This window comes from Loxodonta africana, chromosome X (assembly GCF_030014295.1).
Source record: "Loxodonta africana isolate mLoxAfr1 chromosome X, mLoxAfr1.hap2, whole genome shotgun sequence".
Lineage (NCBI taxonomy): Eukaryota > Metazoa > Chordata > Mammalia > Proboscidea > Elephantidae > Loxodonta > Loxodonta africana.
In genome coordinates, this window is record NC_087369.1 from 177,074,043 (window position 1) to 177,218,221 (window position 144,179).

At 47.1% G+C, this 144,179-nt stretch overlaps 1 long non-coding RNA gene across 4 annotated transcripts; it reads right to left on the reverse strand.

Annotated features, from left to right (window-relative positions):
* Positions 1 to 26,426: 26,426 nt before the first annotated feature.
* Positions 26,427 to 62,570, reverse strand: LOC135228822 (uncharacterized). Of its 4 annotated transcripts, XR_010319698.1 has the most exons (4): positions 58,358 to 62,570; positions 55,068 to 55,149; positions 54,111 to 54,304; positions 52,801 to 53,945 (listed from the first exon to the last, which is right to left on the reverse strand). It is a non-coding gene; the product is annotated as an uncharacterized LOC135228822 (long non-coding RNA). The 4 variants fall into 4 exon arrangements; XR_010319701.1 differs by lacking the exons at positions 52,801 to 53,945; positions 54,111 to 54,304; positions 55,068 to 55,149 and adding exons at positions 26,427 to 27,859; positions 34,586 to 34,731; XR_010319699.1 differs by lacking the exon at positions 55,068 to 55,149.
* Between the last annotated feature and the right edge of the window lie 81,609 nt (positions 62,571 to 144,179).

A 144,179-nucleotide genomic window follows, 5' to 3' on the forward strand; every position in this document is an offset into this window, starting at 1 on the left:
CAACCATATTACTGAATTTGTGAGTAGCCTCTGTGAAAGGTCACGAATGTCAAGGTCCCTGGTGGAGCAAACAGACTGACCGACTCTTTGAGCAAAAGAATTATAACAAATAATAAGCTACTGCTGCACTCTCACAGCCCAATGCATGAGACTTCTGCATGCCTTGTCCAAAGCTGCATTTTAGGTCCTTCTGGGAATGAGTGACTTGTCCGGATACAAAGATTACTAGACTAACTGCCATCATTTACTGGGCACCTACTCTGTACCAGAGTCTGTGCTCTCTGCTGTGAGGGAGACAAAACTCAGCAAGAGTTCACAGGCTAATAGACGACCAAATACAAACACTCGGAGCAGAGAAGAATTAAGCATTAGTCTGCATAGAATGAAAACCGCTTAGATGGTGGGAGAGGAATACACTGTTTATTTCTACAGTTGATAAATAAAGGTGTTAAGTTTTAAGTATTTCTTTTAAAGATGTGCGAGTCAGCGTTCTTAGTTTTAAGCAACAGAAGCCAGTTATGTCTGATTAAGCCACAAGAAATTGTTATGAGGATTTGGGGTGGCTCAGAGAATCACTAAGAGGCTGAAGAATCAAGTTGCTCAAAGCCACCCCCCCCAAAAGAAGATCTTAAGAAAGTCTTCAAACAGCTATGTAACAAGAGAAGAAGTGGGGCCAACTGGTTTTTCAGAGCAATGATTCCTAACATGCAAGGAAAAGGTAATTCCAACGCTATCTAAAGTGCCTCAGAGCATAAAGAAAGAAGAAAATCTTCCCAACTCCTTTTACACAGACAGTGAGACACTAATACCAAAACCTGCCTGAGATATCACAAAGGAAACTATGAGCTAATATCACTTGTGAATGTTAATGCAAAAATAATACATAAAATAAATTTTTACTCCAAAGAATCTTAACCCAAGACTACATGTGATTTATTCCAGGAATGTAAGGATGGATCAATATTAAGAAACAGATTAATATAATTCTTTATATTAACACTTCATCATTTCTTCCATTCACTTTAACTACTCTACGTTCAACAGCAAGTTTCAGAGTCTCTTCTGACATCCATTTTGGTCTTTTCTTTCTTTTCTGTCTTTTAAATGAACTTTTCCTTTCTTCATGTATGATGTCCTTGATGTCTTCCTGCAACTCGTCTGGTCTTCAGTCATTAGTGTTCAATGCGTCAACTCTATTCTTGAGATGGTCTCTAAATTCAGGTGGGATATACTCAAGGTCGTACTTTGGCTCTCAAGGACTTGTTCTAATTTTCTTCAGCTTCAACTTGAAGTTGCATACGAGCAACTGATGGTCTGTTCTGCAGTCGGCCCCTGGCTTTGTTCTGACTGTTGATATTGAGCTTTTCCATCAACTCTTTCCACAGATGTAGTCGATTTGATTCCTGTGTATTCTGTCCGGCAACATCCACGTGTATAGTTGCTGTTTACGTTGCGGGAAAAAAGGCATTTGCGGTGAAGAAGTCATTTGTCTTGGAAAATTCTATCATGCGGTCTCTGGCGTCATTTCTATCACCAAAGCCATATTTTCCAAATACCAGTCCTTCTTCGTTTCCAACTTTTGCTTTCCAATCACCAGTAATCATCAGTGCATCTTGATTGCATGTTTGATCAATTTCAGACTGCTAAAGTTGGTAAAAATATTTGATTTCTTCATCTCTGGCGTTTGTGGTTGGTGCACAAATTTGAATCATAGTCGTATTAACGGGTCTTACTTGTAGGCATATGGATATCACCCTATCACTGACAGCTTTGTACTTCAGGATAGATCTCGAAACTTTCTGTTTGACGATGAACGCGATGTCATTCCTCTTCCAGTTCCCGGCATAGTAGACAATCGTATGTTTGTCTGGTTCAAAATAGCCAATATCAGTCTATTTCAGCTCACTAATGCCTAGGACATCGATCTTCGAGCCTTCCATTTCGTTTTTGACAACTTCCAATTTTCCTACACTCATACTTTGCACCTTCCACATCTCGATTATTGAGGGATGTTTGCAGCTGTTTTTTTTTTTTTTTTTCCCGTTTTGAGTTGTGCCACATCAGCAAATGAAGATCCCGAAAGCTTGACTCCATCCACGTCATTCAGGTCGACTCTCCTTCGAGGAGGCAGCTCTTCCCCAGTCATCTTTTGAGTGCCTTCCGACCAGAGGGGCTCATCTTCCAGCACTATATCAGACAGTGTTCTGCTGCTATTCATAAGGTTTTCACTGGCCAATGTTTTCAGAAGCAGACTGCCAGGTCCTTCTTCCTAGCCTGTCTTAGTGTGGAAGCTCTGCTGACACCTGTCCACCAAGGGTGACCCTGCTGGTGCTTGAAATACCGGTGGCAAAGCTTCCAGCATCACAGCAACATGCAAGCCACAACAGTACGACAAACTGACAGACACATTATCGAGGGTAATTTCCTTTACTTAAGGCCAACCGATTGTAAAATTTAATCACATCTACAAAATGCCTTCACAGCAACACCTAGGCTAGTATTAGGCCAAACAACTGATCGCCATAGCCTAACCAAGTTGACACAAAAAAATGAACCATCACAGTGACCTTATTTGGAAAAAAGTTCTTGTAGGTGTAATTAAGTGAAGGATCTCAAGATGAGGAGGTCATCCTGGATTAACTGGATGGGCCCTAAATCCAATCTCAAGTGTCCTTATAAGAGACAAAGAGGAGAGACACACAGAGGAAGAGGCCACGTGAAGACAGAGGCAGAGATTGGAGTGATACACGTACAAAAAATGAATGGCAAGGATTGCCAGCAACCGTCAAAAGGTAGGGGAGAGGCATGAAACAGATTTTCCCCCATAGCATCCAGAAGGAACCGACTCTGATGACACCTCATTTCAGACAAAAAAAATTCCTGTTATTTTACGCCACTCAGTTCTTGGTCCTTCATTACGGCAGCCCCAGGAAACTGATACAGTCCGCAGTCTGATGATGATCCACAAACTGTTACTGGCCCATGATAAGTGCAGAAATTGAGTGATTTCACGTGTGTTGAATCTAATTATAAATAAATATGGGCTGGTATTTGGTAGGTCCTTTTTTTTTTTCCAATTAGTTATTTTACTACTAGTTTTTATCGTATTTTGCAAAAGTCTCAGTCCATGACAGATTACGAGGAATACAAAAAAAAAAGGTTCTTCTCCAAAGAGTTGAGAAGCACTACTCTAAAAGCTAGCTAGCTGCAATTCTCAGTTTCTAGTGAAGGCCCACTGCTGAACCTGTTTCACCCTATAATTTGTATTTTGTTTGTTGTTCAAGAGAAATCTAGAGAGAGGCCTCAGATCCATGCCCTCAAATCCGTATTTTACCCAAAGGTTTTAACTGCTTTTGTGTTTTATTTTATTAATGTTAAAACATCTTTATTAATTATTCTGATACAGAAGTAATACGATTTCCAGATTCGGAAAGTGGCAGCAGCGGCAGTAACATTGTTTTGATTCTTCACAGCCCTCCAGCCCCAAACAAAACAAAACAAAAAAGAGCCTGTAAAAGAGCAAAAACAAAAACCCAGGACAACATCCACAACAGAACTAGTGACAAGGGATCCCCATGAACTCCAAAATATGGAATGGGTGAGAACAGCCACCTCATCACCAAGATCTGTGTGGTCTTAGCGTCTGTGTGGGAGGGTGCAAAGGGGCGCATACCAGACCTAGAACGCCAATCCTTACCTACCTTCAGACATTTCCAACTACGAAATTCTCTGTAACTGCCCCAAATGCAAGACAGGAAAATAAAGAGAACATATAAATTTGCATCTAACCTTTGTAAAAAGTGAGGAGGCTAGTCAGTAAGCTCAAGTGAGAAAAAATGATCCACCAACCGGATCGCTTCATCACATTTTAACAGAATACATTTAGATAATTCCATAGAGCATGAGCCTTAGTGTTCCAGGGGCTGGAGGACGCGTGGGCCAGTCTGCACAGCTACCCTGTGGCTTTCTCACCCTCCCTGGCAGGCATCAAAGCAGTAGAGACCAGAAGTGTTGGCCCACAGGAAATCTGAGCTCTCTTGATCAGGACTGCATTCCTGCATATTCAGCACCACAATTTCTAAGAAATTTAGATAGGAATAATAGCACTTAATAAATTGAAGATTTGGAGGGGGAAGGGAGGGGTCAATAAATAGCATACCACTTCCCTGCCTGAGTTTTGAACCATTTGACAAATAAGACAAAAGTGCCAGCAGATGTAGATCCAAAACACAACCTTTGTACTGGTAAAGGCTCAGTTGGAGGATGGCTGTGATGCGAGCTCAGTGAGTTTGCTAATTTCTGCCTCCCACCACCCCCGCTCAGCCTAGACTTGTCTAGACAGCCTGGATTCCTGGTCACTCAGTCAGCTCATGTGAGGGAAGCCTGGGGTCTGCAAAGTAGGTTCACATCCCCAATATTGCTGCTTCCCACTGGGCTGGGCGGAAAGACAAGGCAAAAGAGACCAAATCCCACCCCCCTCCCCACAATGAACTCTACTCTGTCAGGAAATGTGCACCCATGGATGCCATCCACCAACCATGAATTGACCCCACCCCGATGGGATCTCTCCTCCCTAGAGGAAACCAGAGGAGAGAAAAGTTACCCTCACACACACCCAACATTTCAGATTTTTGGCCCTCTTAACCCACTGGACTTAACCATTAAGTCTAAGGTGTACCCAAGGCCGAAAGTTTATTCCTTATTTTATTTTTTCATCTCGGACTATGTCAAGTCATGTTGCCCAACATATCTTATCAGAGATTCTGCGACAACATCAAATGACAACCATGAGAGACTGCGATAATCAAAGTCTGGCATACAAGACGTCTCCAACATGAACCCTCTCCCACTGTGATTTTCCTGGGGGAGGCAACAAAGCCTGTAGTCTCCTTGCAAGTTAAAGTTCAGACATTAAAGGAACGCCCCAAATAGAAGTCTTTTGATCTTGTGAGCTAAAGTTCAAAGAAGCTAAAGTCCCAAAACTCTCTCTCCAACTTGCCCTCTGCTCCAACTCAGCCAGAGATTCTTGACGGCTGGTGGAGGCAAATTCTGCCATCTGAGCCGCCACACACAGGAATGGGTGTTGTTCATTCAAGGTCTTGGCAATTATGTTACGCCAGTGCCAATTCACCCATGACTTTTGCTTTTAAAGAATCCAGTGAGTTGATAAGATGCACAAGAACACCCAACCCCTTACCCAGCTACCATTTACTGAACAGTTTGATCAAAGATTCTATGGAAGAATCCTTTTGAAAAGGGGGAAAAAATAGGACAGAATTTCAAATTCTCAGAGACTCCAGACTTTCTGGAGCCATGGCAGCTGGATGAACCACTGAAACTATTGCCCCGAGATAATCTTTAAACCTTGAACCAAAATTATCCCCTGAAGTCTTCTTAAAACCAAATAGTTTAGCTTAACTAGTAAAGCGTGTCAAACTGACAATAGCAACACGGAAGATTAGGTAGGAAACTCAGGGGACAGTGAATTTATGTTAATGGTGGAGGAACAACTCAGAAAAGGAGGGTGAGAACGCTTGCGCGACTCGAAGAATGTAAACAACGTCATTGAATTGTACATGTAGAAACTATGGAGTCGGTGTGTGTTTTGCTGTATGTATTCTCAACAACAACAACAAAATAAATAAAATGAAAAAAGGAATACGCAACCCTTAGCCCTGTATCCACCGTATTGAGAAGGGAAGCCAACGTCCAGTCCCAGGCAGAACTATGTTCCCTGAAGTCAGCCACAATCTTCTCGGAATCCGTGGTATCTAACTGGAGGGAGATGCAGACATCTGGTGAATTTTGAGAGATGTGTACCTAAGCTATCACTGCTTTAGGAATTTGCAATGGTGTCAGTCCAGTTACTTAAGTCTCATTGGGGGTGCCTTTGTTTCAAAGTGTCAACTTTCTATTTAAAACCTCTTAACACCCATTCCTGCCTTTGGGCCCCACGTCTAGCTAACCCTGGGACCAAACCGAGAGCGTGCACGATTCACCAGTCTCCACGAGCAGGCACGCGCAGCCCTGGGCTACAGTGGCATGTCTGCTGCCTTTGCTAAATAAAGAATTGCTGAGCCTTTGACCTCTACCTCCAGGCCTGGTCTCTCCCTCCGGCTCCGTGGCTTCTCCCAAGAACTTTGTTACAGGCACTAGAACTTTGTTACCTTTCCGTTTATTTCCTAGGTCAGTCTCTTTCACTTTACAACGCGTGTCGGGCAAGATCACGTCGCAGAGGTTTTCCCAAAGCCTGTTCCATGGGTGCCTGGAAGAGTAAGGTTTCCGCGGCCTTTATCTCCACTAAAACGCAGAGGAGTTTTGATTTTATAAAATGTGGCCAAGAGGAGAGGACGGCTAGAGAAGAGGAGAGGAAGGTGAAGGGGCTGGAAAAGCGCCATGCATTCACCCTGGACTCTCCAGAACCCCACTTGGAGAGGGGCCAGAGGCAGAAGCTACTGGAACAACTCAAAGGGGATTTTTACGTGATACTTCTAAGCTCGAACAGTTACTTGGCGGTCTTGTTTCAGGGTGTGGCAAGAAGTTGGGGATGTCTAGAACCAGCACTGTGCTGGCACTCCAAGGACTAGAAGCTTCCAAGTCACGGAAATGGCTTTGGCCTGGGTGCTGGCATTCCTAAAAAGGGCAGTGGTGGAAGTGAGCCAAGAGGAAGAGCCAGGGTCAGCAGCACAGTGGCTGCAGCTGGAAGACTGCTTTACGAAGGCAAGGGAAGCATCTTCAGGGGGCCCTAGATGCAACTGGGGCACACAGGGCCAGGAGGGAGAGGCTGAGGACCTGCTTTACATAGACGCAGACCGTGGGGCAGGCCAGACGCTTGGGCCACACACAGATCAGGAGTCGTCAGCCCAAAGGAGAAGTGCGGGGTGTGGATAGGATTGCCTGGGAGACGTGACTATTAGATGGGAGGTTAGGTTAGCTGAGTAGTATTCTCAAGGTTTCACTTCTCTAAGCCTGATCTTGCAGATAAGCAGTGGAGGGCCTGAGAATCCAGGCTGTGCACCCTCCTCGTCATTACAGAGAATCCCAGAACCTCAGCAGTGGGCAGGGCCTTAAAAGGCCGCCAGTCTCCGTCTCCACCGCCCACTTTACGTACCTCTCTTACAAAGCCTGGTCACTTGATAGCACCTAGCCAAACCTACACATTTTTCTGCCTCTAGGATCAACCTGAGCGAGGCCCGCTACCACTCTGGTGATTACACAATGAGGACCTGCAGTTTCAGGCCATCTGACTTAAATAACATTGTCAGGACCTGTATTGTTATCCAAGTTTTAGGAATAAAGCATAAATCATTGGGGTTTAGTTTGGGTTCAGCTGTTCACCAACTCTGTGACCTTGTTAAGATACTCCCCTTGGTGAAGGTGTGGCCTCCTTCCTTGGGACCTTTGGAGGCCTGCCTTTGCCACTATTTAATGCAAGTCACAGAGCGTGGCAGCTCCTCTAAGGACACTCCCTTCCAGACAGCCATCAGGCGATACTTCCGAGGGCTGCTCCCTGTGGTCCAGAGAGGCTGGAGAGCCACCATCTGGGCTCTGGGAAACTGTGCTGCCAAGTGCAGGCCGCTCGGCCCACCACCGCTCCCCTGAAGATGGGGTGCTCATACCTCTCACGCTTCTCACTAACAGCAGACCAGGTAACAGAAGAAGAGCCAAAGGGGACTTTGTCCCCTTTATCCATTGACCTGGCCCTTCCGGGTAGCCCCAGATCTCCTCTTTAGGTGTGTTCAAGGAACTTGAGAAAAGAGCAGGTGAGGACACGCGGACAGCAGTTGCAGCTAGGCGGCTGCTCTACGTTCCACACAAGGATGTTGTTTTGTGCCACGGAGTGTAACAAGGAAAGACTAGAAACCACTTCAAAGCCTAAGGGATTAAAAAAAAAAATTTTTTTTTTAAAGGGTGGGTTAAATTATAATTTTTATATATTTTGTTTATTATTATGTATTTGTTTTTATTTCATAATTAAATTAGGATGCATCCCTACTGTGGAATGCAGCAGTTAAAAAGAATGAAGTAAACCCATAGGTGCTGGCTGAAAAGCTCTCCGAGACATATGATTAAGTGAAAACAACCAGGGCAGTAAGTTTATATATTATGATCCCGTTTACACATTTTTTAGTGCGTGAGTGTGTGTGTACATGCGTGGGAGTGTGGTGAGTGTGTATGCGTATGCTTCTGTGGGTGTGCGTATGTATGTGAGTTTATGTGGTAATAAATGTGTGCATGCGTATATGTGTGTGCGTGTGTGCATACACGTGCGTGAACGTGTATGTATATGTGTAAGTATGAATGTGTATGTATATGTGCGTGGGAGTATGGCCTGTGTTTTTATGTGCGTACACGTGTGTATTTATGCACGTGAGTTGTAAGTATGCGCGTGTGTATTGTGTGGGTTGCATGTTTATGCGCATGCATGTATATGTGTGTAAGTATGTGTGCATGTGCGTATGTGTGTGAGTGTGCGTGTATATATACGTGCATGCATAAGTATGTGTGTATATGTGTTTGAATGTGCATGAGAGTGTGCGTATATATGTGTATGAGTGCATAAATGTGTGTGTGTGTTTGTGTGTATGTTTGTGTGCGTGTGGGTGCATGTGTGTTTATATGCACAGGACAAAGCAGGGAAGGAAATGAACCACACTGCTAAGAATGGTTATCTCTGGGAGAGTGGGGTAAGACTGAAGGAGCAGAAACAGGGCTTGCACTTCTCGCTTTTTAAGTGTTCGGATCGTATGTGACTTTAATATATGTATTTTTCAGTATTTTCAAGGCTTAGGGCCCAAATAAAACAAAGCCATCCCCACATTTCCGTCATAGCAAAAAAAAAAAAAAAAAAAGGGAAGTGATTTGGTGTGGTTAAAGCCAAGGCTACAAGTCCAGAGAAGTCAACCTTGAAACCAGAGAGCACATTCTCACTCACAGAGTTACCAAGGGACTGATGGGCTCCTGGGAAGGCTGAGAGCCGGGAAGGTGGGATGATGGGCTGGGTGGTGGGAGGGGGTCGAGCCCAAGCTGCAGGGGGTCCTTGTCAGGAGGGAGGCTGGTCCACCCTGCCATCCTGGCCGCCTGTGACCACAGGGGTGGGGGGCATGGAAGATGGAGGCTCCGCCTGGGTTGTGTGCTCTGTCAGGGCAGAAGACTTCAGGCAGAGGGCTCACTGTGATTTCTGGAGCAGGGCTGGTGGTGGGGGCAAGACCAGGGGTGGGTCATCCAGGGATGAAGTGAGGAGTGGGCACGTTGCCCTCTCGGGACCTGCCCAGCTCAAGATTCCAGGTATCCGTTAGGTAAACGAAAACCAAAATAAAACTCAGTGCACACGCTAGGGATTGCGAAAACCAGAATTACAGCCACCTTCTGGGCCAAGCAAAGCTATTACTAAAATTGGTTTTCAGGTTTTAGTAAACCCACTTTCAGCCTCAATGGCCCCGGTAGAAACGGTATGTCCAAAAAGAATGACCTCTCATCTCTTAGGTGGCAACTACACTTCCCCAGTGCCCTTAAATCCGGTTGGTTCTTAATTTGTTAAATCTCTAGAACCCTTAGAAACTGTCTCCTCCTCTCCATTGTGGTGATGGAGGAGGTGCAGGGAGAAATCGGAGGCTAAACCTAAGGCTTCCTACTTATAACGTGGGTCCCGTCACCAAGGCCTTCCTCTCCTCTCCTTCCCGTCCCAGTCCTGCCAAGGGAAAGAGGAAGCAAACATCTCCCCCGAAGTCTGGGAAGCTGCCTGGTGTTAGTCCCTCACCCCCACACTCTGGACGCTGACCAGCTAAAGCCATTGTCCCTCCAGGCACTGAACTCCCCGTGGTCCAGAGAGTTCTCATTCCCACATCGACTTTCTCCTACCCTGTGGCCTGCCCTGCCCCTGTGCCCTCTGCTCCCCTCACTCTACACCCTCTTTGAACAGTCACGCCTTCAACTCTCACCAATCTGTCAAAGATTCCCTCGTCTCACTCAATCATTTATTCAAGCGTATTTGCTAGGCACTTACTCTATGCCAAACCCTGTACGAATTGGGGAGGGTGCAAAAATGAGCGACAGGCATCGATTCAACAAGTATGTATTGATACCCTTAATATGTGTCTCCTAATATGTTCTAGAGGCTGAATAAGACGTCGTTGTCGTCATCATGGCTGTTGAGGTAGACAGATAAATAATTAAAGAATTACAGGGCTCAGCGGTCAATAATATGACTAAGGAAGTCCAGAGCGCTGTGGCAATATCAGGTAGGGAGTATCCAGCCTAGGGAGTCAGGAGAGGCATCTGGAAGGAGACGACACAGAAACTGGGGTCTCCCCGTGGTTAAGGAGCACCGAAACAGGGGAGGGAGCAACTACTGCTGATTAGGCTTCCTTCCTCTCTAGGGCATCCTGTTCACAGCCCTCGGGCTGCAGGAATCCTGGGGAATTCGGGGCAGCAGTAAGGGAAAGACAATATAGTCACCCGCAAGGTGAAAAGTGTCTTTAAGATCACCTCACCAAACCCTACATCCTAAAGGAATTCCTTGTAGCGCCAGTGACCGTGCAGGCCCAGCCGCAGCTTAGATCTCTTTAGTAAAAATCATGCCTCAAGCTCAGCCCCCATCCCACCCCAAGGCACTCTTCAAAATGTAGAACAGCTCTGACAGGAATATTTTCTTCAGAGTTTATGAAAAACAACTCCGAATTTAGACTTTACTCATCCTGGGTGGTATTTTTTCAGTAACTCAACGGGTGAGCCAAAGTGACATCACAGTGAGCAGCTCTTCATTCTCAGGGACCGGAGGGCAGCATCCAAAACACTCATAGAATGAAAGTGAGAGCTAAGCCCAGGAAAGGGAGCTGGAGGTCCTGGGAAGCCAGCTACAATCCCACCGATGGCAAGTGCTCCAGAGTCTCCCACGACCTGAAGAATTGCTAGAAGGCTGTCCTTCCCAGCCAAGGAGTTCTACAAAGGAGGATACAGGATGGACCCACTGCTGAAGAACCACACCTTAAGCTCTGAGTTTATTATCTTGGGCTTTGAGAACCTGCCAGAACTGCAGATTCTCTTCTTTGGAATCTTTCTAATCGTGCATCTTGTCACCCTAGCAGGGCACACGACTATTGTGCTCGTCACCCTCATTGACTGCTGCCTCCAGACTCCCATGTATTTTTTCCTTCGCAACCTGTCCACCATTGAAATTTGCTACGTATTGGTTATTGTCCCCAACATGCTGGCTAATTTCCTGTCCAGGAACCAACGAATGCCCTTCCTGGGCTGTGCCCTGCAAATGCTCCTCTTCATTGCCCTGGGTGGGGCAGAGTGCTTTCTCCTAGCCGTGATGGCCTATGACCGATTTGTGGCCATCTGCAACCCCCTGCGCTACACACTCATCATCACCAGGGCCCTCTGTCTGCAGATGCTGGTGCTGGCGTGTGTCAGTGGCTTTGCACTCTCACTCACCCTTAATCACCCTTACCACGTTGATATTCCTCCTGCCCTTTTGCCAGTCCCACGAGATCAATCATTTCTTCTGCGACATCCCTGCTGTCCTGTTCCTGGCCTGCTCCGTCACGCAAGCCAATGAGATTGCAGTCTTCCTCGTTTGCATGCTCATCCTGTTGATTCCCTTCCTGCTGATCCTGCTCTCCTATGGATTTATTATTGCCACCATCCTCAGGATCCACTCGGCTGAGGGCAGAAGCAGAGCCTTCTCCACCTGCGCTGGGCACTTACTGGTCTCTCTTCTGCACTACGGCTGTGCAATAACCATCTACATTCGCCCTAAGTCATGCTACACCCCAGAACAGGACAAAATCGTGTCCTTAATCTACACCAATATAACCCCCATGCTCTACCCTATGATCTATAGTCTGAGGAACAAGGAAGTCAAGGGTGCCCTCGGGAGACTCCTGGAGAGCCACAACCGGACGAAGCGGCAGCCCAAGGCAAGTTGAAGGGGAAGGTGGGGCCCGCCACGACTAACCTGGCCTTCTTTGAAGAAGCCAGTGGGACATCTCACCCACCACCCTCCCTCCGCCTAGTTGCCCTGTTCCTTCCTGTGAGGGCTGCACCATGGTTCTGAGTGCACCTGGAACTCGCTGCCTCCTTTTCTGTGGTCAGAGAGCTGGAATGAATGCTAAGGGTTTCAGAGACAGAGCAGTTCTGGGGCATTTGTGGATGTTTCTCTGTCCCCTCATGGACAGTGCTGTTCACTAACTGAATCAGTGTCAGAGTCACGGACACTGACGGGAAGCAGGTCACGAGATGACCCAAACAAAGCATTATGTCAGCCAAGTCGCTGGCCGAGGAACCAGCAGGGATGGAAATACAGGGAGCTCCCCAAGTCCAAACTAGATAAAGTGAACGGGTAGCAGGCAGAGCCATCCCAGAAAGTGAATTCCCTCATCACCGGAAAATGCCCCAGAGTCCGGCTGAGACACAACAGTGCAAACTGAAGCAGCAGCAGCACTGGGGCCTCATCCAGCTCACCATCCTCACTAAAGTGCTTCAGGACCTGCCCCCCTTCCAGCTTCTGGCCCAGCTGACTCCTCCTCGTCCTCTGAATCTCAGCTAAAGGGCCACTTGGTCCCAGAAGCCTGTGCAGACAAGCCCTTTCCCACCGCTCTTCTGTGTCCCTAACTGGCCTAGAGGCTCCTTGAAGGCAAGAACTGCGATTTATCTCTGTCACCCCAGCACCTGGCACAGAATAGATGCCCAATAAATGTTAATTGACCTGAACCATGAACCACCATAAGCTTTGGCTCAGGAATATCTTCAGACCTCACTTGTTAATGGAATGAAAGCTTTCAATATCCTTCCAGGTTGAGGCCTCTCTGATCTGAGGACTCAGTTCAGGTGTAATGATCACAAGAAGGCATTCTCTGACCACGCTCCTACCGCACCGGCTGGGCTAAGTGCCATGGATCCCTGTGTTTCCCTCCGTCATAGCACTTAGCAGTAAGTATTTCTTGAATGAATGAATGAATGAGTACCTTGTGTGTACCAAGCACTGCTCTTGGCACTGGGGATACAGAAAAGTGTAAGACATGGTCCCTGCCCTACAGGAGCCCACAAATGAGCCTGGGTGATAAAGCACAAAAACAATTCATTTTAATACAATGTGTTACACCTATTCACGCATACGAAGGGATGACCCATCCCCACCACCCAACTTATTTCTATGAACTTGAGTGTTAAAAGGGTCAAAAAGGAGGAGGCCTCGGTCCTTGATGGACTTTTCATTGGACGACTAAACCAACCCCATGACCGTCTCCCTCTGGACTTGTGTTCAGTCAGCAATATATTTTTGTATTATTTAAGCCAAAAAAAAAAAAAAATTCACGAGGCATGAAGAAAAAAACACTAAGCAGTTATTCTCACCCTTGTCTGCTCTTCTCACCTCGTGGCCCTTACCGGCTCCCTCATCATGCCTAGGTGAAGGCCCCGCCTTCTGCCTCAAAGAGGCCACCGGAGGGGCACTCCTTGATGGGAGTGTTGGAGTGCAGGAAGCTCAGATGGAGATTCCAGGTCGATCACTTGGGCAGAAGGCAGGGAAGGTGAGGTGGTAGTTAAATCAGATGAATGAATTCCACATGGCTACAGAGACAGAAAAAACGGGAGCGAGAACAAGAGAGACAGCGATAAAAATAATAGCTGCTTGGTGTCCAACAACACCCCCTCCAGCTCCATATAGCCCTACAGGGAGCACCCTTTATTTGAGCAAACTCAGGTGAGTGCCTCTTCTTTCATTGCTTTAAGTGTTAGCGCCCAACCATTGACAACTCTTGGAGCTGGGTGAAGGGTAGATGAGGTTTTCATACTGTTCTCTCTACTTTTGTGTAGATGTGCCATTTCCGTAATAAAACAACTGAAAATAAAAGACCTCTCCATCTTTGTCATATATTCAAGCTTGACTCTTCCCTGAAGACAAGGCTCAAATGCCACTGATTCCATGAAACTTTTGTGATTGGATCATTGCTTAGAAGGGCACTACTGAGGTAGCAAAGGTACTGGAGCCATTTTAAACCAGGTCCCTGCCCTAAGGAATGCCCACCCAGTCATCGGCCTGCTGCATGGCCTCCAGCCCATTGTTCACGGGCTTGCTGGCATCCCAGGTGTCCCACTCAGGACACAGGCCTGCAGGGAGGAGAGAGCTGTGAGCCCGAGGGCCTCAGGACCTCACAGAACTGTCCCCCTGCCCTGACCACAGTGGGCACTGCGTCAGTCCCTGCCCCGTCTTACCCCAGGGCACAGCTATCAACCGGGGCACCCAGGGGGCGGCTGCTCTGCCACTCCCGACTGAATTTGGTGATGGGCAGCTGTGGCAGCTTGTTCTGGATCCAGCCCAGGAGCCTCTGCTTGGGTGTCTGCTTCTTGGCCTCCTCATCCTCCTCCTCATCCCACATGGGCACGGAGATGGAGTAGTGCAGGATCAGGGTCCAGGTGAGCCCCAGGATCAGCTTGAGGTTCCCGTCCACGATGGCTTTACTGTCTGTGAGGGACAGGAGTGACAGCCCCGGGGAAGTGGGCCAGGGGCTGGTAGCTCATGGAGCTTTCAGGGACCAGGGAGGAGGGAGAGCCCCCCAGCCAGGGCGATGGGGCGTGGACTGGGCTCTGTCTGCCCGGAGCCTGCAGATGTGCAGGGGGGGTTAAGAAGCGAATGGGGAGACACCCCTAGAGGCATGATGACAATACCGTGCAATCACAGGGCCATGGGGGCCAGAGAAAGGACAGGCTGGGCCCATAGACAGGGCCAAGGAGGGCCTCCACAGGGTCCAGAGAGGACAGGTCCGGAGGGTGACCGGATGAATGCCATGCAGCTGCCCACCCAGGGCCGTCACCCATCCCCAGGGGCCTGTGGGGCTGGGTGGGAGCAGAGCCCAGAAGCCGGGCACTTGACCGCATGCTGATGGGAGGGGTGGGAACGGTGCCTGGGAAGGGGAAGGCTGGGTGGCTGCTTGGGAAATACCATTGTTGCCCTGGGGTGGGGCTGGGGCTCGGGGCAGGGGAAGCGGAGGTGTTGGGCAGAGGAAGGCTGGGTGGCTGCTTGGGAAATACCATTGTTGCCCTGGGGTGGGGCTGGGGCTCGGGGCAGGGGAAGCGGAGGTGTTGGGCAGAGACCCCTTTTGTGCAGAGGTGTGGGGGTCCCCAGCCACCGCAGAGCTGAGCTGACAGGAGGCGCTAAGGGCTGGGGCACGGGAGGGGCCTCGAGTGTGGAGGAACCAGCTGGTGGGTGACTGGCTGAGGTGACTGAAAAGCATGAGGATTCCAGAGGCCCCCCTTGCTCCAGCTGCAGGAGAGGAGGGCCCCGTGAGCTCAGGGCCCAGGATGGGGGGGAGTCTGTGCTTGGGTGGTCAGCAGAGGCCACGGGTGGGGCTCCCCGCATCCCGCTGCCTCAGCAGAGCTCAGCTCAGCTCAGCTGTGCCGGCCTCCCCACCCCACTCCCACCTAACGGGTTGCTGGGCTGTAGGCGGCAGCCCCGCTCAGCACAGGGGAAGTGGTTAAGGAGCTGCCTCCTCCACCCTGGGCAGGCGCCCTGTACCCCTGTCACCACGGCAACCACTCGGCCTTACCCGGGAACCCATGTCTCAGCCTCCTGTCTGTTGCGGGGCGGGGTGCAGCATACAGTCGGGGCAGAGAGGTGCTGTCCCGGGGTTGGGCTGTGACCTGACAGGCTTTCTAGGAGTTCACCTTTGGAATCCCCTCTGGAATCTAAAGGCCCATAATCAGAAAATATGGGTCTAGGGAGTCAGCTGGGGGGAGTGAGGTGAGGTGAGAAGGGGTTGGGCCCCATCAGAAGGGCCATGGATGGGCCACACAGGCAGTGCTTTGAGGACCAGCTGGGCAGCTCAGAGAATCTGCCTGTCATGGATTGAGTTGTGTCCCCCAAAAACATCTGTCAACTTGGCTAGGTCATGATTTCCTTGTATGATTGTATGATTGTCTACCATTTTATCATCTGATGTGATTTCCCTATGTGTTGCAAATCCCATCACTATGATGTAATACGATGGCTTGGTGGCAGTTATATTGATGAGGTCTACAAGATTAGACAGTGTCTTAAGCCAATCTCTTTTGAGATATAAAAGAGAGAAGCCAGCAGAGAGACAGGGGACCGCACACCACCAAGAAAGCAGTGCCGGGAGCAGAGCGTGTCCTTTGAACCTGAGCTTCCTGCACTGAGATGCTCCCAGACCAAGGCAAGACTGATGATGAGGACCTTCCACCAGAGCCCAGAGAGAGAGGAAGCCTTCCCCTGGAGCTGGTGCCCTGAATTCAGACTTCTAGCCTACTGGACTGTGAGAGAATAAACTTCTCTTTGTTAAAGCCATCCACTTGTGGTATTTCTGTCATAGCAACACTAGATGACTAAGACACTGCCCTAGGGCTTGTCCTTTCCCTGCCCTGGCTGCTGCCTTTAAACTGCCACAAGGGCTGGCGGTGGGGTGGGAGGGTAGTCCAGGCCAAGGGTGTCCTAGCAAGGCTCAGAGAAGACCAAGGGCACAAAGCCAGGCTAGGCCCCTGTCCTGGTGGGTAGGGTTGGGCCCACCGTGTGGTCCATATTAGGCCAGCCTCTGCTGTCCTCTTCCCCCGTGCCAAGGAAGGAGTGCCCAGCGCCAGATTAAGGCATGTGAGGGCCCTAAACACTGATAATCTGTGGTGCCTCGTCCTCTGATTACTCACGAATTTGAATGAGATATGTGAGTTATAGATATGCACATGTATATATATACATAAATATATGTATGTCTGTGTGTGTGCATGTGTCTCAGCTGGACACTCTGGTGGTGTAGTCGTTCAGTGCTACTGCTGCTAACCAAAAGGTCAGCAGTTCGAATCTGCCAGGGGCTCCTTGGAAACTCTATGGGCAGTTCTACTCTATCCTATAGGGTCGCTATGAGTTGAAGTTGACTCGATGGCAACGGGTTTGGTTTTTTTTATGGGTGTCTTAGCTAGCCATGATGTAACTTCTTTTTAAACAAAAAAAAAAAAAAACTTTTTTTTGTTTTTTTTTTTATGATATTAGTGATTGAACACAAAAGTGGTTTATGCCTTTTTAGCAGAATGAGATGAACTGGATCACAAAATTTTCAGTGGATGCAGGGTACTAAAATGTTTACTATATACCACATTTTCTAAAAAAAGAATATTCCACCATATGACCCTAAAAAAATAGAAAATCCCAGAGACTCCCCAAGAAAGTTACTGGAACTAACAGAAGGATACAGCAAAGTGGCAGGGTACAAGATCAAGACACAAAAATCAACTGGGTTCCTCTACACTAACAAGGAGGGCTACAAAAAGGAAATCAAGAAATTGATACCATGTACAATAGCCCCCAAAAGGATAAAACACCTAGCAATAAACCTAACCAGGGACATAAAAGACTTATACAAGGAACATTATAAAACGCTGCTGCAATTAATAAAAATAGATCTATACAAATGGGGGAAAAAAAGAAAGCATTCCATGCTCATGGATTGACAGACGTAAACATCATGAAAATGTCAATACTAGTGTCATGGATTGAACTGTGCCCCCCTCCCCCAAAATACACGTCAATTTGGTTAGGCCGTGATGCCCAGTATTGTGTGGTTGTCATTTTGTGATTGATATAACTTCCCTATGTGTTGTAAATCCTAATCTCTGCCTGTGGTTAATGAGGCAAAATTAGATTATGTTAAAGAGGATTAGGGTGGGATGTAACATCCCTGATCCAATGTAAAGGGAGTTTCACAGGGGTGTGGCCTGCACCACCTTTTATCTTACAAGAGATGAAAGGAAAGGGAAGCAAGTAGACAGTTAGGGACCTCATACCACCAAGAAAACAGCACCGGGAGCAGAGCACATCCTTTAGAACCAGGTTCCCTGCGCCCGAGAAGCTCCTCAACCAGGGGAAGATTGATGACAAGGACCTTCCTCCAGGGTCGACAGAGGCAGAAAGCCTTACCCTGGAGCTGATGCCCTGAATTTGGACTCCTACTCTACTAGACTGTGATGGAATAAACTTTTGTTTATTTATATACCACTTGTGGTATTTCTGTTACAGCAGCACTAGATGACTAAGACCCACTAAAAAACCCACTGCCGTCGAGTCGATTCCAACTCATAGAGACCCTGTAGGACAGAGTAGAACTGCCTGATAGAGTTTCCAAGAAGTGCCGGGCGGATTCAAACTGTCGACATCTTGGTTAGCAGCCGTAGCACTTAACCACTACGCCACCAGGGTTTCCAGATGACTAAGACAACTGCCAAAAGCAATCTATACGTATAACGCAATCCCAATCCAAACCCCAACAATGTTCCTTAATGAAATGGAAAAACTAATCTCCAACTTTATACGGAAAGGAAGGAGGTCCCAATAGCTAAAGCAATATTGAAGAAGGGCAAAGTAGGAAGCTCCTCACTTCCCAATCTCAAAACTTAGCATGCAGCCACTGTAATCAAAACAGCCTGGTACTGGTTCAATGACAGGCGTATAGACCAATGGAACAGAATTGAGAACACAGAAGTAAATCCATCCATCTAAGGGCCAAAGTCCATTCGACCGGGAAGAAACAGTCTCTTTAACAAATGATGCTGGCAAAACTGGATGACCCTACACATAAAAATAATCAGGATCCATACTTCACACCATGCACAAAATCTAACACAAAATGGATCGAAGACCTAAATGTTAAAGTCAAAACTACAAAATTCCTGGATGATAACATAGGGTCAAAACCAGGGGATCTAATTTTTAGTATAAATGGTCTATCAAACACAACTGGAAATGCACAAATGACAGAAGATAAATTAGACAACTGGGACCTCCTAAAAATTGAGAACTTATGATGATGATCAAAAGACGGCACTGGGTTTACCAAGACGCAGGGCCAACGTAGCGCTATAGATGGAAACACCACACCGTCCCTCCACAGCAAAGACCTGAAAAACTAAATAAAACAGAGACAAACGTCAATCCCGGAACCCTGAGTGTCAAATGAACAGGGAAAGAACTCAACCAAGCACCGAATGGAATAAGAAACTAACAAAGAACAAAGAGTGAGGGGAGACACGAGTGGAGGTTCCCTATCAGCCAATGCAGCATGGATTCGCCATCTTGGACTCCTGTCAGAGATCGGCGGACAGGGCGTAGGGGAAAACAGCTTCATGGAACTCCCAGCAGGAGACAGAGCACCCAATGGACCTGCCCTGCTCCACCATAGCTGAGCAACTGGCCCTGCCCATTAGACAAGGAAGTGAAATGTATCCTGCCCACAGATGAGCAAACAACAAAGAATGCACAGCCCACCTGCTCAGACATAACCAAACCAAGCAAAAAAGCAGGACGAAACAAACAAACCTTCAATCGTTAAATGAAGAAAATAACTACTGAATGTCCCAAAGACAACAGACAATATCAAAAGCATATTAGGAAAAAAACAGGACAGGATGGTTCTGGTAGGCATCAAAATGAAACACCAGACAACTTTCCAGTAGAAGCAAATGCACTGGAACTATGCGATAGGGAATTCATATCTCTAATACTCAGAGTCATCCAAGGGTTGAAGCAAAAAGCAGACAAAAATGAGGAAAAAATAGACAAATTCATGAAAAAGGCAGACAAATTCATGGAAAATACAGACAAAACAGTGCAAAAAATTCAGGAAAACAATACAGGAACAAAATGTCAAAATAAATTCACAACTAGAAATCATACGAAAACAACAATTAAGAAATCCAAAAGATAAACAACAAGATTTCAGAAATGGACAGTGTCATAGAAGGTCTGAGGAGCAGGTTTGAAACAGTGGAAGACAAGATCAGCAAAATTGAAGACAAATGCTGGAATACTACTTTGTTTGAGGAAAAATCAGAAAAAAGAACAAAGAAAAATGAAGAAACCCTGAGAACGATGTAGGATACAATCTAAAGCAAAATTTTGTGAGTGATCAGACTTCCAGAACAGGGGGAGAAAACCGAAAACACAGAGAGGATAATTGAAGAATTGCTGGCAGAAAACTTCCCTAATATCATGAAAGCTCAATGAACGCGATATTGGATAGACCCCAAAAGAAAATCACCAAGGCATATCATGATCACACTCGCTAAAACCAAAGACAAAGAATCCTGACAGCAGCTTGAGAAAAATGAAAAGTCATGCAGGCAAGGAGGCAATGGGATGACACATATAAGACTTTGAAAGAAAAAAATTGCCAGCCAAGAATAATGTATCTTGCAAAACTCTAGTTCAAATATCATGACGAAATTAGGAAATTTCCAGGAAAACAGAAATTAAGGGAATATATAAAAAACCAAATGAAACTTGCAAGAAATATTAAAGGGAGTCCTTCAGTCTGAGGACTAACAACATCAAACAACAGCCTGAATCTAGGACGCAAGATTGCACTAGCCAGATACCGACCTAGGAAATGAACTCTCAAGGACTATTCAAAACCAAAAGATTTACAAGAGGGGACCAAAGAGGTTAATCTGTAAATGATAACAATGTCGGAACAATAAAAGAGGGAATAAATGGCGTAGGTACAGAACTTTCTAATGGAGAGGAAGGCAAGACAATACCAAGTAAGTAATAATAGACTGGTTCAAACCCAGGAAGATAACGGTAAATTTCAAGGTAACCACAAAGAAAGCTAACAAACCTACTCAACAAAATAAAGAAGAAAAACATAAAGTCCCAGTAAAAAGAAAATCTACAAAAACAAAACAAATGAAAAAAAAAATCCACAAACGAAAGGAATTGAGCACAGGAGGGTAAGAACAAAGAAAATATCAGCACCATTAAAAAAAGAAAAAAACCCACAAAATGACAGCAGTAAACTCGCACCTATCAATAACTACGCTGAAGGTAAATGGCCTACATGCACTCATAAAGAGACAGAGAGTGTGACAGAATGGATTAAAAAAAAAAAAAAAACAGGATCCATTAATATGCTCTCTACAAGAGACACACCTTAGAAACAAAGATGTAAATTTATTAAAAATCAAAGGATGGGAAAAAATATATATATGAAGCAAACAGCTACCAAAAAAGAACAGGAGTGGCAATTCTAATCTCAGATAAAATAGACTTTAAAACAAAATCCATCATAATAAACAAAGAAGGGCACTATATAATGATTAAAGGGATGATCCATCATAAAGACATAACCATAATAAATATCTACACACCCAATGACAGGGCTAAAAAATACGTAAAACAAACCTTAACAGCACTGAAAAGAGAAATTGACGGTTCCATGAAAATGGTAGGAGACTTCAACACACTACTATCGTTAAAGGCCAGAATACCTAGAAAGAAACTCAACAAAGATACAGACGATATAAAGGACACAATCAGCCAACTTGAATTCACAGACATATATAGAACACTCCACCCAAAGGCTGCAATGCACACATTCTTTTCCAAAGCACATGGAACGCTCTCCAGAATAGACTACATCTCGGGCCACAAAGCAACCCTCAACAAAATCCAAAACACTGAGATAGTACAAAGTATCTTCTCTGACCACACCACCATTAATGTAGAAATTAACGACAAGTAGAGCAAGAGAAAAAAAATCAATTACATGGAAACTGAATAACACCCTGTTTAAAAACCACAGGATAATAGAAGAAATCAAAGATGAAATCAAAAAATTCCTAGAATCAAATGAGAATAAAAACACATCGACCCAACAGCAGCCAAGTATACTTTTTTCCCCCGACGCACATGGGACATTCTCCAGAATAGACCACATATTAGGCCATTAAGCAAGCCTTAACAGAATCCAAAACATCAAAATACTATGAAGCCTCTTTCCTGACCATAAAGCCATAAAAGTAGAAATCAATAACAGAAAAAGCAAGGAAAATAAATCAAACACATGGAAACTGAACAACACTGTGCTCAAAAACTATTGGGTTATAGAAGAAATTAATGACGGAATAAAGAAATTCATAGACTCAAACGAGAATGAAAGCATATCCTACCAGAACCTTTGGGACGCAGCAAAAGCAGTGCTCAGAGGTCAATTTATAGCAATGGCCCGTTATTCTTCGTACACTCAAGCTTCTAGGATTAATTGCTCAGCGTACAGATTGAATAAGTATAGTGGAAGGATACAACCCTGACGGAAAACATTCCTGACTTTAAACCACACAGTATTCTCTTGTTCTTCCCGAACGACTGCCTCTTGATCTATGTACAGGTTCCTCGTGAGCACAATTAAGTGGTCTGGAATCCTCATTCTTTGCAATGTTGTCCATAATCTGCTATGATCGACACAGTCGAATGCCATCTGACATCAGCAATGATATCCCTCATTCCACGTCCTTTTCTGAATCCGGCTTGAATTTCTGGCGGTTTCCTGTCAATATACTGCTGCAGCTGCTTTTGAATGATCTTCAGCAATATTTTGCTTGCATGTGACATTAAGGATATTTTTCAAAAATTTACACATTCAGTTGCATCACCTTTCTTGGGAATAGGCATAAATATGGGTCTCTTCCCGTCAGTTGGCCAGGTAGCTGTCTTCCAAATTTCTTGGCATAGACTAGTCGGCACTTCCAGCGCTGCATCTGTTTGTTGAAACAGCTCAATTGGTATTTCGTCAATTCCCGGTACCTTGCTTTTTCCCAATGTCTTCAGTACAGCTTAGACTTCTTCCTTCAGTACCATCAGCTCTTGATTGTATGCTACCTCCTGATACGGTTGAATGTCAACCAATCCTCTTTGGTCCAGTGGCTCTTTGTATTCCTTCCATCTTCTTTGGATCTTCCTGCATTGTTCAGTATTTTGCCCATAGAATCCTTCACAATGGAAAAGGTCAATATCATCAGTCAAAACAAGGTCACGGGCCAACTGTGGAACAGATCATCAATTGTTCATATGCAAGTCGAAGTTGAAGCTGAAGAAAATTAGAACAAGCCCGTGAGAGCCAAAGTACGACCTTCAGTATATCCCACCCGAATTTAGAGACCGTCTCAAGAATACGTTTGATGTGTTGAACACCCATGAACAAAGACCAGATGAGTTGTGGAATGACACAAGGTTGATCACACATGAAGAAAGCAAGATGTCATTAAAAAGACAGGAAAGAAAGAAAAGACCAAAATGGATGTCAGAAGAGACTCTGAAACTTGCTCTTGAACGTCCAGTAGCTGAAGTGAACCCAAGAAATGATGAAGAAAAAGAGCTGAACAGAAGATTTCAAAGGGCGGCTTGAGAAGACAAAGTAAAGTATTATGATGTCATGTGCAAAGACCTGGAGTTAGGAAACCAAAAAGGAAGAAGACATTTAGCATTTCTCAAGTTGAAAGAACTCAAGAAAAAAATTCAAGCCTCAAGTTGCAATAGGGAAGGATTCTGTCTCAGGGTGGGTTCTCTAGAGAAGCAAAACCAGTACAGCATATATATAGTGAGAGAGAGAGAGAGATTTATATCAAGGAAACAGCTCACGCAATTGTAGAGGCTGGAATGTCCCAAGTCCATGGTCAGCATAAAGGCTTCTCCTGATTCACATAGCCTCAGGGGCTGGCAAACCCAAGACCGGCAGGTCAGTGAGCAGGGCCCTTGTTCACAGGCTGTGAAGATTGACAAATCCCAAGATTAGCAGGCAAGACCACAAGGCTTCTCCTGATTCAAGTATCTGGCAGGGGCTGACAAACCCAACATTGGTAGGTCAGAGAGCAGGGCTCTTTCTCACGGGCTGTGAAGATCGATGAATCCCAAGATCGGCAGGTAAGCTGCTAGTTCAAGTCCCAAGAACCAGAAGTCAGACGAACAGGAGGCAGCTGCAGGATCCAGAACAGGCAAAAGCCAGAACGTCCACTTTTATTTGGATGCAGGCCGCACGCCCAAGGAAACGCCCTTTCAACGGACCGGCCACTCACAGCAGATCCCATCAAGGGGGTGATCACATATAAACACTGAGAATCATGGCCCAGCCAAGTGGACACACAATCTTAACCATCACAGTAGTCTATTTGATTCCTGTGTATTCCATCCATTGGGGCCCACGTGTATGTGCTTTTATGTTGCTGGGAAAAGTGTATTTACAATGAAGAAGTTGTCAGTCTTGCAAAATTTTATCATTCCATCTCTGGCATCGTTTCTATCACCAAGGCCATATTTTCCAACTACCGATTCTTCTTCTTTGTTTCCAACTTTAGCATTCCAATCACCAGTAATTATCAATGCATCCTGATTGTATGTGTGATCGATTTCTGACTGCAGAACTTGTAAAAATCTTAAATTTCTTCATCTTTGTCCTTAGTGGGTGGCACACAAACTTGAATAATAGTCGTACTAACAGGTCTTCCTTGTAGGTGTATGGATATTATCCTGTCACTGACAGCGTTGTACTTCAGGATAGATTTTGAAATGTTCTTTTTGACATTAACCCGAGTAGTGCAAATCAAAACTACCCTGTGATACCACCTCACCCCTACAAAAATGGCAATGATTGAAAAAACAGAAATGAACAAATACTGGGGAGGTTGTGGGAGGATTGGAACTCTGATATATTGCTGGCGGGATTGTAAAATGTTGCAACCAGTATGGAAAACAGCACGGCGCTTCCTCCAAAAGCTAAAAATAGAAATACCATAAGATCCCACGATCCCATTCCTAGGTATATATCCTAGAGATATAAGAGTAATGACAGGAATAGGCGTATGCACACCTATGTTCATTGCAGCGTTATTCGCAATAGCAAAAAGGTGGACACAACCTAGGTGCCCATCAAGAGAGGAATGGATAAACAAATTCTGGTACATACATACGATGGAATAAAATGCAGCTATAAAGAATAACGAGGAGTCCACAAAACATAACGGGGATGAATCTGGAGGACATTATGCTGGGTGAAATAAGTCAATCACAAAAGGACAAATATTGTGTGGTCTTACTTTTATAAAAAGTCAAGAATAGGTATACACAAGGAAAGCAACATTCTTGATGGTTCCCACGGATTGGAGGGTGAGGAATGGGGAATCACTTTCTAGTTATTTTTGGTGATGAGAAAGGCAATACCCAATATGGGTGAAATTTGCACAACTTGTCCAAGGTAAATGAAGACAGTAAGATGTATGTAAGAATAAGGGACAGTTTTGGTAAAGGCTATAACATACAATTTTACAACAAAAATAATAACGACCAAAAAATATGTTTGTGGTTACATATGTAGACATGTACATACCTGTGTAAAGAAACCAAACCCGTTGCCATTGAGTAGTCGATTCCGACTCATAGTGACTCTATAAGACAGAGTAGAGCTGCCCCGCAGGTTTTCCAAGGAGCGGCTGGTGGATTCGAACGGCCGACCTTTTGTTTAGCAGCCAAGCTCTTAACCACTGTGCCACCAGGGTGTGTATGTGTATAGGAGGATACATACGAGTGTATGGGTGTGAACGTACAGGTGCATCTGTCAGCATACGTATATACGTGTTTCTGTGCTCTGTATATATATTCGTGTAGATAATAAACCACATAGGGGGCTTCGGTGCAATGGATCGTTTTATATGGCTTTTCTCTCCGTGGTCTTGTAACTCCCACCCGAATGATTGAGTGGGACTATGCAAATATGGTAACTCTGGCCAGCCAAGGGGATTGGATAGCTTGCTAATAATGCAAATAAAGTTCATGGCACCCGTGTGGGGGTGGGACTATGCAAATAAGGTCTCTGGAAACCTAATGAAGGGATTGGTCAGTTTTGCCATCCTGCTAGGCTTCAAACGAACCATCCCAGAGGCAGGAAAGGGAGCATCTCACCACCATCAAGGAAGAAGAGTCAAGAGTGAAGCACATCCTTTGAACCCAGGATCCCTGGGCTGAGAAGCTCCTGGGACAAAGTGAGCGAGAGAGAAAATCTGTAACACTGAAGACAACGAGAAGCAGTGGCAGAGAAACAGCGGCAGCAGAATCAGAAGACCAGCAGAACCAGGAGACCGGCAGGAGACCACAGGAGACTGACAGGAGACAGCACAGTGGGCTTGTCAGCCCACAGAGTAAGAAAGTTGAGTGCTTTCGGGCAGGAGGCTTGGTGGCAGAGTGGGGTGCCTCTGGGCACTTGTTGGCAGAGCTAAACGAGCTTTGTAACACTTGCCCTGCCAAGGGCCAGAGAGCGGAGGGCCTGTCCTGATGGAAGAGTGTTCCCGAATCTGAACTGTAACCTGTTACTTCCCTAATAAACCTCATGACTATGAGTATGAGCTGTGAGTTCTGTGTGGCCATTGCAGTGAATTATCGAACCCAGCAGAGAAGTACAGAGTGCCACGGGAGGGACGGTTGGTGTCAGACTTGGTAAAGATGGCAGGAGGAGGAGGCGTGTCTGACCTCTGCCTCACAGGAATCAGCCTTGGGCTGTTGATCTTGATTCTCCTTCTCCCATGTGACGTTAGAGGAGGTCAGATGCCACTGCCATGCCATTTTCACTGCAGCACAGTTACAGATACTTCCTAGACATAACCAAACACCTCGCGGGATTGAATTCCTAGGTTTGAAGGCTTGGAGCCATAGTCTTGAGGGACAACTCGGTCAATTGGCATAACATAGTTGGTAAAGATAATGTTCTACATCCTAGTTTGGTGAGCAGCGTCTGGGGTCTTAAAGGCTTGCAAGTGGCCATCTAAGATACAACTATTGGTCTCTACTCATCTGGAACAAAAGAAAAAGAAAGAAACCAAAGACTCAAAGAAGAAACTAGTCCGCAGGACTAATACCCATTGCCGTCGAGTCGATTCCGACTCATAGTGACCCTACAGGACAGAGTAGAACTGCCCCACAGGGTTTGCAAGGAGCAGTTGGTGGAATCGAAATTCGGGCCTTTTGGCTGACCACCAAGCTCTTAACCACTGTGCCTTCAGGGTCCATATAAGCCACAGCCTCGTGTAGCCTAAGACCAGAAGAACTAGAGGGTACCAGGATACCACCACCAACCATTCTGACCAGGGACACAATAGAAGGTCCCGGACAGAAACAGAGAAAATGCAGAATGAAAATCAAATTCACGAAAACGGCGAGACTTCCTGGACCAATAGAGACTAGAGGAACCGCCGAGACTACCCCCTTAAGTTATCCTTTGAACTTGGAACTGAAGCCACTCCTGGTGGTCACCTGTCATCCAAACAATAGATTGGCTTATAAAATAAACAATGTCACCCGTGAATACTGTGCTTCCTTAAATATATCAGCTGTATGAGACCAAACAGTCAACACTAAAACAACCCTAAAACAAAGATGACAAGCTAAGGAGGGGCAGAGAAGCTGTATTAACAGAAATAGAACAAAAAGGCACAGAAATAATGAGAATATTGACACGTTGCGAAAAATGTAACCAATGTCCTGGAACAACTTGTATAAAAATTGTTAAGTGGGAACTTAATTTTTAGCAAACAAAGTTTTTTTAAAAAGGAGTGCTCCACATATTCTACAACAAAGAAACTGAACCAGTGAACTTAGTTGTTTCGACAATCAATGTGAAGTTTTGTTGCTCTCCCATGACAAAAAATTGATTTTCACCAGTTTTACTTTAAATGGCTCATGCTTCAATTTTGATGTTTGCTTTCTAATAAACACTTGAATTATAAGTGAACAAATGAAAAGATGTCACAAAAGAAAAATTTAATGATCAGAAAACAAATATTATAACAAATTCCTGTATTTTGTTTTTAGATCTTTCGTCTCTAACACGTTATAATTAAAAACATTTCTTTTTATTCTTTGCTCTTACAAATTCTTCAATGATTTCATCCCAATTAAGCTGCCGAACAATGTCCACTTCCGTACATAATAAGGGTAATGAGTCCAGTCTTTCTTGAATCATCGTTGTATGCTAAGGGTTTTTTAGTCTCTTTAGCGACGAAAATGAGCGTTCTGTTGTGCAGTTTGTGGTCACTAAAGTTAGGAAAATGTATGAAGCAGTTTCAACATTGGGAAATATGCATTGTATTTTATCTTGTAGTATGGAATCACACATGCCTACGTGAGTAAAATTTATCTTTCCTGAATCAGTAACCTTAGTTCTCATGTAGGAATGAAATTGTCTCACTTCTCCGTAAAGGTTTGTATTTGTCATTGGGATAAGCCTGCACTGATTTCTTGGATGTCTTCATGCATTCTTCATCAGAAATATTCACATTTTTTTTTTAATTTATTTATTGTGCTTTAGGTGAAAGTTTACAAATCAAGTCAGTCTCTCTTTACAAAAAGCCATACGCACCCTGCCGTGCACTCCCAGCTGCTCTCCCCTTAACGAGACAGCACATTCCGACTCTCCACCCTGTGTTCCCCGTGTCCATTCAACCAATATCAGAAACATTCACATTTTTTAAGAAGGAAAATAAATTTGAAAGAATTTCATGCATTCTCATCCTTCTTTCCATGCAATATTCAAGCGTTTCAATAATGTTGGTGTTGGCGTTGTTGTTGTTAGGTGCCGTCGAGTCGGTTCCGACTCATAGCGATCCTATGCACAACAGAACAAAACACTGCCCCGTCCTGCGCCAGCCTTACAATCGTTGTTATGCTTGAGCCCATTGTTCCAGCCACTGTGTCAATCCACCTCGTTGAGGGTCTCCCTCTTTTCCGCTGACCCTGTACTCTGCCAAGGATGATGTCCTTCTCTAGGGACGCATCCCTCCTGACAACACGTCCAAAGTGTCTCGCCATCCTTGCCTCTAAGGACCATTCTGGCCGCACTTCTTCCAAGACAGATTCGTTCGTTCTTTTGGCAGTCCATGGTATATTCAATATTCTTCGCCAACACCACAATTCAAAGGCGCCAACTCTTCTTCGGTCTTCCTTATTCATTGTCCAGCTTTCACATGCATATGATGCGATTGAAAATACCATGGCTTGGGTCAGGCGCACCTTAGTCTTCAGGGTGACATCTTTGCTCTTCAACACTTTGAAGAGGTCCTTTGCAGCAGATTTGCCCAGTGCAATGCGTCTTTTGATTTCTCGACTGCTGCTTCCATGGCTGTTGATTGTGGATCCAAGTAAAATGAAATCCTTGACAACTTCAATCTTTTCTGCGTTTATCATGATGTTGCTCATTGGTCCAGTTGGGAGGATTTTTGTTTTCTTTATGTTGAGGTGTAATCCATACTGAAGGCTGTGGTCTTTGATCTTCATTGGTAAGTGCTTCAAGTCCTCTTCACTTTCAGCAAGCAAGCCTGTGTCATCTGCATAACGCGGGTTGTTAATGAGTTTTCCTCCAATCCTGATGCCCCGTTCTTCCTCGTACAGTCCAGCTTCTCGGGGTATTTGTTCAGCATTCAGATTAAATAGGTATGGTGAAAGAATACAACCCTGAGACACACCCTTCCTGACTTTAAACCAATCAGTATCCCCTTGTTCTGTCCGAACAACTGCCTCTTGATCTATGTAAAGGTTCCTCATGAGCACAATTAAGTGTTCCGGAATTCCCATTCTTCGCCGTGTCATTCATAATTTGTTACGATCCACACAGTCGAATGCCTTTGCATAATCAATAAAACGCAGGTAAACATCCTTCTGGTATCCTCTGCTTTCAGGCAGGAGCCATCTGACATCAGCAATGATATCCCTGGTTCTACGTCCTCTTCTGAAGCCAGCCTGAACTTCTGGCAGTTCCCTGTCGATACACTGCTTCAGCCGTTTTTGAATGACCTTCAGCAAAATTTTGGTTGCGTGCGATATTAATGGTATTGTTCTATAATTTCCACATTCGGTTGGATCCCCTTTCTTGCGAATAGGCATAAATATGGATCTCTTCCAGTCAGTTGGCTAGGAAGCTGTCTTCCATATTTCTTGGCATAGACGAGTGAGCACCTCCAGCGCTGCATCTGTTTGTTGAAACATTTCAATGGATATTCCATCAATTCCTGGAGCCTTGTTTTTCGCCAATGCCTTCAGAGCAGCTTGGACTTCTTCCTTCAGTACCATCGGTTCGTGATCATATGCCACCTCTTGAAATGGTTGAATATCGACTAATTCTTTTTGGTATAATGACTCTGTGTACTCCTTTCATCTTCTTTTGATCCTTCCTGCACCATTTAATATTTTCCCCCATAGAATCCTTCACTATTGCAACTCGAGGCTTGAATTTTTTCTTCAGTTCTTTCAGCCTGAGAAACGCCGAGCGTGTTCTTCCCTTTTGGTTTTCCATCTCCAGCTCTTTGCACATGTCATTATAACACTTCTCTCTGTCTTCTCGAGAGGCCCTTTGAAATCTTCTGTTCAGTTCTTTTACTTCATCAATTCTTCCTTTTGCTTGAGCTGCTCGACACTCAAGAGCAAGTTTCAGAGTCTTTGACATCCATCTTGGTCTTTTCTTTCTTTCCTGTGTTTTCAGTGACCTCTTGCTGTCTTCATGGATAATGTCCTTGATGTCCTTCCAAAACTCATCTGGCCTTCGGTCACTGGTGTTCAATGCGTCAAATCTATTCTTCAGATGGTCTCTAGATACAGGTGGGATATACTCAAGGTCATATTTTTGTCTCGTGGACTTGCTCTGATTTACTTCAGTTTCAGCTTGAACTTGCATGTGAGCAATTGATGGTCTATTCCACAGTCGGCCCCTGGCCTTGTTCTGACCGATGATATTGAGCTTTTCCATCGTCTCTTTCCACAGATGTAGTCAATTTGATTTCTGTGTGTTCCATCTGGCGAGGTCCACGTGTATAGTTGCCGTTTATGTTGATGAAAGAAGGTATTTGCAATGAAGAAGTCGTTGGTCTTGCAAAATCCTGTCATTCAATCTCTGGCATTGTTTCTATCACCAAGGCCATGTTTTCCAGCTGCTGATCTTTCTTCTTTGTTTCCAACTTTCGCGTTCCAATCGCCAGTAATTATCGTGCATCTTGATTGCATGTTCAATCAATTTCAGACTGCAGCAGCTGATATAAATCTTCTATTTCTTCATCTTTGGCCCTAGTGGTTGGTGTGTAAATTTGAACAACAGTCATATTAACTGGTCTTCCTCGTAGGCGTATGGATATTATCCTACCACTGACAGCACGGTACTTCAGGATAGATCTTGAAACGTTCTTTTTGACGATGAATGCAACACCTTTCCTCTTCGAGTTGTCATTCCCAGCGTAGTAGGCTATATGGTTGTCCGGTTCACAATGGCCAATACCAGTCCATTTCAGCTCACTAATGCCTAGGATACTGATGTTTAGATGTTGGTGTAGTGTGTGGTTATGTGAAATTCATCTCTGGCACTCAATATTTCTGGACTACTTCCGTCATTTGCTTTTTTTTTCCTAATGCTTCTGCGATGGTGAACTGCTTGATAATCAGTATTTGGCAGTATTTGTTTTTTTCTGTTTTCAACATTTTCAAAAGCTTCTCTTAAATTATGTACATACCCTGTTAATGACTGGTAGAGGTCTGTGTATGCCTTTAAATTTACTTCTGAATCTTGGAGAGCTTGACTCATCTGACAAAAGTGCTGCAATTTATCATTCTTCATAACCAACATAAATACATACTCTAGTGTTTGCGTTTTGTTGGCAATGTTTTCGGCTTCTCTTTCGATATCTCCTTTTTGTGTCTGGTCTTCAAGCAATGTTTTCTAAGTCATCTAGAATCTAAGCGTACTATTCCAGGATTGCACTCATTGCTACAGCACGCGGTTCCCAAGGTGTGTTAGAAAGACATTTTAATACTTGATTATTGCCTCAATATGTTTTAAGAACTGACCGTCCGTGAGTACAGGCAGCAAAAAATGTGTTGAGTAACTGAACAGCAGAAAAAAAAAAATCAACTGCTTCCAAACAACGACCTACTTTGCTACGTCCTACAAGATTAAGGGAACGCACAGCACATGATATGAAAATGGCATATTCATTATGTTTTAAAATTTTCCGTTGCATGCCTTTATAACACCTTGACATATTGGCAGCATGTAGGACTGGCATCTGCACTTAGAAAAATCAATTTTGCAGACTTCACATAAAAAATGAAGTACTTGATTTGCAATTTGTCCACTGGTATGACTTTTTAAGCTAGTCAATGTGATAAATCACTCAACAGGTTCTCCATCTGTTGCAGATATGTATCTTAAAGCAGTACTTAGCTGATCTGTATGAGAAAGATCAGGAGTGGAATCTACAGATAAACTGAAATATTGAGCTATACTTATTTCACTGAAAAGAGTTGATCAAACTTTATTACCTATTAAGTTTATTAATTCTTCACATGTTGTTTTAGACATATACGATGGGTTGCCCTTTCCTCTGTTACCATATTTTGAGACGTGACCTGCTAAAAACGGATCAAGCTAAGCAACAAGTTCAAGTAAACCCCCCAAATTTCCGTTTTGTGGGGATTCAAACACTTCATTTCTTCCTTGAAAAGATAGACGGTGTTCAGCGATTGTTATAATGATGCAACCATGTATCGCAAAACAGCTTTCCAATACTGACGTTCTCCATTAATTTGTGTTTCCAGTTCGTGAGTTAAGTCAAAACCATGTCTTCGGTTTAAATATGACAACGTGCAATCTCTGTGAATTGAACTGTTTTCATGTTTATCAATCATATTCCAGTTGCACCAAATCGAGAACTAAATGATTTAGGACTGGATAGTCTGCAAACAAAACAATATACAGAGCTGACTAATGGAGAATACAGTAGGCACTCCCTCTTATAATTTTCACCATTAGTTTTGCACCCTAGAAATATGGTCTGGCTACACAACCTTGTTTGTTTACCATTCAGAAATTTTCAACACAAATTTTCAAATGGTTCACTGTGATGTTGACAAACACTGGGCTATCTTTAGATCCAATAATTTGCATTATTAGAAGAAAAATTTTTTCCACAAGGCAGGATCTGTATTTGTTATTCATGGGGTCTGCAGATGCAGCAATTTCAGATTCGAAAATATTTTCACTTTCTGCACCAGTATTAATATTTTTTTTTTACTACAGCCAGGAATGGATGCAAAATTTGGAACAATTTCTGCTATATTCATATTGTTATTAGTAATTTCAACACTAGTGGTACTAGTACAACGATTTGCACCCATTAAACTCGAGCATCAATGGGAGATTTATTACATTTTAGAAAGGAAGTTGAGTTTGGAATTGTCTTTAGGGATTCACAAATCTTTTTCTTTTTATCTTCTGTGAGATTTTGTTCCTGCCCTCCTCCAGTTTGTTGCTGTCATTTCATTTTCCTTGGATATAACATATGTCACGTTTTAAATTTGGTTCCACTGTAGCAAATGAATTTGAATGATTGAAAATAAATAAAACATAAAACAAGGAAAATTTACAAAAGCAAAATTCGCATTCAAATTTGGAAGGTAACACAAAAATTTATTGAAATCTGTAAGTAAAAAAATTTATTTGGAACGTAATTTTTTTCTTCAGGTCTGAGATACTCAAAAGAAATAGTACTTTACAAGGGAGCCAGAAATAATTTCATTCGTTTGTCATACAGTGTTTGTTGTTGGCCCCTTTGCAGATCTCCATGAGTTTTTCATCTTGAAATAATGTTTAAAAACTTGTGCACTCACTTTCCACCCTTCGATGCTGCATCTTCACGGTTCATTGGCCTACTGCAGATACCCAATGGGGGCGAGAGTGATAGCAAAGAGCATGATGCAAGTACAAAGGTATTCTCAATCTGAGAATGCGTTTTGGGTCGCTCTGCACAGGACGGGACCCGATACGTCATGGGTCACTTGATTATAGTGCCAGGTATACTCAAACTGAAAATGCGTTTTGGGTCACTTTGCACGGGACAGGAACTGATACGTCATGAGCCACTTCATTATAGTGCCGTTGGCACTCTCTTATGTGGTCGAGGAGAGAGAACTAAACGTGAGGTTATGCCTGATCGGTCCAAAATGAAAAGGAATATATAATTGTTATGGTATACAAAATTTATAAAATGTACATTTTTTCTTTGTGTAATCATTTGACTCCCATGTTCAGAGATACGTACATCATCGATGTAACAATAGCACCATTTCTCGACTTGCAAGTCATAACAATATCAATAAATTTCTTAAAAGAAAGTCAGTCTGAAGGGAAATGGAAAATAAAATACATTTACATAATTCTTATTATCTAAATATTCATTTATTTCCCCTAGGAACTGTCCAATTTCCTTACACAGAGATATGTAAATATTCCGATAAAATATAAATGTAATGTTCTGATAAATGCCCTTTGTTGCTCTCTCGGATGACAAATTTAGACACGCACTCATTGTTGCAAAGCAGAAACGTATTTGCACAACAAATAAATATAGAATTTTGCACCTTCTTAATGTGCCTGATACCTCATTTAGTAGCGTATATAGAGTAATACCAAGCACTGTGTCCTGAGCATCAGACAATAAAGAATGAAACTCACTTGATGCATAAATGAAAACTTTTTGTGTTAGATAAATATTGATATTTCCAGCATTTTTTGGACATTTGCTCTGTTAGTATTATACTAAATTATTACCCATGTTAGTATTTTATTAAAGTATATTAGATTGCATCTGCATGTATGCCAAACATATTTTAAACTTAAAGTTATAAATATCATTGTTTACAAAACTTAGGACACAACTCTGTACCTAAATGCTATACGACTAAAAAGTAACTTGATTGAATTCATTGTAACGGTCCACTTACTCGAGTTCCCTCAATTTTGCATGTCATCTGGGACTGGAGTTCCCGTTGGTCGTTTACCAGGACGTGCGCGAGAACATACCTTTGTGTTTGTATCACGGCAAAGAGCATTGCTGGCCCTTCTGGCTGGAGTTGCTGGATCAGCAGACCTGGATGTACAAGGTGGGTCAATCAGAATGAAGCAGAGGTCTGTTATCTATTAATATAATCCATCCTTGCCCAGTAACCGCTCCTGTTGGATCCAGTTGCATATTGGGTGAATGTAGCAAGACTTAGACTCGACAGCTCACCCCCACCTCTTATTTATAAGAAAGAAATAGTATACTCCCAAGAGACCTGCCGAGATTAAAAAAAAAAAAAAAAAAAAAAGGAGTTTCAATTACACGGGAGGGGGCAGATGTCAACAAAAGTGTTGAAGTGGTAGGGGCCTCATAGCTTGAATAACCTTGCTCGTGGGTGCCCCCATGGCCCTTCATGAGCTTTATTTCCAGCTGGCACATTCTCACACACTGGAGCTGGTATCAATTTCATTTAGTGCCCTCCCAGTTCCCTTCTGCTGTGATGCTCACTTTTCCTTGTGTCTTGTCTGCTTGGCATCTATAGGTCTGTGCTTAGGACAACTGGTGCCCCTGTTTTGTTTATGCCCTAAACACGTGCTTACCTTGCTTATTGGGTAATCCATCCCTGGGAGTGCCCCACCCTGGTCTATTCAAGCAGAAGCTCCACAGAAGGGACCCAGGAATCTGTGAAGATGAGGAGGCTGTTCTAGTTGTACAGATAAGAGGTGATGCCACCCTGGCCTAGGGTGGAAGTGGTGAGGATGGATAGAACATATTTAGGGGAATTGGCTGAATGGGAGGTGGGATGAGAGAGTGCGAGGCTGTAGAAATGCCTCTCACCAAGACAAAGAGCAAAGGAGAAGGACGAACGTTTGGAGTAGGGGACCCAGACGAAGAGTCAGTTGGGGGCTGATGATGTTTGAGGCGCCTGTAGGGACATCCAAGTTCAGGTGGCTATACCGGCTTGAAGCTCAGAAGTTCAAGAAAAATGTTAAGTATCCGGAAACCGGCAAACAAGTCCTCGTGTATGTAGCCATCACCTTCCTTGAATTTGTACGCCCTGGCCATGTCACCTCTTAGCCTTGGTCATTACAGATTATGCCTAATGGGTTTTTTAAATATATTTCATATGTTTCCAAGAAGTCTTGTCCGATTCAGAGAGGCAAAGGCCCTGACTGCTACACAGTGTTGGGGCTAGGACTGGGGCTATGGAGAGGAGGGGGTGTTATTTCCTGAATGCCTCCTGAGTACCTGTCTGTGCATTCGTGTATGTTTTGTGTTCACTGGCACATAAGCATTTACATGTGAGTACTTGGAAGGGGTGGAAGAAAACAATTTTGCATTATGTAATATTGATGAAATGGTGATGAAACAAACTATCGGCTGGCCTCTGGAGGAATAATTTCCAATGTAGGATGAGCACCATGGGTAAAATTTAGAAAGCGTTGTTTTGAGAAGCAGCCCAAAGCCACAGAGACAGGGACAGCTATTCCGCAGGCTGCCCCATCTCTTTGGCCCCAAGGCCGGAGCCTTGACCCCACAGCTCTAAGACTTCGGGGGCTTCGTCTCAGCACAGGCCTCCTAATTGCATCAAGAAAACGTGCTGATTAGAAGAAATTTCAGAGGATGAATGTGGCCTCCAATGAACAGGATAATTAAAACTCCAGCAAAGTTGTCCACTTGGGAGCTAATTAGAAGTTTTTCTCAACAACAAGTGCTGAGTAAGTTTCTTAAGCATTTTTTCTGCCTACAGATGTGATACATATTGGCTGGACTAAATAGAGGAAATACAGGCAAGTTTGGAGAAGACAACAAAAATCAACCATTATCTCACCACTAAAGACAACTACAGTGAAAACGTTGGTGCATTTCAGGATGAAATGAGCTAAATCAGGTTAAGCTAATGAGCTTAGAACAGTGGCTAGACCATGGTAATCACCCGCTAAATGCTATCTGTTACTGTTATTCCATTGCTAGTATGTTTAGGAAAATCCTTCCCCATGCAAAAATCTAAGTAAAGTTCATTGAAATCTTCTTAAGGATTTTAATTTTATTACTCGTCTAACACTTGGATACACTCTCATGATAAACGATTCACATAATATAGAAATACGGAGTGAGATGTGCAAGTATTCCTTCACACACCACTGTCATTCTTCTTCAGAGATAAGCAACAACAGTTTATCTAGTCAGTGCTCATTTTTCCACCCTTTTTTCCGTTCATTCCTTTCGCTCCATTCATTCGACAGAATTGTCTCTCCAAAGGATGGGAGGTTGAGGCATTTATTCGTCTGCTGTCTCTGGACCCCATCGTTGTCCTGCGTGTGTTTGATTTTAACTCAGCTATAGGGTCGCTATGAGTCGGAATCGACTCGACGGCAGTAGGTAGGTTATAGGTCACCCCAGGAGGAAGGAGACAGGCAGCAATCGCCCACAGCCCAGGTTATGTATATTGCCCCAGATGGAAAATCACGCTTCAACCACAAACACAAGACACGCAAATGGAGATAAAGAACTTTATTACTCACTCACACATCCCGAGGGTACACGGCACGCTGGTAGGCCACAGCCTGGTTCTTTCAGACTGGATGTCAGACATGGTGACTTTTACCTTGGGTACCTGATATTTTTGTCTTCTCCCGGGATGCTCTTAAGATTCCTGGAAACAGTATGTTCCTTTCAAGCCTTGCTTTTAAGATTTGCTCAGTGGGACCAGAGCAGCTTTCAGGGTAGCATGAATGTTTCCTCACTGCTGAGTACTCTACCCCATGGCTCCTGGATCCTAAGGTTTTCCGTTCCAGTGGGCAGGCAGGGACAGGTTCTATTCCTAGTCCTGCTTGAGCCCTGCTGGGCGTGGTTACCACCATTAACCCTTTCCAGGGGTCCTTCCCATGGACTCTCAGAGTCTCCTCAGGCATGTGCCCATCAGAACTCTGCTCCATACTCCAGGGGACCCTCTGCCCATCTCCAGGCTTCTCTCCCTCTGCAGCTCTGGATCTGTGGGACACCAGGCTTCAGTCTGACCCTTCCTCCCTCACCCTGCAAAGCCCAGAGGCAGTCTGCCGCCTTGGCCCCAAAGATGGACAGCTGAAGCTGCTGGGCTGTTTACAACATAAGGCAGGTCACGTGGCTCCTCTCTTCTAAACCCTGGGGAAGCTGGAGCAGGAAGACCAGCCTCAAGAGAACCAAATCCTGGATTTCGCTGTGCCTGAAGCCAGCAACTTCCTGCAGTCCTTTCAGTTGCACAGACCCATAGCGTCCCCTCGGGCTTTAGCCTGTTGGGTGTTTTACTTTCTCTTTGGTATTTAACTTGCAATAGAAAAGTCTCCCCTATTTGAAATGAAGGATGATAAAATTATTTCTTACCTATCCTACTAACCTGGCCTGAGGGCCTCTTATCCTTCATGGAAGGAAGGGGCATGTATCCTTGATAAGGGACTGGCTCCTTTGCTGATTAGCCATCAAGCCATAGTACCATACGAAAGGAGACAGGTGAGGCTTTTGTGGATAAGAACCCAAAGGAACGGTGGGGTGGGGGACCACAAGGGGGTAGCCGGAGGAAAGGACCAGGGAGAAGGGGCACCAGTACCTCCATTTTCAGGTTAAAAAAACCTGTTGTCGTCCAGTGGATTCCGACTCATAGCGACCCTATAGGACAGAGTAGAATGCCCCAAAGAGTTTCCAAGGAGCACAAGGTGGATTCGAACTGCTGACCTTTTCTTTAGCAGCAGTAGCACTCAACCACTACGCCACCAGGGTTTCCCGCTTTCCGGATAAAAATAGGGCTCCCAAATTTGACCCCACAATGTGGGGCCCATTCACTGGGGAAAGGACTTGAGTCTGACCTTCCCTCCCTTCCTCGCCCTGCAAAGCCCAGAATCAGCCTGGAGCCTTGGCCCCACAGAGGGACTGCTGAAGCTGCTGGGCTGTCTCAAAATGAGTCAGGTCCCAGGCCCCATCGCTTCTGTTCCAAACCCTCCAATGGGCTCCCATCTCCCCCAGAGGCAAAGCCAGAGCCCTCACAGTGGCTCACAGAGCCCAAGGTGGTCCTGCCCCTTTCCTCTCCGGTCGCCGTCTCTCCCAATCTCTCCCTTGCTCACGATGATCCAGCCACACTGGCTTACTCGCCCTTTCTGAAACACCCCAGCCCACTCCCACCTGAGGATCTTGGCACAGGCTTTTTTCTGTCTGCAACTCTCTTCCCCTGGGACTCGTCTGGCTCACTCCCTGACCTCCTCCAGGTCCTTCTCAAATGTCCTCCCTCAGCCAGGCAGCAATCATGGCTCTTCTCCCCCTCTGCCCACGTATCCGTAGCTCCTGGAACAGTGCCTGCCTGGCACCGAGTGGCCCCAGACACCCTCGCTCCTTAATCAGACCATGGTCTCTCACAGGGCTTGTTAGATGCCATTCTCTTGTCCCGGAGTGCTCCCGGCTTGACTTGCTCCCCCCTACCTGTGCGCCACTTGAAGAGGTGTGGGAGCAAGAGGTAGGTAGGTGCATCCTGATAGGAGAGCCACCTGGGACAGTAAGGCATTGCCAGCGTTTAAGGAGTGTGGGTGCATTTGAAGGTACTGGAGGGTTTTGAACAGAGCGGGGATGTAATTCGCCTTACATCTTAACAGGATCCCTCTGCCTCCTGCTGAGGATACGCCAAGCAGGAACCCGGGCAGAATTTTAGTGTGCTTGGCCACGTCCCAGGAGGGACACACGTTTACACGTGGAAACAGTGAGGTGGAGTTAATTTAAAAAATAGGTGGTTGGGGTATAAATTTTTGGGGGGGGGTATAAATAGGAAGGTGGGCAGGGGCTACTGCTACAGCTGGGTACAAGGGCAGGAGGGTGAGGTTATTGCTGCTGCTGGGATGGGGGACTTGGTCCCGTCTCCCATCCCCCGCCCCAGGGCCCAAAGCAAGGCACTAGTGAAGGGGATCCAGGTGTGCTGGGGTCCTACTGGCCTGGTGCCTCCCCCATGCACCTGCCACGAGTCTCAGCCTGGGAACCATGCGTGAGCCACCACCTCCCCCCCCTTGGTAGAGGACGGCTCAGGATGGAGAAACCCCCTCCTCACCCAACTGCGCTACCCGTGGCTGTTGGACATCTCCCACATGCCTCACTGCTCCCTCGTACCCAACAGCCCCCGTGAGCACCAGAACGGCTCCAACCTCTCACTTCTTCGCAACCCACCAGCCTCTCCTGGACCCCAGATCTCCCTCCACCTAGAGCAGTTGCTCCTTTTCTTCACAGCCAGAATGCCACTGCTCCCAAGGGTTGTCTGGACTCTCTGTCCCCAATTCCTCAGTTCCCAGTCCCTCCTAGCACCCCCACCTCCACCCAAACCGTTCTGGTCCAGACCACCAACATTTTGCTGCCAAACCCAGTGGAAGTTCTCAGGCCTCATCATATTTGACCCCTCAGCAGCATCTGAAAACTAATCACTCCCTATTTCTTAACACCAGGTAGCCTCACTCTTGTTCCAGGAGGCCACCCCACATTTTCGGATTCCCTCCCTCCACTCGGCCGCTCCTCTCTTTACCCTCTGACCCTCCGAGGACCTCAGGGCTCGGTACGTGGGCCTCTTCTCCTTCTACTCCAACCCCCTGCCTCTCTGGGTGAGCTCCTCGAGGCTCAGGGCGTTATATGCCATCTAATGGCTCAGCATCCCAGACAGTTACCTCCATGTGTTTCTCCACATGTGTATCTCCATCCCAGATGTTCCCTTAGACTCCAGACTCCTATATTCAGCTGCCTACTTGCCATTTCTACTTCCTTGTAGAGTTGTCCTTGGCCTCCATCTTCCCAAGTCCACGCCTATCTACCTTCGCACCGTTCCTCCCACCCATTCTGAGAGGGCTCTGACCTTCTCCAAGTGCTTTATTCACTTCCCAAGGAAGGCCTGTGTGGTTCTGAAGAATTCCTGATACCTGCCCACTAACCTCTATAAAACTGCTCAACCCCCAGTCTTTCCAACTTCTGTTTCTGCTTCCCCGTCCTTCTAATCATTTGAGTGAAAAACCTTGCAGTCATCCTTGACTCTTCTCTTCTTCTCCTGGCCCACATCCAGTCCATCAGCAAATGTTGTTTTACCTAAACTATCCAAAATCCTGAAATGGTTGAACGTCCACCAATTCTTTTTGGTAAAGGGACTCTGTGTATTTCTTCCATCTTCTTTGATGTTTCCTGTGTCGTTTAGTATTTTCCCTGTGGAATTCTTCAATGCCGCAACTCGAGGCTTGAATTTTTTCTTCAGTTCTTTCAGCTTGAGAAATGCCAAGAATGTTCTTCTCTTTTGGTTTTCTCGCTCCAGGTCTTTGTACATTTCATTATAATACTTCCCCTTGTCTTCTCGTGCCGCCCTTTGAAATCTTCTGTTCAGCTCTTTTACCTCATCGTTTCTTCCTTTCGCTTTAACTACAGGTGGCAGCATATGATCAGGAACCGATGGTACCGAAAGAAGAAGTCCAAGCTGCACTAAAGGCATTGGCATAGAACAAGGCTGCAGGGATTGACAGAATACTAATTGAGATGGTTCAACAAACAGATGCAGAGCTGAAAGTGCTCGCTCATCTACGCCGAGAAATTCGGAAGACAGCTACCTGGCCAACCGACAGGAAGAGATCCATATTTGTACCCATTCCAAAGAAAGGTGATTCAACCGAATGTGGAAGTTTTGAACTATGTCATTATTATCGCACACAAGTAAAATTTTGCTGGAGATCATTCAAAATTGGTTGCAGCAGTACATGGATGGGTAACTAGCAGAAATTCAAACCGAATTCAGAAGAGGATGTGGAAAGAGGAATATCAGTTGCTGATGTCAGATGGATCCCGGCTGAAAGCAAAGAACACCAGAAAGATGTTTACCTTCTATTGACGATGGAGAGGCATTCAACTGTGTGGATGATAATATTTTATGGACAACCTTGCAAAGAATGGGAGTTCCAGAACACTTCATTGTGCAGATGAAGGACCTGTACATAGACCAAGAGGCATGGGTGTTGCTATGATGCTGGCAGCTATGCCACTGTTATTTCAAACACCAGCGGGGTCACGCATGGTGGACAAGTTTCAGCGGAGCTTCCAGACCAAGACAGGCTAGGAAGAAGGACCCGGCAGTCTACGTCTGAAAATATTGGCCAGTGAAAACCTTACGAACAGCAGAGGAACATTGTCTGATACAGTGCTGGAAGATCAGCCCCTCGAGCGGGGAAGGCACTCAAAATATAACTGCGGGAGAGCTGCCTCCTCAAAGGAGAGCCGACCTTAATGACGTGGATGGAGTCAAGCTTTAGGGACCTTCATTTGCTTATGTGGCTCAACTCAAAATGAGAAGCAACAGCTGCAAACATCCACTAATAATCAGAATGTGGAACGTATGAAGGACAAATCTAGGAAAATTGGAAGTCATCAATAATGAAATGGAAGGCATAGACATCCATATCCTAGGCATTAGTGAGCTGAAATGGACTGGTATGGGCCATTTTGAACCGGACAATCATATGGTCTACTGTGCCGGGAATGACAACGAAGAGGGATGGCGTCACGTTCATCATCAAAAAGAACATTTTGAGATCTATCCTGAGGCACAATGCTGTCAGTGACAGGATAATAGCCATACGCCTACAAGGACAACCAGTTAATAACGACTGTCATTCAAATTTACACACCAACCACTAAGGTCGAAGACGAAGAAATTGAAGATTTTTACCAACTTCTGCAGCCTGAAATTGATCAAACATGCAATCAAGACGCATTGATCATTCCTGGTGATTGGCATGCGAAAGTTGGAAACAAAGAAGAAGGATGTTTAGTTGGAAAATATGGCCTTGGTGATAGAAATGACAGCAGAGATCAAAGGTAGAATTTTTCAAGACCAATGACCTATTCATTGCAAATACCTTTTTGTCAACTACATTAAACAGTTTTTTTGTTTTATACACAGGGAACTCACCGGATTGGAAAACACAAGAACCAAATCGACTACGTCTGTGGAAAGAGACAATGGAAAAGATCGTCAGACAGAACAAGGCCCGGGGCCGACTGTGGAACAGACGATCAACGGCTCATACACAAGTTGAAGCTGAAGCTGAAGAGAATGAACACCGGTCCCGGAGAACCACAATACGACCTTGAGTATATCCCACCTGAATTTGGAGACCATCTCAGGAATAGATTTGACGCATTGACCACTGATGACAAAAGATCAGACGAGCTGTGGGATGACACCAAGGACATCATACATGAAGAAAGCAAAAGGTCATTAAAAAGACAGGAAAGAAAGAAAAGACCAACGTGGATGTCAGAAGAGACTCTGAAACTTGCTCTTGATTGTAGAGTAGCTAAAGCAAATGGAAGAAAGGATGAAGTAAAAGGTCCGAACGGAAGGTTTCAAAGGGCGGCGTGAGAAGACAAAGTAAAGTAGTATAATGAAATGGGTAAAAACCTGGAGAAAGAAAACCAAAAGGGAAGAAAAGGCTCAGCATTCTTCTAGAGGAAAGAACCAAAGAAAAAAGCCAAGCCTCGAGTTGCAGTTTTCAAGGATTCTGTGGGGGTAGTGGTTGCAGAGCTACGGCTGCTAAGCAAAAGGTCAGCAGTTCGAATCCTCAGGTCCTCCCTGGAAACCCGATGGGGCAGATCTACCCTGTCCTATAGGGTCGCTATGAGCCAGAATCGACTCGACGGCAGTGGGTTTGATTTTCATTTTTTTGGATGGGCAAAATATTGAATGACCCAGGAAGCATCATACTAAGATTTCAGGAATACACAGAGTCACTGTACCAAAAAGAATTGGTCGACGTTCAAACGTTTCAGGAGGTAGCATATGATCAAGAACTGACGGTATTGAAGAAAGAAGTCCAAGCGGTACTTCTTCCAAGACAGAACCTGTTAGTTCTTCTGGCCGTCCGTGTTCACTTTTCTTCGCCAGCACCATAATTCGAAGGCCTCAGTTCTTCCTCAGTCTTCCTTATCCATTGTCCAGCTTTCACGTGCATATGAGGCGATTGAAAACACCCTGGCTTGGGTCAGGCGCACGTTAGTCCTCAAGGTGACATCTTCGCTTATCAACAAGTTACATTAATGAGGCCTTTGAAGCAGAATTGACCAATGTAACATGTCGTTTGATTTCCCGACTGCTGCTTCCATGGGTGTTGATTGTGGATCCAAGTAAAACGAAATCCTTGCCAACTTCAATCTTTTTTCCGTTTCTCGTGATGTTGCCGGGAACGACGAAATGAAGAGGAATGGCATCACGTGCATCGTCAAAAAGAACATTTCAGGATCTATCCTGAAGTACAACGCTGTCGGTGATAGGATAACGTCCATAGGCCTACAAGGAAGGCCGGTTAATACGACTATTAATTCAAGTTTCCACACGAACCAGTAATGCCAAAGATGAAGAAATTGAAGATTTTTACCAACTTCTGCAGTCTGAAATTGATCAAACATGCAGTCAATATGGATTGACGTATGTATAGATGTGTACATTTTATACGATTGTGTGAGCATGGAGAAAGATGTGGAAAGACACACTCCAGGCGTTTAACATCGGCTGTCCAGTATTAATGAGACATTTTGCTTTTTTTTTTTTTCTTCCATACTAAGTCTTCGAAATTTGGTGCATATTTTATACCAGCATCTCAGTTAGGACTTGCCTTACTCCAACTATTCAATAGCCACATATGGTTTTGGCTACTGTATTGGGCAGTACAGATGAGGGGGTGGCAGGAAGGGGCAAGCACACTCACACAATGCTGGTGGACAGGTAAATGTGTATAACCTACACGAAGAGGAACTTGACATTATCAAAATTTGGTGGGTATCCAACCTGTCATGTAGAGTGGCTACAACAATTGGTGTAGCAAGCAGGGTGTCTAGACGATGACCACCACCACCGGTGACTTTCTTCTCTTGTTTGGCTTCCAAACTTGCTCTGCTGCCTGCTGGTGAGCATACATTTTTAGTTACTACCTGCTGGCTGATGGATTGACTCTGTGGATTGACACAGCGGCTGCGAGGATGGGCTCAAGCATATCAAGAGTTGTGAGGATAGCACAGGACCGGGCTGAGTTTTGTTCTGTTGTACATAGGGTTGCTATGCGTTGGAACTGACTCGATGGCACCTAACAGCAATAACCTGCAGGCTAGCTCGTGGTTTGTGCTGGGCTGCTTTGTGCCGCATTTGCTGAGTCTACCAAGTTGGTTAGAAATGTAACCAGCCTCATTCGGAAGTTTCAATAACTGGCATTTAAGGACAGGAGCATGAGATTGGGGCCCTCCTTAAAGTGGTCCTAAGTCATGTGTCATGGCATGGGCATGTGTCTCAATTGCAGCATAAGCTGGGACTGATGCTATGTTCGGGGAAGAGAGTGACCAAATGGTTGTACATCCCAGCCAGGCATTATCCCTTGTTATAGAGCACTGAAGGGACAGATTTATACTCTGTGAGATAGACAGGCCCACTATAGGCATGTGGAAGAAGAAGATACACTATTTCAGGAGCATTTACTATTTGAACATTTGGATTGCTTAGGTCTATACTCCTAAAAGCAGATGGCTCACTAGAACCACACAAAATGCCTTTGCTGCTGCTGCTGCTGCTGCCGCCTATGTCTCTGTTACAACAAAGACCCTGAATCTCAATACTACAAGAAAAAACATCCACGGTACCTGTCATGGATTGAATTGTGTCCCCCCAAGAATGTGTGTTTCGATTTGACTGGGCCTTGATTCCCCGTATTGTGTGGTCATCCTCCATTTTGTGCTTGTAATTTTGTATTAAAGAGGATTATATTGTATGAGACCACTATTATAAGAACTCAAGAAAAGGTTCAATCACATCGTATGCATGTGAAAGCTGGACAGTGAATAAGGAAGACCGAAGAAGAAATTGATGCCTTTGAATTACGGCGTTGGAGAAGAATATTGAATGTACCGTAGACTGCCGAAAGAACGAACAAATCTGTCTTGAAATAACTACAACCAGAATGCCCCTTGGATGTAAGGATGGACATGCTTTCAGGAGGTACCAGTCCTCGGAGAAGGACATCATGCTTGGTAAAGTAGAGGGTCAGCGAAAAAGAGGAAGAGCCTCAACAAAATGGATTGACACAGTGGCTGCCAACAATTGGCTTAAGCATAACAAAGATCATGAGGATGGTGCAGGGCTGGGCAGTGTTTCATTCTGTTGTACACAGGGTCACTGTGAGTCGGAACCGACTTGATGGCACATGACAACAACAACAGATTTTGTCTGGTAGTATTTTATTTAGCATTTTTACCTTATGTTCTTAAGTGAGACTCTTCTGTAGTTTTATGTTTTTGTGCTTTGCTGATATCAATCTCTCATAACTAAAATATGGAAGTTTTACTTCTTTTTTAAAAAAATAATTTTTGTTGTGCTTTAAGTGAACGTTTACAAAACAAGTCAGTCTCTCACACAAAAACCCATACACAACTTGCTATATATTCCCAATTACTCCCCCCCCCCCCCCCCCCGCCAAAGACAGCCCGCTCCCTCCTTCCACTCTCTCTTTTCAGGACCATTTTGCTAGCTTCTAAGCCCCTCTACCCTCGCATCTCCCCTCCAGGCAGGAGATGCCAACATTGTCTCAAGTGTCCACCCGAACCAAGTAGCTCACGCCCCACCAGCATCCCTCTCCAACCCATTGTCCAGTCCAATCCATGTCTGACGAGCTGGCTTCGGGGATGTTTCCTGCAGTGGGCCAACAGAAGGTCCTTCCAATCTCAGTCAGGCCATTAAGTCTGGTCTTATGAGACTTTAGGGCCTGCATCCCACTGCTCTCCTACTCCCTCAGGGGTTCTCTGTTGTGTTCCCCTGTCAGGGCTGTCATCGGTCGTAGCCGGGCACTATCTAGTTCTTCTGGTCTCAGGATGATATAGTCTCTGGTTCATGTGGCCCTTTCTGTCTCTTGGGCTCGTAATCGCCTTGTGTCCTTGGTGTTCTTCATTCTCCTTTGGTCCAGGTGGGTTGAGACCAATTGACGCATCTTAGATGGCTGCTTGCTAGCGCTTAAGACCCCAGACGCCACTCTTCAAAGTGGGATGCAGAATGTTTTCTTAATAGATTTTGTTATGCCAATTGACTTAGATGTCCCGTGAAACCATGGTCCCCAAACCCCTGCCCCTGCTTCACTGACCTTCGAAGCATTCAGTTTATTCAGGAAACTGCTTTGCTTTGGTTTAGTCCAGTTGTGCTGACCCCCTCTGTGTTGAGTGTTGTCCTTCCCTTCACCTAAAGTAGTTCTTGCCTACTATCTGTTTAGTAAATATCCCTCTCCCACCCTCCCTCCCTCCCCCCTCTCGTAACCACAAAAGAGTGCGTTCTCAGTTTAAACTATTTCTCAAGATCTTATAATAGTGGTCTTATACAATATTTGTCTTTTTGCAACTGACTAATTTCACTCAGCATGATGCCTTCCAGGTTCCTCCATGTTATGAAATGTTTCACAGATTCCTCACTGTTCTTTATCGATGCATGGTATTCCATTGTGTGAATATACCATGATTTATTTATCCATTCATCTGTTGACGGGCACCTTGGTTGCTTCCACCTTTTTGTTAATGTAATCAGTGCTGCAATAAACATGGCTGTGCATATATCTGTTCGTGTAAAGGCTCTTATTTCTCTAGGATATATTCCGAGGAGTGGGATTGCTGGGTTGTATGGTAGTTCAATTTCTAGCTTTTTAAGGAAGCGCCAAATCAATTTCCAAAGTGGTTGTACCATTTTACATTCCCACCAGCAGTATATAAGTGTTCCAATCTCTCCACAGCCTCTCCAACATTTATTATTTTGTGTTTTTTTTTTTTTTTTTGGATTAGTGCCAGCCTTGTTGGAGTGAGATGGAATCTCATCGTAGTTTTGATTTGCATTTCTCTTAATGGCTAATGATAGAGAGCATTTCCTCATGTACCTGTTAGCCACCTGAATCTCTTCTTCAGTGAAGTGCCTGTTCATATCCTTTGCCCATTTTTCAATTGGGTTGTGTGTCTTTTCGTGGTTGAATTTTAGCAGAGTCACGTAGATTTTAGAGATCAGGTGCTGGTCGGAGATGTCGTAGCTGAAATTTTTTTCTCAGTCTGTAGGTGGTCTTTTTACTCTTTGGGTGAAGTCTTTAGATGAGCATAGGTGTTTGATTTTTAGGAGCTCCCAGTTATCTGGTTTCTCTTTTGCATTTTTAGTAATGTTTTGTATACTGTTTATGCCATGTATCAGGGCTCCTAACGTTGTCCCTATTTTTTCTTCATGATCTTTATCGTTTTAGATTTTATGTTCAGGTCTTTGATCCATTTTGAGTTAGTTTTTGTGCATGGCGTGAGGTATGGATCCTGTTTCATTGTTTTGCAGATGGGTGTCCGGTTATGCCTACACAATTTGTTAAAAAGACTATCTTTTCCCCAATTAACTGACACTGGGCCTTTGTCAAATATCAGCTGCTCGTATGTGGATGGATTTATATCTGGATTCTCAATTCTGTTCCATTGGTCTACGTATCTGTTGTCGTACCAGTACCAGGCTGTTTTGACTACTGTGGTGGTATAATAGGTTCTAAAATCAGGTAGAGTGGGTCCTTCCACTTTGTTCTTCTTCTTTAGTAATGCTTTACTTATCCGAGGCTTCTTTCCCTTCCATATGAAGCTGGTGGTTCGTTTCTCCATCTCATTAAAAAAAATGTCATTGGAATTTGGATCGTAAGTGCATTGTACACATAGATGGCTTTTGGTAGAATAGATATTTTTACAATGTTAATCTTCCTATCCATGAGCAAGGCATGTATTTCCACTTATGTAGGTCACTTTTGGTTTCTTGCAGTAGTACCTTGTAGTTTTCTTTGTATAGGTCTTTTACATCTTTGGTGAGATTTTATTCCTAAGTATTTTATCTTCTTGGGGGCTACTGTGAATGCTATTGATTTGGTGATTTCCTCTTCGATGTTCTTTTTGTTGATGTAGAGGAATCCAACTGATTTTTGTGTGTTTATCTCGTAACCTGATACTCTGCTGAACTCTTAGTTTCAGTAGTTTTCTGGAGGATTCCTTGGGGTTTTCTGTGTATAAGATCATGTCATCTGCAAATGGAGATAATTTTACTTCTCCCATGTCAATCTGGATGCCCTTTATTTCTTTGTCTAGCCTAATTGCCCTGGCTAGGACCTCCAGCACAATGTTGAATAAGAGCGGTGATAAAGGCCATCCTTGTCTGGTTCCTGTTCTCAAGGGAAATGCTTTCAGGCTCTCTCCATTTAGGATGATGTTGGCTGTTGGCTTTGTATAAATGCCCTTTATTATGTTGAGGAATTTTCCTTCTATTCCTATTTTGCTGAGAGTATTTATCATGAATGGGTGTTGGACTTTTGTCAAATGCCTTTTCTGCATCAATTGATAAGATCATGTTGTTGTTGTTTTTTTTATATGATGGATTACATTAATTGTTTTCCTAATATTGAACCGTCCTTGCATAAAAAAAATTTTTTTTTGTTTTTTTTTTCCTTGCATACCTGGTATAAATCCCACTTGCTCATGGTGGATTATTTTTTTGATATGTTGTTGAATTCTGTTGGCTAGAATTTTGTTGAGGATTTTTGCATCTATGTTCATGAGGGATACAGGTCTGTAATTTTCTTTTTCTTTTTTTTTTTTTTTGTTGTCTTTAGCTGGTTTTGGTATCAGGGTTATGCTGGCTTCATAGAATGAGTTAGGTAGTATTCTGTCCTTTTCTATGTTCTGAAGTACCTTCAGTAGTAGTGGTGTTAACTCCTCTCTGAAAGTTCGGTAGAACTCTCCAGTGAAGCCGTCAGGGCCAGGGCTTTTTTGTTGTTGTTGTTGGGAATTTTTTTTATTACCTTTTCAATCTGTTTTTTTGTTGTTGTTGTTGTTGTTATGGGTCTATTTAGTTGTTCTACTTTTGCTTGTGTTAGTTTAGGTAGGTAGTGTCTTTCTAGGAATTCATCCATTTCTTCTAGGTTTCCAAATTTGTTAGAGTAGAATTTTTCGTAGTAATCTGATATGATTCTTTTAATTTCAGTTGGGTCTCTTGTGATATGGCCCATCTCATTTCTTAGTTGGGTTATTTGTTTCCTTTCCCGTATTTCTTTAGTCAGTCTGGCCAATGGTTTATCAATTTTGTCAAAGAACCAGCTTTCGGCTTTGTTAATTCTTTCAATTGTTTTTCTCTTCTCTAATTCATTTAATTCTGCTCTAATTTTAATTATTTGCTTTCTTCTGGTGCCTGACAGATTCTTTTGTTGCTTGCTTTCTATTTGTTCAAGTTGTAGGGACAGTTCTTTGATTTTGGCTCTTTCTCCTTTTTGTATGTGTACATTTATTGATATAAATTGACCTCTGAGCCCTGCTTTCGCTGTGTCCCAAAGGTTTTGATAGGAAGTGTTTTCAGTCTCGTTGCATTCTATGAATTTCTTTATTCCCTCCTTAATGTCTTCTATAACCCAGTCTTTTTTGAGCAGGGTATTGTTCAGTTTCCAATTTTTGGTTCCTTTTCCCTGATACCTTGAAGCATTCTGTACATTAGTTTTTTATATTCTGCATCTGGCAATTCCAGGAATGTATCTACATCTGGGAATGATTTTGATTCTTTGATTTGGGAGTTTGTAGAAGCAATCACGGTCTGCTTCTTTATGTGATTTGATATTGACTGCTGTCTCCGAGCCATCTTCAAGATACTGTAATGTTTTCTTTTATATTTGCTCACCGAGTCTTATCTTCTTGTTTTGTTTTGTTACAATACACCAAGATGGGCTGCTAGATTGCACTACCTTGATTGCTGTAGCTTTTGAATCACTTATGTCCTGTTACCAGCTGGTCTGAGCTGCTACCAGGTATATAAGCCTATGAGTCCATTCACTATTCTTGAATAGAATCAGCTCAGGTGTCCTAGTCCTCAGGGTCACCTGGTGTGTGGCATAGGCTCTCACCTATTAACTTAGAGAAGTAGTGGTGATGGTTGTATGTGCCAGTTTCTAGTAACGGCAGGGGGTCACACTCCAAGGAGGGCAGGTTGCTGACAGCCTTCCCCCAAGTGTCAGTGAGGTAGGAGCGGCTCTATTCTCTAGAGTGTTCTGGTGGGTGGACTCTGCAGCTGTATCTTAGGCATCCAATGCTTGTACCTCTAAAGATTGGTAGGCGTCACTATCCTCAGTCCCCTTTAGCAGGTGGCTAGGTGGTGTGGGTGGAGGTTCAGCCTTCAGTTCCCTGGTGTGGATCAGTGAGGGCTCTGTTTAATAGTTAGAGAGGTATCTGACCTCCAAAACTTGCCTTTCCTCTGCTCAGCTAAAACACTTACAGTCAGATCTCTATCAGAATTGCCTTTGCATTATAATAGCCACCTGGTTACCTGTAGGGATGAAAGCCAAAGACCGTGGGTCTCTTATGCCTGGATGGAGCTGGTTCTGTATTGTTACTCCAGTTTAGGGAATTCAGGGAGGGATTTTTCCTTGGATTGTTAAATGCTGCTTTTCTCAGGCCAGGAGAACGGGTTAGAAAAGAAAAGAAAAGAAAAAAACCGGCAGTGCACTTCACTCTCTGGTCCAGGGAACTCCAATGTTAATGAAACCGGCTGGGGCAGGGAGGGGAGGGATCAGATAGTTAGTAGAGAGTAGCAGCGGGGCAAGGTAGACAAAGTTACTTATGTTGTTTGGTGAGGACTGTTTTTTCTGAGATTCCAGAGGGGTGTGTAGCTTGTGTGCACTGGCTGGTTCCCCACTGAGACTGCCCCAGAGGTTTAGGGCTGCGTCCCATGCTTGTGCCATCTCAGGAAGCCACAATCAGCTCCTCCACGCTTAGTCCAGAGCCCAGTGCCAAGGTTTCCTGTCTGGGACACTGCGCTCCAGGCTCCAAAACCAGTCGCTGCTTCCCCGTGGTTTTTCGTTTGCATGCCAGCCGCGTCGGGTGTGCAGCCTACATGTGCTGGCCGGGTTCCTTCCGAGGTTGGTCCCGAGGGCTAGGCCTGCGTCCGTGCTTGCCCCGTCTCAGTAAGCCACGATCAGCCCCACCACTCTGGCACCCGGGAACCGCAAGGGCTCAAGCCTACGGCGTGGCACACTGGCTCCGGAAGCGGTCACTGCTTCAGCGTGTGGCTTTTCGCTCCTGTCACTCAGGTCAACTCCTTAGTTCTGTGTTTGATGGTCAGGGTTCGTAGATTGTCCTGTATGTAATCGGTTCACTTTTTTTTTCGAGTCTTTGTTGCAAGAGGGATAAGCGGAAGCTTCTACCTAGTCAGCCATCTTGGTCCCGCCTCCTGACTTCTTTTTTTCAATATGATTTCATTTTGTTGTTGTTGTTGAGCATACATACAGTAAAACATACACCAGTTCAACACTTTCTACATGTACCATTCAGTGACATCGATTACATTCTTCGAGACACGCAACCATTCTCACCCTCTTTTTCTGAGTTGTTCCTCCCCATTAACATACATTCACTGCCCGCTAAGGTTCCTATCTAATCTTTCGAGTTGCTGTTGTCACTTTGATCCCATATAGATAGTTCTTAAAAGAGCGTAATGCTCAAGGCAGACAGTTTTTATTAGTTGGAAGTTGTACGTTTATTTTGTCTTGTCATTGTTAGCTGCTGTTTTGTCAGCCCCTACTCACGGTGACCCCAGGCACAACGGAACAAAAGGCTGTCCCGTCCTGAACCATCCCCATGGTTGGTTGCAGATTGGACCATTGTGGTCCATAGGGTTTTCATGGGCTGAGTTTCAGAAATAGATTTCCAGGTCTTTCTTCTTAGTCTGTCTTCATCTGGAAGCTCTGCTGAAACCTATTCAGCATCATAGCAACATACAAGGCCACACTGACAGGTGGGTGGTGGCTGAGCATGAGGTGCATTGGCGGGGAATCAAACCCCAGTCTCCTACATGGAAGGAAAGAATTCTACCATTGAATCGCCTGCATTGGAGTTCCTGGCACCTTAAAGGTTTGACTGAATTCCATATGAATTCAATTAACTTAGCGCTTTGTTCTGTTGTGCATAGGGTCACTATGAGTCAGGACCGACTCAATGGCACCTAACAACAACAACAGTGCTTCCTTTGGGGGATTTTTTTTTTTTAAAACAGTCTCTCTTTTACAGTACCTTTTTTTTTTTTTTTTTTTAAAGAGTTTCTCTTTCCTAAGGCCAGTTTTGGTCATGTATATTTCACAGAAAAGCAAAGATTTTCTCCAGATTCCCAAGTTTATTGGCATGGAGTTGAGTAAATTTGGTTCCTATGTTAAGACTGATGATGCCACAATCACGCCAAGAGGGTATGAAAGGTTTATTACTCACATAATGAGAGATTTTCTGCAGAGAGCAAGGTGGCTTCCAAGCAGGTCTGAATATGGCTTGAGAGAGTAGGGAAAGGAGACTGGCTTGGGGTTTTATTGTAGTTAAGAAGTGGGGCTGGGACAAGGGTCCCCACACTTGGGCAGGGGTTTGTGTGGTTTGAGCCTCCTGTTGGCACCAAACGAGGGAGCACCCAGGATTTCTTATCAGCTTGCTCAGATGTGGGGCAGAAGAGGAAGAAGGAAAGTGAAGCTTAAAAGCTGTCAGCAGTCAAACATCAAAAAATGGAGCCAGGCTCTTTATTACACACTGCCACCCGACACATATCATACCTCTCCCCACGTGGGCTCTGCAATCTACACCTTGGTGTTGCCTTTCCCCCACTCCCTTCTCCTGCACACATAGGCAGACACAGCAACCTCTCCCTTTTTCCCTGGTTTGTGGGTTAAAGTGTCAAGGAGAGAAATTTTTCTTCAGTGCTCAGTCCTGACCCAGTCCTTATCCCCAGTGTCCGGCTCACTGTGGAGCTGCCAGTCTGGCCCCCAACCCTGCAGGATGCCACTCCTCTCCCTTCTCACGTGCTGGCCTCTTCCCTTCCTTCCCTCCCTCCCCACCATCAGAGAACTCGCAGACACACACACACACACACACACACACACACACGCATCTAGTTCTCATAACTTGTTGATTTTATTTTACTTATGTAATTTCCAGCATCCTTGCACCCTGTTGGTGTAAGATTTGGTTTCTACGTGGTTAACCATTTCTCCAGAGTCTCCTTTGGAGACACAGAAGATAGTTCTAGGTCTCTGAGCTTTGCTACGCACAGGGCATTACTTGGAGTGGTGCTGGTCTTCAGGCTCTCTTGTTCCTGGTCTGCCTTATTTTTGTTCATTTTCTTATTCTTCCTGTGGTAAGACTAATATTTTTGACCTTTCTCCTTTCTTAGGCTTTCTCGAACTCTGTTGAAGGGCTAATTTTACCCTCATGGTTATCTTCTTCGCCTTGTATGGAAACAGAAGGGAATTAGTTCAGAAGGAGGACTGGATAGGAAGGGGGGCTTCATAAAAAGGGCTCAGGTTGAGGAGTGAGTTTGGCCAGGAAAGGACAAATAGAAGCCTTGGAGGTATATGGGGAAGAAGAGGAAGACCATGGGTAGGGTCATTGACCTTTTCGATGTTTCTGGACCTGGGTTGACAGAAGGTCTTCTTTCTCCTCCCTTTGGGGCTTGGGGTTGGTTGTTGTTTTTGGCCTGTAGTTGGTTGCTTCACATCTATGCTAGGCTCCCGTGGTTTCTCGGTCAATGGTTGAATCAATCCCTTGGCTGTGCCAGAGGGTACGATGGGTGTTTCTCCCTATAACTCTAAGGATCAGGGTCTCTTTTGGTGACAGAGGTATAGGCAGCAGAAGCAGAAGCATTCTGTAAGGTCTTAGTGAGCCATCTGCCTTAAGAGTGTGACCTTAGTGTTCCCACATAGTAACTGTTCTTACCCCACACGAGCCACCACTCAATTGGCTTGGGTATTGCATAAGGTATCAGTTGTTCCCCCCCCCGCCAGGCTCTCTATACAATTGAGGCCAACAACTGGTTGAGACACACAACCAGTGGTCACAGGGTAAGAGTCATTTCCTTGAGTTTAGTGTCATTCACAGCTTATGCTGGAATTGAAACACATGATTCATCTAAGACACACAGATAGGTCTGGACTGAGACACAGGACCCAGGGCCACTTTACGTAGGGCCCTGATCCCATACTCCCGTCCCTAAATGCCAATTCTTGAAACTTCTGACTTACATCACTCAAATCCCCAACAGAGGATAGATAGGTAGGATTTGTAAAACGCAGCACACAGCAGCTCGGCTTGAAGCACAAGCTAGTCAGCTAGCAGCAGCTCAAAGTACATGCTCGTCAGCAGGCAGCAGAGCCAGTTGGCAAGCCAAAGCATGAGAAGAAAGACCCCAGCTGGTCGGGGACAGCCCCTAGACATCCTGCTTGTAGCGCCAATTGTTGTGGACACCTCACAGAGGCACACGGACCCCTCCCGCCACCCAAAATTTTGTTGGGATGTTGAGGCTGATGATGCCACACGTGCACCAACAGAGTATGAAAAGGCTCATTACTCACATAATGAGACTTTCAGGGGAGAGCAGGGCTGGCTTCCAAGCAGGTCCAAAGTGGCTTGAGAGGTCAGGGAAATGAGACCGACCTAGGATTTTTGTTGTGGTTAAGGGGTGAGGCTGGAGTGAGTGTTCCCACACACAAGCAGGGGCTTGCAGGGTTTGAACTTCCCACTCAAGGAGGGGCGCTCAGGCTTTCTTATCAGCTTTTCTAGGGGTGGACAGAAGGGGAAGAGCTTACAAGGGTGAGCTTACAAGTTGTCAATTGTCACACATCAAAACTAGAGTCAGACTGTGTCACAGAGCTGTTTTACAGAACGGTGTTGTGTAAATGCAAGATGTTCTAGTTCACTTTAGAATTTTCATAACTATTATAACCAAGCTTTTCATATTGTTTTTGGTTTAAACTGCATTTTGTTACATCAGCATATCTCAAATTATGGTTCGTTCAATTTTCTGTAAGGTGGCTGAGACTTGTTTCATCAACATAGGGACGGTGCAGAAAGAGAAAAGACTGCCAGCATCAGCAAGTATGAGACTTTGCCGACAGAAGCCCAGTCCTAATTGTACTGTCTGCTGAATGAGGTAGGGATCTTCACTTCTCTCCCACCGCAGACGATTACTGGAGCACTCAAAGACTGTAATAATAATTACGGAAACTAACCATATTGGCCAGGAATTATGCTAAGTATTCATGTCCATATTCAATCCTCATCACAACCCTATTCAGGTAAGTGGTGAAATAGCTTTTGCTTTGTCAGCACTGCAGGGACGCCTGCAGCCATCCCCACTCCAGTTGCGGAAGCAGAAAAGAACATGGAGGAGGGCACATGCTAAATATTTGTGGGCCTGGCTTAGAAGGAGCACACATTACTCCCACTCACAATTCATTAGCGAGAACTCTCATACCAACACCTAACTGCACGGGAGGCTCAGAAATGTAGTCTCTCTCCAACCTGAACGTTCGAGAGCAGCCAGCCATCTCTAAACTCTAAGCAATCTCCTTATTGCTATAGGTCTGTTTAGACTGAATGAATCATCTGGAGCTGAGGGAAGATCTCCTCCCCTTACCTCCTGCACCGCCCCCACTCCCAGGAAAGCTGAGGTAGAAACAGGAGCTGCTTTGGAAATGACACGATTTTACTGCTATGTTTGCGGTGGCTTTGTAGCCACACAGTAAGAATGTCCCCGTGGCCCTGCGCCCACCCCTCCACCTATGTCACTCAGGGTGTGGGGGAATCCTTTCTCAGCTGCCTGGGCTTCCACGTGACACAGACGTGGGTCAAAGCTGCTACGTGGAAGACTTCAGATGTGTCAAGTGCGTCAGCCTTAAGCTTGGAGGCGGCAGCCGTGCCCAGGATCCTTTCCCTGGGCTGTGCCCACCTCGGATTGCTGCCATCCTGGCCCAGCCCAGGGAGTAGCGTGTGAGCAATCCTGGATCTTGCCGTGCCTGAAGCCAGCAACTTCCTCCAGTCCTTTCAATTGCACAGACCCATAGCCTCCCCTCAGGCTTTAGCCTATTGGGAGTTTTAGTTTCTCTTTGGTATGTAACTTGCGATAGAAAAGTCTCCTCTATTTGAAATGAAGGACAACAGGATTATTTCTTTATCCTACTAACCTGGCCTGAGGACATGGCTCTCTTACCCTTCACAGAAGAAACAGGCATGTATCCTTCGTAAAGTTCTGGCTCCTTGCTGATAAGCCATCAAGCCATAGTACCGTACAAAAGGAGACGGATGAGGCCTTTGCGGATAAGAACCCAAAGGCACGGTGGGGTGGGGGACCACAAGGGGGTAGCTGGACGAAAGGACAGAGGAGAAGGACACTAGGACCACCAGTTTCAAATTAAAAAAAAAAAAAAAAACCTGTTGCCTTTGAGTCGATTCCGACTCATAGTGACGCTATAGCACAGGGTGGAATGCCTCATAGATTATCCAAGGACGTGACAGGTGGATTCGAACTGCTGGCGTTTTGTTTAGCAGAGGTAGCACATAACCACTAGGCCACCAGGGTTTCCCCCTTTCCAGATAGGCTACCCAAATCTGGCCCCAAAAATGTGGGGCCAGTTCACTGCGGACAAGACTTGAGTCTGACACTCCCTCCCTCCTTCACCCTGCAAAGCCCAGAATCAGCCTGCAGCCTTGGCCCCGCAGAGGGACTACTGAAGCTTCTGGACTATCTTAAAATGAGTCAGGTCCCAGGCCCCATCGCTTCTGTTCCAAACCCTCCAAAGGGCTCCCATCTCTTCCAGAGGCAAAGCCAGAGCCCTCACAGTGGCTCACAGAGCCCAAGGTGGTCCTGCCCCTTTCCTCTCCGGTCGCCGTCTCTCCCAATCTCTCCCTTGCTCACGATGATCCAGCCACACTGGCTTACTCGCCCTTTCTGAAACACCCCAGCCCACTCCCACCTGAGGATCTTGGCACAGGCTTTTTTCTGTCTGCAACTCTCTTCCCCTGGGACTCGTCTGGCTCACTCCCTGACCTCCTCCAGGTCCTTCTCAAATGTCCTCCCTCAGCCAGGCAGCAATCATGGCTCTTCTCCCCCTCTGCCCACGTATCCGTAGCTCCTGGAACAGTGCCTGCCTGGCACCGAGTGGCCCCAGACACCCTCGCTCCTTAATCAGACCATGGTCTCTCACAGGGCTTGTTAGATGCCATTCTCTTGTCCCGGAGTGCTCCCGGCTTGACTTGCTCCCCCCTACCTGTGCGCCACTTGAAGAGGTGTGGGAGCAAGAGGTAGGTAGGTGCATCCTGATAGGAGAGCCACCTGGGACAGTAAGGCATTGCCAGCGTTTAAGGAGTGTGGGTGCATTTGAAGGTACTGGAGGGTTTTGAACAGAGCGGGGATGTAATTCGCCTTACATCTTAACAGGATCCTTCTGCCTCCCACTGAGAATATGCGGAGGGGAATCCGGGCAGAATGTTAGTGCACTTGGCCACATCCCAGGAGGGACACGCTTTTACACATGGAAACACTGAGGTGGAGTTAATTAAAAAAAAAAAAAATACGTCGTTGGGGTGTAAATAGGAAGGTGGACAGGGGCTACTGCCACAGCTGGGCACCAGGGCAGGAGGGTGAGTTTATTGCTGCTGTTGGGATGGGGGGGCTTGGTCCTGCCTCCCCTCCCCCGCCCCAGGGCCCGAAGCAAGGCACTAGTGAATGGGACCCAGGTGTGCTGGGGTCCTACTGGTCCAGTGCCTCCCCCACGCACCTCCTAAGAGTCTCAGCCTGTGGACCAGGCATGAGCCACCCTCCCTCGTCTGCGGATGGCTCAGGACAGAGAAGCCCCCTCCTTACCCAACTGCACCACCCTGAGCTGTTGTTGGACGTCTGTTCCAGCTTCTGGCACAACTTCTGCTTTCGACAAGAGGCATCTCAGTCCATGGCACTCAGAATCTGGGGTGGGGGAAGGAAGGGTCCCCTGGAGTGAGGCTTGGGGGAGAGGCAGGTTCCCGTGTGCACAGCCCCCTCCCCGCCAGGTAAACTCTTCTCTCCCACACAAGTCAGTGCTCCCTTGTACCCGACAGCCCCTGTGAGCACCTGAACGGCTCCAACCTCTCACTTCTTCACAACCCACCAGCCTCTCCTGGACCCCAGGTCCCCCTCCACCTAGAGCACTTTCTCCTCCTCTTCTTCACAGCCAGAGTGCCACCCCTCGCAAGGGTTGTCTGGGCTCTCTGTCCCCAATTCCTCACTTCCCAGTCCCTCCTAGCACCCTCACCTCCCCTCAAACCACCGCCGTCTCATTACTAAACCCAGGGTGGGTTCCCAGACCTCCTCGTACATGACCCTTCAGCATCACGTGACAACTGATCACTCCACCTCCTGACACCTGGGGACCTCAGCCTTGCTCCAGAATGCCACTGCACACTCTCCGTTTCTCCCCCTCCTCACCACATGTTGATCCTCAGTCTCCTCTGCCAGTTCTTCCTCTTTGCTCTGATGAGTTGGTGGCACCCACGCTCCACCCCTTCATTCACAGCCTAAGGAATAAGGACGTGAAGGGGGCCCTGAGGAGTCTCCTCAGCTGGAAGAAGGTCTCCACATGGTGACAGTGACTCCTGTGTCTGATCAAAGATGCCTCCTCTTCCTCTCCCCTTCATGTGGGGAAGGGGCTGTCTGTGAGCAGGATGTGACAGGTTTCCAGCTTGGTCTGCATTTCTGCTGTCGCCTTCTTCACCCACTCATTCAGCCAGCACCCTCCAGTGACTCCCGTGTGCCGGGCCCTGGAGGACAGCTTGTTTGCTAGAGATTTCAGTTTTCAGTCTATTCCATTTGTCCTTCATGTTCCCTCTCAAACCCGGCATGCCCCATGAATTTTAACCATCGGCCCTGGGTCCTAGCATGAATCATAACAAATTTTCGAGTGTAACACCATGTGCTGGCCCGTTTGGTGTGAGTATAGGTATTGACTCATTCAATCTACAAACCACCCTGTGTAGGAGATGCTGTCGTTATCCCCATTTTCTAGATGAGGACAAGTGACAGTGTTCTCACCTGCTTTGTGAGCAATTATTTGTTGGATCCAAGGAAAGAGGTTTAAACCAAATCTGCAATTACGATCTACTGTCAGAAGGTGGTAGTAGATGCACAGCTCATGACTTCAAGGCACCAATCACTACCACTGTAAACCACGTGGTAAAAAAGATATGCAAAACTCACGTGTGGCTCACGGTCTACCAACACAGCTTTAGAAAGCAAAGCACCTGGAGAGAGTCGAGAGAATGGATTCACCATCATTTCTAGACATGTACAAATGGTAATAATAACCACAGTGTGGCAGAGTGTATTTCCCAAGGATAGACACAACAAGAGCTCCATCCCACATACTCTTCTACAGGGAGACCTTGACAGCCTCCACTGAGAGGAGCAGTCTTTGTCTCCTCCCGTTGAATGTGGGTGGGCTTGTGGCTGCTACAGCAATGGAGTACAGTGAAAGTAATGCTGTGTGGCTTCCAGGCTGAGTAACAGTAAAACAAACTCTAACAGTATTGAAAAGTGAGATAGAGAGCGCCACAATACTAGTAGGAGACTTCAACACACCGCTTTGTTTTGGTAAAGGAGACAGGACACCCAGAAAGAAGCCCAATAAAGGCACCAAACCAAAACCAAACCCTATGCCATCGAGTCGATTCCGACTCATAGTGACCCTACAGGACAGAGCAGAACTGCCCCACAGACTGTCCAAGGAGCGCCTGGTGGATTTGAACTGCCGACCTCTTGGTTAGCAGCTGCAGCACTTAACCACTACGCCACCAGGGCTTCCAAAGACACAGAGAGTCTCAGGCTCGATTAAAAAACATGATCCGTCTATATGCTGCCTACAAGAGTCACAACTTAGACTCAGGGACAGAAACAAACTAAAACTCAAAGGATGGAAAAAAATATATCAAGCAAACAACAATCAAAAAAGCGCAGGAGTGGCAATATTAATTTCTGACAAAATAGACTTTAAAGTTAAATCCATCAGAAAGGATAAGGAAGGACACTATATAATGATTAAAGGGGCACTACACCAAGAAGATATAACCATATTAAATATTTATGCACTCAATGACAGGGCTGCAAGATACATAAACCCTATCAGCATTGAAAAGTGAGATAGACAGCTCCACAATAATAGTAGGAGACTTCAACACACCACTTTCGGCGAAGAACAGGACATCCGGAAAGACGCTCAATAGAAACACGGAAGATCTAAATGCCACAATCAACCAACTTGACCTGGTAGACATATACAGAACACTCCACCCAACAGCAACCAAGTATACTTTCTTTTCTAGTGCACATGGAACATTGTCGAGAATAGACCACATATTAGGTCATAAAGCGAGCCTTAGCAGAATCCAAAACATTGAAATATTACAAAGCGTCTTCTCTGACCATAAGGCCATAAAACACCAAAAAAACCCACTGCCGTCGAGTCGATTCCGACTCATAGTGACCCTATAGGACACACTAGAACTGCCCCATAGGGTTTCCAAGGAGCACCTGGTGGATCTGAACTGCTGACCTCTCGGTTAGCAGCCGTAGCACTTAACCACTACGCCACCATAAGTGGAAATCAATAACAGGAAAAGCAGGGAAAAGAAATCAAACACTTGGAAACTGAACAATACCCTGCTCAAAAAAGTCCGGATTATAGAAGACGTTAAGGATGGAATAAAGAAATTCAGAGAATGCAATGAGAATGAAAACACTTCCTATCAAAACCTCTGGGACACAGCAAAAGCGGCGCTCAGAGGCCAATTTATATCGATAAATGCACACATACAAAAAGAAGAAAGAGCCAAAAGCAGAGAACTGTCCCTACAACTTGAACAAATAGAAAGTGAGCGACAAAAGACTCCATCAGGCACCAGAAGAAAACAAATAATAAAAATTAGAGCTGAACTAAATGAAATAGAAAACAGAAAAACAATTGAAAGAATTAACAAGACCAAAAGCTGGTTCTCTGAAAAAAATAACAAAATTGATAAACCATTGGTCAAACTGACAAAAGAAAAACAGGAGAGGAAGCAAATATCCCAAAGAAGAAATGACATGGGTGATATTACAACAGACCCAACTGAAATTAAAAGAATCATATCAGATTGCTATGAAAAACTGTACTCTAACAAATGTGAAAACCTAGAAGAAATGAATTCCTAGAAACACACTACCTACCTAGACTAACACAAACAGAGGTAGAACAACTAACAAAAACATAACAAAAGAAGAGATTGAAAAGGCAACTAAAAAAAAAAACTCCCAACAACAACAAAAAAAAGCCCTGGCCTTGACAGCTTCACTGGAAAATTCTACCAAAGTTTTAGAGAAGAGTTAACACCACTACTACTAAAGGTATTTCAGAAAATGATGAAATACTCCCAAACTCATTCTATGAAGCCAGCATACCCCTGACTCCAAAACCAGGTAAAGACATCACACACACACACAAAAATTACAGAGCAATATCTCTCATGAACATAAATGCAGAAAATACTGAGAGAATTGTTGAAGATTTGTTGGCATCTATCCACGATGCTCATCGAAGTCCACATAAGGTAGATCTCAAAAGACAGTCACCAAAAAACATATTATAATCAAACTTGCCAAAACCAAGGATAAAGAGAGAATTTAAAGAGCGGCTAGAGATAAACTAAAAGTCACCTACAAAGGAGGGTCAGAAAGAATAAGCTCGGACTACTCAGCAGAAACCATGCAGGCAAGAAGGCAATGAGATGACTTACATAAAGCACTGAAGGAAAAAAAAATGCCAGCCAAGAATCATATATCCAGCAAAACTGTCTCTCAAATATGAAGGCGAAATTAGGACATTTCCAGATAAACAGAAGTTTAGGGAATTCATAAAAACCAAACCAAAACTACAAGAAATACTAAAGGGAGTTCTCTGGTGAGAAAACCAATAATATCGGATATCAACCCAAGGCTAGAACACAGGACAGAGCAACCAGAAGTCAACCCAGACAGGGAAATCACAAATATAAACCAAGATTAAAAAAAAAAAAAAAAATGCTCAAAACAGGGAAAACAGCGATGTCATTATGTAAAAGAAGACAACATTAAAACAATAAAGAGGGACTAAGAAATGTGTAGTCATAGATCTTTCATATGGAGAGGAAGTCAAGGCGATATAAAGAAATAAAAGTTAGATTTAAACTTAGAAAAATAGGGGTAAATATTAAGGTAACCACAAAGGAGACTAACAATCCTACTCATCAAAACAAAATACAAGAAAAAAATAGAGACTCAGCAGAAACGAAATCAACAACAACGAATAAGAGGAGAAGACAGTATATAAAGATAAACTACTCAGCACAAAAAATTAAGTGGGAAGAAGAAACTGTCAATAACACACACACAAAAAAGACATCAAAATGACAGCACTAAACTCATACCTATCCATAATTACGCTGAATGTAAATGGACTAAATGCACCAATAAAGAGACAGAGAGTGGCAGAATGGAGAGACTGACTTGAATTTTAAAGTTTCACTTAAAACATAATAAATACTAAAAAGAAAGAGTGGAAAACTAAAATATCACATCATTTTTCTTTTGAACTGTTAGTACAGTGTATTACTGTAATGGATTTTACAACATTTAAGCAATATTGCATTCCTTAAATAAACCCTACTTTGTTATAATGTATTATTTTCTTACTGTGATGTACCTTCCGCTTGCTAAAAGTTTATATAAGGGATTTTTGTCTTGGTAATCGTGAATGAAACCATTCTGTATTTTTCCTTTTTTGTACTATCTTTTTTTATCTGATTTAGTTATCCATAGTATATTTTTTCCTAAGAGTTGTTTGGAAATTTTCTCTCTGCTTCCATTTTCTGGAATAATTTCTATAGCATTTGGGACACTCTGAGTTTGAAGGCTGAGTAGAAGTCCTTTGTAAAATCACATGGGTCTGATGCATTTATCCTTGACAACTTTATTACTTCTGCTCAAATTGGTCTGTTTAGTGTTCTATCTCCAACGCGGTTAATTTTCATAAATTACATTTCCCCCAGAAATTATCCACTTCATCCAAGCATTCAAATTCTTTTTCTATTTTTTCTATAGAGGTCTTCAAAATAGTCTCCTGCTCATAAATTCGTGTTGTTTTGATACTAATTTCTCTCTTGTCTTTTTTTTTTTTTTTTGTATATTTATGCTTACTTGTGTATTTTAACTTACTTTATTAGGTTAATGGAAACCCTGGTGGCGCAGTGGCTAAGTGCTACGGCTGCTGACCAAAGGGTCGGCATGTTCGAATCCGCCAGGAGCTCCTTGGAAACTGTATGGGGCGGTTGGACTCTGTCCTATAGGGTCGCTAGTTCGTCAACGTTGTTGACTTTTTCAAGGACCAAATTTTTGCCATGACAACTTTATCATTCCTCATTCTCTACCTCATTAACTTCAGCTTTTATCTTTATTAACTTCCTTTCTTGTGGTTTTCTTCTGATTACTTCCGTGCTGTTTCTGATCCTTTTGAGTTACCAATTAATTCATTTTCATTCTTTCTTTTTGATTACGAATGGATGGACCTTGAAAACATTATGCTAAGTGAAAGAAACCAGATACAAAAGGTCACACACATATTGTATGATTCTGTTTACATGAGATATGAATAGGTAAACCGACCGAGACAAAAAGCAGGTTAGTGGTTGCCAGGGACAGGGGAGAACTGGGAATATGTAGAGACTGTTTAATGGCTACAGGATTTCCTTTTAGGGTGATGAAAACGTTCTGCAATTATATAGAGGTGATGGTTGAACATTGTAACGTACTAAATGCCACTGAATTGTAAACTTCAGAATGGTTATAATGGTTAATTTTGTGTTATATGACCTTTTACTTAATAAAAAATCAAGCAACAGCATTAATGCAAAAAAAAAAAAACACACTATAGAGACATAGATCAGTGGTTGGCACAGGCTGGGGGAGGGTTTGTCTGCAAAGGGCATGAGGCAACTCAGGGTGTAGAAAATGTCCTATATCTTAAGTGTGGTAATGGCTACACAACAATATACACTTATAAAATTCTTAGAGCTGTTCCCCTAAAATGAGTCTATTTTGCAGTATGTAAATTACCTCATAAGCCTGAGTTACAAAAAACAAACAAACGAACAAAAATAATGAATAAAACAGTAAAGAGAAAGGTGTGCAATTCAGAACAGGAATTTCAACCCCAGACGAAGTCCCAGGATGACAGCTACCTAGACAGTCTACCAAGAGATAACCATCGCAGACAGAAATGGGAGAGAGGACACCAAGGGAGAAGGTTTTTAAAATCACCAATGTTAAGGTAAGGAGCCAACATGGCACCATAGACAGATGTATCACGCCAGCCCTCTGCAACAAAGACCTGAAAACCTAAGTAAAACAGATACAAACATCAATCCTGGAACCCTAAGTATCAAATGAAGGGGTGAAGAACTAGATCAAACACCCAATGGAAGAAGAAACTGATGAAAAACAGAATGATGAGATATACGGATTGGAGGTTCCCTGCCAACTAACACTGCACAATGTCACCACCTTGGAACACAGCCAGCAAGGACCCTGGATGGGGAGTACAGGAAGACAACTTCGTGGAGCTCCCAAAAGGAGACATAGCACCTGGTACCCGGAGAAACACGCTTTCCCACCCCGCACCCTTCTGCCCCATACACCACCTCCACCCCTTCCTGACGGGCCATGCTGCACCACTAGCTAGAGAGCCATCAGACTGCTACCACCTTGGGTCCACCCCACCCCCACCGGCTGACTCCCATAGCTTCATTTTTATTGTTTTATCATTTTCATATTTTTTCTCCCCCGCCTCCCCCACTTAGCCCTGTATGCCACCTCCACTCCTTCCTGATGGACCATGCTATGTCACTAGGCTAGAGAGCCACTGGCTTGCCGCCACACTGGTTCTGCCCCATCTCCACCCACCAGCTCCCTCTTTGCCACAATTTTTTCTGCTTTTTTTTTTTCTTTCTCTTCTTTCTCCCTCACCCTTAGCCCCGTAGATCATCTCCCTGCCTTTCCACTGGCCCTCAGATCTACCCTGTCCCCACTCACCAGCCTCCGCCATTTTTATTTTATTATTAGGTTTTTTTTTTTTTCTCATTCTTCCTTTTCTTTCTCCCTCCCACCTATCCCCGTACACCACCTCTCCCCCCTTCTGTCAGACCTGGCCTCCCAACCACGGCTAGAGAGCCACAGACCCACCACCACCTGGGGTCTGCCACTGAAGCCGGCTTGGGGGCTGGGGGCATGGTAAAATAAACGCAAGTACTTAGTTTTGCCAAGAGCGCTGTCTTCTCTGGTTCCAGAGGTGTGAGTAGACTGTGTGGCTGGCTCACTATCTCTCCCTGAGGAAAGAAGAACGAAGAGGGAGGCCTCACACTGCCTGACTTTAGAACATATTACACTTTTTTTTTTTTTTTTTACACTACCACAGTAGCCAGAGCAGCCTGGTACTGGTACAACAACAGATACATAGACCAATGGAACAGAATTGAGAATCCAGACATAAATACATCCACAGACGAACAGCTGATATTTGACAAAGGCCCAAAGTCATTAAAAGGGGAAAAGACAGTCCCTTTAACAAATGGTGCTGGTATAACTGGATATCCATCTGCAAAACAATGAAACAAGACCCATACCTCACACCATGCACAAAAACTAACTCAAAATGGATCAAAGACCTAAATATAAAATCTCAGATGATGAAGATCATGGAAGAAAAAATAAGGGAAACACTGGGAGCCTTAATACACGGCATAAGCAGTATACAAAGCATTACTAACAATGCACAAACACCAGAAGAGAAACTAGATAACTGGGAGCTCCTAAAAATCAAACACCTATGCTCATCCAAAGACTTCACCAAAAGAGTAGAAAGATTACCTACAGACTGGGAGAAAGTTTTTAGCTATGACATTTCTGATCGGCATCTGATCTCTAAAATCTGCATGATACTGCAAAAACTCAACTACCAAAAGACAACCCACTTAAAAAATGGGCAAAAGATATGAACGCACTTCACTAAAGAAGACATTCGGGTAGCTAACAGATACACGAGGAAATGCTCATGATCATTAGCCATTAAAAAAAAAAAAACAAATGCAAATCAAAACTACAATGAGATTCCTTCTCACTCCAACAAGGCTGGCATTAATCCAAAAAACACAAAATAACAAACGTTGGAGAGGTTGTGGAGAGACTGAAACACTTATACACTGCTGGTGGGGATGTAAAATGGTACGAGCACTTTGGAAATCGATTTGGAGCTCCCTTGAAAAGCTAGACATAAAAGTACCATACGATCCAGCAACCCCAATCCTTGGAAGATATCCTAGAGAAATAAGAGCCGTCACATGAATAGATATACGCACACCCATGTTCATTGCAGCACTCTTTGCAATAGCAAAAAGGTGGAAGCCACCAAGGTGTCCATCAACAGATGAATGGATAAATTATGATATATTCACACAATGGAATACCGCACATCGATAAAGAACAGCGATGAATCTGTGAAACATTTCATAACATGGAGGAATCTGGAAGGCATTATGCTGAGTGAAATCAGTCAATTGCAAAACGACAAATGTTGCGTGAGACCAGTATCATAAGAACTCCAAAAATAGTTTAAACACAGAAGAAAATATTCTTTGATGGTTATGAGGGTAGAAAGGGAGAGGGGTATCCACTAATTAGATAGTAGATAAGAACTATTTTAGGTGAGGGGAAAGACGACACACAATACAGGAGAGGTCAGCACAACTGGACTCTGCCAAAACCAAAGAAGTTTCGAAGTTTCCTGAACAAACCGGATGCTTCGAAGGCCAGAGTAGCAGAGACGGAGGTCTGGGGACCATGGTTCCAGGGGACGTCAAGGTCAATTGACGTAACAGAATCTATTAAGAAAACATTCTGCATCCCACTTTGGTGAGTGGCGTCTGGGGTTTTAACGCCAGCAAGGGGTCATCTAAGATGCACCAATTGGTCTCAACCCACCTGGAGCAAAGGAGAATGAAGAACACCGAAAGACACAAGGTAATTACCAGCCCAAGAGACAGAAAGGGCCACATAAATCAGAGGCTACATCAGCCTGAGACCAGAAGAACTAGACGGTGCCCAGCTAGAACCAATAACCGCCCTGACAGAGAACACAACAGAGAATCCCTGATAGAGCAGGAGAGCAGTGTGATACAGACCTCAGATTTTCATAGAAAGACCAGACTTAATGGTCTGACTGAGACTAGAAGGACCCAGGAGGCCATGGTCCCCAGACCTTCTATTAGCCCAAGACTGGAACCATTCCCAAAACCAACTCTTCAGAAAGGGATTGGACTGGACTATAGGATAGAAGATGATACTAGTGAGGAGTGAGCTTCTTGCCCAAGTAGACACATGAGACTGTGTGGGCAGCTCCTGTTTGGTGGCAAGATGAGAAGACAGAGGGGGACAGAAGCTGGCTGAATGTACACGGGGAATACAGGGTGGAGAGAAGGAGTGTGCTGTCTCATTAAGGGGGGAGAGCAACTAGGAGTACATAGCAAGGTGTATACAAATTTTTGTATGAGAGACTGACTTGATTTGTAAACTTGCACTTAAAGCACAATAAAAATAAATAAATATTTAAAAAAAGAGTGGCAGCGTTTTTTTTTTTTTTTTGAGAGTTTTTTATTGTGTTTTAGATGAAGGTTTACAAAGCAAATTAGTATCTCTTTAAACAATTAATACACATATTGTTTTGTGACATTGGTTGCCAAACCCACCAAATGTCAACACTCTTCCCTTCTCGACCTTCTCGACCATTACCAGCTTTCCTGTCCCCTCCTGCCTTCTCTTCCTTGTCCCTGGGCTGGTGTGCCTATTTAGTCTCGTTTTGTTTTATGGGCTTGTCTAATCTTTGGCTAAAGGGTGACCCTCAGGAGAGACTTCAGTACTGTGCTAAAAGGGTGTCCAGAGGTAACACTCTTGGGATTTCTCCAGTCTCTGTCAGACCAGTAAGTCTAGTCTTTTTTTGTGAGTTAGAATTTTGTCCTACATTTTTCTCCAGCTCTGTCTGGGCCCCTCTACTGTGGTCCCTGTCAGAGCAGTCGGTGGTGGTAGCTGGGCACCATCTAGTTGGGCCTGACTCAGTCTAGTGGAGGCTGTGGTAGTAGTGGTCCACTAGTCCTTTGAACTAATCTTTCCCTTGTGTCTTTGGTTTTCTTCATTCCCCCTTGCTCGCGACGAGGTGGGACCAGTGGAGTATCTTAGATGGCTGTGCACAAGCTTTTAAGATTCCAGGCGCTACTCACCAAAGTAGGATGTAGAATGTTTCTTTTTAAACTATGTTATGCCAATTGAGCTAGATTTCTCCTAGGCCATGGTCCCCAGCCCTCAGCCCAGCAATTCAGTCCCTCACGGAGTTTGGATGTGTCTATGAAGTTTCCATGACCTTGCCTTGGTCAAGATGTGCTGGCTTCCCCAGTATTGTGTGCTGTCTTACCCTTCACCAAAGTTCCCACTTATCCGTTGTCTAGTGTTTTTCCCTCCCCATCCCTCCCCTCCTTCCTAACCATCAAAGACAGTTATTTTCTGTGCATAAATCTTTTCGTGAGTTTTTATAGTAGTGATCTTATACAATATTTGTCCTTTTGTGATTGACTTATTTCATTCAGCATAATGCCCTCCAGATTCATCCACGTCGTGAGATGTTTCTTGGATTCAACATTGTTCTGTATCTTTGCGTAGGGTTCCATTGTGTGTATGTGCCATAATTTGTTTATCCATTCATCTGTTGATGGGCACTTAGGTTGTTTCCATCTTTCGGCTATCGCGAACAATGCTGCAATGAATGTAAGTGTGCATATGTCTATTCTTGTGACGTCTCTTATTTCTCTAGGATATATTCCTAGGAGTGGGATTGCTGGATTGTATGGCACTTCTATTTCTAGGTTTTTTGTTTTTTTTTTTTAATATTGTACTTTAGATGAAGGTTTACAGAACAAGTAATTTTCTCATCAGTTAGTACACACATTGTTCTATGACTTGGTTACCAACCCCACGACATGTCAACACTCTCCCTTCTCAACCACGGGTTGCCTATTACCAGCTTTCCCGTTCCCTCCTGCCTTCCAGTTCCTGCCCCAGGGCTGGTGTGCCCCTTTAGTCTTGTTGTGTTCCATGGGCTTGTTCAATCTTTGGCTGAAAGGTGAACCTCAGGAGTGACCTCATTACTGAACTGAAAGAGTGTCCGGGGGCCATACTCTCAGGCTCTCTCCAGTCTCTGTCAGGCCAGCAAGTCTGGTCTTTCTTTTTGAGTTGGGATTTTGTTCTGCATTGTTCTCCAGCTCTGTCTGGGACCCTTTACTGTGATCCCTGTCAGAGAAGTCGGTGGCGGTAGCTGGGCACCATGTAGTTGTACTGGACTCAGTCTGGTGGAGGCCATGGTAGATGTTGTCCATTAGTCCTTTGGACTCATCTTTCCCTTGTATCTTTAGTTTTCTTCATTCTTCTTTGCTCCAGAAGGGGTGAGAGCAGTGCAGTATCCTAGATGGCTACTGACATGTTTTAAGACCCCAGATGCTACTCACCAAAGTAGAATGTAGAACATATTTTTATAAACCATGTTATGTCAATTGAGCTAGATGTTCCCCAAGATCATGGTCCCCACATCCTTCAGCCCAGCAATTCGGTCCCTCAGGGAGTTTGGATGTGTCTATGGAGCTACCATGACCTTGACTTATGCCAGTTGTGCTGGCTTCCCCAATATTGTGTACTGTCTGAGTGCAGCACCTGGCCATGCCCAATAATAGTCCCGTTTTCTCCCAGAGTGAGTAGAGTAGTCCCTGAGCCTACCCGCTAAAGGCCCATTTGGTACTCCCAGGCCCAGCCCCCTTGGCCTTACCTCCCACTGCACCAGACCCTTCCGGAACACCCTCCCACTCGCTTCCAGTCAACGGCACCTGGGAGAGACAGCCTCTTCCAGCTGTATGATGCTCACATGGCCTGACCCCCTAGGCTGTCTTGTTTTAGAAAGTCCAAGGAAACCCCCTCTTGGCTCGTTTTCTTATGCAGCCTTGAAGAATTACTGGCCTCTCCTGCTCCCAAGAGCAGTGAGCAAGAGAGGGGTGTTGGATTCACAATGGCCAGCTATGACGTGAGCTGGCTTCAGGGTGGGGGCGGCCTCCTCTGCTCCCGCCTCTCTGCTGCCCTTTACAGCTGGACAGCTCTAGATTCAAGTTCAGCCCTGCACACATACCTGCTGGATGACCCTGGCCACTCGCTCACACTTTCTGAGCTTCCCGCTCCTCACTGTAAATGCTCTCATTAATGGGATTCGTGAGAGTAATTGGGGTTGTGGGCTTGGCAGCTGGCAGAGGCCCAGGGAAGGGCAGCAACTCCCAGCACTACAGTTCTTGTGTTCATGGGGATCAAGTCCACACATGATCCTCCTCTGTCTCCTGGGGAGCTGCCTGTGTCTGGAACATAGTAGGTCTGCAGGAAAGGTGTGGAGGGCATTCTGGGAGTGCCCTCAGAGATATATCCTGTCCCCAAAGGCATCTTCCCTTATTTTCCTGGCTGGGTTCTCTCACTTACGACAGGAATTGCCTAGAGACCTTGGTGAAATGCAGATTCTGATGCTTTGAGTGGGGAGGGAGTGGACAGATGGGAAGGGAGGGTGCCTGAGGGTCAGCTTTTCCAGCAAGCTCCCAGGTGACCTGAGCCTGCTGGTCTATGGATCGCATTTAGACCAGCGAGGGCTCAGCCCTAGAACTCCAGGTCCTGCTGAGTCCTGGAGGCTAGGCTTGGCAAGGGGATGATACAGGTTCTGTCCTGCCCAGGGAGCGCCCTCCAGGGCCCCGGCAACGGGCCCTTTGTTTTAAAGCTAGGTCCCTGCAGTGAACTGGGCAAGCCCCAGACCCTGCATATGGCATTTGCTTCTCAGCTAGCATAAGCAGTTTTGCACCAAGAAGCTTGCAAACGCTGCAGGTCCTGGGCCTCTCTGGGCCTCAGTTCCCCCATCTATATAGGGGGAGGCTGGGATAAACTGATACCCTCTTTTCCCTTTATGGTTCCCTGCGCCCGTCTGCCCTCGCCTTGAAATTCACCACCTGAGCATCAGCCCCAGGGGTGGGGCTCCCACCCCATCAGCAAGAGTCCCTGGGACACAGCGTCACCCAGGCCACTAAGAACAGCCAGGCATAGTCCTTAGCACTGTGCATCTACAAACTCACCTCGTCCTCACAGCAACCCCGTGAGAGGGGTACTTTACCCCCCGCCCCTGTTTTACAGGTGAGCCCCAGAGAGGGAGGCCTGTTGTCCAAGCTCACAGGTGGTGAGGGGTGTGTGGTGGGAGGGGCTCAGGCCCGGTTCCTTGAGCCTGCAGGGCTGGGCTCTGGCTCCTCCCAGCACACCAAGGAAACACCCCACTTGGTTTCCTTGGCACAGAGCAGGCGCCATGACTGTGCACCCCATCCACCTGGGTGATGAAGGTGTGAGGAAAAGGTGCCCCAGTCTAGCCGGGGCGGTGGGGGTAAGCCAGGACAGCCTCTTTGGAGAACTTTTTGGCAGTGTTGACAGAAATAGAAATTTCATGTGCCCTTTGCCCAGCCGTTCTGCTCTGGCCAATGTCGTCTGCACAAAGCATTGTCCATGGGAGCAAAGGACTGAGAGCCCCTAAGTGTCCCTCCGAGGGGGACACATTTGGGAAATTCTAAACCACTGGACACTAGAAAGAGTAAGGAAGTTTCTGTATTAGCGGGGAGTAAGCCCCCAAGTCTGGTGAAAAAAAGCTGTGTAGAAAGTGTATCCATGTGTTTCATTTTTTTAACCATAAGCATGTGATGCCTCCTAAAAGATTTAAAAACTTGTTATATGAATAAATATCTACCCTTTGGACTATGCAAGGTGGTTGAAGAAAGGGCCCAGTTCAGGTACAAGTTCTGGCTCTGCCACTTTCCAGCTGTTCAGCTCTAGGCCAGCAGGTTAGCCCCACAGCCCCAGTTTTCTTATCAGCAGGATGGGACGCGATGCCAGCCTGGGCAAAGGGCAGAACGGGAATCACCTGCCCCCGCCCCCATTTTACGGATGAGGAAACCGAGGCCCCAAGGGGTAAACCACATTCGAATCCCCAAATAGGCTGTGTCCTCACTTCTGGGTGGACAGCCTTGCGGGGTACAGAAGCAGGAACTGGCTTCAACCCTAAGTAGTATGGGCAGCTCCCCACTGCAGCAAGGGTCAAGGATTAAGTCCAGTCTGGTCCTAAAGGAACAGCTCCTGGTTTCACATGTTCCTGTACGTTCCATCAACCATGTGCTTTCCTTGAATCATCAGAAGGAAGGGACAGGCGGGTTGGTGGCGCTGGCTAGCCCTACGAGCCATGCCAGAAGCCGGGGCTGCCTAGGAGGCAGTCTAGGAGTGGGCCTCTCCCCGGGGGCCAGTCCAAATCTGGGCTCTGACACTTCTGGCTGCGGGAGCTGTCCATGCCTCAGTTCCCTCACCTGTAAAACAGCAGTGACAGCATGTATCTCAGAGGGCGGTGCAGGATCAAATGAGAGGACTCACACGAAGTAGTTAGAGCTCTGGCCGGCAGAGAAGAATACAATAAGTTAGCTGTTATTTTTAAAAAGTAAATATTTATAACAGAGGAAAGTTCAAGAAAATCCCAGACTGGCCCTTGTTGCCTGTGGAGGTGAGGCCAGGAAGCCAGGAGCTCCTTGGAGTGGTAGGCATCTGATTCCAGCCCCCTTCGGTCCTAGGAGCAGCTTGTCCCCTCCCCGGATCGGGGTAGGGGGGCGGCCACACTGTCCTGGTACAGGGGCTGGCTGTCTGTGTTCCCTGACTGGCACGTCAGGCGGAACAGACTTGGCCAACTGGCTGGAGGCCCTGTGGCCACAGGCCTGGGGAGAGACGGCTCAGAAAGGCTCCTGTGTTCCACCCCAGCCCAGGCCTGGCTTTTTCCAGACCAGAGCCTCACGAGTCTTTCGAAAGAACACCAAGTACCTGAGGCCCTGGCAAGTTGTGTGGCCTCATCAGAGCCACTTTACACCTCTGGGCCTCCGTTTCCTCACCCGTAAAATAGGGATGGTGGTCAGGACCCACATCACAGGGCAAGCAAAAGATTGATGAGAAAATGGACATAAAGGTGCTCTGTCATGATCATCCCCACAGCCATGTCTCTCTCGTATAGTGCTCCCCTGTGCCAAACCTTCTTCTGTGTGGTCTATACAGACGATGAGGAAACTAAGGCACAGAGAGGTTGGGGCACTTGTTCAAAGTCACACAGCTGGTAAGTGGCAAAAGCACCATCCTAGGTAAATATGGCTCAGGGGTCAGGCTAGGCTTTGGAAGCTTCAAACGCAGCTCCCCACAGGCAGTGCTGGCCAGGGCAGAAAGGCCAGGGTGCTATGGCTGGGGTGTGGTGCCCACAGCGGGGCTAGTGCAGAGTAGCTCATGCAGGCTTTGGGATCTGAAGCTCCATGTTCCCTGGGTGCCCTCTGTGAGCTGGGCAGTGAGGGAAGTGCCTTCTTTGTCGAATTGCTTTAATCTGCTTTAGAGAGTGGGATCGAAGCCTCAGAGGTGGAGGGCCCGGGGGGAGCAGCAAAGTGTAGATTTGCACTCGACCAGCCCAACTCCAAGTCTGCAACCGAGGGCAAGGATCCTGGGTGTAAGCAAGAATGGAGGGTGCTGGCATTCCTCCGAAGAAGGGGGCTTTTGATGGCTGCAGGGACTCTGAGCAAAATTGTTCCACTGAACACTGTCTTTTGAGCATCTGACTACTGCTTTCCAGAGCTTCCACCTTCATCCCAGCTCACCCTGAGCTCCTACACTTGCCGTGGAAGTCCACTGAGAGGCAGTGACTTGCCCAAGGCTCAGAACCCCAATTCCTGGCCCTTAGGGGCTCCCTCACAAACCACATGGCATCTCCATCCACCCTCATATTCATCCATCCATCCACCCACCCACCCACCCAACCGTCCGTCCGTCCTCACATCCACCCATCTACCCACCCATCCATGCAACCACCTTCACACCTACCCATCCACCCATCCATCCATCCATCCATGCACCCTCACACCCACTCATCTACCCACCCATTTGTCCATCCATCCACCCTATCACCCACCCATCCACCCATCCATTCATCCATCTATCCCTCACACCCACCTATCCATCATCCACCCTCACACCCATTCATCTATTCATCCATCCATCCCTCCCTTACACCCACCTATCCATCCATCCACCTCACATCCATCCACCCATCCACCCACCCACTCATCCACCCATCCACTCACTCATCTATCCACCCACCCATCTGAGAAACAGTTACTAAGCACCTACTATGTGCCACACAGGTGCCAGGAACTGAGGAGCCAGAGATAAGCACAGATTTTATAGCCTCCTGGAGAAGGAGGGGCCCAGATCATAGGTGGGTAGGAACAGAAGACCAGAGAAAGCCTCTTAGGGGAAGTGACACCTCTCCTGAGATCTGAGGGATGTGCAGGAGTCAGCAAAGGAACAGAGAGGGCAAGGGGGCCACAGAGCGCCAGCTCACACCCCTGCCTCCCACTGTAGCAGGCACCAACCTCTCCATTCTCCTTGGCTCGCTGCAGGGGGAGGGCACGAGCCTGGGAAGGGAGGGGACAGTGTGACACCGAGGCCTGTAGGGTGGCCTTCTTCTGGCCATAACCTCCTCTCACCACCGGCTGGCTGTCAGTGGGTACCCACTCCCAACACAATGACAGAGGCGGGTGCCGGGGACTTGGAAGGTGAGAGATTCCCATGGGAAAGGGATTGCTCCACTTCCATGGTGGATAAGCCCAGCCACCCCTCGGGCACCAGCCCCTTGCTGGGAGACAAAGGTGGCAGTGGCTGTGGCCATGGACATGTGCAAACACGAGCGAGGAAACTCCAAGGAGCCCTTGCAGCTGCTTCTGTCTTTATTCTTGCCCCGCTCCTTTTCAGGCTCACGCCTTCCTTGCACAGTGTATAGGCCAGTGGGACCGTACCCCCCAGCCAGGGCACCTTTGTCACTTTCCCTCCTACCTTCAGAGCCACTGCTAGAAAGACTGTCTCCCCCCGCCCCCCGCCCCCACCTCGTTCTCTCTCATGGGATTCAAAAGAGCTGCTAATCAGGGTTCTGGACAGACATTCGAGAGCAGAGACTCATAAGCCAGTGTCTGCTGACTGAATGAATGAATGAATGAAATTCCAGCCCAAAGCATCGCCATTGCTATTTTTGCTAGCCTGAACAAAACACGATTTCCCTAAAGCTTCTAAGAACATGGCAGGTAGTTCCCAGGGCCTGCCCATGGATCCCCTCTGCCACCGCCCCCTTTGTGATGCCAGGCCTAGGAAGCTTGCGTGGCAAACGGGGAGGGGCCACCAGACCCTGGGCCCCTCCTCCCCATGCCACGTCACCCCAATGCCTCCAAAGCTCCCAAGACACCCGACCCCTCCCTCCAGGTTCTGAGACCCCCCAGGATTTCCCCTGACCTTTAAATGTCTCCAGCCGGGTCCCTGGGAGCCCTGGGGAGCCAGAAGGGCACAAGAGGAGGGAGGGGCTTGCCCTATGCGAAGCCTGCCTGGCAGCTTTGCAGCACCGGCAAGAACAGGGCATTTGTCACCTGCCGAGGACAGCGGGGATGGTTTAAGGTGAAATTTAAGCCCATTAGTGCTTGGCTAATGACATCAGCAGCAGTGGTGAAAATGAAAGATGGCAGGGTGTGTCAGCGCCCATAAACTGCCGCGGCCAGCACCGCCTCCATCCTTGGGCCCAGCTCCCGGCATGCCAGCCCCCACCTGGCCCCTCCACCCCTGACAGGCCCTGGCCCCTGCCCTGGCCAGGCCAGGCCACGCCAGCCAGCCCTCAGGGTCAGGGTGTGGCCCCTCAGGGTCAGCGTGCGGCCCCTCAGGGTCGGCGTGCGTCTGGCTGGGGCGTGAGAACAGAATCCGCCGGGAGCCTAGCGTGGAGGAGCAGCATCTTCTTAATCTCCCTCCTTTTATAACTTCTGTCTTCTTATGCAATGCAAGCATCCTGGCTCAGCCGCCAGCAGTTCTTCCCCAGGCTCAGCCGTCTCCCCGCAGCTAAGACCTGACAGCTCTGTTTATGTCTCCCCATAATTCTCTGGTTTTATGTTTCTTTTTTTTCTGGGGCCATTAAGCTCCCAGCCATAGCTCCTTCCTCTGCCCCTGCCTGCCTTTGTCCTTGAGGCCCGCCACCCCACCGCCCTTTGGGGACGGCTGCCCCACCTGGCAGATGGACCAGGACCCCGTGCCCTGGATCTTCATCCTGAGGCCTCACTCAGGACGGCCCTGGGGTGGGGGGCTTCTGGTGCCCAGCATCCTGACATCAGTGCCCTCCTCCTACCATCATCCCTCTGGACATGAGCTGCCTGTCCCCAGGGCCCTTTCGCCTCAGCCCCACCCACCTCTCTGCTCCTCCCATCTCTGCCTTTGCTCCTGCCCCTCAGTGTGGTGTTCCTCAGTCCTATCCTTTGGCCTCTCTTTCTGGCTATCTTATCTCACCCCAGAGCCTCTGAGGGCCAAAGCCTCCCATCCCCGTTCCATCCTGAATGCCTCTCTGTAGTTCAGACCCTGGGCCCAGCTGCCTCACGACCCCCGTGTCCTTGGCCCAAGCTGTCCTGTGATCCTTCTCAGGGAGGGCCTTGTCTGCCCCCCCTGCCCGTCCCGTCCCATGTCCTCCGAGTCCTCACTGTGTCCCTCCCTCCTCTCTCAGATCCTCCTGCCCGTCCCCACAGCCACAGCCCAGAATTGGGCCAGGAATCCCACAACTACCTCTAGGCTGGTGGGGTCTCCCCAGCCCGAGCCTCTGGCCCTGTGTGGCCCCGCACTAGCTCTGTACATGGCTCCCTATTACGTTCAGCCAGCTCAAGTCCCTGCTCCTCAAAACGGTATTCGGATCTCATTAGGGAAGACCTGGCTCTGGCCGCCCCTCAGTCTGATATCTAACTTTGGTGTCCCATGAAGGGGCTGTCCCACCTCCAAGCCTCTACTTAAGCTGGTGGCTCCTCTGGCCTGACCCCTTCTCTTTCCCCATCCCCCTTGCCATCTCTTCAGGGCCAAATCTCAGGCGGCAGTGGCCTCTGAAGGTCCTTTCCTGACTTCCTCAGCTGGGAGCAGTTCTTTCCCCTCCTTGGGGTGGTCATGGTCCCTATGCGGCTCCTCCAGCCCCCTATCCTGTGGGATACCTCCTCTCTCCCGAGCGACCGCGGCATAGCCTGTGCCTCTCAGGGCCTCGATTCTGCACCATAAAATCCAGATGCCAACAGGCTGGATGTGCCAGGGGGGACAAAGTTGCAGGGGCACACTGGGCCATGGCCCCTAGAAGGCCCACACACAACGAGTAAGAGGTAGAGCCAAGGCTGGCCTCGTCTTCCGAGGCCGCTCTGGGGCCGGCACGGCCGCCTGTAGGGTGACCTAGCTGGAAGGCACGGGCTCCTGTGCTGCTCTGGTCCTCCCACCAGGAGGTCTGCCGCTCACTCCAGCTCCTCCACACCAATCCTCTCCCTCCTTTGTGAAGCTTCCGGCCGACAAGTCTTTTTTTTTTTTTTTTTTTTTTTCTTTAGTTTCCTCTTTTCCTTTCTGCTGAGCTGCCTTTGTCAGTCAGAGGCCTCCGCCACCCCTCTGCTGCCCACCGTGTCCTCAACGCCCCTTCTCCACACACCCAGCCCCAGCTCCTCGTGGAGGCCCTCAGGCCTCCTCAGCACCCTGGGCTGTCACCCTCTCTGCCCCTGAGCCCCCTGCACAGCTGTCTCAGCCTGGGGACACCAGGCGGCTGGCCCCTGTCCCCTCCTTTACCCCTCGTGGGCGGGTGCCCAGGCACTAGGAGGCATCTTCTCCTAACTGGGCACTTCCCATCCACCCTGGGAGGGAGGGGGAGACACAGGCGAGCACAAACCTCCCATGTGTGCTCAGCGCCCGAGCTCTTGGCTCCATTCCTGTCAGTTCAGTCGTCCTGCATCTCCCGGGTGGTGCGTCTGGTGCGGCGGCCCTGCCCTGTCTATTTCACTGGCACTCCAGGCGACTTTCTGCCAGTGGCAGAGTCAGCCCCTTGTGTGATGTGCTGGCCTGCTTGGTACTCACTTCAGTGCTTGACCTCTGGGCCTTGGGGGGCACAGAAGTCGCCGAGCACCTACTGTGCGCAGGGTGCCCAGCAGGCAGTCCTTACAGACCCATGAGGGACCTTTGTTAAGAGTTTTGTCATGTGCAAAAATGAAAACGCAGGCCCCTTGCTCAGAAAGATTAAAGAACTTCGAGACGATAGCAGCAGAGCATTAAACCAGGCAGGAGCCTTCTGTGTGCCTGCCCAGGCAGGACCTCCAAAGCCAGCCCTGGCTACAGAAGGGTGAGAAGACCAGTCGCCACTCCTGGTGGTTGCTTGCTAGGTCCCGGGCACCCCGGGGACGCCGTATGAATACATCTGATTTAATCCTCAGGCCCGCGAGGCTGAGGCTCATCATCACAGCCACAATGGCGCACACTTACTGAGCACTAGCTACGTGCGAAGTGAATTGTCACAACCACCCAATGCTGCAGCGGAAGAAACAAAGGTTCAGAGGCCGAATGATTTCCCCAAGATCCCACAGGGGAAAGTGCTGGAGGCAGAAGTGAGCCCCAGGCCATACCTGACCCCAAGGCTGGCCCCCGAGTGCATGGATTGAACCCCTGGCCATGGGCCAGCCTGGTGCCCGCTGCACCACAGACACGACCACAGTATTCCCTGGGGAGTGAGGCTATGTGACAGTAAAAGACCGAGATCCCAAATGTTGGCTCTAAATGGAGCCTGAGAGACCATCTAGTCTCTCCATCTTCCTGCAAAGGCAAAGCTTGAGGCTCAGAGAAGGCGGCCAACTCCAGCAAGTCATACCGCACAGCAGGCCCAGAACCCTGGCCTGGACGCAGCTCCCAGCTGCCCACTTTCCAAAGACACTTTTCCACCCTGAGCAAATGCTCTCAATACGGTGCATAATGAATGAAGAAAGGCAGGACACAAGTGGATGTTCAACACGATTCCAATTTTGTGAAACCAACAAACTGGATGGAAACACACAAATACTAACATCAGTGTCTTCTAGTCAGAGGGACCAGAGGTGGTTTTTCCTTCAAGTTTTTTGGTATTATCTATATTTTCTGCAATGAGCACTTAAAAACAAGGAAAAAATTAATTTTTCAAAAGATCAACGTATTGACAGCAATTAGATGAATTGGCTGTGCGATGCGATTTTTCCATCACCGTAAATTCGAACTCAGTGCTCCATAAGCAGTAACCCTCCCTACCCCCTCCCTCTCGCCTCTGGTAACCACTAATAAACTTTGCCCTCTATACGTTTGCCTCTTGTTGTCTTTTTATATAAGTGAGGTCAAACAATGTTTGTGCTGTTGGGATGGGCTTATTTCACTCAGCATAATGCCTTCCAGCTCCATCCATATTGTAGCATGTATCAAGATTTCATTTCTCCTACTGGCTAAGTAGTATTCCATTGTATGTATGTACCACATTGGGTTTACCCGTTCATCTGCTGATGGGCATTGAGGTTGTTTCCACCTTTGGTCTATTCTGAATAGTGCTGCAGTGAACACTGGCGTACAAGTCTAGGAGTCTCTGTTTCTAAGTCTTTTGGGTATATACCTAGGAGTGGAATTGCTGGCTTATATGATGGTAGTGCTATTTTTAGTTTTTTGAGGAACTGCCACACTGTTTTCCATAGCAGCTGTTCCGTCTTGCGTTCCTACTAACAATGGATAAGGGCTCTAATTTCCCCACATCCTCGCCAACATTTGTTTCCTTTTTTTTTAATCTTAGTGGGAGTGAAATGGTATCTCATTATGGTTTTATTATTTTTTTAATAATATTTTATCGTTTTCAGTGAAAGTTTCATTGTGGTTTTGATTTGCCTCTTTCTGATGGCTAATGACGTTGAGCACTTTGTGTTTGGTGGCCATTTGGATGTCCTCTTTGGTGAAATGTCTATTTAGATCCTTTGCTCATTTTTTGAGGGCGTTATTTGTCTTTTTGTAAAAATTCAAATTGGCAAAAATTGTGTGATAGATTTATTTATAAAAACAACAACAAAAAGAAGTTGCTGAGGCTGCTTACGTACAGCCAAATACCTCATGGGATTTGGGTCCTTGGTTTGGAGATTTAGGGTATGGTTTCATGGGACATCCCAGTTAACTGGCCTAATAACATGTTTAGTACTTCTGTTCTACTTCTTAGTTCATTGTGTAGTGCCCAGGGTCTTAAAAGCTTGCAAGTGGACATCTAAGGCACAACAATTTGCCTCTATTTGCCTGGAACAACAAAGGAAGAAGGAAGCCAGGAATAGAAGGGTATGGAATGTGTGAATAATTGCCTTCACAAACAACTGCCCCCTTTGCCGTAAGACCAGAAGAACTGGATGGTGCCCGGCTACCATTACTGAATATTTTGATCAAAGATTCTAGAGAAGACTCCTGATCAAAAGGGGGGAAAATGTAGAACAGAATTTCAAATTCTCCTTGACTCCACACTTTCTGGAGCCATGGAGGCCAGATGCACCACTGCAACTATTGTCCTGAGGCACTCTTTAAACCTTAAACTTTAAACCAAAAATATCTTCTGAAGTCTTCTTAAGACAAATAATAGTTTAGCTTAACTAGTAAAGAATGTCTGCCTTGAGCACTGTGCTCTTTTAAGGTCTATCTACATGGGTTCAAATGGACAACAGCAACTCAAAAGATTAGCTACGAAACTTAGGCGACAGTGAGCTTATGTTAACGGGGAGGAACAACTCAGAAAAGGAGGTGAGAATGGCTGCACAACTTGAAGAATGTGACCAATGCCACTGAATTGTCCACGTAGAAATTGTTTAATGGGTGTATGTTCTGCTGTGTCTACTCTTAACAACAACAAAAATAAAATAAAAATTTAAAAAATATCAGCAGTTCTGATTTTTCTAGGCCGAATGGGGAAGGGGGGCTGTGACTAAGAGACAGTCGCTGTAGACACCGTGCAGGTCCAAGAGCCAGCTCCCCACACACGGGTTTTGGACCTATGATGGTGAGCGCCTTGTTGAGGATTCAGAAACCTCCTTGGGACCTGAGGGAGCCTTGGGGTACCTCTGGAGTGCCTCCATCCAGCTGGCCTGTGGACACCAGGAGGGGCTGGATCTGGCTGGGAGGAGCTGAGCATCTTGGCAGTCTCCTGCAGCTCGTCCCAGGGTGTGCTGGTATCCAACCAACGGCCACTCTGGCCTTCGCTGGCTATGGCCTTCACTGGCTCTAGCCTCTGCTGGCTCCCGCCTTCGCTGTCCTTCACAAATCCCCAGGCCTCCCTCAAACTCGGATCTCACCCCACCCTCTCCTGTTCACAACCCTGAGGTCCCTACCACCCTGAGGTCCACTAGATGCGAACTCACTTCTACCTCCACAGCTCGCCCCTGCCATCCTCTCTGGCTTTACCTGCCAGTGCTCCTAGGGACCATGACTCACTCCCTGGGCGTCCACACCTCCTCACATTTCAGTTCCCCTTGCCTGGAGCCCCTTCCTTTCCACCCCGCCTCATCTGGCCCAGAAAAAAAAAACAGGCGGCAATTCCCTCCTGGTTCCCAGCCAGGCTGTGGCTGCCGTGACCAGAGCCTAGTGCCCAGCCACCTCTTGGCGTGCCTGCTACTCCGCAGGCCTCACCCATGAGCCAGGCCCTCAAGCCTAGTGCAGTACTTCGGGAATCCATCGACATCTCCACGCTCTGGTGCGCCCTCCTGCACACGCCAACCCTCTCTAGGCCTCCACAGACAGCTCTGAGCAGGGAAGGCCCTCAGGCCCCTCCTGCTAGGAGAGCCCCCCTCCCCCCAGTCTCCAGCCTGAGAAAAGCTGACAGCTCCTTAATAATAGCGGCTGGGTGACCCAGCAGCCTGGCTGAGAGGTGGTGTGTGCATCAAAGCCTCATGTTCCTTCTTTCTGTTGGACCCCAAAATCACTTACATAAAGGGTCACATGTGCTTGCGACGAAGATGCATTACTTCTAACAACTGGCCGGTGTCCCCTTGGCTTCCCCAGATGCGCCCTGCCCCCAGGGCTGGGGGTCTGAGGGACCACCTCGTGCCTGGAGCACCCAAACACAGCGGGGCAGAGCAGCCAAAACAATAATCGCGCCATAGATTCACTACAAAAAGCCGTGCATACTACCAGACTGATAGAGGGTGCAGGCAGGCCTGGAGCTGGTCCCTGCACGCAGCTTCCCACGTACCACCTTGTGTGGCCTTTACGTGCGGCAGAGGCCGCCTGAGGCCCTGAGACACAAGCCCTGCTGAGCACCTCAGAACCAGGACCCCAAGCCAGATCTTTCCGGCAACATAGCCACCAGGCAACTCTGCCCATTGCTGCCCCGTGAGATCCTTGTGACTTAAAGGGCCTGATGCACTGGAGAGGCCTGGGTAGCTCTGATGGGTGGCCCCGTAGTCACGTCTTGCAGTGGTGAGGCCTGACCCCCCCCCCCTCCGCCCCATTATCTCATCTTCATTTTGGGCAGCCCCCCTCTCTGGGCTCCACTTTTAAGAAGGTAGCAGGGCACGTCCCCCATCCCTGTGAGGAACACCTCCCCTGGTTCTCTCCTCCTGTACACCTGGGAGCAGAGAGCAAAGCTGGGCACCCCAGGCTTCCTGGGGACGGCAGTGGGGGCCGTCGCACATGCACTTGGTTGACATGAGGTCCAGGTGTTGAACCATTATAAAGTGACTCCTGCACTTGTACTATGATGTGCTATCACGTCATAGCAAGGCCTACATGTTACCGGTTGGGGATGAACCGGGGCCTTGCTTTACAGGGGTTTTGAGGGTATTAATGGTATGTGCACAATTTAGACCTCCCCAAGTTCCACGGAAGATGAGACTGCACTGGGGGTGCTTCTGGATTCTGAGGCTGTGGAGGCACAGGGTACGGCTCACCCCCCTCTCTTCCTCTCCCGTCCTGGCCTGGACCACTGCTCTGGTCTCCTCTGTTTCGGGGAGGGGGGGCTTTTTTAAACACAAATGAGGCCATATCACACTTCCAGTGTACTCCCAATGGAAATGCTACATCCGGGCACCAAGTAACATGTTCTAGAATGTTCCTGGCAGGTTTATTCATTGTTGTTATGTGCCATCGAGTTGATGCGACCCCATGTGACAGAGTAGAACTGCCCCATAGGGCTTCCTAGGCTGTAACCTTTACGGAAGCAGATCACCAGGTCTTTTCTCCCGAGAAGCTACTGGTGGGTTCGAACCACTGACCTTCTGGTTCGCAGCCCAGCACTTGACTATTGTGCCACCAGGCCTCCTTGGTCTATTCATCAGATCCCCAAGCTGTAAACAACCCAAATGCTCATCAAGGTAGAAGGGGTAAACAAACCGGTATGTTCACACGGCGGAACACTGCACAGCAATGAACAACGGGCGGCTGCTACACACAACTCCACGCGTCTCAGAAATATTCTGCAAGTGGTAAGACAAGTTGGACTGAAAAGACTGGGAGCGTCTGAAACTCAAAATCAGACAGCGCTAATCTTGGGTGGGAAGGGGGGCCACAGGAGCACTTCTGGGGGCTGCCAGTGTTCCAGATTCAGGGCCGCTGATAGGAATGTGTTTGGTTTGCAAAACTCTATCAGCTGTTCACTTCCGGTCCCTGCCCTTCTCTGGATGCAGGTAACACTTTAATAAAAAGTTAAAAAGTGAAACCAAACAGGACCCCGGAGTTGTCTGCCTGACCCCACCCGGGGCGCCTCACGTTGCTTAGGGTAAAGTATAAACACTACCTGGCTTATGCGGTCAACAGTGGCACCACCACCAAATATTTCTCGTCCTCCTCGACCAATGGCAGGATGCAGGTTCCCAGCCCCAAAGAAGCCAGGTGTGGCTACATGACCTACTTTGGTCAATGAAATTGGGGTAAAAGCGGCAGGCGCTTGCCTTAGGGAGGAAGCTCCAAAAGCCCTGTGCCGCTGTTTCTCTGCCTTTGGCCTGCAGCATCCAAGCAGCTGTGGCCCCGTCTGCCGGCCCCCCGAGTGACATCAGTGAACTGTCTCTCCACTGTCGGGCGAGAGATATGGAGCGCGAGTGAGCGACGGCCTTGAATTTGGAAACGTTTGTTACTGCAGCACAACCCCACCCACTCTGACTCACAGTGCATCCAGGCACTTGAGGATCCTGTGGCCTGGTCCCTGGTAACTGCTCTGGCTTTGCAAAATATCAACATCCTGGCTGTGTGCCCCGTGACTCACGCTCCAGCCGTGCTGGAGTCTGTTGTTCAAATGCACCGAGTCCTCTGCACCTCCGCCCAGCAATCTCGCCTCCTTGCCTCCCAGGCAAACGGCTCCAGCTCCGGACCACTCGGGCAGGCTCCTCTTCCAGATCCCCTCAGCACCCTCAGCCACGGCCCTCGTCACCCTCTCCTGCTGCTGACAGTGGCTCCTTGGGGGCAGGGCCTACAGCCAGGGGCCAGTCATTATTTCCTACAAGGACAAGCAGGGAAGGAAAGACACACAACCTCTTGAGTTGCAGCTCTGCAGGGATGGACTTTGAAGGTGGCCCCGCCTTGGCCAGCACCCTCGGAATACACAGCTCTCAGAAACCTCCCCCCTCATCCCCATCCAAGGCCTTTGACTGCCTCAGGGATGTTGGGGGACGCAGGTAAGGATCTAGGGGTGCTCAGGGAAAAAAGGTGCCTTGGATTAGCCTATTTTCGATGATGTGCATTGGAATCCCAGGGAAGGCACCGCACCATTCGTTTAGAAAGGCCTGTTTGATGGCTGTGCCAGATGACTCCAGAGCTCGCAATGCTGCAGGGGCTTCAGCCCAGCCTTTCATTGGCTCCGCCCATCCACCATGAGGATGGCCTCATGGATGCCTGGGCTGCTTCTTGCTTCCAGGTTTGGTGAGAGGCAAGGGGTGAATGGGAACAGTGTGGGCAGGAGTCTGGGGGCACATGAAGGAGTGAATCTGCCAAGCAGTGCCCCCCAGGGTCCCCTGTGTCTGGGGACTCTTAGTTCTATCAAGTTCATCTCTACCTGCGCCCTTCCAACAGCCCCCAACCACAGAGCCCCTCGGCCACCTCTGCTTTGCCACAAGAGGACACTGAGGGTGAGGAGCTTGCTCAGGGTCACACAGGAAAGCTGGGGCTGGGGGCTGCTCTCCTGCCTTAGTGGGTGGAGAGGGAATGAACTGCTCTTCGGAGTCCTGCAGCTGGTCAGGTTACCTCAGTCTACCCTGCCCTGTGCGAGGGGCACTGTGCCCCTTCATCTCTCCGCCCTCTTCCCACACACCCCAGCAATACCAGCCCCCGTGGCTCCAGCACACGCCACTCCCCCTGCCCAGGCCACCGTCCCTGAGCCTTCTCACTGCCCAAAGGCCATCTCCTCTCAGAGGACCTCCCCACCCCCACAGCTCCTACCCTGCTCTGAAATCACCTCTTTCTTGTCTGTCTGCCCCACCGGATAGGACGCCCCAGGAGGCCAGGGTCCTATCTGCCCATTCACTGTGGAGTCTCCAGGAGCTGGAGTCATGCTGGGCACATAGCAGGCACCTAATGCATGCTTGCCGAATGGACAGGCCGGGGCAGGGATTCCCTGATGCCATCCCTGGCAGCATCTGGGGCCAGGAGTGAGGTCGGTAGCTGTCACTCTGGGGGTCCCTGGTTCAGCCTGGAGACCCCTGGGCACCTGGGCGTCCTCCTGACTCCCCTCTCCTTCCCTACCCACCTGCCGATTCTACCTCCTAAAGCCCTGCGGTGAGCCGCCTCCACGCCCAGGGCAGCTCTGAGCTCAGGCCTCCCTTCTCCTGTCCCTTCATCTCGGCCTTGGTCTCTCCATCTTCCTCTCACCCTCCATGGCCCCATCACCATGAGAAATGTCCTGCCCCTTCGGCCTGGCAGCTACAAGTGAGCCCTGCCACCTTTCCACCTCAGACTTCACAGATCTCCCCCACCATGAGTGACCTGCACCCATGGGTCACTTGTGCCTCTAACCTTTGCACACTTGTGCACTTTGCCTGGGATCCTCTCCCCTCTGGGCTCTGGAGCCTCAGCCCAGGGATCACTTCCTCTCAAACCTCACAGTGACTCCCCAACAGGCAGGTGCCTGTCCTGGCTTCCCTAACCTGTCCCCTGCCACCTTCCACTGTGGCATCGGTCTCTCTGCAGGCCAGGATCTGCACCATCACCTCCTGGAAGTCCCACAGCAGTGCCCCCAGGGCCTGGCACATAGCAGGCGCTCAGAAAAAGCTGTCAGTACACGGTGAATGGGCTGGTTCCATGTGACTCCAGAGGTAGAACCCAGTGGCTGGACATGTGCCAGGGACATAAGAGACAGGCAAGGAATCTACCACCTCCACCCCCGGGGCACTAGCAAAAGCAACAACAGCAGCTTTCACTGGCAAGGCACCGACTGTGTGCCAGGCACTGAGCTGAGGTCATTCATATGTGTGCCGCCTCTTTCCACCCTCAAAATAACACCAGGTAATTGCAACGGTCCGATTCTCTAATCGATCATGGGGATGGTGCAGGACTGGGCAGCGTTCCTTTCTGTTGCACACAGGGTCACCATGAGTCGGGGGCTGACTCAGTGGCCACTAATAACAACAACTGTTATTATCCCTAATGTAGAGACGAGGACACTGAGGAGAGAGGGCAAGGAACTCGCTCGAGGTCACACGGTCAGGAAGTGGAGGAGCTGGAACTTGAATCCAGGTCTGTTTGCCTCCAAAATACATGCCTTCAACTGAAGTGAGCTGCCTGTGACCTGAGCATGAAGTTCTAGAAAGCTCCGGAAGGTGAAACGTCTGTCAGGCTTCCCTCCCGAGCCCTCATTTCTACCCACCTGCAGCCATACCTTGTTGCCAAACTCCTCCCTCCCCTGGGCAAATCCCCAAATCCTTTGGTCAGGGGTGGAGGCTTCTCTCCAGGGCTTTTCTCAGCCTGGCCCTGGGTGGCCGGGTAGTGCAAAGGAGGAGGGAGTCTCTGGGGGTGTAATTCTAAACCTAGTGGTGCCAGCATCTAGAACACATTAGATTTTAGCCTGGCAAACACCCTGTAGGGCAGGCAGGGAGTCGTGTGCCCCTATTTTACAGCTGAGGAAGCTGAGGATCTAAAACGTTAACTGAGACCCTCCATCCCCAGGCCACACAGCAGGATTCCAACTCCACTTCTGGACTCCCAGTCCTGTGGGGGTGAAGGCACAGGGAGTGAGCACTGGGCTGTAGGGGTCTCTCCAAGGCTGGGGGGCCCCCTGGGCCAGGGTACCCCTGAGGCAGGGTACTGGCTGAGCTCCCCAAAGGCCAAGGGGTGCTGAATGAACCAAGCTTTGGGGTAGTCTGGGTGTCTCTGGCCCTGATGCCAAGCCCCGCTCTGGGTCTGCCACCCCCCCGCCCCCCCCCCCCGCCCGCTGCCTCCCTAGCTGCCCTTTCCACCATTACAGCACTGAGCACATAGCCTACTTGTTCCAGACACAGGACAGGACAGGACCGACTGTCTGTCTCTCCCTGGAGGCACTGTGAGGGCAGAGCCTCTCTGGGTCCCAGCACCGCCCAGCATGGGGCTTTGAGCCAGGAGGGAGCCTGTCATAGATGCTTGCTAGATGAGCAAATGATGCTAATGCATTTCTTTCCCTTCCGCAATGGCCCATGGCCCGTCTCCTCCAGGAAGCCCTCACTCAACTCCTTACCCCCTCCTACTCCGATCATCAAGGGCCTTCGATCACCACACTTTTCACCCCCAAGACCCAATTTAGCCCCAGATTCAAATCACAGCACCTCATGGGCCACACCCAACTTCAGATGGCTTGCTTCCAGGGAAGAACATCGCTCTTCTCCTACTCTGTATTCATAGCTGCTGGGGGTGCCCACCACGGTGCTGGGGGTGCCCACTGCGATGCTGGGGGTGGGCAGGTAAACCTGGTAGCTTCGGCTGCTGCTCCAAGACAAGCGAGTCAGACGAGGGCTACACAGTCCAGGTCAGCCAGTTCTTTCCCTGAGGACGTGAGGACTCCAGGGAAGGAGCCCCAAAGTATGAGAAAAGCAGGCCATAAAGGGCAGGCAGGAAGAATGTGCAAGAGGTGACCTGGCCATTGGTGCAGGGTGGGGTCCCAGGGGACTTATTTTCTTGGGACTTCGGTCTAGTTGCTGAATTTTCTACAGTGGACATACACTCTCTATCACTGGGGGTGGAGGGGCAGGGATCTGCTAATTGATGCCTCCATTTAACTGGGATGAAATCTGTGTCCCAGGCTGTATCCTGTGGGCATGGGTCCCAGGATCGAGGCCACCCAGTTTGCCTGTGCTGCTGTGCCCTGGTTGGGTTGGCACTGGTCTGGCCTCCCCACCATGAAGGCAAGTTCCCTAGCAGGGAGCACAGCCCAACGTGGGGCTGTGTACGCGCACGCACAAGGTGCCTAGTGCTTGCAGAGTGGCCCGCCTCCCCTGCTTCCCGGGGGGAGGTGTTCTCACCCCTCCAGGCCTCCATGTCAGGCCAGGGTGACAATCAAAGCACTTGTAAATGTTAGCTACCCGCCTCCGCCCCCCATGCCTAAAGAGTGGAGCCAGAGAGACCGAGCAGTATCTACAGCTCTTTTGCAAACCCAAATCTGACTTCGTTCCTGTGCAGCTTACAATCTTCCATGGCTCCTCAGTGCCCCCCAAATAAAGTCTAAAATCTGGAGCTTGGCATTCAAGGCCATGTGCCCTCTGACCCCTCCAGCCCTGTCCCCATAACCCACCTGCCAACTGGGCTGCTTCATGCCTTCAGGCCTTGGCACATGCTGGTCCCTCTGTCCAGAACAGACAGACCCTCTCCTATTCATCCTTCAAAACCCTGCCCAACCCCTCTGAGAAGCCTTCCTGCCCCCCACCCCTCTTTCACCTCATCGGCACGCTGTACACACATTGATTATGGCACTCATTGCATTTAGGGCTTACGTGTCCGACTCCTGCTACACCGGACGTGACAGGGACAGACAGGCCTCTTTGTTTTAAATCCCTGGTGCCCAGATACCGCCTTCAGAGAAGCAGGCGCTCGGGAAACGTCTAGCTGACGGGTGGGGGTGTTGGTAAACAACATCTGCACAGCCCTTCAGAGTTTACAAAGCCTTTTCCCGCCGCCCATCTCACTGGCCACCTCTGGCTGGGGCAGCGTGGAGGGGAGACTCCAGGTCCCATTCCCATCACGGTGCTGGCTCTGAGGGGTGTGGAGCGTCTGGGCAGGAGCTGGGGGCCTTGGAGGGCCTTGGGTGGGGCCTGACAAAGGCAGCCAGGACCCCCTTTGAGCAGGAAGCCAGCCATTTCCTCTGCCAAGGGCTCCCTCCCCTCCCACCACCCTGAGAGGGCCCGGAGGGTGCCCAGGTGGCTTGGCTAGGGCCTGCCATCCTGCCGAAGCTGCTGAGATGAGGCTGGCTGGCACAGCAGCTCCACCAGCGAGTCTTGGTAACAGTTGCTATGTAAAATGCTCGGAGGGGGAATTTACCGTCAGCGTTAATAATAGATGAAGGTTTCGATGCCTTTTCTTTCTTTCTTTTTTTTACGTTCTAAGCCGTTTGATTCATAACGTCTCTGGAAAGGAAGAGATGAGGGTTGGGGTGCGGGACGAGGCCCAGCCACAGGAGCTGGGAGCTCATCTCCCTGCCGCCTTTGACGGGGCGGGAAAACTCAGGCCCAGAGGGGGGAGAAGTGACTTAGCCAGGTGACTCCAGAATGCCAGGACCTGCAGGGACTGTAGATGCCACATGCTGCCCCATTTTATGCCAGGGGTTGCTAAGTCTCTCCCCTCTCCTGCCCCGGTGCCAGGGTTGTTTTGATGGATTGCTGCTTCTCCTTTTAGCAAGAGCAGGTGTATCTCAACTAGTCTCCGGAAGCAGCTTGATGGGGCGCCTGTGGCGGGGGCTGTGTGGGCTGATTACAGGAGCTACAGAGGCAAAATGCAAGTCCTGACTTCCCTTCTGCGCTGCTGCCAGTGGCGGCTGTTGCTGAGTTGGAGAAGGATCCTCCCTCGCCTGCCTCCATGGGAGCAGGGCCCCACCAGGAGGGCCCCACAACGCCACAGGGCTGGGCTGGAGAGGGAGCGGCACAGGCAAGGGCATGAGGAGGCTAGGGCCAGAGCCTGAGGCCCCCTGAGGCCCACCGTCCACATACACGAGGACACACACACACTAGCTACCTGAAGGAGCTCATTCACCTCGAATTGCTCACTCCAGCTTTCACCTGGAACGTGGTCCCTTCCCCTGGGAGGCTCTCCTGCCTCTTCAAATTCCCCTGCAGCTGGGAGTCCGGGCTCGACGACCCCTTCCTTCAGGACATCTTTCCTGATTCCACAGCCAGAGGGACCAGGCAGAGGACTAGGCACCTTAACACCGATGTGGCTCCCTCCCCTTGATGGTGTCCCCAACGATGTGCCATCCCTCAGCTACAAATAGGGGTGCTTCTGGGCTCAGGGCTTCATGAGTCTTCCTGCTGTGGGTGTGGATATCAGCACGGGCTTCATATGCACCCACAGCAGCCACGGGGGCAGGGAGGAGGAGAGTGACCCCACCTTACCCTCTGCGGTGAGTGGCTGTTAAGGGTAACGGTAATCACGATCAGAACACCATTCTTGCCTGTCACCCCCAATTAACAGGCAAGAAGACCAAGGCTCCGGGGAGAAGGGGTCTCTCCATTCATTGCCTGTCACCTCCATTCATCAGGTGAGAGGACCGAGGCTCTGGGGCGAAGGGGTCTCTCCATTCAGCTCAGACAGCACCACCTCCAAGAGGCCTGCCAGGCCAACCCCTACAGCAGCCCTAGCAGTCCCACTCTACCCTCCCCAGTCGGCTTCTCCAGGCTTGTCACCACCTGACGTCTGTTTGTTGCTATATGCTGTTCTCAGGGCCCCGCTGTGTCCCCAGCACATAACAGCTGAACCAGGAGTGGATGGATAAACAGAGGCAAGAGACCCCGAGTGTGCACGAGCACCTTCCGAGCCCTCGTGTGAACTGGGGCTGCCTGTGTGGGCATCGGGGGAGCCAGGGGTGGGGGGATGGAGAGGCAGAGCAGATGTGAGAGAGGCTCACCCCTCCCCCCTCCCCCCTCCCCACCCCCTACCTCATTTCTCTCTCATCATTCTTGGCATCCTCATTCATTCATTGACTCATCCATTTTGCCCATCCATTCCCTTGGGCTGTGGTCAGGTGTCCCTAGGTACCCCCTGTGCCAGGACCCATGCTGGGCTCTGAAGTTCCCCAGGCCCCAGAGCTCCCATCATGGGGCCAAGAACAGACAGACCCACCAACAGGCCCTCAAATAACCAACTGCCCCGAGACCTAGGCTTCGTCACAGGGCCTGGGAGGGGAGGGCCTGCCTGACGCCCTTGCCTTTCTCAGCTGGCCGTGACTAATGAACAGACTGGAGACATCTGAGGGCCAGACCACGTGGACACTGCACGCACTCCCCTTAGCCTGGAGAGCTTCTCTCCTGCTGCTGATGGGGTCTTGGACGCTGCATCAGGCCAAGGTCCCTCCTGGGTTTAAGTCCTCTTTGCCTGTGACCCAACTCCCACATCGTGTTCCTCCAGGAGGCCAGGCCCTGCAGAAACAACAGGCAGTCACTCACTCATACACTCATTCATTCACTCATCAAATATTCCCCGAGCCCCTCCTCTGGACCAGTGCTGGAGACACTGAAGAATGGGACATGGCTCCACTTGGGGAGCTCAGGGCAGCCCAAAAGACACCCTAATAATTGCCCGACCAAGTGCCAAGGGCCATGTTGGAGGGAGGAAGCCAGGCTGGGCCAGAAAGTCTGCCTGGAGGAGGTGCCATATGCGTGGCCATTTGCAGGGTCAAGCAATACAGTATTGGGCTTAGAACAGTGCCTGGTGAGCTGCAAGTATCATCAACGAAGGGAGAGAAGGGAAGACGGGGGTGCTCATCTGGGCAGAGGGCACAGCCCAGCCAATGCTAGCCCATCTGGGCAGAGGGCACAGCCCAGCCAATGCTAGCCCATCTGGGCAGAGGGCACAGCCCAGCCAATGCTAGCCCATCTGGGCAGAGGGCACAGCCCAGCCAATGCTAGCCCATCTGGGCAGAGGGCACAGCCCAGCCAATGCTAGCCCATCTGGGCAGAGGGCACACAGCCCAGCCAATGCTAGCCCATCTGGGCAGAGGGCACACAGCCCAGCCAATGCTAGCCCATCTGGGCAGAGGGCACACAGCCCAGCCAATGCTAGCCCATCTGGGCAGAGGGCACACAGCCCAGCCAATGCTAGCCCATCTGGGCAGAGGGCACAGCCCAGCCAATGCTGGCAGGAAGAAAGAACACGGTGAGCAAATCGGCTGGTAGAGCATGTGGAGGCAAGGCCTTGGGCGGCTGACACCAGGCGCAGACCCTGGGCTGTATTCTGAGAGCCACAGGGTGACCTAGTCATATGGTAGGGACAGAAAGGCCATTTGTGGGGAGAGAAGGGGGACAGGATAGTAGGGAGGCAGAGTGGGAGATAGATGGCCAGGCTTGGAGGGATGGGGGGAGAGGGAGAGAGGACCTCCCGTTCTGGCTCAGGGAAGACCCCCATGTCAGCAGGGACCCTGACTGACGGTGACTGAGAAGGCTGCCTGGGAGGGGCTTTCAGGGTCCTCAGTTCACAGGGGCAAGGGGTCCCTGAGGAGGCATGTCTAGCCTGAAGGTGGGAAGAACACAGCTCCTGAGAGCCTGAGGGTCTGTGGTAGAGGAGTGGGGGCTCGACCCGCCCAGGGTTCCACTGTCCTGGCTCTGCTGCCCCTCAGCCAGGCTGGGCTGGGTGCGAGGTTAGTGAGGGCAGCCACCAAGACCTTGGCAAGCAGGAAACGCCAACTCAACCTTCCAGCCAACTCCCAGGCCTGATGCTCCCCTTGGCCTCTCTATCTAGCTGCAGGCCTGCACCCCTCCTTTCTGTCCTGCCCCGAGACCCCCCACTCCTCCTGCCCTCACTCACCCCCTCGCTTCTCAGGTCTTTCTGTCTAACAGTAAAGAGCACTAGAAGCCAGGAGTCCACTTAATCAACCACACATCATTCGTTCATCCAGTGAAGTTGTGCTCTGTACCGGCCTTCGGCCAGGCCCCGTGTTGAGGCTGCAGTCCAGCGCTGGGGCATAGCCAGGTTGTTGGGAGACAGACAGTGCACACAAAGGCCTGCCAAGCCAGGGTGGTCAGCACTGTGACAGAAGCCCAGGCCGTGGGAGCCCAGGGGAGGCTGCTAACCACCCCAAAGGGCCCGGGAGGCTTCTAGGAGATGTCACTTCAGCTGGTTGATGGTGTCGTGTGAGGAGTTTTGGGATATAGCTCTGGTCCCTTCTTCTCTCCCTCCTTGGCCTCCTCCCTGTCCTACATCAAAGCCTTTGTTCATGAGTCTCCCCAAACAGATGGGCTTTCTCCACTCCAAATGTACTGGTCCTCTCAGGGCCTCAGTTTTCCTGATCCAAAAAATGGACCCAATGAGTCATTCATGTAGATTGGGTAAATATTTACTGAGCACCTGCCATGTGGCAGGCTCCTGCTCTCCTCCCATTCCTCCCCCCGCCCCCGCCCCACCCACCTACCCACTCTCTTGGGCCCTTAACCCATCTTCCCATCTCAAGCTAAGGATGGTTCCCTGGGGCGGCCCCTGCCCTAACCACTGCTCAATAGGAGCCCAGGGCTCTGAGGGCTCCAGGAACCACGCATCAGCAGCTGAGGGCTGTCGGGTCATTTGTTATCGCTTTAATAGCAGAGTTTATGGAAGGTCAGCCTTTCACCAATAATGTGCGTAGTTTCTGTAACTTCATTAGTGCTGCTAACCTGAGTTGTCGTGGGAGGCAAGAGGGGAAGTAAGAAGAGGAGGGCTGCCTTTGTACAAAATAGGAAAAGACATCCCACATAGGGGATGGCCAGTGCCATGTAGGCTGGATTTCTGCCAGGAACACTTGTGCAGTGTACAGCCTGCACAACTGGACCCGTTAGCTCCAGATTCAGGCATCAGCATGGAGGCCTTTCCCCATATAGGTCTCACCCGCCTTTCAAACCACTCAGCCCAGGTGTTAGAACCTCCTGAAATCAAACACAAAGTTTGTCTATGTGTCTGTGAACAAGCACATTTTTCTGAAAATGGGCCAAAGCTTTTTCCCCAATTCCCAAACAGTCCAGTGGCCCACAAAGGCTAAGCCCCCACAATCTAGACTTGAACCTGGGCCCAGGATCTGGGATGGAGAGTAGCAGAGGGAACCTGCTAGGACCTGGGGAGGGCTCTGAATGTATTCGGGAACACAAATATTTATCATTCTATTTCTCCAGAAGTGGACCTCAGACCCTGAGCATCGATATCACCTAGGTAACTTGAAAAAGGGCAGATTCCTGGCTCCCACTCCTCACATCTGTGATCTGGGGGTGGCCTGAGCTCAGGAATCTGCCCCTGGGACAAACTCCTGGGATGTTTATATAACTCCCAAAGCCACAAAGCTCTGACTTAAGGCTCTGACCTAAAATGGTCATTACTGGTTTTGTGGTACACTGTATTTTTCTTTTGGTGGTGGTGGGAACTAAAAGCCCACCAAAAACTAAAAACCAAACCCGTTGCTGTCGAGTCGATTCCGACTCATAGCAAGCTTACAGAACAGAGTAGAACTGCCCCATAGATTTTCCAAGGAGCACCTGGTGGATTTGAACTGCCAACCTTTTGAAGGTTAGCAGCCGTAGCACTTAACCACTACGCCACCAGGGTTTCCCTTTTGGGAACCCCAAAAGGGTTACCCATGTATAGACATGTAACTCATTTCATGATTTTATCTCCCTTTTGATTTGTTGTGGGTACACCTAGAGGGCAGAAGGTTTGGAGGTCTTCTCCCTGCACCCCCATGCAGCTAGGGTGGATACCCAACACATGACAGTGAGATGGTAGGGTCCCCACCCCAAGTGCTTCCAGCAGCCCCTCACCCCGTCACGTTTCTGGGACACCGCCTTCCTCCTGAGGCAGGGCCAGCCCCTGGGGACACCCAGTCCGAGCAGCACAGTGGACCACTGACGAAGGGCACTGACCAAACCAGGCTCCTCTGGTCTGGAGTCCAGGCCAAAGGCTTGTCTCATGCCCTGGCCTTGGAGACAAGCTCGTCTGTGTCTGTGAGTGAAGTGGCATCGGTGTCCTCTCCACCCAGGTCCCAGCGCCCAGCACAGAGCACAAGGAGGCCTTCCGGCCAAGGCATGAATGGGCTCATTCAACAGATACGGACTGAGCACCTACTACGTGCCAGGCCACAGACTTTGCCCCAAAGGACTGGGCCAGGTGTGGAAGGAGGATGCAGAAATAAAGATAAAACTGCATCAGCAGGAAGTGCTGAGCAGAGCAGGGCGGGGCAGGCCCAGGGAGTGCTGTGCAAAGGCCCTGAGGTTGGACGGCGCAGGAGACCAGCGGGACAAGTACAGTGGGACACGGTTGAGGATGAGGGGGCGCTGGCCCAGGCAGGCCTCTCATCTCTGCCCCGAGGGACCAAAAGAAACCACCAAGAGATGGAACGGTGGCAGGGGGCGTCCTTTGTTCGGGGGCCGCCATCAACGCGCACTCACCCGCCCCCTCCGCCAACCGCGCTCCCGGCGGCGTCCCAAGCCCCGCGCCTTTCCAACAGCGAGCAGGGGAGCCTTCATCTTGAGCCGCGGGCCCCGTCCCTCCCCCTCTCCCCTGGAGTCCACCGCAATGCCCTGTCAATCATTGGTCCGGCGCGCGCCGACCCCGCCCTGTCCTCTAGCGGCAGCCTCGCACTGCCCATAGGGAGGAGGGGCCGCAGATAGAAGACCCCGCCCTCTTCCCCGCCCACGAGGAATGGTCCCGCCCCCTCTGGGTACAGGGCAGAGATGGGGAAGTACCTCCTCTGCCCCGCCCCCCCAGCATTGCGGCCAATCAGAGATGGCGTCATGGGTTAGGGGCGGGGTCTGCACGCACACAAAAGGCAGGAAATGCAAGTCGTCTCTGGCGCCGTAACCATGGTTACCAGCACCCGCGCACCGCCCTGTGCTCGGCAGGGAAAGATGCCTGCTCCACGGCCGCAGTATAGGAGGGGGTGGGGAGATGGGGGGTGGGGGATGGGAGGCTGGAGATGCCATCTAGAACCTTCCCGGGGTACGTTTGCCTAAACCCGCACGTGGCTGCGAGACGTGGGGCCTGAGCCTCCATTCCATTCTGTGAAACGGGGTAACATTCAGCCCAGGACAGAATTCGCTCAATAACTGAACAAACGTTTATTAAGCGCCTACTATTTTTTTATGTTCAGAGGCTAAGCTCCATCACTGAACACGGCAGATTTAAAAAAAGCTGACTTCAGGCGGCTTAGATTCGAGGGAGAGGGAGAACCGAGGCAGCTAATAAGCAAAGAAATAAGCAAATTGAACAGGATGTTAGAAGGTGATTAGATGCTATGGAGAAAACATACAGTGGAGGAAGGAGAATGCGGAATGTGAGGGAGGCAGTTTGTAGGTTTAAATAGGTGGTCTGGTAGGCTCATCAAGGTGACATTTCAGTGAAGACTCGAAGGGGGAGAGGGACTTAGTTATGTGAACATCTGTGGGAAGAGCACTGAAGTCAGAGGGAACAGCCAGCGCAAAGGCCCTGAGGCAGCATTGTGCAGGAAAGAAAGCAAGGAGGCCACCCTGTCCAGAGCGGAGTGAGCAAAGGGAGAAGAGGCGATAGCTTGAGAGTGACACAGCACAAACAGCCCGGAGGCGTTCAGCCAGTCAGTATTGGTTCTTTTCCCCTCCTCACCCTGTTTTTGTTTCGCTTGTCCTTCCCTCCTCTTTCCTCTTCTTCCCTTCCCATGCTTCCTGAAGGCGAGTGGTCAGTAGCTACCTGTGTGTCCATATTCCCACTGTGTGGGAGTTGAGTCCTACTTTAACCAACCATCCTCCCACCCCACCTCAGTGCCCACCACAGGCCCAGAGCTGGTGAGGCAGAAAGGAGCAGATGCCCTCCAAAAGGGCAGTGGAAGTGAGCAAGAGAGCTGAGCCCTGGCCCTGAACTGGCCTGGGCCCTGAGCTGAGTCTCTGAGACATGTGCCTTCCCAGGTGAGAAGGGAAAACAGAGGCCAGCAACTGTGCTCAGCCACACAAAACACGAGCCTGCTTACCTGAAAACCCACGGAGCACACCGATGTTCACTGCAGCAGTGTTCTCAATAGTCAAAGAGTGGAAACCCAAGTGTCCACCAATGGATAAACGGGTAAACGAAATGTGGTACATACATACTAAATAAAATAAAATATACATACAGTGGAGTATTAAAACCCGTTGTCTTCCATCAGACTCACAGCAACCCTATAGGACAGAGGAGAACTGACCCATAGGGTTACCAAGGCTGTAAATCTTTACAGAAGCAGACTGCCACATCTTCCTCCCTTGGAGTAGCTGGTGGATTCGAACCGCTTTCGGTTAGCAGCAGAAGTCCTGATACATGCTATAGCATGAATGATTGCTGAAAACGTTTGGCGAGTGAAATAAGTCACTCACAATGGAAGAAATACTATACAACCCCGCTTATATGAAATATCTAGAATAGGCAAATGCATAGAGACAAAAGTTTATTAGTAGTTACCAGGGGTGGGGGGAGAAGGGAGTCATTGTTTAGGGGCACTGAGTTTCTGGTAATGGTGGTAGAATAATCTGGAAATAGACAGTGGTGATGGTTGCACAGCAGGAAGAATGTAACCCGTGTCACTGAATCATACGTGTAAAAAAAATGTTGAGCTGGCAAATATTTTGTTATATTTTAACCACAATTTAAAAAAACCCAGTGCAATTAGATAATCAAAAAGAAAAAAGACCTGAGGTATTTGGTGTATAAAGAGTCAGGGGGTCTTTAAGGCCTTAGCCTTTGGCTGTGGCATCTCTAGACCCCAGCTATATGTTTCCAGAAGGTTCTTTGGAAAGGTGGGCTTTTAAGGAAGCAAGGCAGGGCTTACTGGAGTCAGCTCTGTTCTTTAATAGGCCATGTGAGCCTCAGTCTCCTTATCTGTAAAAAAAAAAGGGGGGGGGGATAGTAATACCAGTCAGGACAAGGCCGGGGAGACTTCAGAACAGACCATCGATTACTCATATGCAAGTTCAAGTTGAAGCTGAAGAAAATTAAAAGGCCACAAGAGCCAAAGTCCGACCCTGAGTATATTCCACCTGAACTTAGAGACCATCTCAAGAATAGATTTGATGCACTGAACACTAATAACCACATGAGTTGTGAGATGACAACAAGGACATTGTAAATGCAGAAAGCAAAAGGTCATTAAAAAGAAGGAAAAGAAAAAGAAAAAAGGACCAAAATGGACGTTAGAAATTTGCTCTTGAATGTAAAGTAGCTAAAGCGAACGGAAGAAAAGAAGTAAAAGAGCCGAACAGAAAATTTTAAAGGGCAGCTCGAGAAGACAAAGAATTATAATGAAATGTGCAAAGACCTGGAGATAGAAAACCAAAAGGGAAGCATGTGCTTGGCATTTCTCAAGCGGAAGAAACTGAAGAAAAAATTCAAGCCCAGAGTTACAACGGTGAAGGATTCTATGGGCAAATTATTGAATGATGCAGGAAGCATCAAAGGCAGATGGAAGGAATACACAGAGTCACTGCACCGAAAAGAAATGGGCAAAGTTCAACCATCTCAGGAGGTAGCGTATGGTCAGGAACCGATGGTACTGAAGGAAGAAGTCCAAGCTGCACTGAAGGCACTGGGGGAACACAAGGCTGCAGGAATTGACGGAATACCAACTGAGATGTTTCAACAAACGGATGCAACACTGGAAACGCTCACTGGTCTATGCCGAGAAATTTGGAAGACAGCTACCTGGACAACTGACTGGAAGAGATCCAACGGAATGTGGAAATTATTGAACAATATCATTAATATCACATGCACGTAAAATTTTGCTGAAAATAATTCAAAAACGGTTGCAGCAGTACATTGACAGAGAACTGCCAGAAATTCAAGCCGGATTCAGAAGAGGTCATGGAACAGGGGATATCATTGCTGATGTCAGATGGATCCTGGCTGAAAGCAGAGAAAGATGTTTACCTGTGTTTTATTGACTAAGCAAAGGCATTTGACTGTGTGGATCATAACAAATTATGGACAACATTGCAAAGAATGGGAACTCCAGAACACTTAGTTGTGCTCATGCACAACCTGTATATAGACCAAGAGGCAGTCATTCGAACAGAACAACGGGATACTGTGCGGTTTAGTCAGGAAATGTGTGCGTCAGGGTTGTATCCTTTCACCATACTTATTCCGTGTGTATGCTGAGCAGATAATCCGAGAAGCTGAACTATGCCAAGAACGCAGCATCAGGATTGGAGGAAGATTCATTAACGACCTGGCGTTATGCAGATGACAGAACCTTGCGTGCTGAAAGTGAAGAGGACTTGAAGCACCTGCTGATGAAGATCAAAGACCACAGCCTTCAGTATGAATTACACCTCAACATAAAACAAAAATCCTCACAACTCGACCAGTAAGCAACATCATGGGAAATGGAGAAAATACTGAAGTTGTCAACGCCCATGGAAACAACAGTCAAGAAATTAGACGACGTATTGCATTGGGCCAATTAGCTGCAAAAGACCTCTTTCAAGTGTTAAAAAGCAAAGCTGTCACCTTGAAGACTAGGGTGAGCCTGACCCAAGCCATGGTATTTTCAGTGGCCTCATATGCATGCAAAATCTGGACAGTGAGTAAGGAAGACTGAAGAAGAATTGATGTCTTTGAATTATGGTGTTGGCGAAGAATATTGAATATACCATGAACTGCCAGAAGAACAAACAAATCTGTCTTGGAAGAAGTACAGCCAGAATGCTCCTTTGCAGCGACGATGGTGAGACTTTGTCTCACATACTTCGGACATGTTATTAGGAGGGACCAGTCCCTGGAGAAGGACATCATGCTTGGTAAAGTAGAGGGTCAGCGAAAAAGAGGAAGACCCTCAATGAGATGGACTGACACAGTGGCTGCACCAGTGGGCTCGAGCATAATGACAGTGAGCATGGCGCAGGACCAAGCAGTGTTTTGTTTTGTTGCACACAGGGTTGCTATGAGTTGGAACCAACTCAGCAGCACCTAACAACAACAACAGGATTGTTGTGGGAATTAAATAGGCCAATGTGAGAAAAGTGCTTTGAAAAGCACGTGGCCCATGGTGAGGGCTTGGGGAAGGGTGGCTCTGGTCATTAGAGAAACCAATATGGTAGCCTAGACAAGAGGCTCTGGCGTCAGCAGAACCTGCCTCCCATCCTTGGAGCCGCAGCTGGACTGCATTTCCCAACCTCCCTGCTGTTGGGGGTGATCATGTAGCTGAGTCCCAGCCCAGGTAACGAGGGTGGAAATGAGGTGCCTCTTCCAGGCTTGGCCTCTATACCACTCCCCCATGTTCCACCCTCCCCCCCACCCCGCGCCCCCTGCCCCTTGTTGGCTTGATGCAGACCATGAGGGGGCCACAGGGGAGGCAGAAACAGTCACCAGCCAGAAACACTCAGTAACCTTGGGAGTGAAAAATAGCTAGGAACGCTAGGGTTTGTTTGTTACTGCAACTAGCCTTACCCTAACTAGCGCAGGGGCTCACTTGCCCATTCATTCATTTACTCATTGCACGAATATTCACTGAGGGCCTATGGGCCCTATGTGTGGGCAGCGGTGCTTCAGTGGTAGAACTCTCACTGTCCCTGTGGGAGACCAGAGTTTGACTTCCAGTCAGTGCACCTCACGCACCGCCACCACCTGTCTGTCGGTGGAGGCTTACGAGTTGCTAATGATGCCGAACAGGTTTCAGCAGAACTTCCAAACTAATATGTGCTAGGAAGAAAGGCCTGGTAATCTTCTTCCCAAAATCTGCCAATGAAAGTGCTACGGATCACAACCTGATGGCAGCTACCACCACCCACACGGGCTCTATGTGCTCTGTGCTGGGTGCTGGCAGTACAGAGGGGAGCTATAAAGGTGGGCACGATGCCCCGCCCTCATGGGGGTTATAGTTTGGAGGGCAAGGCGAACTTTAATAAAATACTCACAGGGTCCTGGGGAGGAAAGCTCCTCTGAGCATGATCTAAGACAGAAGCAGGGTGGAGAGCGCTCCAGGCAGAGAGGAGCAGACATAAGGCCCTGGGGCAGGAGGCAACTTGGCCCATTTCCTGGAGTCAGGATGAGGCCAGAGTGGTCTGTCTGCATCACAGTCCCTTTCTGAGCCTCAGCTTCCCCACCTGTAAAATGGGGGCAATGCTCATAACACCCTCTCACAGGCACCTCTGGATCTCGGAGGAGAGAATTCCACACGTGGGTGCTCCTGGGTGCTTGTTAATTCCCGATATTGCCTGGAGTAGGCAGAAGGTTGCTCTGCCGGATGCTTGGAAGCTCCTGGAGGATGTCAGCTCAGGAGGTGAGCAGGCCCATCTCTGGGGCTCAGGAGGCAAGAACAGGGAGGGCGAGATGCTGCTATTAAGGCTCCTGCCACGCAGACTGAATATCGAGGACCCAGCATCTCCAGCCAGGAGAGCTATCAGGCAGCAGCGGAAGCACCGGCTCTCAGGGGAGGCAGGAGGGACTGTCCCTGGAGGCAGCTGGTGCAAGACACTGGCAGCCACTCAGCCTCCTTCTGGGCAGGGCAACGAAGATGGGCGGTGCAGGGGGGGGGGCGGGGTCCAGGAGGCCCCGGGGCTGATGCTGTATGCCAGCCTGACTGTTGCCTCCTGAAGTCAGGAGCAGGGAAGGGGTCTGAGAGGTGTGTTTGGGGCCAGGTGCCTAAAACGCACAGCCGGGCAGGGTGCCCTGGGGTGGGGTCTCACGTCCTTGGCTGTTGCAGGGTCTGACTAGGAGCAGGAGCCCCCAGTGACTCGCAGCGACTTGCAGTAGGACCCACCACTCCCTAATTCACATGCCAGCCTTGACTCCCTAGCTCCCTGCTGCCAACATCCAAGGCTCTCCCTGACCCAGTCCCACCTCGGCTCACTCTAGCCCTGCAGACCCCATGCCAAGCCTGCTCCAAAGCCATGTTTTTACGTAAGCTCTTTTTTCTGCCGGGGACACTGGTCTTCCCTCCCACCCATCCGTATACCTCTGTTGCCCTTACAGAACTGCCTGGTGTTCTAATCCTGGCTGAGGGAGTTGGCTAAGCAACTGCCCCCCTCTGATCCTTGGCTTACTCGTTGGTGACATGTGAAAGTTATTTCCTACTTCACTGGGTTGTCTGTGCAAATTAAACAAGACAATGTAAGAAGCACCTGACAGCATGTGGCACAAAGACAAAACCAAATAAATTAAAAAAAAAAAACAAACCCAACTTGGAGCCAACACCTCCTCCGGGAAGCCTTCCCTGACCACACCCTGGCTGCTCCCTCAGTTTGAGTTAGGGACCTTCTTGTGGGGCTGTCTGCAACCTGGTCAGCTCCTGGCACTTACCACACAGGGCAGTAATGACTGTTTGGGCATCTGTTCCCATTCCCACTAGACTGTGAATACCTTGAGAGTAGGTACATCCCTGGGGGGAGCCAGGCCACATGGTCAGTGTTGAAGAAGGAGCGGATGGCCAAAGGCCTACCTCGCTTCCCCATCTGTCCTGGGGCTAAAAATACACACCCACCTTGCCCCTGGGAGGTGAGAAGAGGAGCGTCCAAAATGCCTTCTGAACCCAAAATTCTCTGTGCTTGGGGCCAGCTGCCGGGACAGTCCTCTGACAGCTGCCCAAAGCTCTGGCCCGACCTTGGCCCACGGCCCCAGTCTCCTCCCTGGACTAATGGTGGCCTCTAGAGCTGGGAGCCTCAGCCCACTCTCCCCCTTTGTCCTCCCATCCTCTGCCCTCCCATTCTCTGCCACACAGCCATCGGCCAGTGGCTAAGTGCCAAGTGGCTGGCCTGAGCCCAGAGCTGGCTGGAGAGGAGGTTATAAAACACCCCAGTGATTTCAGGGGCAGGGGGAGGGAACGCACGGGGTCTGCAGGCCATCTCTATTTCTTCTAGGCATCTCGGGATACTCTGCATTTACCCCAAGCGAGGCCACCCAGACAAAAACCCAGCACTCCCTTCACTTTGGGCTGGAAGGCTGTCAGCTGGAGGCCCCGCCCGGTGATCGCCCTACCCCAAGCACAGATAGGCAGTTATGGATGTCTTTGATTAATAAAAAAAAAAAAATGGGGCGATGAATTAATCATGACGTAACAAATGGAGTTTGTTTGGCAGCCGTGTCTTTCAGAAAAGGGCTCTGTGCGCATGTGTGAGACAGTGATGGGTCCTCAATATGCACGTGGGTACTCTGCCCTGGGGGGGGGAGTGCCACGGGCACCTTAAAGGGGTGAGGAGCACCCACAAGTAGCCCAAAAAGGGGAGACTCAGGCTGCTGGTGGGTGGGCAGCAGGGGAGGATGCAGAGCAGAGGACGTGGCCCTCCCAGCCCCTCCTGTCCCAGGGCCAGCGTTCACTGAGGCTCCCTGCTCTGAGAGAAGAGGCAGGAACAGATGTTCCCTGAGATCAGGAAAAGAACACAGGCACCCAGATGGGCCGCACCGTGGAAGCGTGTTCCTTCCTTGCTCTCTTTGTGACAAGGTCTTTCTGGGGAGCAGTTAAGTGTCAGAGGGTGGCAAGTGGGGCACAGTGGCACCCTGGGGGCATCTGCACTCAGTTGGCACCAGCGTCCCAGGGGAATTCTGAAGCACAGGCCCCAGTCCCCCACTGACAGGTACGGAGGTGGGGGGGATGGGGGGGTTGACCTATAAAGGGGTCATATACGGCTGACGGGCAGCAGCTCCCAGAGCAGGAAGAGCTGGACTGTCCATGGCAGCAAGCACCACACCATCCGCCTCCCCTAGTCCTCACCCCAGACTCCTCCTCCCACTGTGTCCAGCCACTCGCTGCTGCAGAAGCCTCCTTCCGCAGACACAGCCTGGCCCAGGTCACTTCCTGTGAAAACCCACAATGGCCCCAGATCCTCCAGAGTAAAATACTATCTCCCCGGCCCAGCACCCAAGCCAAGGCCTCCCCCAGCCTACCTTCCCTCCCCCGTATGTGCCAGCCGAGCCTCCGGAGTCCCTAGGGACCCTGCCCCATGCTCTCCTCCCCCCACTCCAGCTTAGACACTGCCAACTGTCTGAGAAGGCCCAGTTCAAGTCCCATGGCCTGTCAGCCTTCCCAAAGTCCCACCACCCTGCAGTGCGCCCCTCTGCCTTGGGGCACCCTCTCTGACCTCATCATGCTACAGTGCACCCACTACAGGGTAACTTACCACCTTGTCCCCAATAGGACCATGATGCCCCCTTAAGGCAGGCCCAGGTCTGATTTCCCTCTGGATCGTCAGGGGTGAGCATGAGAAGGTGCTCACTCAGGGAGCCACTGGATGGTACTAAGGGTCAATGCACTCAGCCACTAATCAAAAGGTTAGAGCTTTGAGTCCACTAAGAGGCACCTCGAAGAAAGGTCTGGCAATCTACTTTTGAAAAATCAATCACTGAAAGCCCTACGAGCACAGTTCTACCCTGACACATGTAGGGTCACGGTGAGTTGATTGGATGGCAGCCGGAGGTGCTCGGTCAAGAGGTAATTATGCACGTGTGTGTGCACGCGTGTTATAGCAGCACTAGATGACCAAGACACTTTTGTAATTAAAAATTGAGCATGAATGAAAGCAATGGCACAAGCCACCACTAAGAAACCACCCACGACCTAGCTCCCTGGCTCTGCTGGAGGCAGTGCCTCCCCGACAGCTAAGCCTCGTGACCCCTCATGAGGGTTTGGAGTGGCCCGCTTTCCACATAAGTGAAAGCCAGGTGTCACTGACTGAGAGGGGGGCTATCTGGGCAGTCCTCTGAGGACCTCAAATTCTACCTCACTGGCCCCCAAACCCACTCCTCCTCTGGGGTCCCTGTCCGTTGTTCATGTAGCCACTCACGTCTGTAAACATTTTATTAAGCAGCCACGATGTGCCTGAAAATATGCAGAGGACACAGGGGTGAACACGGGCCTGTCACCCAAACCCAAATCTAGGGACACGACACCACCCAGCTGGACTCCCTACTTCCACTCCTACACTTCCCCTGCCCGCCAGGTCCCACGGCCATCTGGAGTGCACAGCTGACCCCACCCTGCTCTCTATCTGCTGCCGGTTCCCACTGTGGCTTGCGTCAGCGTCCCCCGAGGAGCTCCTTAGAATCCAGGGTCCTGGGCCATCCCAGGACTGTGATTCCACAGGCTGAGGCGGGGAACAGTGAGCAGCATCTGTGTCTTGTGTCTCCTTCCAAGTGCCTGATCCAGACAAGCCCCCCCGCCCCACACCCGGCTGCTCTTATGAGGGTCTACTGGTGGAGCCTAGTGGGGGCAAAGGCACAGGAGAGTGGGAGTCAGCCCCCAGAGAAAACCGGTGTGTGTGCTCTGCCCTGCCCCCAACGGCTTGGCACTTTTGAGGCACAGACCAGGCTGAGGGTGCCTAGGTGTCAACAGCAGTCACCTGCTGGGGGGCGGAGCAGCAGCTGGGCTCCTGAGGCTGCTGCTCAGGGAAGGTGTCAACCTTCTGAGGCCCAGGGGTCTCACAGCCTGCAAGGCCTGCACACAGGGCACAGAACTGGGTACGATCGCTTTCAAACAACAAAGGCCACCATTTAGAGAGTGCCTGCTTGTAGCAGGCAGTCTGCCTCCATCATCTTGTTTACAACCGAGACTGGGATTATGGTGGAATTTATAGTAGCACCCCTCCTCCACAGAAGCAGTGGTTCACTGTGTTCTTCCTGAGCACCGAGTCCCTGGGTGGCGCACGTCGCTATTAACCGCAAGGTTGGAGGTGCGAGTCCACCCAGAGGCACCTTGGAAAAAGGCCTGGTGATGTGCGTCTGAAAAATTAGCCACTGAGGTCCCTGTGGAACACAGTCCTACTCTGACACACAGTGGCCGTGAGTCAGGGTCAACTCTACGGCACCTGGTGGTGGGCTCTGTGCGTCAAGCTGGAGAGAGGCAGGAGACAGCGACACCCAGATCTCCCATCAGAGCAGACGGTCGGCGGGTCCCATGTGCGGGGAAGGGTTCCATGGAGTAAAGCCCCAAGCCAGATGAGGGATGCACAGGATGGCCCGTGCCAAGAGGAAGGCCACCCTGGACACTTCAGTATGGGTTTTATTTTGGTAAACAATGAACATGTATTATTTAAAAAAAAAAGAAAGACAAAGATAGAATTTTTGGCAAAGTTTCAAGAGCCAGGGTCTGGAGACGTTTAGAAAGTCCTTCCAGTTAGGTGGTTGGTAGTTTCAAACTTTGGAGAGCACTCATTCGTTCCCTCATTCATTCATTCATTCATTCAATTCAACAAAGATGGGATCTTTGGAGCCACCTGCCAGCTACCCCAGGCCAGGCCTCAGCTGGGCCTTCATCAATGAGAATTCATTCATTTGTTCATTCATTCATTCACCCTATAAATATTTATTAAGCATCTATTTTGACTCTTGAGGCCTCTCATACCCCAGTCTCTTTGGTGAGCCTGAAAACATGGTTTGTGGTGGGCTGAGGGTGGAAGAAAGAGCTGGTGCAGCAGGCAGGCAGCCGGGCGGGCAGGCAGGGCAAAGCATAGTGTTTAAGTGCTACAGCTGCTAACCAAAGGGTCAGCAGTTCGAATCCGCCAGGCGCTCCCTGGAAACTCCATGGGGCAGTTCTACTCTGTCCTATAGGGTCGCTATGAGTCGGAATCGACTCGACGGCACTGGGTTTGGGTTTTTTTGGTTGTTATCTGCCGTCGACTCAGTTCCAACTCTTTGTAGACCTGGCTCTTTCAGACTGGATGTCTGACACGGTAAATTTTACCTTGGGTACCCGATGTTTTTGTCTTGTCCCGGGATGCTCTGAAGATTCTTGGAAACAGTATGCTCCTTTCGAGCCTTGCTTTTAAGATTTCCTCAGTGGTACACAAGCGGCTTTAAGAGTACCATGAATGTTTCCTCACTGCTGAGTACTCCACCCCATGGCTCCTGGATCCTGTGGAAAGGGACAGGTGCTATTCCTGGTCCTGCTTGAGCCCTGCTGGGCGTGGTTACCACCAGTGGTTACCACCAGTCCTGCTTGAGCCCTGCTGGGCGTGGTTACCACCATTAACCCTTACCAGGGGTCCTTCCCATGGACTCTCGGAGTCTCCTCAGGCATGTGCCCATCAGAACTCTGCTCCATACTCCAGGGGACCCTCTGCCCATCTCCAGGCTTCTCTCCCTCTGCAGCTCTGGATCTGTGGGACACCAGGCTTCAGTCTGACCCTTCCTCCCTCACCCTGCAAAGCCCAGAGGCAGTCTGCCGCCTTGGCCCCAAAGATGGACAGCTGAAGCTGCTGGGCTGTTTACAACATAAGGCAGGTCACGTGGCTCCTCTCTTCTAAACCCTGGGGAAGCTGGAGCAGGAAGACCAACCTCAAGAGAACCAAATCCTGGATTTCGCCGTGCCTGAAGCCAGCAACTTCCTGCAGTCCTTTCAGTTGCACAGACCCATAGCGCCCCCTCAGGCTTTAGCCTGTTGGGTGTTTTACTTCCTCTTTGGTATTTAACTTGAAATAGAAAAGTCTCCTCTATTTGAAATGAAGGACCATAGGATTATTTCTTACCTATCCTACTAACCTGGTCTGAGGACGTGGCCCTCTTATCCTTCAGGGAAGAAATGGCATGTATTCTTGATAAGGGACTGGCTCCTTTGCTGATAAGCCATCAAGCCATAGTACTCTACAAAAGGAGACACATGAGGCTTTTGTGGATAGGAACCCAAAGGAGCGGTGGGGTGGGGGACCACAAGGCAGTAGCTGGAGGAAAGGACAGAGGAGGAGGGCACCGGTAGCTCCATTTTCAGATTAAAAAAAAAACCTGTTGTCGTCCAGTGGATTCCGACTCATAGTGACCCTATAGGACAGAGTAGAATGCCCCATAGAGTCTCCAAGGAGCACCAGGTGGATTCGAACTGCTGACCTTTTGGTTAGCAGCCGCAAACTTAAACACTATGCCACCAGGGTTTCCTGCTTTGGCCCTGAAATGTGGGGCCAGTTCACTGGGTACATGAATTGACTTTGACCCTCCCTCGCCCTGCAAAGCCCAGAATCAGCCTGGAGCCTTGGCCCCACAGAGGGACTGCTGAAGCTGCTGGGCTGTCTTAAAAAGAGTCAAGTCCCGGGCCCCATCGCTCCTGTTCCAAACCCTCTAATGGGCTCCCATCTCCCCCAGAGGCAAAGCCAGAGCCCTCACAGTGGCTCACAGAGCCCAAGGTGCTCGTGCCCCTTCCTCTCTGGCCGCCCTCCCTCCTCTTCTCCCCCTTGCTCACTCTGATCCAGCCACACTGGACTACTCACCTTTTGTGAAACACCCCAGCCCACTCCCACCTCAGGACCTCTGCACGGGCTCTTTCCTGTCTGCAACTCTCTTCCCCCAGGACTCACCCTTGGGGATCCGGTGAGAGCTCCCCCTCCCCATCAGAAGATGCCTCAAGATGGAGAAACCCCCTCCTCACCCAAATGGGCCACCCTCACCTGTTGTTGCACACAGGCCTGATGAACTGTTCCACCTTCTGGCCTAATTTATGCTTTCGACAAGATGCACCTTGGACCTGGGCACTCAGAATCTGGGGTGCGGGGAGGAAGGGTCCCCTGGAGTGAGGCTTGGGGGTGAGGCAGGTCCCTGTGTGCACAGCCCCCACTTCCGAGTAAACTCTTCTCTCCCACACGCCTCAGTGCTCCCTCGGGCCCCACAGCCCCTGTGAGCACCAGAACGGCTCCAACCTCTCACTTCTTCACAACCCACCAGCCTCTCCTGGATCCCAGGTTCCCCTCCACCTAGAGCAATTTCTCCTCCTCTTCTTCACAGCCTCCCAAGGGTTGTCTGGGCTCTCTGTCCTCAATTCCTCACTTCCCAGTCCCTCCTAGCACCCCCACCTCCCCTCAAACCGCTCTCGTCCAGACCACTGCCATTTTGCTGCCAAACCCAGTGAAAGTTCTCAGGCCTCATTGTACTTGACCCCTCAGCAGCACGTGACAACTCATCACTCCACCTCCTGACACCTGGGGACCTCAAATACTTGCTCAGAGCAGCTGAGGTAGAAGCAGGAGCCGCTTTGGGAAATGACACCTTTTTATTGCTACGTCTGCAGTGGCTTTGTAGCCACACAGTAAGAATGTCCCCGTGGCCCTGCGCCCACCCCTCCACCTATGTCACTCAGGGTGTGGGGGAATCCTTTCTCAGCTGCCTGGGCTTCCACGTGACACAGACGTGGGTCAAAGCTGCTACGTGGAAGACTTCAGATGTGTCAACTGCGTCAGCCTTAAACTTGCGGGGGGTGGGGGGCAGCCGTGCCCAGGATCTTTTCCCTGGGCTGTGCCCACCTCAGATCCCTGCCATCCTGGCCCAGCTCAGGGAGCAGGGTGTGAGCAAGGCTGAGCACACCAGGTGAGCAGGCCAGATCCTCACAGAGCACAACACTACATGTTCTGACCCCATGACGTGCGGGTGAAGGGGGCATGTGGGGGCACAACCACACACCTCCCAATGCAACGCAACCTCCACCCTCCCACCTCGTATCCCCCTGGCCTCCGCCCCCAAGGGCTGCGCCCCAGCAGACCGAGGCCAAGTATGGGAGACCAGAGGGGTGTGACGGGCTTGGCCCAGAGGCGCCTGACTCCCTCCAGCTGGCCTTGGCACGGTCCTCATGGGTCGTGCGTCTGGGCCAGCCTGGCGGGAAACGGTCACATGCCCGCCCCCTCAGGCGGGTCTGTTTGCGCAGGCGCACTGGGGTCCCATCCTGCACTAAGGGGCGGAGCTTCGTGAGGGTGTCTCAGTCCCTTCAAAACAGAGGCTGAGGTGTAGTCTCCACAGGGCCGGCCTGACGGGAAACAGTCAGGTGCCTGGACCCCCACCCCACGTGGGCCTGTTGGAGCAAGCAGGGGCACTGGGGTGTTATCGTACACTAAGGGGGGGGATCTTCTTCACGCCCCTGAGTCTCTCGGCCCTATGGGTTCTCCCGAGGACTGCAGCAGGGCCAGGAAGCCCTGGGGGATGCCCCAGCAGAGAGTCTGTTTGCGCAGGCGCCCTGAGGTCACAGGGAGCACTAAGGGGCGGAGCTTGGTGAGGGGGTGCTGTCCCTCCGCACCTACGGGGTCTCCAGCGCCAGGCCCCAGGGCCCGCCTGACGGGAACCAGTCAAGTGCCGGGCGGGCGTCCTCAGCAGGGGGTCTGTTTGCGCAGGCGCACAGGGGGTCCCATCGTGCTTAGGGGCAGACCCCCGTGGGACGCCTCAGTTTCTCAGCAGCCTGCAGAGAGGGTGGCCGGGCTCCGGGTGGGCTGTGAGGGCGAAGGCACGGAAGCCATGCAGGCCAAAGACGACGGCGGCGCAGGGGCAGGCGGGGCAGGCGGGGCAGACGGGGCGGCAGGTGGTGCCAAGGGCCAGGACGGGCCTGGTGGCCCAGGGGACCCCGGTGTTGCGGGCCAGGCGGGCGCCGCAGTTGGCGGTGTGCCCCAGATGGAGCAGGCACCGCATGCCTCCGGGCCTGGTGGGGACGCAGCGCCCGAGGCCGGCGGACCAAGAAGGCGCCTGTTCGAGTTGTATCCTCTCAGAGGAGCCCACAGGGCCTCGGGGAGGGGGCCGGGCTGGGGGTGACCTGTGGCGGCGGGGGGCAGGGAAATGGGCAGCAGCAGCGAGTGGTTTGAGAGGACTGGGGGGTGGGGGGGGGGAGTGTGCAAGGGGAACCCAGTGCGGCTAAGGGGTCGGCCTGGGGAGGATGGACAGAGGGTGGCAGTGACAGAGATTGGGGGGTGGGGGGCCGCCTGAGCCTAAGGAGGGGAAACCTGGGAGGGACAAAGAGGCTGGGGAACAGGCAAAGTCACTGTCGGGTGGTGCCTTAACTGTATGTCCACCAGCACCTTCACCGTGCCGTTCCCGTCCCCCCTGGAGGCGGAGGCCGCCCAGCAGTTCCTGACCTCACAGGCCCAACTGCCAGGGCCAGTTCGGAAGGAGCTGACGGTGACCGGCCGCGCTCTGACTGTGTCAGTTCTGGAGGGCGGTAGGGATGGTGGCAGGTGGCCGGGGCCAATCTTTGCCCCAGGGGTCGACGTGGACACCCCAAAGGCGGAAGTCTGAGTAGCGCACTGAAACCCACGGCCGTCCGGTCAATTCTGACTCATAGCGATCCTATAGGACAGAGTAGAACTGCCCCGTAGACTTTCCAAGGAGTGCCTGGTGGATTCGAACTGCCCACCTGTCGGTTAGCAGCCTTAGTACTTAACCACTAGCCACCAGGGTTTCCAAGTAGCACACTGGGCCTCTCAAAACCTGCGGGAGTGGAAGGTGAAAAGTGCGAGGTTCTCACCGTCAACCTGATTTTCTCTGTTGCTGTCTTTTAGCCGCTTGAGTGCCGAAGACCCAGGCCTCCTGCGGACTTCCGTCATCTCCTGTATCGACCAGCTTTCCCTCTTGGTGCGCATCATACAACGCTGTGTGTACCTCTCTTTTGTTCAGCCTTACATGGACAATCGGGGCTGAGGCCTAGGCTTGTGTCCCCTCCTGGGCAGTGGTCCCCCCCCCCCCCGCCCCGGGCATTGGTTCCTGGAGTAGTTGCCACTTTCTGATTGTGCCAGTCTAACGGTTTGCCTGCATTGGCCCTTGGGCACTCTCTGCCCACTTGTTTTGTTTCCTTGTGGCTGGAAGGGGAGGGGGATGTGCTTAAATGTTTGTCACTGCAGAAAATAAAAGTGAGCTTCTACTCCGCCTCTGAGTTCCTTTTCAGCTCCCACACCTCCAGAGTTCCTTGTCCTCAGGTTGGAGGGGAGCTTCTGGGACTCACACATTCAAATAGTACGAGGTAATTGAAGACCATTTGGGAAATGGGAGAAAAGGAAAATCACTTGTGTCCTTTCATTCAGCATTCACCACTCTCAACATTTTGGATTTTTTTTTTTTTTGGTTTGGTTTGGTTTTATAGTCGCCTCTGCGTAGTAAAGTTATAACACTCATATATAAAGTACAATTTTTTGCAAGGTTAACATTGAATTTTTGTTGTCGTTAGCATTACATTTTTTTCCTGAATTTTCCATTTAACATACGAGCTTCTCCTGTTTCTAAAACGTCCTCGGAAACAGGCTGTTGAATGGATGCATAAAAGTGCATTATCGTGAAATTGCAGATCACATAAATCCTTTCTAATTTTCCCCTTATTAATAGGTAGTTGTTCAGTGGGATTCTTTTATATCAGTGTTTCCATGGGTGGTTATTTCTTTAAGATGGACTCCTAAAAGAGGTGGAATTATTGGAGTGAAATATTTCTTTTGTATTTATGATTTAAGGTTCTTGATCTACAGCACAAGATTACTCTCCAGAAAATGTTTCCACTACCCGCCAGGATTCTGGTTTCCCCCACATCCCTGACACCTCTGGGTTCCTCTTCCTGCCCAAGTTAAAAAAAAAAAAAAAAAAAAAAAAACCAGTTTGCATGAGGAGAGCAAACTACCCCAAAACACTAAAAAAAAAAAAAAAAACTAGAGGAGGAATTTTGTGGTTTACTGGACTTGTTTCAGATCAGTGGGGGTGGGGGGGGATGAATGCTGGGACCATAGGTAAAGTGTTTGGGCCTGGGCCTGGCTGGCGGGGGCAGGATGGGGAGGGTTAGTTCCCTCTAAAATACCTTGTGTCCTGCAGCCTTGCTAAACTCCCTTCTTAGTTGGCAGGAGCTGCTTTGTAGATTCCATCAGACGATCATGTTGACTGCAAATACAGGCAGTCCTGCATCTACCTTTCCAATCTGTTCCTCTCTCATTGATTTCTCTCCCTGTTATGGGTTGGATTGTCCTGCTGCTTTTTGCTGTTAATTCTTGTTACCTGCCATCGAGTCGGTTCCAACTCTGTAGACCTGGTTCTTTCAGACTGGTTGTCAGACATGGTGACTTTTACCTCGGGTACCCGATAATTTTGTCTGTTCCCAGGATGCTCTTAAGTTTCTTGGAAACAGTATGTTCCCTTCCAAGCCTTACTTTTAAGATTTGCTCAGTGGGACCCAAGCGGCTTTAAGAGTACCATGAATGTTTCCTCACTGCTGAGTACTCTACCCCATGGCTCCTGGATCCTAAGGTTTTCCGTTCCAGTGGGCAGGCAGGGACAGGTTCTATTCCTAGTCCTGCTTGAGCCCTGCTGGGCGTGGTTACCACCATTAACCCTTTCCAGGGGTCCTTCCCATGGACTCTCAGAGTCTCCTCAGGCATGTGCCCATCAGAACTCTGCTCCATACTCCAGGGGACCCTCTGCCCATCTCCAGGCTTCTCTCCCTCTGCAGCTCTGGATCTGTGGGACACCAGGCTTCAGTCTGACCCTTCCTCCCTCACCCTGCAAAGCCCAGAGGCAGTCTGCCGCCTTGGCCCCAAAGATGGACAGCTGAAGCTGCTGGGCTGTTTACAACATAAGGCAGGTCACGTGGCTCCTCTCTTCTAAACCCTGGGGAAGCTGGAGCAGGAAGACCAGCCTCAAGAGAACCAAATCCTGGATTTCGCTGTGCCTGAAGCCAGCAACTTCCTGCAGTCCTTTCAGTTGCACAGACCCATAGCGTCCCCTCGGGCTTTAGCCTGTTGGGTGTTTTACTTTCTCTTTGGTATTTAACTTGCAATAGAAAAGTCTCCCCTATTTGAAATGAAGGATGATAAAATTATTTCTTACCTATCCTACTAACCTGGCCTGAGGGCCTCTTATCCTTCATGGAAGGAAGGGGCATGTATCCTTGATAAGGGACTGGCTCCTTTGCTGATTAGCCATCAAGCCATAGTACCATACGAAAGGAGACAGGTGAGGCTTTTGTGGATAAGAACCCAAAGGAACGGTGGGGTGGGGGACCACAAGGGGGTAGCCGGAGGAAAGGACCAGGGAGAAGGGGCACCAGTACCTCCATTTTCAGGTTAAAAAAACCTGTTGTCGTCCAGTGGATTCCGACTCATAGCGACCCTATAGGACAGAGTAGAATGCCCCAAAGAGTTTCCAAGGAGCACAAGGTGGATTCGAACTGCTGACCTTTTCTTTAGCAGCAGTAGCACTCAACCACTACGCCACCAGGGTTTCCCGCTTTCCGGATAAAAATAGGGCTCCCAAATTTGACCCCACAATGTGGGGCCCATTCACTGGGGAAAGGACTTGAGTCTGACCTTCCCTCCCTTCCTCGCCCTGCAAAGCCCAGAATCAGCCTGGAGCCTTGGCCCCACAGAGGGACTGCTGAAGCTGCTGGGCTGTCTCAAAATGAGTCAGGTCCCAGGCCCCATCGCTTCTGTTCCAAACCCTCCAAAGGGCTCCCATCTCCCCCAGAGGCAAAGCCAGAGCCCTCACAGTGGCTCACAGAGCCCAAGGTGGTCCTGCCCCTTTCCTCTCCGGTCGCCGTCTCTCCCAATCTCTCCCTTGCTCACGATGATCCAGCCACACTGGCTTACTCGCCCTTTCTGAAACACCCCAGCCCACTCCCACCTGAGGATCTTGGCACAGGCTTTTTTCTGTCTGCAACTCTCTTCCCCTGGGACTCGTCTGGCTCACTCCCTGACCTCCTCCAGGTCCTTCTCAAATGTCCTCCCTCAGCCAGGCAGCAATCATGGCTCTTCTCCCCCTCTGCCCACGTATCCGTAGCTCCTGGAACAGTGCCTGCCTGGCACCGAGTGGCCCCAGACACCCTCGCTCCTTAATCAGACCATGGTCTCTCACAGGGCTTGTTAGATGCCATTCTCTTGTCCCGGAGTGCTCCCGGCTTGACTTGCTCCCCCCTACCTGTGCGCCACTTGAAGAGGTGTGGGAGCAAGAGGTAGGTAGGTGCATCCTGATAGGAGAGCCACCTGGGACAGTAAGGCACTGCCAGCGTTTAAGGAGTCTGGGTGCATTTGAAGGTACTGGAGGGTTTTGAACAGAGCGGGGATGTAATTCGCCTTACATCTTAACAGGATCCTTCTGCCTCCCACTGAGAATATGCGGAGGGGAATCCGGGCAGAATGTTAGTGCACTTGGCCACATCCCAGGAGGGACACGCTTTTACACATGGAAACACTGAGGTGGAGTTAATTAAAAAAAAAAAAAAAATACGTCGTTGGGGTGTAAATAGGAAGGTGGACAGGGGCTACTGCCACAGCTGGGCACCAGGGCAGGAGGGTGAGTTTATTGCTGCTGTTGGGATGGGGGGGCTTGGTCCTGCCTCCCCTCCCCCGCCCCAGGGCCCAAAGCAAGGCACTAGTGAATGGGACCCAGGTGTGCTGGGGTCCTACTGGTCCAGTGCCTCCCCCACGCACCTCCTAAGAGTCTCAGCCTGTGGACCAGGCATGAGCCACCCTCCCTCGTCTGCGGATGGCTCAGGACAGAGAAGCCCCCTCCTTACCCAACTGCACCACCCTGAGCTGTTGTTGGACGTCTGTTCCAGCTTCTGGCACAACTTCTGCTTTCGACAAGAGGCATCTCAGTCCATGGCACTCAGAATCTGGGGTGGGGGAAGGAAGGGTCCCCTGGAGTGAGGCTTGGGGGAGAGGCAGGTTCCCGTGTGCACAGCCCCCTCCCCGCCAGGTAAACTCTTCTCTCCCACACAAGTCAGTGCTCCCTTGTACCCGACAGCCCCTGTGAGCACCTGAACGGCTCCAACCTCTCACTTCTTCACAACCCACCAGCCTCTCCTGGACCCCAGGTCCCCCTCCACCTAGAGCACTTTCTCCTCCTCTTCTTCACAGCCAGAGTGCCACCCCTCGCAAGGGTTGTCTGGGCTCTCTGTCCCCAATTCCTCACTTCCCAGTCCCTCCTAGCACCCTCACCTCCCCTCAAACCACCGCCGTCTCATTACTAAACCCAGGGTGGGTTCCCAGACCTCCTCGTACATGACCCTTCAGCATCACGTGACAACTGATCACTCCACCTCCTGACACCTGGGGACCTCAGCCTTGCTCCAGAATGCCACTGCACACTCTCCGTTTCTCCCCCTCCTCACCACATGTTGATCCTCAGTCTCCTCTGCCAGTTCTTCCTCTTTGCTCTGATGAGTTGGTGGCACCCACGCTCCACCCCTTCATTCACAGCCTAAGGAATAAGGACGTGAAGGGGGCCCTGAGGAGTCTCCTCAGCTGGAAGAAGGTCTCCACATGGTGACAGTGACTCCTGTGTCTGATCAAAGATGCCTCCTCTTCCTCTCCCCTTCATGTGGGGAAGGGGCTGTCTGTGAGCAGGATGTGACAGGTTTCCAGCTTGGTCTGCATTTCTGCTGTCGCCTTCTTCACCCACTCATTCAGCCAGCACCCTCCAGTGACTCCCGTGTGCCGGGCCCTGGAGGACAGCTTGTTTGCTAGAGATTTCAGTTTTCAGTCTATTCCATTTGTCCTTCATGTTCCCTCTCAAACCCGGCATGCCCCATGAATTTTAACCATCGGCCCTGGGTCCTAGCATGAATCATAACAAATTTTCGAGTGTAACACCATGTGCTGGCCCGTTTGGTGTGAGTATAGGTATTGACTCATTCAATCTACAAACCACCCTGTGTAGGAGATGCTGTCGTTATCCCCATTTTCTAGATGAGGACAAGTGACAGTGTTCTCACCTGCTTTGTGAGCAATTATTTGTTGGATCCAAGGAAAGAGGTTTAAACCAAATCTGCAATTACGATCTACTGTCAGAAGGTGGTAGTAGATGCACAGCTCATGACTTCAAGGCACCAATCACTACCACTGTAAACCACGTGGTAAAAAAGATATGCAAAACTCACGTGTGGCTCACGGTCTACCAACACAGCTTTAGAAAGCAAAGCACCTGGAGAGAGTCGAGAGAATGGATTCACCATCATTTCTAGACATGTACAAATGGTAATAATAACCACAGTGTGGCAGAGTGTATTTCCCAAGGATAGACACAACAAGAGCTCCATCCCACATACTCTTCTACAGGGAGACCTTGACAGCCTCCACTGAGAGGAGCAGTCTTTGTCTCCTCCCGTTGAATGTGGGTGGGCTTGTGGCTGCTACAGCAATGGAGTACAGTGAAAGTAATGCTGTGTGGCTTCCAGGCTGAGTAACAGTAAAACAAACTCTAACAGTATTGAAAAGTGAGATAGAGAGCGCCACAATACTAGTAGGAGACTTCAACACACCGCTTTGTTTTGGTAAAGGAGACAGGACACCCAGAAAGAAGCCCAATAAAGGCACCAAACCAAAACCAAACCCTATGCCATCGAGTCGATTCCGACTCATAGTGACCCTACAGGACAGAGCAGAACTGCCCCACAGACTGTCCAAGGAGCGCCTGGTGGATTTGAACTGCCGACCTCTTGGTTAGCAGCTGCAGCACTTAACCACTACGCCACCAGGGCTTCCAAAGACACAGAGAGTCTCAGGCTCGATTAAAAAACATGATCCGTCTATATGCTGCCTACAAGAGTCACAACTTAGACTCAGGGACAGAAACAAACTAAAACTCAAAGGATGGAAAAAAATATATCAAGCAAACAACAATCAAAAAAGCGCAGGAGTGGCAATATTAATTTCTGACAAAATAGACTTTAAAGTTAAATCCATCAGAAAGGATAAGGAAGGACACTATATAATGATTAAAGGGGCACTACACCAAGAAGATATAACCATATTAAATATTTATGCACTCAATGACAGGGCTGCAAGATACATAAACCCTATCAGCATTGAAAAGTGAGATAGACAGCTCCACAATAATAGTAGGAGACTTCAACACACCACTTTCGGCGAAGAACAGGACATCCGGAAAGACGCTCAATAGAAACACGGAAGATCTAAATGCCACAATCAACCAACTTGACCTGGTAGACATATACAGAACACTCCACCCAACAGCAACCAAGTATACTTTCTTTTCTAGTGCACATGGAACATTGTCGAGAATAGACCACATATTAGGTCATAAAGCGAGCCTTAGCAGAATCCAAAACATTGAAATATTACAAAGCGTCTTCTCTGACCATAAGGCCATAAAACACCAAAAAAACCCACTGCCGTCGAGTCGATTCCGACTCATAGTGACCCTATAGGACACACTAGAACTGCCCCATAGGGTTTCCAAGGAGCACCTGGTGGATCTGAACTGCTGACCTCTCGGTTAGCAGCCGTAGCACTTAACCACTACGCCACCATAAGTGGAAATCAATAACAGGAAAAGCAGGGAAAAGAAATCAAACACTTGGAAACTGAACAATACCCTGCTCAAAAAAGTCCGGATTATAGAAGACGTTAAGGATGGAATAAAGAAATTCAGAGAATGCAATGAGAATGAAAACACTTCCTATCAAAACCTCTGGGACACAGCAAAAGCGGCGCTCAGAGGCCAATTTATATCGATAAATGCACACATACAAAAAGAAGAAAGAGCCAAAAGCAGAGAACTGTCCCTACAACTTGAACAAATAGAAAGTGAGCGACAAAAGACTCCATCAGGCACCAGAAGAAAACAAATAATAAAAATTAGAGCTGAACTAAATGAAATAGAAAACAGAAAAACAATTGAAAGAATTAACAAGACCAAAAGCTGGTTCTCTGAAAAAAATAACAAAATTGATAAACCATTGGTCAAACTGACAAAAGAAAAACAGGAGAGGAAGCAAATATCCCAAAGAAGAAATGACATGGGTGATATTACAACAGACCCAACTGAAATTAAAAGAATCATATCAGATTGCTATGAAAAACTGTACTCTAACAAATGTGAAAACCTAGAAGAAATGAATTCCTAGAAACACACTACCTACCTAGACTAACACAAACAGAGGTAGAACAACTAACAAAAACATAACAAAAGAAGAGATTGAAAAGGCAACTAAAAAAAAAAACTCCCAACAACAACAAAAAAAAGCCCTGGCCTTGACAGCTTCACTGGAAAATTCTACCAAAGTTTTAGAGAAGAGTTAACACCACTACTACTAAAGGTATTTCAGAAAATGATGAAATACTCCCAAACTCATTCTATGAAGCCAGCATACCCCTGACTCCAAAACCAGGTAAAGACATCACACACACACACAAAAATTACAGAGCAATATCTCTCATGAACATAAATGCAGAAAATACTGAGAGAATTGTTGAAGATTTGTTGGCATCTATCCACGATGCTCATCGAAGTCCACATAAGGTAGATCTCAAAAGACAGTCACCAAAAAACATATTATAATCAAACTTGCCAAAACCAAGGATAAAGAGAGAATTTAAAGAGCGGCTAGAGATAAACTAAAAGTCACCTACAAAGGAGGGTCAGAAAGAATAAGCTCGGACTACTCAGCAGAAACCATGCAGGCAAGAAGGCAATGAGATGACTTACATAAAGCACTGAAGGAAAAAAAAATGCCAGCCAAGAATCATATATCCAGCAAAACTGTCTCTCAAATATGAAGGCGAAATTAGGACATTTCCAGATAAACAGAAGTTTAGGGAATTCATAAAAACCAAACCAAAACTACAAGAAATACTAAAGGGAGTTCTCTGGTGAGAAAACCAATAATATCGGATATCAACCCAAGGCTAGAACACAGGACAGAGCAACCAGAAGTCAACCCAGACAGGGAAATCACAAATATAAACCAAGATTAAAAAAAAAAAAAAAAATGCTCAAAACAGGGAAAACAGCGATGTCATTATGTAAAAGAAGACAACATTAAAACAATAAAGAGGGACTAAGAAATGTGTAGTCATAGATCTTTCATATGGAGAGGAAGTCAAGGCGATATAAAGAAATAAAAGTTAGATTTAAACTTAGAAAAATAGGGGTAAATATTAAGGTAACCACAAAGGAGACTAACAATCCTACTCATCAAAACAAAATACAAGAAAAAAATAGAGACTCAGCAGAAACGAAATCAACAACAACGAATAAGAGGAGAAGACAGTATATAAAGATAAACTACTCAGCACAAAAAATTAAGTGGGAAGAAGAAACTGTCAATAACACACACACAAAAAAGACATCAAAATGACAGCACTAAACTCATACCTATCCATAATTACGCTGAATGTAAATGGACTAAATGCACCAATAAAGAGACAGAGAGTGGCAGAATGGAGAGACTGACTTGAATTTTAAAGTTTCACTTAAAACATAATAAATACTAAAAAGAAAGAGTGGAAAACTAAAATATCACATCATTTTTCTTTTGAACTGTTAGTACAGTGTATTACTGTAATGGATTTTACAACATTTAAGCAATATTGCATTCCTTAAATAAACCCTACTTTGTTATAATGTATTATTTTCTTACTGTGATGTACCTTCCGCTTGCTAAAAGTTTATATAAGGGATTTTTGTCTTGGTAATCGTGAATGAAACCATTCTGTATTTTTCCTTTTTTGTACTATCTTTTTTTATCTGATTTAGTTATCCATAGTATATTTTTTCCTAAGAGTTGTTTGGAAATTTTCTCTCTGCTTCCATTTTCTGGAATAATTTCTATAGCATTTGGGACACTCTGAGTTTGAAGGCTGAGTAGAATTCCTTTGTAAAATCACGTGGGTCTGATGCATTTATCCTTGACAACTTTATTACTTCTGCTCAAATTGGTCTGTTTAGTGTTCTATCTCCAACGCGGTTAATTTTCATAAATTACATTTCCCCCAGAAATTATCCACTTCATCCAAGCATTCAAATTCTTTTTCTATTTTTTCTATAGAGGTCTTCAAAATAGTCTCCTGCTCATAAATTCGTGTTGTTTTGATACTAATTTCTCCCTTGTCTTTTTTTTTTTTTTTTGTATATTTATGCTTATTTGTGTATTTTAACTTACTTTATTAGGTTAATGGAAACCCTGGTGGCGCAGTGGCTAAGTGCTACGGCTGCTGACCAAAGGGTCGGCATGTTCGAATCCGCCAGGAGCTCCTTGGAAACTGTATGGGGCGGTTGGACTCTGTCCTATAGGGTCGCTAGTTCGTCAACGTTGTTGACTTTTTCAAGGACCAAATTTTTGCCATGACAACTTTATCATTCCTCATTCTCTACCTCATTAACTTCAGCTTTTATCTTTATTAACTTCCTTTCTTGTGGTTTTCTTCTGATTACTTCCGTGCTGTTTCTGATCCTTTTGAGTTACCAATTAATTCATTTTCATTCTTTCTTTTTGATTACGAATGGATGGACCTTGAAAACATTATGCTAAGTGAAAGAAACCAGATACAAAAGGTCACACACATATTGTATGATTCTGTTTACATGAGATATGAATAGGTAAACCGACCGAGACAAAAAGCAGGTTAGTGGTTGCCAGGGACAGGGGAGAACTGGGAATATGTAGAGACTGTTTAATGGCTACAGGATTTCCTTTTAGGGTGATGAAAACGTTCTGCAATTATATAGAGGTGATGGTTGAACATTGTAATGTACTAAATGCCACTGAATTGTAAACTTCAGAATGGTTATAATGGTTAATTTTGTGTTATATGACCTTTTACTTAATAAAAAATCAAGCAACAGCATTAATGCAAAAAAAAAAAAACACACTATAGAGACATAGATCAGTGGTTGGCACAGGCTGGGGGAGGGTTTGTCTGCAAAGGGCATGAGGCAACTCAGGGTGTAGAAAATGTCCTATATCTTAAGTGTGGTAATGGCTACACAACAATATACACTTATAAAATTCTTAGAGCTGTTCCCCTAAAATGAGTCTATTTTGCAGTATGTAAATTACCTCATAAGCCTGAGTTACAAAAAACAAACAAACGAACAAAAATAATGAATAAAACAGTAAAGAGAAAGGTGTGCAATTCAGAACAGGAATTTCAACCCCAGACGAAGTCCCAGGATGACAGCTACCTAGACAGTCTACCAAGAGATAACCATCGCAGACAGAAATGGGAGAGAGGACACCAAGGGAGAAGGTTTTTAAAATCACCAATGTTAAGGTAAGGAGCCAACATGGCACCATAGACAGATGTATCACGCCAGCCCTCTGCAACAAAGACCTGAAAACCTAAGTAAAACAGATACAAACATCAATCCTGGAACCCTAAGTATCAAATGAAGGGGTGAAGAACTAGATCAAACACCCAATGGAAGAAGAAACTGATGAAAAACAGAATGATGAGATATACGGATTGGAGGTTCCCTGCCAACTAACACTGCACAATGTCACCACCTTGGAACACAGCCAGCAAGGACCCTGGATGGGGAGTACAGGAAGACAACTTCGTGGAGCTCCCAAAAGGAGACATAGCACCTGGTACCCGGAGAAACACGCTTTCCCACCCCGCACCCTTCTGCCCCATACACCACCTCCACCCCTTCCTGACGGGCCATGCTGCACCACTAGCTAGAGAGCCATCAGACTGCTACCACCTTGGGTCCACCCCACCCCCACCGGCTGACTCCCATAGCTTCATTTTTATTGTTTTATCATTTTCATATTTTTTCTCCCCCGCCTCCCCCACTTAGCCCTGTATGCCACCTCCACTCCTTCCTGATGGACCATGCTATGTCACTAGGCTAGAGAGCCACTGGCTTGCCGCCACACTGGTTCTGCCCCATCTCCACCCACCAGCTCCCTCTTTGCCACAATTTTTTCTGCTTTTTTTTTTTCTTTCTCTTCTTTCTCCCTCACCCTTAGCCCCGTAGATCATCTCCCTGCCTTTCCACTGGCCCTCAGATCTACCCTGTCCCCACTCACCAGCCTCCGCCATTTTTATTTTATTATTAGGTTTTTTTTTTTTTCTCATTCTTCCTTTTCTTTCTCCCTCCCACCTATCCCCGTACACCACCTCTCCCCCCTTCTGTCAGACCTGGCCTCCCAACCACGGCTAGAGAGCCACAGACCCACCACCACCTGGGGTCTGCCACTGAAGCCGGCTTGGGGGCTGGGGGCATGGTAAAATAAACGCAAGTACTTAGTTTTGCCAAGAGCGCTGTCTTCTCTGGTTCCAGAGGTGTGAGTAGACTGTGTGGCTGGCTCACTATCTCTCCCTGAGGAAAGAAGAACGAAGAGGGAGGCCTCACACTGCCTGACTTTAGAACATATTACACTTTTTTTTTTTTTTTTTACACTACCACAGTAGCCAGAGCAGCCTGGTACTGGTACAACAACAGATACATAGACCAATGGAACAGAATTGAGAATCCAGACATAAATACATCCACAGACGAACAGCTGATATTTGACAAAGGCCCAAAGTCATTAAAAGGGGAAAAGACAGTCCCTTTAACAAATGGTGCTGGTATAACTGGATATCCATCTGCAAAACAATGAAACAAGACCCATACCTCACACCATGCACAAAAACTAACTCAAAATGGATCAAAGACCTAAATATAAAATCTCAGATGATGAAGATCATGGAAGAAAAAATAAGGGAAACACTGGGAGCCTTAATACACGGCATAAGCAGTATACAAAGCATTACTAACAATGCACAAACACCAGAAGAGAAACTAGATAACTGGGAGCTCCTAAAAATCAAACACCTATGCTCATCCAAAGACTTCACCAAAAGAGTAGAAAGATTACCTACAGACTGGGAGAAAGTTTTTAGCTATGACATTTCTGATCGGCATCTGATCTCTAAAATCTGCATGATACTGCAAAAACTCAACTACCAAAAGACAACCCACTTAAAAAATGGGCAAAAGATATGAACGCACTTCACTAAAGAAGACATTCGGGTAGCTAACAGATACACGAGGAAATGCTCATGATCATTAGCCATTAAAAAAAAAAAAATGCAAATCAAAACTACAATGAGATTCCTTCTCACTCCAACAAGGCTGGCATTAATCCAAAAAACACAAAATAACAAACGTTGGAGAGGTTGTGGAGAGACTGAAACACTTATACACTGCTGGTGGGGATGTAAAATGGTACGAGCACTTTGGAAATCGATTTGGAGCTCCCTTGAAAAGCTAGACATAAAAGTACCATACGATCCAGCAACCCCAATCCTTGGAAGATATCCTAGAGAAATAAGAGCCGTCACATGAATAGATATACGCACACCCATGTTCATTGCAGCACTCTTTGCAATAGCAAAAAGGTGGAAGCCACCAAGGTGTCCATCAACAGATGAATGGATAAATTATGATATATTCACACAATGGAATACCGCACATCGATAAAGAACAGCGATGAATCTGTGAAACATTTCATAACATGGAGGAATCTGGAAGGCATTATGCTGAGTGAAATCAGTCAATTGCAAAACGACAAATGTTGCGTGAGACCAGTATCATAAGAACTCCAAAAATAGTTTAAACACAGAAGAAAATATTCTTTGATGGTTATGAGGGTAGAAAGGGAGAGGGGTATCCACTAATTAGATAGTAGATAAGAACTATTTTAGGTGAGGGGAAAGACGACACACAATACAGGAGAGGTCAGCACAACTGGACTCTGCCAAAACCAAAGAAGTTTCGAAGTTTCCTGAACAAACCGGATGCTTCGAAGGCCAGAGTAGCAGAGACGGAGGTCTGGGGACCATGGTTCCAGGGGACGTCAAGGTCAATTGACGTAACAGAATCTATTAAGAAAACATTCTGCATCCCACTTTGGTGAGTGGCGTCTGGGGTTTTAACGCCAGCAAGGGGTCATCTAAGATGCACCAATTGGTCTCAACCCACCTGGAGCAAAGGAGAATGAAGAACACCGAAAGACACAAGGTAATTACCAGCCCAAGAGACAGAAAGGGCCACATAAATCAGAGGCTACATCAGCCTGAGACCAGAAGAACTAGACGGTGCCCAGCTAGAACCAATAACCGCCCTGACAGAGAACACAACAGAGAATCCCTGATAGAGCAGGAGAGCAGTGTGATACAGACCTCAGATTTTCATAGAAAGACCAGACTTAATGGTCTGACTGAGACTAGAAGGACCCAGGAGGCCATGGTCCCCAGACCTTCTATTAGCCCAAGACTGGAACCATTCCCAAAACCAACTCTTCAGAAAGGGATTGGACTGGACTATAGGATAGAAGATGATACTAGTGAGGAGTGAGCTTCTTGCCCAAGTAGACACATGAGACTGTGTGGGCAGCTCCTGTTTGGTGGCAAGATGAGAAGACAGAGGGGGACAGAAGCTGGCTGAATGTACACGGGGAATACAGGGTGGAGAGAAGGAGTGTGCTGTCTCATTAAGGGGGGAGAGCAACTAGGAGTACATAGCAAGGTGTATACAAATTTTTGTATGAGAGACTGACTTGATTTGTAAACTTGCACTTAAAGCACAATAAAAATAAATAAATATTTAAAAAAAGAGTGGCAGCGTTTTTTTTTTTTTTTGAGAGTTTTTTATTGTGTTTTAGATGAAGGTTTACAAAGCAAATTAGTATCTCTTTAAACAATTAATACACATATTGTTTTGTGACATTGGTTGCCAAACCCACCAAATGTCAACACTCTTCCCTTCTCGACCTTCTCGACCATTACCAGCTTTCCTGTCCCCTCCTGCCTTCTCTTCCTTGTCCCTGGGCTGGTGTGCCTATTTAGTCTCGTTTTGTTTTATGGGCTTGTCTAATCTTTGGCTAAAGGGTGACCCTCAGGAGAGACTTCAGTACTGTGCTAAAAGGGTGTCCAGAGGTAACACTCTTGGGATTTCTCCAGTCTCTGTCAGACCAGTAAGTCTAGTCTTTTTTTGTGAGTTAGAATTTTGTCCTACATTTTTCTCCAGCTCTGTCTGGGCCCCTCTACTGTGGTCCCTGTCAGAGCAGTCGGTGGTGGTAGCTGGGCACCATCTAGTTGGGCCTGACTCAGTCTAGTGGAGGCTGTGGTAGTAGTGGTCCACTAGTCCTTTGAACTAATCTTTCCCTTGTGTCTTTGGTTTTCTTCATTCCCCCTTGCTCGCGACGAGGTGGGACCAGTGGAGTATCTTAGATGGCTGTGCACAAGCTTTTAAGATTCCAGGTGCTACTCACCAAAGTAGGATGTAGAATGTTTCTTTTTAAACTATGTTATGCCAATTGAGCTAGATTTCTCCTAGGCCATGGTCGCCAGCCCTCAGCCCAGCAATTCAGTCCCTCACGGAGTTTGGATGTGTCTATGAAGTTTCCATGACCTTGCCTTGGTCAAGATGTGCTGGCTTCCCCAGTATTGTGTGCTGTCTTACCCTTCACCAAAGTTCCCACTTATCCGTTGTCTAGTGTTTTTCCCTCCCCATCCCTCCCCTCCTTCCTAACCATCAAAGACAGTTATTTTCTGTGCATAAATCTTTTCGTGAGTTTTTATAGTAGTGATCTTATACAATATTTGTCCTTTTGTGATTGACTTATTTCATTCAGCATAATGCCCTCCAGATTCATCCACGTCGTGAGATGTTTCTTGGATTCAACATTGTTCTGTATCTTTGCGTAGGGTTCCATTGTGTGTATGTGCCATAATTTGTTTATCCATTCATCTGTTGATGGGCACTTAGGTTGTTTCCATCTTTCGGCTATCGCGAACAATGCTGCAATGAATGTAAGTGTGCATATGTCTATTCTTGTGACGTCTCTTATTTCTCTAGGATATATTCCTAGGAGTGGGATTGCTGGATTGTATGGCACTTCTATTTCTAGGTTTTTTGTTTTTTTAATATTGTACTTTAGATGAAGGTTTACAGAACAAGCAATTTTCTCATCAGTTAGTACACACATTGTTCTATGATTTGGTTACCAACCCCCGACATGTCAACACTCTCCCTTCTCAACCACGGGTTCCCTATTACCAGCTTTCCCGTTCCCTTCTGCCTTCCAGTTCCTGCCCCAGGGCTGGTGTGCCCCTTTAGTCTTGTTGTGTTCCATGGGCTTGTTCAATCTTTGGCTGAAAGGTGAACCTCAGGAGTGACCTCATTACTGAACTGAAAGAGTGTCCGGGGGCCATACTCTCAGGCTCTCTCCAGTCTCTGTCAGGCCAGCAAGTCTGGTCTTTCTTTTTGAGTTAGAATTTTGTTCTGCATTGTTCTCCAACTCTGTCTGGGACCCTTTATTATGATCCCTGTCAGAGAAGTCGGTGGCGGTAGCTGGACTCAGTCTGGTGGAGGCCATGTTAGATGTTGTCCATTAGTCCTTTGAACTCATCTTTCCCTTGTATCTTTAGTTTTCTTCATTCTTCCTTGCTCCAGAAGGGGTGAGACAAGTGCAGTATCCTAGATGGCTGCTGACATGTTTTAAAACCCTAGATGCTACTCACCAAAGTAGAATGTAGAACATATTTTTATAAACTACGTTATATCAATTGAGCTAAATGTTCCCCAAGATCATGGTCCCCACATCCTTCAGCCCAGCAGTTCGGTCCCTCAGGGAGTTTGGATGTGTCTACGGAGCTACCATGACCTTGACTTATGCCGGTTGTGCTGGCTTCCCCAGTACTGTGTACTGTCTTACCTACCCTTCACCAAAGTTTCCACTTATCTATCAAGTGTTTTTTCAACCCCACTGCTTACGTCCCTCATAACCATCAAAGATTTTTTCTTTTTGTAGGTAAACATTTTCATGAGTTTATACAGTAGCGGTCTCATATGATATTTGTCCTTTTGTGATTGACTTATTTCACTCAGCATAATGTCCTCCAGATTCATCCATGTTATGAGAGGCTTCACAGATTCATTATTGTTCTTTATCGTTGCATAATACTCCATCGTGTGTATGTATCACAGTTTATCCATTCATCTGTTGATGGGCATCTAGGTTTTTTCCACCTTTTTGGTATTATGAACAGTACTGCAGTGAACATGGATGTGCATGTCTATTCGTGTGATGACTCTTATTTCTCTAGTATAGATTCCTAGGAGTGGGATTGCTGGATCATATGGTATTTCTATTTCTAGCTTTCTAAGGAAGTGCCATATCATTTCCCAAATTGGTTGTATCATTTTGCATTCCCACCAGCAGTGCATAAGGGTTCTGATCTTCCCACAGCCTCTCCAACATTTGTTATTTCCTGTTTTATTGATTTGCGCCAGTAACGACCAGGTGCGATGGTATCTCACTGTGGTTTTGATTTGCATTTCTCTAATGGCTAGAGATCGTGAGCATTTCCTCAGGTGCCTGTGGGCCACTGGAATGTCTTCTTTGGTGAAGATCTGTTCATTTCCTTTGCCCATTTTTTAATTGGATTATTTGTCTTTTTGTTGCGGAGGTGTTGGATTTTTTTGTGGATTTTAGAGATTAGACCTTTGTCTGGTTTGTAATAGTCAAAAGTTTTTTCACAGTCTGTAGGTTCTCTTTTTACTCTTTTGGTGAAGTCTTTTGATGAGCATAAGTGTTTGATTTTTAAAAGATCCCAGTTATCTAGCCAAGAAATTTGGAAGACAGCTACCTGGCCAAGTGATGGGAAGAGATCCATATTTATGCTTAGTCCTAAGAAAGGTGATCCAAACAAATGCTTAAATTATCAAACAATATCATTAATATCACACACAAGCAAAATTTTGATGAACAATATTCAAAAGCAGCTGCAGCAGTATATTGACAGGGAACTGCCAGAAATTCAAGCCGGATTCACAAAAGGATGTGAAACCAGGGATATCATTGCTGATGTTAGATGGCTCCTGGCTGAAAGCAGAGAATACCAGAAAGAGGTTTACCTGTGTTTTATTAACTATGCAAAGGCATTTGACTGTGTGGATCATAACCAATTATGGAGAACGTTGTGGAGAATGAGAATTCCAGAACACTTAATTGGGCTCATAAGGAACCTGTACGTAGATCAAGAGGCAGTCAGTCGTTCGGGCAGAACAAGAAGATACTGTGTGGTTTAAAGCTGTGCCTCAGGGTTGTATCCTTCCACCATACTTATTCAGTCTGTATGCTCCGCAATTAATCCTAGAAGCTGGACTATATGAAGAAGAACAGGGCATCAGGATGAGAGAAAGACTTATGAAAAACCCAGGATATGCAGAAGACACAATCTTGTCTGCTTAAAGTGAAGAGGACTTGAAGCACTTATTGATGAACATCAAAGACCACGGCCTTCAGTATGGATTACACCTCAACATAAAGAAAACAAAAATCCTCACAACTGGACCAATAAGCAACATCGTGATAAATGGAGAAAAGATTGAAGTTATCAAGGACTTCATTCTACTTGGATTCACAATCAACACCCATGAAAGCAACAATCAGAAAATCAAAGGACGCATTTCGTTGAGCATATCTGCTGGAAGAGGTCTCTTTAAAGTGTTAAAAAGCAGAGATGTCACCTTGAAGATTAAGGTGCACCTGACCCAGCCATGGTGTTTTCAATTGCCTCATTTGCATGTGAAAGCTGGGCAATGAATAAGGAAGACAAAGAAGAATTGACACCTTGAATTATGGTGTTGGCAAAGAATATTTACTGTACCAAGGACTGCCAAAAGAACGAGAAAATCTGTCTAGGAAGTAGTACAGCCAGAATGCTCCTAGAAGGGAGGATGTCGAGACTTGGTCTCACATGCTTTGGACATGTCATTAAGAGGGATCAGTCCTTGGAGAAGGACATCATGCTTGGTAAAGTAGAAGGTCAGAGAAAAAGAGAAAGGTCATCAATGAAATGAATTGACATGGTGGTCTCAAGGATGGGCTCAAGCACAACAAGGATTGTGAGGATGGCACAGGACCCGGCAGTGTTTCCTTCTGTTGTTGGAACTGACACGACGTCACCTAACAACAACAATAAGAATGTCTAATGATTGTGAGCATCTTTTCAAGTGTTTGTTGCCCCCGAATGTCCTCTTTATTGAAGTGTCTGTTCAGGTCCTTTGCTCATTTTTTTTCTTTTTACTTTTTTTGCTGTGCGTTAAGTGAAAGTTTACACTTCAAGTTAGTTTCTCATCCAAAAATTTATACACACATTGTCATATGACCCTAGTTGCTCTCCCTATAATGTGACAGCACACTTCTCCTTTCCACCCCAAATTTCCCGTGTCCATTCAACCAGCTCCTGTCCCTTTTTGCCTTCTCATCTTGCTCCCAGGCAGGAGCTGCCCATTTAGTCTCATTTATCTACTTGACCTAAGAAGCACTGTCTTCATAAGTATCATTTTATATCTTATAGTCCAGTGTAACCTTTGTCTGAAGTGTTGACTTCGGGAGTGTTTTCAGTTCTGGGCTAACAGAGAGTCTGGGGACCATCTCTTCCAGGCTCCCTCCAGTCTCAGTCAGACCATTAAGTCTGGTGTTTTCACTAGAATTTGAGTTCTGCACTCACTTTTCTCCTGCTCCGTCAGGGACTCCCTGTTGTTTTCCCTGTCAGGGCGGTCATTGGTGGTAGCCGGGTACCATCTAGTTCTTCTGGTTTCAGGCTTATGGAGTCTCTGGTTTATGTGGCCCTTTCTGTGTCTTGGGCTAATGTTTTCCTTGTGTCTTTGATGTTCTTCATTCTCCTTTGCTCCAGGTCAGTTGGGACCAATTGATGTACCTTAGATGGCCGCTTGCTAGCCTTTAAGACCCCAGACGCCACTCACCAAAGTGGAATGCAGAACATTTCCTTACTAATCTGTGTTATACAAATTGACCTGGATGTCCCCTGAAGCCATGGTCTGCAGACCCCTGCCTCTGCTACTTTGTCCCTCAAAGTGTTTGGTTGTATTCAGGAAAGTTCTTAGCTTTTGGTTTAGTCCAGTTGTGCTGACTTACCCTGTATTGTGTGCTGTCCTTCCCTTCACCTAAGATAATTCTTATCTACTATCTAGTTAGTCAACACCCATCTCCCTCCCTCCCTACCCTCATAACCATCAAAGAATGTTTTCTTCTCTGTTTAAACCTTTTCTTGAGTTCTTATAAGAGTGGTTTCATACAATATTTGTCCTTTTGCAGCTAATTGCACTCAGCATAACGCCTTCCAGATTCACCCATGTTATGAGATGTTTTGCAGATTTCATCATTGTTCTTTATCGTTGTGTAGTATTTCATTGTGTGAATATACCATAATTTGTTTATCCATTCGTTGGTTGATGAGCACCTAGGTTCTTTCCCTCTTTCTGCTATTGTGAACAATGCCGAGTGTGAGGGCTCTTATTTCTCTAGGATATATTCTAAGGAGTGGGATTGCTGGATCGTATGGTACTTCTATTTCTAGCTTTTTAAGGAAGTCCCAAATTGATTTCCAAAGTCGGTGTACCATTTTACACTCCCACCAGCAGTGTATAAGTGTTCCAGTCTCTCCACAACCTCTCCAACATTTATTATTTTGTGTTTTTTGGATTAATGCTACCCTTATTGGGGTGAGATGGTATCCCATTGTAGTTTTGATTTCCGTTTCTCTAATGGCTAATGATCTAGAGCATTTCCTCATGTATCTGTTAGCCACCTGAATGTCTTCTTGGTGAAGTGCCCATTCATATCCTTTGCCCATTTTTTAATGGGGTTATTTGTCTTTTTGTTGTTGAGGTTTTGCAGTATCTTGTAGATTTTAGAAATTAGACAGTGATAGGATTTGTCATAGCCAAAAATTTTTTCCCAGTCTGTTGGTTGTATTTTTACTCTTTTGGTGAAGTCATTGGATGAGCATTGTTGCTGTTAGGTGCCATCGAGTCCGTTCTGACTCATAGCGACCCTATGTATCACAGAACGAAACACGGCCGGGTCCTGCGCCATCTTTACAATCGTTGCTATGCCTGAGTCCATTGTTGCAGCAACTGTGTCAATCCCTCTCGTTGAGGGTCTTCCTCTTTTCCACTGACCCTGTGCTTTACCAAGCATGATGTCCTTTACCAGGCACTGACGATCCCTCCTGACAGCATACCCAAAGTAGGTAGAACTCAGTTTCACCATCCTTACTTCTAAGGAGCATTATGGTTGAACTTCTTCAAAGACAGATTTGTTCATTCTTTTGGCAGTCCATGGTATAGTCAATATTCTTCACCAACACCACAATTCAATTCTTCTTCAGTCTTCCTTATTCATTGTCCAGCTTTCACGAGCATATGATGTGATTGAAAATGCCATGGCTTGGGTCAGGTGCACCTTAGTCTTCAGGGTGACATCTTTGCTTTTCAACACTTTAAAGAGGGTCTTTGCAGCAGATTTGTCCAATGCAAAGCATCTTTTGATTTCTTGACTGCTACTTCCATGGGTGTTGATTATGGATCCAAGTAAAATTAAATCCTTGACCACTTCAATCTTTTCTCCATTAACCATAATGTTGCTTATTGGTCCAGTTGTGAGGATTTTTGTTTCCTTTATGTTGAGGTGTCTGTCACATGTCTGTTAGTTTGTCGTACTGTGGGAGCTTGCATGATGCTGGAAGCTATGCCACTGGTATTCAGATACCAGCAGGGCCACACATGGAGGACAGGTTTCAGCTGAGCTTCCAGGCTAAGACAGACTGGGAAGAAGGACCCGGCACTGTACTTCTGAAAAGAATTAGCCAGTGAAAACCTTATTAATAGCAGCAGAACATTGTATGAGTTATCTATTTCTTTTCTGGTGTTTGTGCATTGTTAGTAATGGTTTGTATTCTGTTTATGCCAAGTATTAGGGCACCTAGCGTTGTCCCTATGTTTTCTTCCATGATCTTTATCTTTTCAGATTTTGTATTCAGGTCTTTGATCCATTTTGAGTTAGTTTTGTGCATGGTGTGAGGTATGGGTCTTGTTTCATTTTTTTTTCCCAGCTGGATATCCAGTTATGCCAGCACCATTTGTTAAATAGATTTTCTCTTCCCCAATTAAAAGACTTCCGGACTTTGCTAAATATCAGCTGCTCATAGATGGATGGATGAATTTATGTCCAGATTCTCAATTCTGTCCCATTGGTCTATGTACCAGGCTGTTCTGACTACTATGGAGGTATAATAGGTTCTAAAATCAGGTAGAGTAAGGCCTCCCACTTTGTTGTTGTTCTTCTTCAGTAATGCTTTACGTATCCGAGGCCTGTTCCCTTTCCATATGAAGTTGGTGATTTGTTTCTCCATCTCATTAAAGAATGTCATTGGAATTTGGATCAGAATTGCATTGTATCTGTAGATCTCTTTGGGTAGAATAGACCTTTTCACAATGTTGTGTCTTTCTATTCATGAGCAAGGTATGTTTTTCCACTTATGTACGTTTCTTTTGTTTTCTTGCAGTAGTGTCTTGTAGTTTTCTTTGTGTAAGTCTTTTACATCCCTGCTTAGATTTATTCCTAAGTGTTTTATCTTCTTGGGGGCTATCATAAATGGTATTGATTTGGTGATTTCCTCTTTGATGTTCTTTTTGTTGGTGTAGAGGAATCCAACTGATTTTTGTGTGTTTATCTTTCATCCTGATACTCTGCTGAACTCTTCTATCAGTTTCAGTAGTTTCCTTGAGAATTCCTTAGGGTTTTCTGTGTATAAGGTCTGTCATCTGCAAACAGAGATACTTTTACTTCCTCCTTACCAATTTGAATGCCCTTTATTTCTTTATCTACCCTAACTGCTCTGGCTAGGACCTCCAGCACAATGTTGAGTAAGAGTAGTGACAAAGGGTATCCTTTTCTGCTTCTCGTTCTCAGGGGGAATGCTTTCAGACTCACTCCATTTAGGATGATGTTGGCTGTTGGCTTTGTATAAATACCCTTTATTATGTTGAAGAATTTCCTTTCTATTCCTATTTTGCTGAGAGTTTTTTTTATCATGTGTGTTGAATTTTGTCAAATGCCTTTTCTGCATCAGTTAATAAGATCATGTGCTTTTTGTCTTTTGTTTTACTTATGTGATGGATTACATTGATTGTTTTTCTAATATTGAACCATCCCTCCATACCTGGTATGAATCCCACTTGGTCATGGTGAATTTTTTTTTTTTTAGATATGTTGTTGAATTCTATTGGCTGAAATGTTGAGGATTTCTGCACTTATGTTCATGAGAGATATTGGTCTGTAGTTTTCTTTTTTTGTGGTGTCTTTACCTGGTTTTGGTATCAGGGATATGCTGGCTTCACAGAATGAGTTTGGGAGTATTCCATCATTTTCTATGCCCTTAAAATACTTTTAGTAGTAGTGGTGTTTACTCTTTTCTGAAAGTTTGGTAGAACTCTCCAGTGAAACCATCTGGGCCCAGGCCTTTTGTTTGTTGGGAGTTCTTTTTTTTTTAATTACCTTTTCAATCTCTTCTTTTGTTATAGATTTATTTAGTTGTTCTACCTCTGTTTGTGTTAGTTTAGGTAGGTAGTGTATTTCTAGAAATTTGTCCATTTCCTCCAGGTTTTCCAATTGTTAGAGTAAAATTTTTCATAGTATTCTGTTATGATTCTTTTAATTTCAGTTGTGTCTGTTGTGATATGGCCTATCTCATTTCTTATTTATATTATTTGCTTCCTCTCCTGTGTTTCTTTTGTCAGTTTGGCCAATGGTTTATCAATTTTGTTGATCTTTTCAAAGAACCAGGTTTTGGTCTTGTTAACTCCTTCAATTATTTTTCTATTGCATTTAATTCTGCTCAAATTTTTACTATTTGCCTTCTTCTTGAGCCCTAGAACTTCTTTTGCTTCTCTCTTTCTATTTGTTTGAGTTGTAGGTTTAATGTTGTAATTTTGGCCCTTTCTTCTTTTTGCATGTGTGCTTTTATTGCTATAAATTGGCCTCGGAGCACTGCTTTTGCTGTATCCCAAAGGTTCTGGTAGGATGTGTTTTCATTCTCATTTGATTCTCTGAATTTCTTTATTCCATCCTCAATTTCATCTATAACCCAGTAGTTTTTGAGCACAGTGTGGTTTAGTTTCCATGTGTTTGATTATTTTTCCTTGCTTTTTCTGTTATTGATTTCTACTTTCATTGCTTTATGGTCAGAAAAGATGCTTTGTAATATTTTGATGTTTTGGATTGTGTTAAGGCTTGCTTCATGGCCTAATATGTGGTCTATCCCCAGAGAATGTTCCATGTGCACTGGAAAAGAAAGTATACTTGGCTCTTTAGGTGGAGTGTCCTGTATTTGTCTATGAGATCAAGTTGGTCGATTGTGGCATTTAGATCTTTTGTGTCTTTATTGAGGTTCTTTCTGGATGTTCTGTCCTTCACTGAAAGTGGTGCATTGAAGTCTCCTACTATTAGTATGGAGATGCCTATCTCTCTTTTCAATGCTGTTAGAGTTTGTTTTATATGTTTTGGTGCCCTGTTGTTGTGTCTGTAAATATTATTGTTATGCCCTCCTGGTGTATTGACCCTTTAATCATTATATAGTGTCCTTCCTCATTCTCTGTGGTGGATTTTACTTTAAAGTCTATGCTGTCAGATTAATATCGCCAAACCTGCTCTTTTTTTTTTAACTTTAGATGAAGGTTTACAGAACACACTAGTATCTCATTAAATAGTTAGTACACACATTGTTGTATGACATTGGTTACAAACCCCACAACATGTCAACACTTTCCTTTCTCAGCCCTGGGTTACCTATTACCAACTTTCCTGTTCCCTCCTACCTTCCAGTCCCTACCCCAGGGCTGGTGTGCCCCTTTAGTCTTGTTTGTTCCATGGGCCTGTTCAATCTTTGGCTGAGGGGTGAACCTCAGGAGTGACCTGATTACTGAACTGAAAGAGTGTCTGGGGGCCATACTGTCAGGGTTTCTCCAGTCTCTGTCAGGCCAGCAAGCCTGGTCTTTCTTTTTGAGTTAGAATTTTGTTCTGCATTGTTTTCCAGCTCTGTCTGGGACCCTGTATTGTGATCCCTGTCAGGGGCGGCAGTTGGGCACCATGTAGTTGTACTGGACTCAGTCTGATAGAGGCCGTGGTAAATGTGGTCCATTAGTCCTTTGGACTCATCTTTCCCTTCTATCTTTAGTTTTCTTCATTCTTCCTTGCTTCCAAAGGGGTAAGACCAGTGGAGTATCCTAGATGGCCGCTCACAGGCTTTTGAGACCCCAGACGCTACTCACCAAAGCAGAATGTAGAACACTTTCTTTATAAACTGTGTTATGCCAGTTGAGCTAGATGTTCCCCGAGGCCATGTCCCCACAGCCCTCAGTCCAGCAATTCGGTCCCTCAGGGAGTTTGGATGTGTCTATGGAGCTACCATGGCCTTGTCTTGCACAATTTGTGCTGACTTCCCCAATATTGTACACTGTCTTATCTTTCGCCAAAGTTACCACTTATCTATTAAGTGTTTTTCCATCCCCACCAGTCACCTCCCTCATAACCCTCAAAGATTGTTTCTTTTTGTGTGTAAGCCTTCTCATGAATTTTACAGTGGTGGTCTCATACAATATTTGTCCTTTTGTGATTGACTTATTTCACTCAGCATAATGCCCTGCAGATTCATCCATGTTAAGAGATGCTTCACAGATACATAGTTGTTCTTTATTGGTGCATTGTGTATATGTACCACAGTTTGTTTATCCATTCATTTGTTGATGGGCACCTAGGTTGTTTCCACCTTTTTGCTATTGTGAACAACGCTGCAATGAACATGGGTGTACATTTATCTATTCATGTGATGACTCTTATTTCTCTAGTATAGATTCCTAGGAGTGAGATTGCTGGATCATATGGTATTTCTATTTCTAGCTTTCTAAGGAAGCACCGTATCATTTTCAGAAATGGTTGTATCATTTTGAGTTCCGACCAGCACTGCATAAAATTTCTGATCTCCCCGCAGCCTCTCCAACATTCATTATATTCTGTTTTATTGATTCGTGCCAGTAATGCCGGTGTGAGATGGTATCTCATTGTGGTTTTCATTTGCATTTCTCTGATGGCTAAAGTCTGTTGGCCGCTTGAATGTCTTCTTTGGTTAAGTGTCTGTTCATTTCCTTTGCCCATTTTTTAAGTGGATTATTTGTCTTTTTGTTGTAGAGCTGTTGGGTTCTCTTGTAGATTTTAGAGATTAGATCTTTGTCTGATTTGTAATAGCCAAATTTTTTTTCCCAGTCTGTAGGTTCCCTTTTTACTCTTTTGTTGAAGTCTTTTGATGAGCACAAGTATTTAATTTTTAGAAGATACCAGTTATCTAGCTCATCCTCTGGAGTTTGTGTGTTGTTGGTTGTAGATTGCATGCTGTTAATGCCATGTATTATGGCCTCCACTATTGATCCTATTTTTTCTTCTATGAACTTCTTGGTTTTTGGCTTTATATTTAGGTCTTTGATCCAGTTTGAGTTAGTTTTTGTATATGGTGTGAGGTATGGGTCCTGTTTCATTTTTTTGCACATGAGCATCCAGTTTTGCCAGTACCATTTGTTAAAAAGACTGGCTTTTTCCCATTTGATGGACTTTGGGCACTTGTCAAAGATCAGGTGACCATAGGTGGATGGATTTACACCTGGGTTCTCAATTCTGTTCTATTGGCCAATGTATCTGTTGTTGTACCCAGTACCAGGCTGTTTTGGCTACTGTAACTCCACAGTAGGTTCTGAGGTCAAGTAGTGAGAGTCCTCCCCCTTCAATAGTGCTTTACTTATCTGGGGCTTCTTCCTTTTCGGTATAAAGTTAATGATAAATTTTTCCATCCCTTTCAAGAATGCTGTTGGTATTTGGATAGGGATTGCATTTTATTTGTAAATCGCTTTTGGTAGAACTGTCATTTTCATAATGTTGATTCTACCTATCCATGAACATGGTATGTTTTTCCGTTTATGTAGATCTCTTTTGGATTCTTGCAGTAGAGTTTTATATATATATTTATTTATTTATTTTTAATTAACTTTTATTAAGCTTCAAGTGAACATTTACAAATCCAATCAGTCTGTCACACGTAAGTTTACATACATCTTACTCCCTTCTCCCACTTGCTCTCCCCCTATTGAGTCAGCCCTTTCAGTCTCTCGTTTCGTGACAATTTTGCCAGCTTCCCTCTCTCTCTATCTTCCCATCCCCCCTCCAGACAAGACTTGCCAACACACTTTCAAGTGTCCACCTGATTTAATTAGCTCTCTCTTCATCAGCATCATCTCTCCCCACCCCCCGCTCACCAGTCCCTTTCATGTCGGATGAGTTGTCTTCGGGGATGGTTCCTGTCCTGTGCCAACAGAAGGTTTGGGGATCATTGCTGCCGGGATTCCTCTAGTCGCAGTCAGACCATTAAGTATGGTCTTTTTATGAGAATTTGGGGTCTGCATCCCACTGATCTCCTGCTCCCTCAGGAGTTCTCTGTTATGCTCCCTGACAGGGCAGTCATTGATTGTGGCCGGGCACCAACTAGTTCTTCTGGTCTCAGGATGATGTAGGTCTCTGGTTCATGTGGCCCTTTCTGTCTCTTGGGCTCTTAGTTGTCGTGTGACCTTGGTGTTCTTCATTTTCCCTTGCTCCAGGTGGTTTGAGATCAGTTGATGCATCTTAGATGGCCGCTTGTTAGCATTTAAGACCCCAGATGCCACATTTCAAAGTGGGATGCAGACTGTTTTCATAATAGAATTATTTTGCCAATTGACTTAGAAGTCCCCTCAAGCCATGTTCCCCAGACTCCTGCCCCTGCTCCGCTGACCTTTGAAGCATTCATTTTATCCCGGAAACTTCTTTGCTTTTAGTCCAGTCCAATTGAGCTGACCTTCCATGTATTGAGTGTTGTCTTTCCCTTCACCCAAAGTAGTTCTTATCTACTGATTAATCAATAAAAATCCCTCTCCCTCCCTCCCTCCCTCCCCCCCTCGTAACCACAAAAGTATGTGTTCTTCTCAGTTTATACTATTTCTCAAGATCTTATACTAGTGGTCTTATACAATATTTGTCCTTTTGCCTCTGACTAATTTCGCTCAGCATAATGCCTTCCAGGTTCCTCCTTGTTATGAAATGTTTCACAGATTTGTCACTGTTCTTTATCGATGCATAGTATTCCATTGTGTGAATATACCACAATTTATTTACCCATTCATCCCTTGACGGACACCTTGGTTGCTTCCAGCTTTTTGCTATTGTAAACAGAGCTGCAATAAACATGGGTGTGTATATATCTGTTTGTGTGAAGGCTCTTGTATCTCTAGGGTATATTCCAAGGAGTGGGATTTCTGGGTTGTATGGTAGTTCTATTTCTAACTGTTTAAGATAACGCCAGATAGATTTCCAAAGTGGTTGTACCATTTGACATTCCCACCAGCAGTGTATAAGAGTTCCAATCTCTCCACAGCCTCTCCAACATTTATTATTTTGTGTTTTTTGGATTAATGCCAGCCTAGTTGGTGTGAGATGGAATCTCATCATAGTTTTAATTTGCATTTCTCTAATGGCTAATGATCGAGAGCATTTTCTCATGTATCTGTTGGCTGCCTGAATATCTTCTTTAGAGAAGTGTGTGTTCATATCCTTTGCCCACTTCTTGATTGGGTTGTTTGTCTTTTTGTGGTTGAGTTTTGACAGAATCATGTAGATTTTAGAGATCAGGCGCTGGTCTGAGATGTCATAGCTGAAAATTCTTTCCCAGTCTGTAGGTGGTCTTTTTACTCTTTTGGTGAAGTCTTTAGATGAGCATAGGTGCTTGATTTTTAGGAGCGCCCAGTTATCTGGTTTCTCTTCATCATTTTTGGTAATGTTTTGTTTTCTGTTTATGCCTTGTATTAGGGCTCCTAAGGTTGTCCCTATTTTTTCTTCCATGATCTTTATCGTTTTAGTCTTTATGTTTAGGTCTTTGATCCACTTGAAGTTAGTTTTTGTGCTTGGTGTGAGGTATGGGTCCTGTTTCATTTTTTTGCAAATGGATATCCGGTTAGGCCAGCACCATTTGTTAAAAAGACTATCTTTTCCCCAATTAACTGACACTGGTCCTTTGTCAAATATCAGCTGCTCATAGGTGGATGGATTTATATCTGGGTTCTCAATTCTGTTCCATTGGTCTATGTGCCTGTTGTTGTACCAGTACCAGGCTGTTTTGACTACTGTGGCTGTATAATAGGTTCTGAAATCAGGTAGAGTGAGGCCTCCCACTTTCTTCTTCTTTTTCAGTAATGCTTTGCTTATCCGGGGCTTCTTTCCCTTCCATATGAAATTGATGATTTGTTTCTCTATCCCCTTAAAATATGACATTGGAATTTGGATCGGAAGTGCGTTATATGTATAGATGGCTTTTGGTAGAATAGACATTTTTACTATGTTAAGTCTTCTTATCCATGAGCAAGGTATGTTTTTCCACTTAAGTATGTCCTTCTGAATTTCTTGTAGTAGAGCTTTGTAGTTTTCTTTGTATAGGTCTTTTACATCCTTGGTAAGATTTATTCCTAAGTATTTTATCTTCTTGGGGGCTACTGTGAATGCTATTGATTTGGTGATTTCCTCTTCGATGTTCTTTTTGTTGATGTAGAGGAATCCAAGGGATTTTTGTATGTTTATCTTATAACCTGAGACTCTGCCAAACTCTTCTATTAGTTTCAGTAGTTTTCTGGAGGATTCCTTAGGGTTTTCTGTGTATAAGATCATGTCATCTGCAAATAGTGATAACTTTACTTCCTCCTTGCCAATCCGGATACCCTTTATTTCTTTGTCGAGCCTAATTGCCCTGGCTAGGACTTCAAGTACGATATTGAATAAGAGCGATGATAAAGGGCATCCTTGTCTGGTTCCCGTTCTCAAGGGAAATGCTTTCAGGTTCTCTCCATTTAGAGTGATATTGGCTGTTGGCTTTGCATAGATGCCCTTTATTATGTTGAGGAATTTTCCTTCAATTCCTATTTTACTGAGAGTTTTTATCATAAATGGGTGTTGAACTTTGTCAAATGCCTTTTCTGCATCAATTGATAAGATCATGTGGTTTTTATCTTTTGTTTTATTTATGTGATGGATTACATTAATGGTTTTTCTGATATTAAACCAGCCTTGCATCCCTGGTATAAATCCCACTTGATCAGGGTGTATTATTTTTTTGATGTGTTGTTGGATTCTATTGGCTAGAATTTTGTTGAGGATTTTTGCATCTATGTTCATGAGGGATATAGGTCTATAATTTTCTTTTTTTGTAATGTCTTTACCTGGTTTTGGTATCAGGGAGATGGTAGCTTCATAGAATGAGTTGGGTAGTGTTCCGTCATTTTCTATGCTTTGAAATACCTTCAGTAGTAGTGGTGTTAACTCTTCTCTGAAAGTTTGGTAGAACTCTGCCGTGAAGCCTTCCGGGCCAGGGCTTTTTTTGTTGGAAGTTTTTTGATTACCCTTTCAATCTCTTTTTTTGTTATGGGTCTATTTAGTTGTTCTACTTCTGAATGTGTTAGTTTAGGTAGGTAGTAATTTTCCAAGAATTCATCCATTTCTTCTAGGTTTTCAAATTTGTTAGAGTACAATTTTTCGTAGTAATCTGAAAAAAAAAAAAACTGAAATGATTCTTTTAATTTCATTTGATTCTGTTGTGATGTGGTCCTTCTCGTTTCTTATTCGGGTTATTTGTTTCCTTTCCTATATTTCTTTAGTCAGTCTAGCCAATGGTTTATCAATTTTGTTAATTTTTTCAAAGAACCAGCTTTTGGTTTTGTTAATTCTTTCAATTGTTTTTCTGTTCTCTAATTCATTTTGTTCAGCTCTAATTTTTATTATTTGTTTTCTTCTGGTGCCTGATGGATTCTTTTGTTGCTCCCTTTCTATTTGTTCAAGTTGTAGGGACAGTTCTCTGATTTTGGCTCTTTCTTCTTTTTGTATGTGTGCATTTATCGATATAAATTGGCCTCTGAGCACTGCTTTTGCTGTGTCCCAGAGGTTTTGATAGGAAGTATGTTCATTCTCGTTTCATTCTATGAATTTCCTTATTCCCTCCTTGATGTCTTCTATAACCCAGTCTTTTTTCAGGAGGGTATTGTTCAGTTTCCAAGTATTTGATTTCTTTTCCCTAGTTTTTCTGTTATTGATTTCTAGTTTCATTGCCTTGTGGTCTGAGAAGATGCTTTGTAATATTTCGATGTTTTGGACTCTGCAAAGGTTTGTTTTATGACCTAATATGTGGTCTATTCTAGAGCATGTTCCATGTGCACTAGAAAAAAAAGTATATTTTGCAGCCGTTGGGTGGAGAGTTCTGTATAAGTCAATGAGGTCAAGTTGGTTGATTGTTGTAAGTAGGTCTTCCATGTCTCTATTGAGCTTCTTACTGGATGTCCTGTCCTTCTCCGAAAGTGGTGTGTTGAAGTCTCCTACTATAATTGTGGAGGTGTCTATCTCAGTTTTCAATTCTGTTAAAATTTGATTTATGTATCTTGCAGCCCTGTCATTGGGTGCATAAATATTTAATATGGTTATGTCTTCCTGATCAATTGTCCCTTTTATCATTAGATAGTGTCCTTCTTTATCCTTTGTGGTGGATTTAAGTCTAAAGTCTATTTTGTCAGAAATTAATATTGCTACTCCTCTTCTTTTTTGCTTATTGTTTGCTTGATATATTTTTTCCATCCTTTGAGTTTTAGTTTGTTTGTGTCTCTAGGTCTAAGGTGTGTCTCTTGTAGGCAGCATATAGACGGATCGTGTTTCTTTGTCCAGTCCGAGACTCTCTGTCTCTTTATTGGTGCATTTAGTCCATTTACATTCAGCGTAATTATAGATAAATAAGTTTTTAGTGCTGTCATTTTGATGCCTTTTCATGTGTGTTGTTGGCCATTTCATTTTTCCACATACTTTTTTGTGCTGAGACATTTTTCTTAGTAAATTGTGAGGTCCTCATTTTCATAGTGTTTGACTTTATGTTAGTTGAGTCGTTACGTTTTTCTTGGCTTTTATCTTGAGTTATGGGATTGATATTCCTTTTTGTGGTTACCTTATTATTTACCCCTATTTTTCTAAGTAAAAACCTAACTTGTATCGTTCTATATCGCCTTGTATCGCTCTCCATCTGGCAGTTCAATGCCTCCTGTATTTAGTCCCTCTTTTTGATTGTTGTGATCTTTTACCTATTGACTTCCATGACTCCCTGTTATGTGTATTATTTTATTTATTTATTAAAATTAATCTTAATTTGTTTGTTTTTGTGAATTCCCTATTTGAGGTGATATCAGGACGTTCTGTTTTGTGACCTTGTATTGTGCTGGTACCTGATATTGTTGGTTTTCTGACCAAACAATCTCCTTTAGCATTTCTTGTAGCTTTGGTTTGGTTTTTGCAAATTCTCTAAACTTGTGTTTATCTGTAAATATCTTAATTTCTCCTTCGTATTTCAGAGAGAGTTTTGCTGGATATATGATCCTTGGCTGGCAGTTTTTCTCCTTCAGTGCTCTGTATATGTCGTCCCATTCCCTTCTTGCCTGCGTGGTTTCTGCTGAGTAGTCTGAAATTGTTCTTATTGGTTCTCCCTTGAAGGAAACCTTTCTTTTCTCCCTGGCTGCTTTTAAATTTTTCTGTTTATCTTTGGTTTTGGTGAGTTTGATGATAATATGTCTTGGTGTTTTTCTTTTTGGATCAATCTTAAATGGGGTTCGATGAGCATCTTGGATAGATATCCTTTCGTCTTTCATGATGTCAGGGAAGTTTTGTGTCAGGAGTTCTTCAACTATTTTCTCTGTGTTTTCTGTCCCCTCTCCCTGTTCTGGGACTCCAATCACTCACAAGTTATCCTTCTTGATAGAGTCCCACATGATTCTTAGGGTTTCTTCATTTTTTTTAATTCTTTTATCTGATTTTTTTCAGCTATGTTGGTGTTGATTTCCTGGTCCTCCAGATGTCCCAGTCTGCATTCTAATTGCTCGAGTCTGCTCCTCTGACTTCCTATTGCGTTGTCTGATTCTGTAATTTTATTGTTAATCTTTTGGATTTCTACATGCTGTCTCTCTATGGATTCTTGCAACTTATTAATTTTTCCACTATGTTCTTGAATAATCTTTTTGAGTTCTTCAACAGTTTTATCAGTGTGTTCCTTGGCTTTTTCTGCAGTTTGCCTTATTTCATTTGTGATCTCTTGAACCATTCTGTAAATTAGTTTTTTGTATTCTGTAT